General features: G+C 38.4%; 1 protein-coding gene across 1 annotated transcript; it reads left to right on the forward strand.

Moving 5' to 3' along the window:
• The first annotated feature begins 34648 nt into the window (after window positions 1–34648).
• LHFPL1 (LHFPL tetraspan subfamily member 1) lies at window positions 34649–112987 on the forward strand. Its single transcript, XM_054580414.1, has 3 exons — window positions 34649–35030; window positions 52144–52242; window positions 112783–112987. The coding sequence occupies exons 1-3, from the start codon at window positions 34649–34651 to the stop codon at window positions 112962–112964; spliced, it is 663 nt and encodes a 220-aa protein (XP_054436389.1). The 3' UTR covers window positions 112965–112987.
• Window positions 112988–144179: the final 31192 nt, after the last annotated feature.

The following is a 144179-nucleotide window of genomic DNA, read 5'->3' on the forward strand; positions in this document are numbered from 1 at the left end:
AATTTAAAAAAATTAAAAAATAATATAAAAATAAAAAATAAAATCAAATAGAAGTATATTAAAGACCTAAACATAGGATCTTAAATGACAAAAATCCTGGAATAGAACGTAGTGGAAAAGCTTCATGATATAGGAGTTGGCAATGATTCTTTGTGTATGATCATAAGAGCAAGATCACAAAAGCAAAAGTAGACAGGTGGAACTTAATCAAATTAATTAGCTTTTGTATATCAAAGATATGGTCATCAATGACCCATGGACAAAGCCAAAGAGGGTTAGGCTTGAGGGTGGGAGGTGGAGGTGAGTATGGTGGAGGAAAGTGATGGCCAGAAGATGGAGACAACTGTATTTGAACAAGAATAAAAAATAAATTTTATATAATTTGCAAAGAAAAAAAAACCTATACAATGGGAAAAGTATTTACAAATTATATATTTGAATAAGAGTTAATACTTATAATAAGCTCCTACAACTCAACAACAAGAAAAATCAAATAACCCAATTGAAAAAATGGGCAAAAGGCCTGAGTAGATATTACTTCAATTATGATATACAAATGATATTCCAATGATGATATACAAATGGCCTATAAACTTATAAAAAGATGGTTACCATATTTAATTATTAGAAAAATACAAATCAAAACCATAATGAGATATTACCTCCAACTAATTAAGATGGCTTCTATAAAAAATCAGAAAATAACAAGTGTGGACAAGGTTGTGAAGACACCCGAACACTTGGGCACTGTTGGTGGGACTATAAAACAGTGCAACCACTATAAAAAACAGTATGGCATTTCTTCCATACATTAAAAATAAAACTAACATGATTTAACAAACTTATTTTTTGGGTATATAACCAGAATAATTGAAAGCAAGCTATGAAAGATACTTCCAAACCCATGTTCATAGCACTATTCACAATAGCCCTGAAGAGGAAATAACTCAAAAGTCCATCAGCAGTTTAATGGATAAACAAAATGTAGTATATACACTGCCAATAGATGAAATTCATATGTTAAATACTAACATATTATGGACCCCAAAATTCACATGTTACCACCTAACTCCCACTGCGATGGTATTTACAGGTGGATCATTTAGGAGGTGATAAGGTGATGAAGTAGAGCCCTTATGAACAGGATTAGTTCCATTATAAAAGAGACTCCAGCCCTGGCTGGTGTGGCTGGTGTGGCTGGTGTGTCTGAGTGGATTGAGAGCTGGCCTGTGAACCAAAATGTCGCTGCTTTGATTCCCAGTCAGGACACATACCTGTGTTGCAGGCCAGGTCCCCAGTAAGAGGGTGTGTGAGTGAGTTCTTTATATATCTTGGAGATCAAACCTCTATCTGATGTATCATTAGCGAATATATTTTCCCATACGGTTGGCTCCCTACAGAGACAAGAGGGAAAGAGGGAGGGGGTGGGGGAAAACGAAGGGAAAGGGAAAGTCAAGGAATATATAGCAAGGACTCATGGACAAAACCAAAGGGGAAGACTTGAAGGAGGGAGGGACGGAGGGAGGGGGCAAGGGAAAGTGGTGGGGAGTAGGCAGAGACAAATGTATTTGAAAAAATAAATTAATTAATTATTAAAAAAGAAATACAAAATAGAAAAAAAAAAGAGGGTGCGTGAGAGGCAACCACACACTGATTTTTCTCTCCCTCTCTTTCTCCTTCCCTTCCCTTCTCTTTCTCCTTCTCTTCCCCTCTATATAAAAATAAATAAATAACATCCTATTTTATTTAAAAAAAAAAAGAGACTCCAGAGAGTTTCCTTATCCCTTCTTACATCTGAGTACACACAGAGAGGATGGCCATTTATGAACCAGAAAGCAGGTCTTCGCCAGACACTGCAACTCTGTTGGTACCTTCATCAAAGTCTCCCCAACCTCTAGAACTGCAAGAGATAAATTTCTGTTGTTTAAGCCATCAAATCAACAATATTGTGTTACAGAAGCCTGAACAGACTAAGACATGTACAATAGGATATAATTCATCTTTAAAAAAAAAAATCCTGTCACATGATGCAACGTGAGGAAAATATACAGACATTATGTTAATAAGCCAGTCACAGAAAAAGACAAATACCAAATATACACATTTACATGAGGTATCTAAACTAGTCAATTTCATAGAAACAGAAAGTAGAGTGATTGTTAACAGTGGATGAGGGAGGAGGAAGGAGAATTTTTTTTTTTTATTCAATCAGTATAGAGCTTTAGCTTTACAGAATGAAAAACTTCTGGAGAGCTTTTGCACAACAAAGTGAATATACTTAATACTGTTGAACTGTACACTTAAAAATGGTTAAGATAGTAAATGTTCATGTGCGTTTTACCACAATAAAAAAGTTTAAAAATTCAGGGCTCTGAGATCTGACTGACTAAAGAATAAGACATCATCCTGTTGAAGTATATTTTTAACATTTTTTTTGAATTACAGTTTACATTCAATATTACTTTGTATTAGTTTCAGGTGTGCAGCATAGTGGTTAGAAAATCATATACTTTACCAACTGTTCCTCACAATTCAATTCCCAGTCAGGGCACATGCCTGGGTTGCAGGCCAGGTCCCCAGTAATAGGGTGCATGAGAGGCAACCACGCATTGATTTTTCTCTCCAATACTTGGAATACTGTGATCTTCACACTAGCCTGGTACCATATGTAGTTATTACAATATTATTGATTATATTCCCTTTGCTGTATTTTACATCCCCCTGACTATTTTGTAACTATTAATCTGTGTTTCTCAATCCCTTCGCCTTTTTCACCCAGCCCCCAAACCCCTCTCCCATCTGTCAACAATCAATCTGTACTCTGTATCTATGAATCATTTCTGTTTTTGTTTGTTCATTTATATTGTTCCTTAGATTCCACATGTAAGTGATATCTTATGGTATTTGTTCCTTTCTGCCTGACTTATTTCACTTAGTATAATACCCTCTAGGTCAGTCTATGCTGTTGCAAATGTTAAGATTTCACTCTTTTTTATGGCTGAGTAATATTCCATTGTATATATGTACCACTTCTTCCTTATCCAATCATCCATTGATGGCGCTTGGGTTACTTTCGTATCTTTGCTATTTTAAATAATGCTGCAATGAACATAGGGGTGCATATATCCTTTCAAATTAGTGTTTCAGGTTCCTTCAAATATGTACCCAGAAGTTGAATTGTTGGGTCATAAAACAGTTCTATTTTTAATTTTTTGAGGCACCTCCATATTGTTTCCCATAGTTGCTACTCCAATTTGTATTCCCAAAAACTGTGGAACAGGGTTCTCTTTTCTCACATTCTGCTATCACTTGTTGATTGTTTATTTATTTATGATAGCCATTCTGATATTTGTGAGGTGATATTTCACTGTAGTCTTAATTTGCATTTCTCCAGTAATTAGTTATGTTGAACATCTTTTCATATGTCTATTGGCCAACTGTATGTCCTCTTTGCAGAAGTGTCCATTTAGGTCCTTCATCCATTTTGTAATTGTATTGTATTGTTTGTTTTTTGGTGTGGAATTGTATGAGTTTGTTATAAATTTTGGATATTAACTTCTTATCAGATGTATCATTGGCAAATATGTTCTCCTCACTGGATTGCTGTGTAGATCAAATGAGACAACCTTAACATGAATTCACTTAACATAATGCCTGGCATATAGTAAATGTAACTGTTAATATTAACCAAGGTGATCCTTGGGACACAGTCCTGGAGAGTAGAGCTTTTGATATCATGCAAGAAGCCATCAAACTTCCATGTCCTTGGAGCAAGATTATTGTATCCTCTCTCCATCACTCCTTTGATTCATTTGATGTCCCTGGAGTATTAAGTGGGGGTTGGAAGGAAGATTCAACCTTGAATAGGAATAGGGAGTGTAATTGTACTACTTGTCTCTCTCTACTCTAGATGTAGGAATAACATTCTTTCTCCTCTAATTGTTTTAGGGTTTTCTGCTCTTGATTTTAGACATAATTTATAAAAAGGAGAAAAAGGCTTTGGGCCTAGTGCAAAAAGGTCAAGTCAGGTGCTCACTGCCTGTTCAACATTATGAGCCTTAGATCCAAATGGGGCCTTAGAAGAATAGCATCCTTAGGCGATTTCTATGTCTGCCCCTTCTAATATTTTCTCTCAATATTCTCCTATAATGTTAACTTGTTTTTTGTGATAACAGCTTATTATTGAGATATAATTCACATACTATTTAATTCACCCATTTAAAATGGTATTTACAATAACCACAGTGTCATAGAATCTTCACCATTATCTAGTTTGGAAATATTTTCATCATTCCTAAAAAAGCCTTGTACTTATTGAGCAATCAGTCCCCCATTCTCTCTCCCCAAGTTTTTAACTACCATTTGTCTACTTTATAATTCTATAAATTTGCCTATTCTGGACATTTCATATAAATCAAATAATATGAACTATGATCTTTTGGTGTCTGGCTTCTTTCACTTAGCATAATATTATTAAGTTTCATCCAGTTGTAGCAATATGTCAGAATTTCCATTTTTTATGGATGATTTATATTCTTTTTCATGGATATACCACAATTTATATTTTTATTTATCAGTTCAGAGACTTTTGAATTGTTTCAGTCTTTTAACAATCATGAAAAGTCTTGTATCTATTAATGCACAGGTGTTTTTAGTACCTGTTTTCAGGTTTTCGCTTTTTTTTGGTATATACTTAAGAGAGGAATTGTTGGATTATATGCTCACTCTATGTTTAACCTTTTTTGGGAAGTTGCCAAACTGTTTTCTACATCAGCTGCATGATTTTACATTCCCACTAGCAATGTTCAAGTGGTTACATTTTTCCACTTCCTCTCAAATACTTGTTATTTTCTATTATTATTATTATTATTATTATTGCCATTCTAGTGTATGCCAAGTGGTAGCTCATCATAATTTTGATTTTTTTTCCTAAAGATTAACGATGTTCAGCATCTTTTCATGAGCTTATTGGCCATTTACATATCTTTGGAAAAATATCTACTCGAGTCCTTTGCCCATTTTGAAACTGGGTTGTCTTTTTTAGTTGAGTTGTAAGTGTTCTTTTTGCATTTTGAATACTAAATTCTTATTAGATATATGACTTGCAATCATTTCTATAGATTGTATTTTTTACTTTCTTGATAGTATCCTTTGATGCACAAAAGTTTTTAATTTTGGTGAAGTCCAACTTATCTGTTTTTTCTTTTATTTTTTGTGCTTCTGGTGTTGTATGTAAAGCAAGTCGCCTAATCCAAGGTCCTTATGACTTATACTCAGGTATTCTCCAATGAGTCTTATAGGTTTAGCCCTTATATTTAGGTGTTTGATCCATTTTGAGTTCATTTTTGTATATGGTGTGAGGTGAAGTAGGGGTTCAGGTTCTCTCTTTTGCATGTAGACATCTACTTGTCCTTAAACTACTTTTAGTTCTTTAAATACTCTAAGCATTTTTATGACTTGAGAACTCTTCATTTTCTTTTTTCTTCTGCCTGAAATTTTCTTCCCTTACTTCTTACCTGGATTTATCTGATACTTTAGGTCTCATGTTAAATATCACCTCAGAGTCTCTTCCAGCTACCCCAACTAATCTAAAGTTGCCCTTATTCCCACCCAACCCTCTATCTTATAATCAAAATTTATTTTTGTTTTATAAATTACCACTGTATTTTATTAATTGTTCACTTCTTTTATTATATTTCTTTCCCACTAGAATGTGAGTTCTGCGAGAGCCAGGAACTTGTCTACCCTGTTTTTTTTTTTTTTTTTCCCATATGTGACTTTTTATTTTTTTATCACTGTACTTCCAGTACCTGGCTCATAATAGGCAGTCAAAAAACCATTGTAGAATAAACATAATGACCCTATCACTAATATAATACTCACAACAATGTCCTCCAAATTATTTTGCAAATTTATGATCTGTGCATAAGGATCATTTTTAATTTCCTATGTTTTCTAGATGGAAAATTAAGTTCTGGAAAGGGTAAAAGTGATTCCTTAAGGTCAAACCGAGAGGCTTTGATTTATAGAACGATTCACACAGCATTAATTTAGCTTGTGGTATCCCACAAAGGTAAAAAGAAAAGACAGAAGAGACTGTTCAAGGCCGAATCCAAGGTACTTGAACCTGCTTTAAGCCTCCCTGTTGTTCCTCGAAATTTCCCTAAATTCAAGAAGGAAAAGCAGTTGGTACCAGAGTTTATGGCTCTTTGCCAAGCAGAGCAAACATTGGCTACTTAAAACTCAATAAAAATGGAATAGACTTGTTAAAACAAGCTGAAAACACAGCTGCATTTCTGAGTGAGATTGTTTTCTTACAAGTCATCCTTGGTTACCTCTGAACAGTTGTTGGTCAATAAGGCTCTTAACTCTGAGGATTTCTAACCATTCTGCCTCCCACAACTCTATATCCCCACATCCTTCCCGAACAAGTTCTTCTTGAATCAGCTCTTGTTCTTGAGAGGTTGTGGTATGTGAGAAACAGGTAAGAGGAGGACTAAGCAATCTTCACCTCCTTCACAGTTCTTTGTCTCTTCACTCATCCTTTAAGTGTGAATTTTTATCAAGGTTGTTCCTCTCTATGGCCCTCATAAATGATAAGCATCTAGGCCATGTAGTCTATTCTCAGGGCTTGTCTTCAACACATGAACTTTAAGCCCCAAACTTTCCCCCAAACTTGTATAACTGTTTGCTATATACTAGGATGTTCCAGGTATGCTTCTAACCTAGTAGCTAAGCTGAACTCAATTATTTACAGCTATTCACTGCTCATCATCAAAGAGAAGTGGTGTAGGCAAGTCACACTGCAATCTGCCTTTATTCTTATCTTAAGGAAGGATAACTTCATGCACCCAGTTTCTCAAAGCAAAAATGTAAGATTCATACCATATTTCTCTTTTTCTCATACTCTTTTTGGCTCCTCCCATTTGTTCCCATCCAGCATGTCTTCTGTCTCTAAGTATTTTTTCTGAATCCATCACTTAGTAGACTTAAGAGCTCTGTAGCCTTGGGAAAGTCACTTAACTTCTCTTTAACTTTATTTTTCAATTACATTTACATTCAATATAATTTTGCATTACTTTTAAGTGTACAGATAGTGGTTAGTCAATCATATACTTTACAAAGTGATCTCTAATATTTCATCTACCCACCTGGCACCATACATAGTTATCACAATATTATTGACTATATTTCTTATGCTGTATTTTACATCCCCATGACTGTATTGTAACTACAAATCTATACTTCTCAATCCCTTCACCTCTTCTACCCAGTCCCCCAACCACTCTCCCATCTGGCAACCATCAACCTGTTCTCTGTATCTATGGTCATTACTTGTTTTGATTGTTTGTTTATACTGTTTTGTAGGTTTCATTTATAAGTGAAATCATATGGTATTTGTCTTTCTCTGTCTGGCTTATTTAGCTTAGCATAATATTCTCTAGATCCATCTATGGTGTTTCAAATGGTAAGATTTCATTTGTTTTAATGGCTGAGTAACATACCGTTGTATATATGTAACACTTTTCTTTATCCAATTATCCATTGGTGGGCACTTGGGTTGCTTCCATACCTTGGCTATTGTGAATAATGCTGCAAGGAACACAGGTGCATGCATGTTTTTTGAATTAGTGTTTTGTGTTTCCTTGGACATATGCCCAAGAGTGGAATTGCCAGGTAAAGAAAGTCTATTCAATAAGTGTTGTTGGGACAATTGGACAGATACATGCAAAAAATGAAACCAGACCATCTTCTTACACCATATACAAAAATAAACTCAAGATGGATTAAAGAATTAAATGCTATACAATACCATAAAATATTAGAAGAAACTATAGGCAGTAAATACTTTGACATTTCTCTTAGCAATATTTTTTTCTGACATATCTCCTTGGGCAAGGGAAACAAGAAAAAAAATGGGACAACATCAAAATAAAAAAAGTTTTTTACACCGCAAAAGAAACCATCAAAAAAACAAAACAAAACAAAAAGAAAACCTAGTGAATGGGAGCTGAGATTCACCAGTGATACATCAAATAAGTGGTTAATATCCAAAATTTATAAGCAACCCAAACATCTCAACAGCAAAAAAGTACAAACAGTTCAATTAAAAAGTTGGCAGAAGACCTGAACAGACACTTCTTTAAAGAGGACATACAAATGGCCAATAGGTATATGAAAAATGCTCAATGTCACTTGATCACCAGAGAAATTCACATTAAAACCACAATGAGATATTACCTCATGTCTGTAGGAGTGGCTGTCATCAATAATTCAACAAACAAATGCTGTCAAGGATGTGAAGAAAAGGGAACCCTCATGCACTGTTGATGAGAATGTAGATTGGTGTAGCCACTATGGAAAAACAGTATGGTGGTTTGTCATTTAACTTTTCTAAGTCTCAGTTTCCTTCCTGTAAATAGTCATAATTCCTGCTTCATAAGGATGTTGTGAGGACCAACTTTATTATTCAAATTTAAGGGACAATTACTTAGAAAAAGACAAGTCCTGCTTGCAAAAATTATGAATGTTTGCCCACAATTTCCAGCAAATATCCATGATGATAATCCTGGACAGGTCTTCTATAGAGAATCATGGATATACCTATGATGCCTATGAACCAGAATTACATTCTAGAAAGAGGTAGGACAAAGATATTTTTGGCTGTCAGTTGTATTTTCCCTACAGCTGCTAAGAAAACATGATATATAATGCAGGTCACTAGGCAAATGCCCAAATATGCTCTGGGGAAATATTACCCAGGTACCCAAATGCTTACCCAGAGAACAAAGCTGAGTTTCATAGAGTAGGGCCTTTCTTATTGCGTGGTATTTTGTGGGCAAGTTGTCTGGCTTGTAGCACTGTCTCCACTGGCCAGCCATTAGTCCTATCAGATTACCCTTGTGGAAAATTCTGTCATATTCCTGACTTCAGAACTTCTGTCAAAGTTAAGGGAAATTTCCTGAACTATACACCTCATTTCCTAAGCATTTTTTAGTTATCTTATTGCCTTCACTTTTTCTTCAGCCTTTAAGCCAATACTAAAATGGCAGGATACATACTCATTCTTTAATCTCTTTTAATGTCTTTCTGTGTGTCATTGCTGAGGTCTTTTGGAATAGCTTGGCTGGTTACACTATTCAGCAAAGCCAGCAAAATGTAGTAATGCTGTAAGAACCAACTGTGTGCCTAGAAATCAATCAGACTTTGTGTGTGAGGTGCCCAAATTGACAAAGCTTTGTGACTTGCTTTAGAAAGCAGAGGCAAGGATGATACAGATTTCTGGATTCTGGAATGTCATTTCTCTTATTTTATTGTAACTTGTAACTTAATTGGATCATTCTCTGGGAAATGAGTCAGGGTTGATTAGAAAATCAGTTATGCTACTAATGACCATGCCCCCACATGATTTGGCCAACTGTGAAGATGGAGGTTTTAAGGCTAGAAAGGCTTCAAACAACACTGATGGCTTTGTGTTGAGAGAATTGGAATGGGGAAGTATAGCAGGGAATACTGTTGATAGACTTTGGAGGAGACCATTTGTTCTTTCAGCTATCTGGACAATCCTATAGGACATTGCTATAGGATCAGAATTCTTGTCAAACCTTGATCAACTGGAGCATGAGAGTGTGGGCCTTCTTTTCCTAGGCAAATCAATCTCATAATTAGTTCCACATCAGGATACCTAGAATGCAGAGGCCAAAAAGGAAATGGAAAAAAAAATGAAGTTTGAATGTTGTAAGCAAGATGATTACCTTAGAGAAGAAAGCTTTGAGAAAGATCTGGGAATGGAAAATACCAATACAACTAACTTATTTATTTTACAGGAAGATAGTTTTCAAATGTAAATCAGATAATACTTTAAACCAGGGAATGGCTTCTCATTGGTCTATTCTAAGTCAGACCAGAGAGCATGGTCAAGTGTCAAAGACTGGTGAGAATAGTGACTCATACAAGGTTGAGGTATTCTAAGTACAATAATAAAGTAATAAACCTTAGGCCTAAGTAGTAAACTGAGGTTAACAAATTTGTGAATAATAGTATCTCAGAAACCCTGTGATAAAAATAGGAGTTGATGACTGTTGTTTCCTGTAGCTGTCTCTGTTTTCATAGAAGTATGTTTAAAATCATGTGGTCTTAAAAGCCAAGACACTGGAGACCAACCATATCAGCAGCCTAGGACTTACCCGATTTTGTCACAGCTACCTATGATTTGCAGTCTATTTATTCTGAGTATGTGCCACAGTGAGCTGATGGAAGGCCTGCCCATAACTTGTCACTGTAATTAAAAGGAAATCCTACAAATCTCAGCATGATCTGCCCTCTTCTTATTTCTCCAGCCTTACCTAATACCAGCCTCTTATTGGTACACCATGATTCAACCCCACTGATTTTTCAGTTCCTTAACATGATGGGATCCAACCCTCCTCAGAGCCTTTGAATTTACAATCTTCTCCCAGCTTATTCCAGCTCCTCTGGTACTTCTCATCCTTCAGGTTTCCAGCTCCATGCCACCTCTGAGAAGCCTTCTCCGATTCTTCTATTGAAAGTAGGTATTATTCTCCCCATTACTCTATCAATATTACTATTTTAAAAATCACTCAATATTCATCACCGTGCCTTATTCTCACATTTGTTTGCTTGTTTAATCTGTTCCATCTCCTTGAGTAGAATATAAACCTCATAAGGGCAGAGGCCCTCTCTGTCTTCTTAAACCTTATATTTCCATCACCGAACACAGTATTTGGTGCACACTAGTGATTAGTAAGTAATTTTTGGGGGTTGCCTTCTCCAAGAGGGCAACAATCATCATGGATTATGAATCATCTCCACCAAGTATATAGGACATTTAAAGAGCTGTATTTATCATTAGATGGAAAAGTCTTCCATATTTGTGAAAATTTATTTCAATATAAATGTGCTTACAGAAAGGTATGCTTATAGCAAACACCACTATCAGAGCTCTTTTGCTCTTCCTGCCACCCAAAACCAGTTATTAATATTTACCAGCACACCATATTTCTGGTTAAAACTATCAATTCATCCTTTGAGGTCAAAAAGAAAACTCAACAAAAGAGTTGCCAGTTCTATGTTTTATATAAAATAGAAATATCAGCCCTGGCTGGTGTGGCTCTATAGATTAAGCACTGGCCTGTGAACCAAAAAGTTGCCAGTTCCATTCCCAGTCAGGGCATATGCCTGGGTTGTGGGCCAGGTCCCCAGTTGGGGGAATATGAGAGGCAAACAATGCTTCCCTCCCTCTCTTTCTCCCTCCCTTCCCCTCTCTCTAAAAATAAATAAATGAAATCTTTAAAAGAAAGAAACATTAATATAAGTTTCATTTCTAGGTTTTCAATCTCTAACTGAAACTATAGTATAGGCAAGGTGTACCGTCTCTATGCAACCTGCATGGGTAACAAGTCATGGAGTCTATGTGGTTTGAAATTTGTGAGCACTTATATGAAAACTCTCCGAATTTCATGGGCAATGGATGTCTAGAAATTATTTCAGAAATAAATGGCTCCTTTTTGTAAGACTAGAGTAGAATATATACCCACAGCAATAAGAAATTTTATTTAAAAACAAAATAGCAATAACAAAAACAAAAGACCCAAGTAGCCCCCAAAGAAGAAGCAACTCTGAAAAAGGGAAAAATAACTTAAATGATATGCTAAAATGCATGGAGTTTGTTTTGGAGGTGATGAAAATATTCTTGAATTGCATAGTGGTAATGAGTTAAACAAATTTGTGAATGTACTTAAAGCACCCCCCCCCAATTCTACATTTTGAAAGACTGAAGCACATGATATGTGACTTTTATACCAATAAAGCTATCAGAAAAAAAAAAAAAACGCCTTACGGTGTATAAGAGAAAAACATAAACACAGGCTCAAAGGAGAGTTAACAGAGAAATACATTTTCACAAGCTTACCAAATATTTGGTTTATACTGGTTTATAGTGTGTTGTTAACCTCACAGATTCTAAAGAATGGTGAAGGTTGGCTGACACATTAACAAAGCTGAAAGCAAGCAATATTTCTCCTTACTTCACTCCTCCCTTATTTTCAACCCCTTAATCTTAACAATTAACATAATGTCTCTATTATAACTCTATTGGCATCGATCTAAAGCATGGGTCCGCATTATTTATTTATTTTTTATTTTTTTGTAACAAGATAGTAAATATTTTAGTCTTTGTGGACCATTAGATATTTGCAGTTCTAGCATGAAAACAGCCATAGATGATATGCAAATGAATAAAATTTTACCTATATGCCAATAAAACTACAAAAACAAGCAACCTACTGGAATTGGTGCATAACAGGCTGTGGCTCGTTGATCTCTTTTCTAGACTGTGAAAAGTTGTGGGGAGGTTGGTTTTGTTTGGGAAATTCTATTGTTTAGATTAGTGTTTTGCAAACTATGGATGGGAGTGTGGATATATGTCAGAATCATAGGTCACTATATCTTGTTTTCCAGGATCCCTTATTCAAGCCTAATCAAAGGCAGAATTTATGTATTCCCTGGGTCCCTTACCAATACTCATTGTAATATTATAATAAATAGTATATACTATCCTATCCCTTACATAAATTACAAGAACATTTTCATTCTCAATCTTTTCCAGATGATCTTATGAAAGCAGGATAGAAGAGTATTTTTAAATGAGAAAATACCAAGAGCCACAAGATGCAAGCAATTTTTTTTTTATAAGAGAATGATCAAAGCTTAAATTAAGAACAGGAAATGAAACTTTACCCAATAAATTTGATCATTATTTAGTATACATTTAAATTTCTCTATTATCCTACTTAAGGTAACTGGAAGCATATGGAATAGAGGATGAAAAGTGCTAAGTAAAAATGAACATTTTGCCCTGACCGGTGTGGCTGGGTTGGTTGGGAATCATCCTGAAAATCCAGAGGTTTAGGTTTGTTTCCTGCTCAGGGCACATGCCTGGGTTGCTGGCCAGTTCCCAGCTGGGGTGCGTGTGAGAGGCAACTGATTGTTGTTTCTCTCACACATCAATGTTTTTCTCCCTTTCTTTCTCCCCCCTACCCCTCTTTCTAAATATAAATAAATAAAATTTTTAAAAAACAAGTTTATCATAGATTTACAAATAGTGATTAGTTCTCCCGAATGACAGGGGCAGTCACTAAGCAAAGGGCAATATTTACTGTTGCATAGAGTGGAATTGACTACTTTTCTTATGTCAAAAAATTTAGCCATATTTCACACACAGTTATTATCTGTTAATATTTACATTATTAATGAGTGTTTAACATTTTTCTTTATATAGGCCTATATATGAAGGAGTAGTTATTAAGGGTACATCAACTAGGAATTATAAAACTTATCTAGGAATTTATACTGTCAGAAGTCTAACAGTCCATCTAAGGAGTCATCTCTCCTGCCCCCCAGAAACTGCCTTAGTAAGCCACTATTACAGATGGGAATGTGGTTTATTATCAGTGTGCAGGGGCAGAAAAAATGGTTAAAAATTGTTGATAGAAAATAGCAATACAAACAAATGTATGCATGAATATAAGGTTATATCATGAATAAAAGACAGGATACATGTTTGCATTCACAGTAGGCAGGAAACAACTTATTAACTTCATTAAATAATCAGAGTACAATGAATGTGTTAAACTGCTAGTTCATTTATTCTCATATTTTAAATTATTGCCACAAAATGCTAGAAAATAGACCTGATAACCTTTATAGCATTCTGGGAAGGGAAGTGGGCCATTATAGAAGCAAAGATATTTTGGATCAATCTAGTATGTTGTATTAAGTTAACCTAGTTGCCATTCTTCCTTCTAGCTCATTTTGTTCAGCAAAGTTCCCTTTTTCCAAGGTATCGAGGAAATGAGACATATATGCAAAAAAAAAAGTACAGGGTAGAAAGTGATAAGTTCCCAAAATAAATATGGAGTGGCAGAAACATAGGTGGGAGAGATGACATCAGTTTGGATCACAATGTCAGGCAAAACTCCATTAATTTCTAGACTTCTCAGCTCTTTTCCCAAGCACTAAAGTTGTTATTGATGTTTTGGAATAAGTTAGACATTGTTTTTTGGCAGTACTGTTATTTTAAAAAAATGTATTATTAAACCTCTCAATGTGTGATTTTCAAGTTCCTTAAACGTAAACTTCTTACATTTTAGAGCCATAAATTGCTCTTTTGGAGCACCTCACCCATCAGACAGTGAAAATTCGGGAAAAAGGTTAGTTTGTCTTACTTGGTTCAGGCATGTGTTTTCTGAGTCATTTCCAGGCACACATGTCTGCCACCTAATATATATGGTGGAAGTGGTTTAGAGCTTTGGAGGAAAGTTAGGGAGAACCTCTATTCCTCAGGAGGCATTTGGACAGCAGATGAAGAGGTGAGACAGATATGCATTCTCTGCAGTTCAAGTGTGCATGCACACACACACTCACAGACAAGCTGACTTGGCAGCTGTGAGGATGGATGCGGGGCACTCAGTTCCTGCTAAGGTATTTCAAGTGCCTGCTTGTTTGAGGCTGGATTTGAAGCCTCCAGCATGCTTGGAGTTAATTTCCATTAGGTTATGCTCCACCCCTTTCTCCCAAAGGTAAAGGAAGATTTTCAGGCATCATTGCAAACAGCAGCTGGGATTCCCATCCCCTTCTGATGAGCTGTAAGGAGAAGTTGTTTCTCAGATCTGAGTTTGAAGAGAGGGGACAAGTCAATCAGCCTTCCTGGTCAGAAGGTAAATTTGCAACTTGGGCCAAATGCAATTGAAACAGTTGGATAAAAAAATGCTTTGCTCTCCCCTTGCTTACCACCCCCGCTTTTCCTCTTCCTTTCCCAGGCTTCTTGTCCTTTCATCTCACAGCTCATAGAAGCCGTTTCTTCCCAAAGTCAGCCTGGTTCATTTTTAATTCCTTGTAGTTTGTTGTTTGCATAGAAGCTACACATAATCAGGGCCAGATTCCTATTTCATATTGACAAGGTTTAAGGACCAAATTGTTAAGTGCTAGTTGGTTTCCCCAGAAGAATTGGTAACTTGAGGAGAGCAAGTGCATGTCTCTGGGAGTGAACAGAGGTATTTTGTTTTGAACTGTCTGTAGAAGTACAGGAAGATCTGGTTTGCTGATGTGCTGGGTTTATTTCTTAGACTTGCCTAAACTGAAGTTATGAGAATGAAATGGGGTGATGGCATTAAACTCAAATGCAGATTTTTACATTTTATTGTTGTTCAGCTATAGTTGTCCTGCATTTTTCCCCATTACTTACCCCTACACTGTCCTCCCAAATCACACAGTCAATCCCCATCCTGTTGTGCATCCCGAAGGGTCTTCTATTCATGTTCCTTGACTTGCCCCGTCCCCTTCTTTCCCCTGTTACCCCCCTTCCCTCCCCTCTGGTCATTGTCTGTTTGTTCTTTATTTCCAAGTCTCTGGTTCTATTTTGCTGACTTGTTCGTGTTGTTGATTAGGTTCCACTTATAGGTGAGATCATATGGTATTTGTCTTTCACCACCTGACTTATTTCACTTAACATAACACTCTTCAGTCTCATCCATGCTGTTGCGAAGGGTAGGAGTTCCTGCTTTCTTTCTGCTGCGTAGTATTTTCTTGTGTTAATGTACCACAGTTTTTTTCATCCACTCATTTACTGATGGGCACTTAGGTTGTTTCCAGCAGTCGGCTGTTGTAAACAACGCTGCTATGAACACTGGGGTGCATAGGTTCTTTTAAATTGGTGATTCAGGATTTTTGGGTATCAGCCCAACAGTGGGATCACTGGATCAAAAGGCAGTTCCATCTTTAGTTTTTAGAGGAAATCCTATACTCTTCCACAGCAGGAAGACAAAAAATCCAATTAAAAAATGGGCAAAGGATGTGAACAGATACTTCTCCAAGGAGGACATAGAGAGGGCCCAGAGGCATATGAAAGGATGCTCAGCATCACTAGCCACCAGAGAAATGGAACTTAAAACCACAATGTGATACCACTTCACACTGGTCAGAATGGCCATCATAAACAAATCAAGAAACGGCAAGTGCTGGTGAAGTTGTGGAGAAAAGAGAACCCTAGTACACTGTTGGTGGGGATGCAGACTGGTACAGCCCCTGTGGAAAATAGCATGGAACTTTCTGAAATGAAGATTTTTAAATCAGTAGGGCTGGCAATAAAAGAGTGCATTCACTCAGTAAATATTGTGAATTCCTACTATTTGCCAGGAATAGTGACTCCCTGAAAATCTGAGATAGTTTAACTGTAAATCCATTCTTGAAATGAACACTAAACCAACTGGTTCCATTTTGTGATGGGAAACTGAAAACAAAAAGAAGCTTAGGAGTTAGAAGAAGTCACTTAGAAAGTGTTTGAATAAAGAGAGTGGAGAAGACTAATGTTCTGCTGCTTGGGTGACTACAAGTCTTCTCTGTTACTTATGGGAGAAGGGAATCTTCTGTGGTAGGGGGAAGTATTGACAACTATCCTAATGTTAGCTAGATCACAGATGTTACTTTATTTGAACTTTACATTCCATCATCTCCATTTTATAGATGAAAGTGAACTTCAGAGGTTTTAAGTCATCCTCTCAAGTTCAAGGAACATTGGAAACAGACCTAAGGATTCTATCCAACATTTGATTTCAAAATCTGGGCTTTTTTCTTTTTTCACTAAACCAGTATTTCTCAAACGTTAGTTCCCATTAGAATCACTTAAGGATTTTTAAAAAATGCAAATCCCATACATTCTAATTCAGTGAATCTGAAAGGAGTACAGTAGTCTACATTTTGAACAAACTTTGAAGGTGACTCTGGTGCAGAGGGTAGGTGACTCTGGGGCAGAGGGTTTAGAGCCCTCATTCTTGAAAACACTCAATATGTCATGCTTCCTCTCACTTCTGCTGAATTGGTTGGGAAAGCATTCAGCCCACCTTCTTCCTACCCTGGCCAGATTCACTAAATGGAGGTGGCTGGCTGTGCTGACATTTTATTCTCTGTTAAGATCATGGCTAGAGGGACTACTGTTGCAACAATAGCAGTGCTGGAGCTAAAGATCTAGAGGCATGAGGATATGGTTTACAAGTTAGCCCATTGTTGATATCACTTAATGGTGTCCTGCCAGAGCAGACCTGTGAGAGTAGTTTCTTACTGGTATAGGATGTGAAATAAGACCCTTAGCCAATCAATTGAGAACTGAAGGTGGTGGTATCTGTCAATCCAGAATAAGAACTGAGATGAACATTGTAATTGGCAACCTAACTTCCAAAGTAGAAGACAGATGGAGAGCTCAATGAACCACTTTTTTTTTCAGGGAAGAGAGTAGCTCATATAAAATTTAGATAAATCATTCTAATACTTATATTTCTAACCTCAGACTGTGCAGAAAGGCAATAGCTCAGGACCTGACATGGAGGTTCTTTTTATGGGTTCTCTCTGTATAGTCAACTTGATTATTTAGAAACATAGCCTCTAGTTTGTCATTGACTCAGTGGTCCTCTCTCTCTACTTACTCTTTGGCTTCTTGTCTTCTAATGACTTGCTTGTGATCATCTCCACCTCAGGATGGAAAGATGCAAATAAGTAAATAAACAAACTCAACACAGTTAGTTTTGTTAGTCTTTATACCCTAGGATAAAAGAGGAGTGAAGAAAAGAAAAAGTTTGGAAAGAGGATAGAAGAAAGCTGAAGAACTTGAAAGGTAAGACTTAGATTAAAAGTGGGATCTTCTTAAGAAGAGAGTAGAATGGTTTTGGTAGGGGCTCAGTGGAGAGAGAAATGAGGAATTGTTGCTCAATTGGTGTTAAATTTCAGTTATGCTGTTGAATAAATTCTAGAGATCTGTACAAGTTTGTGATTATAGTAACAATGCAGTGTTGTGCACTTTAAAATTTGATGAGTATAGATCTTTTATTGTGTTCTTAACATACAAACAAAAAACAATACAAGGAATTTTTTTAAGGTTATAAAAATGTTTAGTACCTTAATTGTGGTCATAGTTTTACATATCTAGGCATATGTCTAAGCTCATCGAGACATATACACTAAATGTGTACAATTTTTTGCATAGCAATTATACTTCAGTAAAGCTTGTAAAATTTGAGGTCTTCTTCAAGTCACTGAGATACAAATTGGAAATAAAGCCCTTGGAATATTATATCATGATAAGGTTTCAGGCACAGGAGAACCTAAAGCAACTCTCTTCATGGAAGTATACAGAGGAGGAGAAACTTCTAAGGGACTCAAGTGGCAGAAAATGAGGTGAGAAATGTTTGGGAAATGGTAAGATATTTTTTGAGATTGTGTCTGAAATAGAATAAGCTAGAATGGTCAGGTTGCTTATATACCCAACTTTATACAAGGATTCACATTGGGCAAAGACATTTCTCTGGAACAGGACTCTATTTACACACTGCAAACATAGGTCTGTTTATCTTGCTCCTATCCTTGAGAATATCAACACTATGACACATTTGTAACAGAGTTGGCACATAGGTAATGCACATTATCTGGGGATATTAGTATAAAAGCTTGTCCATATTTCTTTGCCAAAACCAGTGACAACAAAGAGGCTCTTTGCAGACCAGTCTGAACCCAGTAGTCTTAAAGCCATTTTTCCCTCAGCAGGTGCATGTCCGAGATTCCCTTTCTGACCACTTTATGTTCCGGTCACTAACACTGGCTGATTTCCCTAAGCCCTATTATCCTTGGAAAAGTATTGTTTTCCTTAACTCAGAAGCTGTGTGACAACCTCAAGTGGGAAGAAAACAATTTGAGTCTTCTGTGGGGATTAGGGAGGAGATGAATAAGAGGAAAGCTTTCATTTGTTTTTCTCCACCAAGAAAAATATGAAAGCGATGTTTTCAGTTTTACTGACACTAAATGTGTGTCCACGTATGAGTAGGTACACACAAGAGTGAAAGGTGAGAACAAATGATTAAAGACTGAGCAATGGGACACCACAGTGAGAAGTAGAGTGCTCATATTGATGGGAAAAGAAGGCTAATAGCAAGCTACCAGCAATCTGCATTAATGGAGGGTTCTCATCTGAAGGACAGTGGCCAACATGTTCTCCATTCCCACACTGTCAAGCAACACTAGTAAGTGATGCCATCTCACAATGGGAGTAGAACCCCTTCCCCACCCCAAGTATGGAAGGATATCTCTGAAGCAGGTTTTTCTTGATAATTGTTACCACAACACTAGACACCCTGTGTTCTTAGGTAAGAGCAAGTCATTCTTTCTCCTTCATATGTCCCCAAGTTTCCCTTTCCATTTTGGTGGAAACCAGAGGGATAAAAAGAGCACAGGATCAGGCTGCTGAGTTTCCTGAAATAAGAGGAGCAAAATCAAAGAATTAGCAATGTAAGTTTAACAGAGCCGGTGAGAATAAACTTATTGGTATTGCATGGTGATAAGATCACTTCTAAATAGAAGCTTTCATTCCTTACACAAAGTGCCACATATTCTGCCTCTGGAAAATTCCCTAAATAAAGAATAGGTTTTCTCTCCCCAGAAGCCATAGCCTAGAATGCGTGGTCTTTCCCCAGCTCTTCTGCAGAATTCATGTTTGTTTGTTTGTTTTTTCACTCCACCAAAAAGAATTCAAACTTGTTTCCCCAAAGTGTCTGGAATCTTCTAGTTCAAACTGTGCACATTCACTTATTAAAGGACAGTCTTAGCACTCATTTCAGAAACAGCTATGTGACCCATTTAGAAGATGGAAAAACTAAAGAATGAGGAGCCATACAACAATAAAGAAAGGGGGTTAATAACAGAACCACCAGGTTCATGGCTTTTGATCCAGTGTAGCTAGACATTCCAGGACAGGTAAACAAAACTATTGCATACATGAAATACACAAGGAGAATAATGATAGAATGAAGTGTAGCATTATGTGGGATTTTTATTTATGTTAGTGCAAAGACCTGGTTACTTCTTGAGATTGAACATGGGTTGCATTGGAGAGACAAAGCAAGTTACTCCATTGCAGATGAGGCAGGAACTAAAAGCATTTACTTGAATAAACTCCCTTGTCCAACACATGTGAACATGTATCAGTGTGCATTCACAGACTCCACATGACCCATTGCCTCTCTCTCAAGCCATAGAAGAAGCTGGGGTGGCGTTCATTTTGTATTCAGAAAATATTGAGCCATTGGATCTCTGAGATCTCCTCCTTGACAGCATGAGGTCAAGTCTGTGATGTACGAAGTTTTTCATTAGAAATATATAGGCTTTAACACTCCATTGTCTAACTCCATGGTCACTTTTAACTTTATATTGTTTGAATCCTGCAAAAAGAACATTAGTAAATTGTCTGTGGCAGTGATTTTCTACCTGCTATCAATGGACAGTGCTGTCTCACCACCCCGATAGTCCTAAATAGCATGACTAACTCATCGAAGTTTGGGACATTCCTAGTTTTATCACTGAAATTCCCACATCTCAGGGAATCCCTTAGTACCAGGCAAACTGACATGGTTGGTCATCCTGATGAAATAAAGACAATGAGTTTTTCCTGATCTTAAAAGTATTTAATTTAAATTTTGAAAGCCAATGAGTTTTTTGAAAGCTAAATCTATTTGATTTAAACTGAATTTTGTGACTTAGCTTTAAAATATTACTTAAAAATATCACTTAAATAAAATTATGGTGACAGTAGCTGGTAGTGTTGTTATATTTTTATTAAAATATTATTGACATACAATATTATGTTAGTTTCAAGTGTACAACATACTGATTCTACATTTATGTATCTTATAATCACAATATGTTTAGTAACCATCTGTCACTGTATAAAACTATGATATTATTGACTATATTTCATGTGCTTTATATTAGATCCTCATGATTTATAACTGCAAGTTCATACCTTTTATTTCCCTTCACCTTTTTCACCCATCCCCACACTCCTGCCCTCTGTCAACCATCACTTACTGCTCTATATTTATGAGTCTGTTTCTGTTTTGATTTGTTTGTTCATTTATTTTGTATTTTTAAGTACATATAAGTGAAATAATATGGTTTTTGCCTTTCTTTGTCTGACTTATTTCACTTGACCTAATACCTTCTAAGTTTATCCATGTTGTTGCAAATGCAAGATTGTATTCTTTTTTTATTTCTGAATAATATTTCATTGTATATATTGTATGTATATATATGTGTGTGTATATAATATATATATATATATATTACATCTTCTTTATACAATAGATGAAGTACCAATAGAGTATTGTAATTTGTTAAGCATCATCTGTGATTTGTCACAGATGATAATGTTATGTCAGAACCCCTGTTCCTATTTCTAGTATAGTCTAGGACCACTCACTGATATAGTTTCTTTCTCTGCTTGAAGTTCTTTGCCCTTTTACTGGCTGTCATACTGGGACTTTTGATCTCAAGGTGATGGCATTCATGAGGGATATATGGGTTAGTTCTGAATACAATTTCTGAGCTTGACACAATTTATGTTTCTATTTTACTGGTTTACACACTGCTCTCTAAGGAAAGTGGCCTTCTTTCTTCCATCCCTGTCTTCCATTTTAATTCTTTCCCCATTCTTAAGCATTTTTTACAATCTTGGGAGGGAGACCATGAAGGCTTTTAATTGTAATGTTTTGGGGGTCATGAGGGAGAATATGGGAGAAGGTTTCAAGTGAAAGAAAAGTGGGAAATGATGGCTCTGCCATCAAATTACTGGATAATCTTGGGAAGGTCACTTAGTTTTCTGACCCTCAATTTTCTCATTTATAAATTGGGGTTAATACCTTTCTTACCAATCTAAGGAGATTGTTGGGCAGAGCACATGAAATAAGGGACTCAGAGGGGACTATGATGATGCTGCCACAGAAGTTTATCAGCTTGTTTCCCGTCATCCTCTGGGCTGGGCTTATTCACCAGGAGGTGAGTACATAGGAGAGGGCTGCTTGCACTTTTCATAATCTTACCAACTCTACTATAACAAGCAGTGGTATTACCTCATTGTGGGCAAGTGTACTTGCTTTCTAACAGCAATTACTCAAAATGAATTCCACTTCTCTTCCTGTTGGCTTTCAACCCCTCACCACATCTTTCTCTCATTTCCCCTACTCTCAGGCACAAAGCCTCATTCCCAGGGGCACAGCTCAGGGCACTTTCTTCCCAAGCCCTAACATTCCAAAGTAAGCACCTGTAATTTATAACCTCTGCTCCTTTCCTGCACAAAACACATAGCACGCAGTACATACATATCAGGAGAGGAATTGCAGTGGAGTGAAAACAGAGCATCATACTAACATAGAAATTACTGGGTTGTGGTCTGGCCTGTGTACCTCACTAGCCCTTTACCCTTGGGAAAATAACTTCCTCTCTGTATTCCCATCTGTAAGTGATGGACGGGAGTTAGTGCTGTGTGGTAGAAAAGGACTAACCTAGGAATCTGCCGATCAGGTTTCTTATTCTGGGGTTATTGCTTGCTAATTTACTCTGTGAGTGTAAATGGAGAAATATAATTTCCCCCTTTACAAGGCCATCCTCCCCCCTGGAAAACAAGAAGTTTGAATTAGGTGATTCATCAGGTCCCTGCAAGCCATGAAACTGGATGTTTTTATGAAAAGTATTTTTTATTGTTAATTTTTTTAATTTTTAAATTATGTTTATTCTATTACAGTTATCTCAATTTTCCCCCCTTTACACTCCTCCATGTGTCCCAGCCCCACCCCCTGCTCCCACAGTCAATTCCCACTCTGTTGTCCATGTCCATAGGTCATTCATACATGCTATTATTTATTTATTTAGACTATTTATTTTTATTTATAAATCATATTTATCCTATTACAATTGTCTCAATTTTTACCCTTTTACACCCGACCCCTCCCACACCTAATGACCACTCCCACAGTTAATTCCCAGTCTGTTGTCCATGTTCATGGGTCATTCACACACGTTCTTTCTCTAGTCCCTCCCCCTTCTTTCTACCATTGTCCTCTTTCCCCATCCCCTCTGGTCACTTTCAGTCTGCGCCATGTTTCCATGCCTGTGGTTTATTTTGTTCATTAGTTTATTTTATTGAATAGAGTCCACTTATAGGTGAGATCATATAGTATTTGTCTCTCATCAACTGGCTTATTTCACTTAACTTAATATTCTGCAGTTCCATTCATGTTGTCACAAAAGGTAGGAGTTTCTTTTTTTCTTTCTCTCTTTCTTTCTTAAATGCAGATTGATTTTATTTATTTTTTAAATTTCAATATCAATTATAAAATATTAGAGAATTTAAAACCATTATAAACCTCAGCAATTAAAACAATATGACACCAGCACAGGAATAATCCAGTAGATCAATGAAATATAATGAACATTCTAGAAACAAATGTATATATCTATCAAACAATGTAAAATATGACTAAACTGATATTTCAAATCAATGGGTAAATAAGACTTATTCAACAAATAAGGTGCAGGGACCACTATTACTTGAAATAAAACAAATAGATAACCCTATTTAACATGTTATACAAGAAATATTTAGCCAAGTTAAAAATCACTATGTAGACTCTAGGGAGTTTTAGAGAAAATAGAATTAATATTTTTCATAACCTGAAGTAAAATATTCAACCCCAGAAGCTATAAAGTAAATATTGACAATATGAATATATTAAATATTTAAGACTATATAGTAATGTACATATAAAAAAGTAAAAGGACAAGTAATACAATGGGAAAGAATTTGTCACACATCTAAAAAAGAGAAGTAGTTGTTTTTATTTTTAAGGGAAAAAATTCTACAAATCTTTAACCATAAAATAATTAAGAATACCAAAAATTCATTTAAAGTTTTTTAAAAATAATAGAAATAGGAAAGAAATATACAAAAACTGGTTTAGTTTCAACAAATAATAAACGAACGACTTAAATAACATCATTGTCACAATCAGATTAATATATATTAAAAATATGGTAATATCAAGTATTTGCAACTGTGAAAGGAACTGGATAGTCATAAACTATTTATGTTCATCTTAAAGCAGTCCTTTTAGCATATTTTGCAGTGCTGGTTTGGTGCAGGTATATCCTTTTAGCCTTCTTTTGTCTGAAAAAGTCCTTATTTCATCTTCCATTTTAATTGAGAGCTTTGCTGGGTAGAGAAGTCTTGTTTGCAGGCCTTTGCTTTTCATAACTTGGAATATTTATTGCCATTCTCTTCTGGCTTGTACTGTTTCTGTTGAGAAGTCAGATGCTAGCTGTATTGGGGCTCCCTTATATATTACTTCTTGTTACTCCCTTGTTGCCTTTAGGATTTTCTGTTTATCTTTGATATTTGCCATTTTAATGATGATGTGTCTTGGAGTGGACCTCATTGGGTTCCTCTTGAATGGGATCCTCTGTGCTTCCTGGACTTATGCGACGTTTTCTCTCCTCCAATTAGGGAATTTTTCCATCATTACTTTTTGAAACAGGTTCTCTGTACCTTCCTTATCCTCTTCTCTTTCTGGTATCCCTATTATATGGACATTTTAACATTTCACGTTGTCCTGCATTTCCCTAAATGCCTCTTCAATCTCTTTGAGTCTTTTTTCATGGTCTTGCTCTTTCTGGGACCTTTATCTGCCTTGTCCTCCTTCATTCAATCCTTGGCTTCATCTAGCCTGCTTTTGATTCCTTCCACTGTGTTCTTCAATTCAGATATTGTATTCTTCATTTCCTCTTGTTTCTTACTGAAAGTTTCTATGTCCTTTTTGACGATGATATAGTTTGCAGTAAGTTCTTGGTAGTTTCTCTGTAGTTTTCTGTAATTCTTTCTGAGCTCACTGAGCTCATTGGGCTTTCTTATAACTGTTGTTTTGAAATCAGTATTTGATAGTTTACTCACTTCTATTTCATTTAGTTCTCTTTTGGGGGATTCCTCCTTTCCCTTCGAGTGGGGGGTATTTGTCTTCTCATATTTTGTGAGACTTTTCTATTTTGTTTCTGCTTCTTAAATTGATCTCTCTTGATTTGCTCACTTTGTTCTTTGAAGTTCTATGGTAGGAGACTGCTGTTTTTACTTTCTGGATCTGCCTCTGACGATGTCAGATGTTGTCCCAGTCTGACTTTAGACAGTCTGTTCGAGACTTCCAGGAATATAATGTCTGTGGCTATCTCCTTTAGCTGTTAATACAGTCCGTCTGTATTCAGCTGGCTGGCTTAGATAGGTCAGAGCGAAGCGGAGTCGCTCCTGGGTGCAGGGTTGTTGGGTCCATGAGATGTTGCTGTCATTCAGGAGAGTGGTCCCTGCCTGAGCAAGATGACGGCTGCTGTATGGGGGAGGAGTCAGCACTGGGATCCCACCAGCTACTCTCAGTTTTCTCCCCAATGCCTTTGTCCCCAGTCTCTCCTCAAGTGTCTCCAGACCAGTGTGTGCCACCTTTGCCAGGGATCTATTATCTGTGGCTGCCACTCTGCACTCCGCAAGTGGCTTGGACAGCACAGGGCAAGGTGGAATCCCTTGTGCGGGTGGGGCTATTGGGTCCTCTGACACTGCTACCGCTCAGGGGGACTGCTCTCTGACTGAGCAAGATAGCTGCTGCCACATGGGGAATGAGTCAGCACCAAGATCCTGCCAGCTACTCTCAGTTATCTCCCCAAAGTCTTCTTTCCCAGTCTCTCCTCAGGCATCCCTAGCTCACTCTGCCCCCACCTTTGCTGGAGACCAGGGTAAGTGGCTCCAAACAAAACTGTATGTGTTGGCCCTTTAAATGACTCTTGGCATGTCCAGCTGCCTGTCTCTAGTAGAGAGCAACCCTGCAGCTCTTTGCACCTGGCTGTTTTCTGTGTATTTGGGGGGCTCTGGTGCTATAGGCTGAAGATCCCCACATTTGGTTTAGACCCCACTCTTCTCAGGGGGATCCAACTGGGCATTTCAATATCCTTCTGGTGCTGCCACCCATGGGCGTCCTGCTCACCTTCTTGAGTCTCTACCATACCCCTTACGAGTTAGGTTGCACTAAAGCCAATTCTTCTGTCTCTGAGGTTACAAGGCTCCTCTCTTGCTTTTCTCTGTGTTTCTTCCAGGTGATTTCTCCATAATTTAGTTGTAATTCCACATTGGCCCTAGGAGGAGGTCAGCGTGACTTCCACTCACTCCTCTGCTATCTTGATTGAGAAAAGAGTTTTATTAGGAGGAAAATGGCAGAGGAGTGAATGGCAATCACACTGACCTCCTCCCAAGATCAAACTGGTATTGGGACTAAATAGTGGAGAAATCACCTGGAAAACAATGGAATGATAGAGGGAGAGGAGCCATGGAGCCGCGGACAGACAGTGGATTCAACTCTCACACATCCCAACGGCAAGAAGTGCAGTAGAGGCACTAGAGGGTGGGCTGGGCACCCATGGGTACCAGCCCCAGAGGGATGTTGAAATGGCCAGTTAGCTCCCCCTGAGAAGAACAGGGTCTGAACCATAAACAGGGACCCCTAGACTACAGCAGCTGAAACCAGGAAAACACACAGACACAATGCAACCCCAAAAAGCTTAAGGGCGCTCTCTGCCAGAGACAGGCAGGTGGAGATGCAAAGAGACATATAAAGGGTCAATGCAAAACTTTGCAGCAGTAGCTGCCCTCCATGTTTTCTGGGTAGAGGCAGCAGCAGAGTGGGCTGGTGCCTGGGAAAAGATTGGTGAGGAAAACTTTGTGAAGAGAACTGAGATGGTGGCCAGCGGCACCCCGGTGATAACTCACCTCCCACTCTGCAGCTACCATCTCGCTCAGGCATAAGGGAATCAATTCACTTGTCTTTCGGGCACTCCGCACACAGCCTGTGCGCCTGTGAGGGGAGGCTAAGTGCAAACAAGCTGGAAGAAATATAGGATGCCTGGCCTAAGGGGTCACACAGCTGCATAGAGAGCCTTGAGGAGAGACCTGGAGATGGAGGCGTTGGGGAAAGAATTGGAGGAGGAACTGGAGAGTCCTGACTCCCTCCCCATTCCTTAGTCTCCATTTTACACTGACAGGGCATACCCTCAAAGAGGCAGAAGGGGACGCGTGGGATCCAGGCGGCCCACAAATACACCGCGGTTTGCAGAAATAGTAGATCCCTGCCTGAAAGGGTCACAGAACTGCCCCAAGACCCCTGAGGAGAGACTGGAAACAGAGGCGTTGGGGAAAGAACAGGAGGAGGAACCGGGGAATTCCCAACTCTTTCTCCTTTCCATAGTCTCCACTGTGCGCGGACAGGACACACCCCCAAAAAGCCAAAAACTAAAAAGCACACAGTAGACAGCCCAAAACCACCCAGTGCAGGAGTGCACATACATGCCGAGTGGCCGGCGAGGGTTAGCCAGCGCGCATGTGGACCCGCGACCGCGCGGGCTGGCAAGGGCTCCCGCAGGTTGATTCCCATGGGGCCTGTGAGGGAGTGCACAGATCGGCCAGGGCAGGCGTAAACCAGTGCTCCTGTGGGCCGCAAGTGCAGAGTGGTCTGCAGAAATAGTGGATCCCGGGCTGAAGGGGTCACAGAGCTGCCCAGAGACCCTGGAGGAGAGACTGGAGACAGGATTAACTGGAGAGTCCTGGAGCTGACTTCCTCCCATTTCCATAGTCTCCATTTTACACAGGCAGGCGACACCCGCAAAGAGACAAAACGGGGAAAGAACACAATAGAACACCCTAAACTGACCGGTGCTGGGGTGCCTGCTGGGCAGGGGGCCAGAAGAGTACGCGAGGTCGCGAATAAGTGCCTCTGGGTGAGCCCAGGCGGGAGAGGGATCCTGCCGGGCTGGGGAGTACACTCAAGGAGCTGGCATGACAGTGCAGACTGATCCAAAAAAATAGGGGATCCCTGGCTGAAGGGGTCACAGACCTGCCCAAAGCAGGAGTCAGACACAAACAATAGACTCCTTGAAATCTCAAACAAATGACCCAAGGTCATATAGGTTCATTAACTGACATCATAAGAGGCAGGCCCAGGAAGAAAAGTAAAGAAAATAACTAACTAACTAACTAAATAACTAAATAAAAAGACCCGCCTACTACCACAGAAGTTTAATTCGCAAAGTTATGGAATCTACACGACCCAATTGAAGCAGAAGCAAAAATAAATAAATAAATACATTCATACATAAATTACTTAACAGACTCTCACAAAAATTGGAAGAAAAAGAAGTTCCCCCCAAATGAGTGGAAAAGGGGACTCCCCACAGAGAGAGCTAAATGAAATAGAGGCAAGGGAACTATCAGATACTGAAATGAAAACAATGACTCTAAGGAAGCTCAGTGAGCTCAGCCACCTCAAAGAGAACTATGAGAAACTGCAGAGAAACTATCAGGATCTTACAACAAACTATATCAACATGGAAAAGGACATAGAAACGATCAAAAAGACACAAGAGGATATGAAGAATACCATTTCTGTATTGAAGAACACAGTACAAGGAATGCAAAGCAGGCTGGATGAAACGAAGGATTGAGTCAGTGAGATGGAGGATTAGGTAGAAAAAAGGTCCCAGAAAGAGCAAGAAATGGAAAAAAAGACTCAAAAAGAATGAAGAGGCATTTAGGGAAATGCAGGACAACCTGCAACGCAATGATAACAGCATAATAGGGATACCAGAAGGAGAAGAAGAGGAGCAAGGAATAGAGAACCTCTTTGAAAAAGTAATGATGGAAAATTTCCCCAATTTGAGAAGAGAAAAGGTCTCATGCATCTAGGAGGTACAGAGGGCCCCACTCAAGAGGGACCCAAGGAGGTCCACTCCAAGACACATCCTCACTAAAGTGGCAACTATCAAAGACAAAGAGAGAATCCTCAAGACATCAAGGGCGAAAGAGAAAGTAATATACATGGAGGTCCCAATACGGCTAGGAGCTGACTTCTGCACAGAAACACTACAAGCCAGAAGGGAATGGCAACAAATATTCCAAGCCATGAAAAGCAAGGGACTACAGCCAAGGCTGCTCTACCCAGCTAGGCTCTCCATTAAAATAGAAGGGGAAATATGGAGTTTCCCAGACAAAAGAAGGCTAAAAGAATACATCTCTACCAGACCAGCACTACAAGATAAGGTAAAGGGACCGGCTTAAGAAGATGAAGGAAAAGAGTGAGAAAGAGAAAAACACAGGTACAAAGAGAAAAAATGAATAGGTTTCTATCAGTAATAACTCTCAATATAAATGGACTAAATGCCCCAATCAAAAGGCACAGTATAGTGGAATGGATAAGAAAATATGACCCACACATATGCTGCCCAGAAGAGTTCTACCTCAGAGCAAAAGACCTACACAGAATGAAAGTAAAGGGATGGAAAAAAATATTCCAAGCAAATGAGCAAGAGAAGAAAGCAGGTGTTGTAATACTTATATCAGACAAAATAGATTTCAAAACAAAGGCCATAAAAAGAGACCCAGAGGGATACCTTATAATACTTAAAGGAAGAATATAGCAAGAAGACATAAACATTGTAAACTTATATCCACCCAACAGGGGAGCACCCAAATATATAAGGAAAATCTTGGAAGACTTCAAAAAAGATATAAACAGCAACACACTGATAGCAGGGGATTTCAACACCCCACTGTCAAAAATGGACCGACCTTCCAAACAAAACATCAATAAGGATATTGTGGAGCAGAATGACGCACTGAATCAAATATACATAACTGACATATATAGAACCTTACATCCCAATGAAGAAAAATACGCATTCTTTTCAAATGCTCATGGAAGTATTTCAAAGATAGACCACATGTTACGACGCAAAGCAAGCCTCAACAAATTCAAGAAAATTGAAATTACACTAAACTTTTTCTCGGACCACAAGGGCTTGTATCTGGAAATCAACCTCAAAGAGAAACTTCAAAAACTTGCAAACTAATGGAGACTGAACAGTTGACTATTAAATAATGAATGGGTCAATAATGAGATAACAGATGAAAAAGAAAATTTCTGGAAACAAATTAAAATGAACAGACAACAGTCCAAAACCTATGGGACACAGCAAAGGCAGTCCTGAGAGGAAAGTTCATAGCAATACAGGCTTACCAAAAAAGAGAAACATTTCAAATAAAAGACCTAACACTACAACTTCAAGAACTGGAGAAACAACAACAAGTAAATCCTAGAGCAAGTAGAAGGAAGGAAATAGTCAAGATTAGAGCAGGAAAGAAATACATAGAGACGAAAGGAACAGTTCAAAGGACCAACCAATCCAGGAGCTGGTTCTTTGAAGAGATAAATAAAATTGACAAGTCTTTAAGCAGATTCATCAAGACAAAAAGGGAGAGGATCCAAATAAATAATATGAGAAATGAAAGAGGAGAAATCACAACTGATACCACATAAATACAAAGGATCGTCAGAAACTACTATGAAAAATTATATGCCAAGAAATTTCAAAACCTTGATGAAATGGGCAACTTTTAAGAAAAGTATAATCTTCCAACACTGAAGGAGGAAGAAACAGAAAGCTTGAAGAGACCGATAACAGCTGGGGAATTTGAAGCAGTCATCACGAAACTCCCAGCACACAAAAGCCCAGGGCCAGATGGTGTCCCAGGAGAATTTTACAAAACATTTAAGGAAGAGCTAACCTCTGTCCTTCTCAGACTATTCCAAAAAATCCAAGAGGAGGGAAGACTCCCAGACTCTTTTTATGAGGCCAGCATCACCCTAATCCCAAAACCAGATAAAGACCCTACAAAGAAAAAAAAAAAACAAGAGATCGATTTCGCTGATGAATATAGATGCTAAAATCCTCAATAAAATATTGGAAACCGCATCCAACAATACATTCAAAAGATTATCCACCACGATCAAGTGGGATTCATCCCTGGGATGCAGGGATGGTTCAATATATGCAAGTCAATAAATATAATACGTCACATAAATAAAAGACAAAAACCACATGATCATCTCGATAGAAGCAGAAATATCATTGGGTAAGGTACATCACGCATTTATGAGCAAAACATTCAGTAAAATAGGAATAAATGGGACAGTCCTCAACGTTATAAAGGCCATGTATGAAAAACATACAGCCAACATCATACTCAATGGGTAAAAATGAAAACTTTCCCACTAAGATCGGGGACAGTACCGCTTTCAGCACTTCTTTTCATCATCTTATTGGAAGTTCTACCCACAGCGGTCAGACAAGAAAAAGAAATAAAAGGCATCCAAATAAGAAAGGAGGAAGGAAAATTATCATTGTTTGCAGATGACATGACAGTGTTCATAGAAAACACTGTAGATTCTACCAAAAAACTACTCAACCTAATAAGTGAATTTGGCAAAACAGCAGGATACAAAGTCAATATTCAGAAATCAAAGACAGTTTTGTACACCTGCAGTGAATAGAAGAAGGGGAAATCAGAAAAAGAAATCTCATTTGCTATAGCAACAAGAAAAATAAAGGAACTAGGAATAAATTTAACCAGGTAGGTAAAATACCTGTATGCAGAAAACTATACAACATTGAAGAAAGAAATAAGGAAGACACAAATAAATGGAAGCATACATCGTGCTCATGGATTGGAAGAATTAATATCATCAAAATGTGCATACTACCCAAGGCAATTTATAGATTCAGCGCAATCCCTATTAAGATACCAATGATGTATTTCACAGAAATAGAACAGATATTTAAAAAATTTATATGGAATCATAAATAACCCCTAATAGCCACAGCGATTTTGAGAAAGAAAAACAAAGTGGAGGGATCACAATACCGAACATCAAAGAATATTACAAAGCCAGTATACTTGAAACATTCTGTTACTGGCACAAGAACAGTCCCATAGACCAGTGGAACAGAATACAAAGCACAGAGATAAGCCCATGTCTATATGGGCAACTAATATTTGACAAAGGGGGCAGATGGATAATGTGGAGCAATAATAGCCTCTTGAACAAATGTTGTTGGGAGAACTGGATGGCTACAGGCAAAAAATTGAAATTGGATCATCAACTGACATCATACACAAAAATAAACTCAAGATGGTTAAAAGACTTAAATATAAGTAGCAACACCATAAATGTCCTAGAGGAGAACACTGACAAGAAACTCTCAGATACCCCACAGAGCAATTTGTTCACTGATATGTCTCCTAAAGCAAGGGATATAAAGGAAAGAATAAACAGGTGGGACCTCATCAAAATAAGAAGCTTCTGCACAGCTAAAGAAAACATCTGCAAAATGAAAAGAGAGCCAACTGAATGGGAAAATATATTTGCTAATGATACATCAGATAGAGGTTTGATCTCCAAGATATAGAAAGAACTCACTCGACTCCACTCCAAGAAGACAAATGATCCAATCAAAAAATGGGCAAAGGACCTGGGCAGATGCTTTTCCAAGGAAGAGATACTGAGAGCCCAGAGACATTTGAAAGGATGCTCGGCATCACTTGCCATCAGAGAAATGCAGATCAAAACCACCATGAGGTACCACCTCACACTGGTCAGAATGGCCATCATAAACAGATCACAAACAACAGGTGCTGGCAAGGCTATGGAGAAAAGGGAACCCTAGTACACTGTTGGTGGGAATGCAGACTGGTGCAGCCACTGTGGAAAGCAGTGTGGAATTTCCTCAGAAAGCTGAAAATGTAACTGCCTTTTGATCCAGTGATTCTCCTGCTGGGACTATACCCTAAGAATTCCAAACCGCCGATTCAAAAGAACCTACGTACCCCAATGTTCATAGCAGCACGATTGACAATAGCTAAGTGTTGGAGGCAACCTAAATGCCCATCAGTAGATGATTGGATCAAAAAATATGGTACATTTACACAATGGAATACTATACAGTAGAATGAAAAAAGAACTACTACACTTCGCAACAGCATGGACAGAATTGGAGAGCATTATGCTAAGTGAAATAAGCCAGGGAGCGAAATACAAATATCATATGATCTCACTTATAAGCGGAACCTAACCATCAATACAAAGATGCAAGGAAAATAAGACCAGCAACCCTGAAAGGAAAGGGAACCAACAGAGACAATAGGGAAGGGGGGGGGCGGGGAAAAAGAAGGGAAGGGGAAAGTCAAGGAACATATAGCATGGTCTCATGGACAAAGCCAATGTGGGGAAGGATTGAGGGAGGGAGAGGGGTAAGGGGGGAGGGGAAAGCAGTGGGGGGAAGGCAGAGAGAAATGTGTTTGGAAAAATTAATTAATTAAAGAAAACAAATTGGAGAAGGATTGGGGATGGGGAAGGGGAGAGGGGGCAGGGGAAAGTAGTGGGGGAAGGCAGAGAGACGTATTTGAAAAAATAAATTAATTAATTAAAAATAATACAAGAAAAAAAAGAGTTGTCTTAAATAAAGATGACTTGAAGTGCCTACTCTGTGCAAGGCATTGTTTGATGGTGGTTGTGAAAGTGATCATAGCTGAGCCTGATCCCTGGGACACTGAATGTAGTTGTTGCTTTCTCCTGACTGTCGCTGATTGACCCTGTATAGCCAGTTCTTTTACTTTTCTTGTCTTCCATCTCCCTCCCTTGACCCCTTTCCCACCACCTGTAACTTTAACCAGTAATCGAGAAGCTTTTGAAACATACTTCACCATCTGCCTGCTGGAGACATTCACAGTGCTGTCATTAGTGTGGGCTCAGGCTGCTCTAATTGAGAAACAGGCCATTAAGCAATGGCAGATTAATGGAGTTGGGAGGAAAGTGGTTGATTTTTGACAGAATGGTCTGTGAAAGCCATTTGTGAACTCAGCCAAGATGATTTGATCTAAAATGACTCTCAGCATCTTGAATCTGAGATAACTTGTTCCAAAGACATCTTGAAAGTCCCTATAGCTACATGTATGTTCATACAGTCAGACAGGGGGTACCTGATAAATTACAGAAATATGAGAAGCTTTTTTGATTATATTAATCAAAGGAAAAGGCAGCTTTTCTTAGTAACTAGTCTAGAGTTAAACACCTTTCACTCGTTAGAAAGTTGGCTCACATTTTAATTTTGGGAGAAAGTGATGGAATGGTACTTATTCAATGATAAGCATAAAGTATGAGACTAGGCATCCCTTGTTTTATTCCAGCTATTTCAACCTGGCTGGTATAACCCTGTGAAAAGCCAACATGAATACAGTATTGTACATCTTACCTAGTTCAACTCCATAGTGAGCTCTTCTTCACTCTTCTCCCTTGTATTAGGGGCAGGCCCTGTGAGTTGTCTTCTTTCTTTCTTTGTTCACTGAAAAGAACTTGGTTCCTGGCCCTCTTGAGATATCACTTCTTTCCAAGCCTCTAAGCCAGCAGAGCCATTCCACTGGAAGATGGATGCTTTCTGAGTAGCCTGGGTTTCATTCAAGCTTCCTTCTAGCCACTTGTTCCATGCTGGATGTCAAGAATTAAAAGCTGTCAGATCAGGCTGCATTTAAATTGGCAGAGAAGTCACTAATTCAGTTCTGTGGGGTTTTTTTTTTTTCATTGCAACCTAGAGACTATAGAACTCTAAATCAGATGGAAGAAAACAAATATGGCAAAACTGCTAGAAAGCAGAATATCATAAGGACCCAAATGGTCCTTGAGAGAATAACCTTACCCAGAAGCAAGGGCCAAGTGGCCCATGAATGAGTCCCAGGACTGACCAGCCAGATGAAAAATAGTCTGATGGAGTCTACATGATAACTTCTTGTATCTGATGTTGTGACCCAACTCATCTCCTCATACCTGCAGAGCAACTCCAGACCATGAAGAGCAGCCTGACCCTGGTGGGGACCCTCTGGGCCTTCCTGTCCCTTGTTACTGCTGTGGCCAGTTCTACCAGTTACTTCCTGCCTTACTGGCTCTTTGGATCCCAGCTGGGGAAGCCAGTGTCATTCAGCATGTTCCGGAGGTGCAACTACCCTGTGCGGGGAGAGGGGAACAGTCTGATCATGGTGGAAGAGTGTGGGCGCTATGCCAACTTCAGTGCCATCCCAAGCCTTGCCTGGCAGATGTGCACGGTGGTGACAGGTGCCGGCTGTGCTCTCCTCCTCCTGGTGGCATTAGCTGCAGTCCTGGGCTGCTGCATGGAGGAGCTCATCTCCAGAATGATGGCACGTTGCATGGGAGCAGCACAGTTTGTGGGAGGTAAGTCAATACTGCTGAGACTGAGTAGGTTGGGGAATTTTGAGGAGGGTGGGGAGGAAGTGGGAAGTGTTACCTTATAGGAAATCCACTCTCAACCCCTCCACTATGTCCATCTCTAAGGCTATAAAAAAAAGGACTCCTTTGAAAGTCTAGGACTCTCTAAACTGTAATCTATATCAGGGTTGCATTCACAGCAAAATTGGTTAGTAGGCAGTTGATAACATTTTTTTTCCAGTCTCCATTTTCATCACTTTTGCTTGCAAGGTGTTTATTCAAAAATATTTTCCAGGTCTACTTTCCATGGGCAGCAACCTATATTATAGTATTACTGTTTCGAAATGAACTTGGCCTTTAAAAACCCTGATCTCAGAGGACAGTGATGTAATAAACACATACACACAAATGCTAATTATTAACAAGAGTTTAATAAAGTCTTCACCAAAGAAATACATCTTTAATAGTGAAATGCTAGGTACATAAAAGACTGTAGATAACTGCTTATTTGGCCCACATCTAAGGCTCTCCCTGTCTGGTAGCCATTAACAATCTATCCAGATTTCTTATGGCCCTGTCCCATCCTCTAACCCTCTAAATTAGTGTAGGTAAACTGGGATGCAAACACTATAAATGGGCTAAGAAAGACCAAATGCAAAATTGCAGCCTGCAGGAAGGCAATGGGAGCAGTTTAATTTGAATTATATGGGGGGGGGAAGCAAGTTTACATGGAGAGGCAAATATATGTATGAATATGTGAGCTATATTTTATACCTGGATGAGGCACTGGGAAAAAGTGCTGATAGAAGCTATAGGTTGAAGTGTGTTGTTGTTACTCATGAAGTTTTAGAATCATTATTCAATTCATTATTATTAGTACCTCCATGAGCAACACAGTGTGGGTAACTGGAGCCAAGAAATTTGGATTCCACTTCTGGCTCTTCCACTAAGTTGCCCTGTGACCATGTGCAAATGAGAATAACCTCTCCATTGTTCACTTCCTTTCCTTGAATGTGTTCACTGGCAAGATAGCCTAGATCCCAATTTTCTTTATTCTCTCCAATGACTGAGTTCAGGTGGTCTTGGCGTGAGGCAGCAGTGATGAGCTAAGACAGTGGTTCTCAATAGGGGCTGATTTTTTGCTTCCTCTCCCTGGGGACATCTAGCAATCTTTTTGAGACATTTTTGGTTATCACAATTTGTGGAGGGTGTTACTGGCATACACTAAGTAGAAGCAAGGGATGCCACTGAATACCCCACAGTGCACAAGAATAAGACACCTGTCCTTTCTCCAAAACAAAGATGTATCTGGTCCAAAATGTCAATAGTGCCAAAGTTGAGAAACCCTGTGAGCTAAGGTGTCACTGTTTCCTGGCCTGCTTATGAAAAGCACCAGATTCTGTTTGTTGAATTACAGTTAAGGTGATGTTTATAGATTCTCTCTTTCCTCAGATGCATTGTGAAGGTTTTAAGTTTGAACCAAAATTCTAGCTTCCCTTATCTCTGAATTTTTCTACTCTTTCATTACTAATGGTTTTCTCGCCACATTGGAAAGTCATTAGATTGTTTCTTTCTTCCCCTTGAAAGCCATGGTGTAGAAACAGTCATTAAGGCTATTCTAAGCCAATGACTTAATCCCTCTTTAGGGGTTTCCTGAATATCACAAAGGAACCTGAAGTAGTCTCACCTTTCATTTACCTGAAGGGTGGTCCTTGAAATTAATATTTATAGCTCCAAGGCTCACCTAATTATCAGACACAGAACAGGATTTTAATAACTATAGAAAGAATGAACACATGGCTAAGGCAATGTTTAGTGTATGTTGGGATAACATGGACAAATAAGAGCTGGGTTCATTTACATCCTTTCTTTTCTTTACAGGCTTCCACTCAAGGGTGTTAACTTCTCTTGCACCTTGAGAGTGACAAATTAACCTCACTTGAAATTCTAAGAATTTTTGGCAGAGAGTGAGGAAGTGCTAAGTGGTAGGAATCAGAAGGGGAAAAAGTGGGGACAACTGTAATTGAACAGCAATCAAAAAATGTAAAAAATAAGTTGAGTAGTAATAGCCTCCATTAGACTCTAAGAATTAACAGTGGCTCCTACTGCCAGCTTGCCTCCTATCTTGGTCTTTGTTGAGGATTTTACAAAAACCCTTATGCTTCTCCATATGATATTTTTTTTAGTTGAACACGCTTCCTAGATCTAGAAACTCAAAGAAAATTGTTGAGTGAAGATGTGGGAAAATAATGGAGATTTAGACTCACATGGACTGAGTGGGGAAGGACTTTGGCTGAGTGGCAGGTATCATAGGGGGAAGTCAAAATAGTGACATTTTCATCTTATATGCTGCTGCCATTCTCTATTCTTCATTGACCTTTGCACATATGAACATGATCAGAGTATTTACACTTAGAGGAGGGCCTTTAATATTTGAGAATAAGATGTCATTGATAGTAGTCATGGAAAGAGTCAAAACCCAAGTTGTGTTATAAGGTTTATTCCTGGGCAAGGGAATGATATTGGACAAATAACTAAATTTCCACAGCTTCCATATCTGTAACAGCAATCAACTAATAGTTGTTACCACTTCCATTTTAGAAGTTTATGCCTGTTAAGTTTGCATCAAATGTGAAGAAGTGGTGAAGACTACTTGGATATATCATATTTTCCAGGAGTCCTTTTGGCACATGATCATTACCCAAAGCTCTTTAGGCATCTCAGGCCTGACCCCTCAGAGATGGGATCTACCAGTGACAGACAGCCAAGCTTGAACAGCATTTCGAGCACCATGGACAAAAGAAACAAGAGAAAGAGCTGTGGAAGTTTAGTTTAAACTTATTGTTCAGCTGAAGGGAATTGATGCTCCAGGCCTGGCTGGTTCTCAGCCACTAATGCATTAACTGAAATACATTAGGGGGAGGAGCCAATTTGTCTCAGGACTGGTTTATCTCTGCCAGACCCCAAACCACTGAAGAGATGGAGTATCCATTAAGAACTATCTTCTCCCCCTGCTTTACTCTTGTTCCCCAGTTTAGCGGCTTCCCACAGAGATGAGCGGTGGGAAGTGGAAGAGACAGGAAGAAATAAAGATCTGCTTGACTGAGTCATACTCAGCAAGGTGACCTGATGGGGCCCTTGGGTCCCATTTACTCCACCTGTGGCTGATTCAGCTGGACAAGCTTAGGGTTCAGAGAGCCTTCCACTGGGACCTTCATGCCCTGCTCCAACCGGTGAAGGAAACATCTGGCCAGGAGATTATTTCAACCCTGGGGATGCTAAGGTTTCCAACCAGCTGGCCCCCAGCCCCTGAGAACTGGATCATTATTCACATTACCACGTGTGTGTGTGTGTATTCAATACAAGATATATGTGAATTATCCTTTATCTTCAGTGACAGCTAAACAAATAAAAAAAACATAGGTGAGGAATAAATATAAGGACTGTCTTGGCAGGAAAAAGTGTAAGATCTTAGATCAGGTTACTCAAGGGAGACCAAGAATCTTTATAGAGTAGGGAATGTATCAGAATAACTTAGAGTGTTTAAAAATGTAGACTCAATAACTTTCCATTCTGATATACACAGCAACAAGTGGAAGGCTTTGTGTTTTGAAAAATCTCCCTAGTGGTTTTAATGTGTATAGTGCGTTCCCTTTCCCCAACCCACATGAGAATCACCACTCTGAATATACCTATAATACCAAGGGCATAAAATGTAATACACTTAGATAGGCACTGATGTTTTTCTCCATGTATGATCTTAATGCTACATGCTTCAAGCTGGATGAAAACTGTCACTGGGAATAGATCACTGAGAACTTGATTTGAGGAAAGGGTGCTGTTTTTCTAAAAAGACCATTATCTTCTCTGGAAACTATTAATTTCTTGGAAAGTCCTCAAAAGTTTTACCAGTCATCATTTAACTTATCCTCACCAAGCTCAACAAGGATTATAGAAATGGCTTTCTGTTTGGAAAATGGTATTCAAAGAAGTTAACCTGCTAGCAAGGTCTCATATAACAAATTAAGCAGAGAATATGGTTCAGGGTTTCTGACTCTCAGCTCTGAGCTTTATGAACTAGTCCCATTGATTTTTCTTTTTCCTTTTGGAGAAAAAAATGCTATCACAGTGGTTTTCAGAGCAGTCCAGGAACCACTTGTATAATTATTACCTGGGGTGCTCGTTAGGGCCATTCTAAGACTACTGAATCAGAACGGATGCTTATCACTCTGTGTTTTACACACTGATTTATTTTTGAAGCTATAGTATGAAATATTTCTGATGTATGTACAACTCAGCTGAGGAAATAGAGTATTATCGAGGCAATTGAAGTTTCCTTCATACCCTAATCATATTCTCTTGTCCCTATAGCAAACTTAACTACTGTCTTGGATTTGTTATTTATCACTCCCCAGAAGATTCCACTACACATTAAATTTGAGAACCTCTGCTCAGCTTTGTTATAATGTTGCTTTTAAAAGGTAGTTCCCTTTTCTTCCATGTCTGCTTGAATTTAAATATCTCCCCATCTCTCAAAGGCCAAGTCAAATGCAACTTCTTTGTGAAGCCTCCCTTGATCTACTTTAGAAATCCCTAGCAGAAGTGAACTCTGACTGAAAATATTAGGTCCAAAGAATGGGAGAGTTGAGTGGGGGAGTTCCCTGGGAAGGGAAAGCTGAGATATACCTGGAGGACAGATATAAATTTTCCACCGTGTTTGAGCTGAAGTTGCTAAAGGAGCAATAAGATGAACAAATTAATAACAAATTAACTCATATTATGCTTTTGCTCAGGGTAGTAAATTTAAAGTAATAACCATATTTGGACAGATATTTGTGGATAGGTTGGGGTGTGTAACAAACTGAGTGCCCACCCAAAAGTTACACTTTTATAAGTAGGGTTCCAAGTGCCATTTGAGATTGTGTTCCTGAGGGTTTGTATTGACATTGAAGTTGCTGCTCAAGTTGAGTGAAGTGTCCAACTCTGGGCTTCTGCTTGGTTAAAGAAGTGATTTCAAACAATAACAATCACGTTTGGGGAGAACATTTGGTACATTTTGTGAAAGGAGATTCTTGTGGAAGGAGAAATTGAGGAAGGGAAACAAAGTAGTCACCTGCAAGTGTGCAGAAAGAGAGTGAGGATGGGAACACAATTTAATGTGCTTTTTTTCCCTTCCTAAAGTACTAAAGTACTAAAGTAAAATACTATAGTAAAGCTGAGCATATGCAGTTGAGGCAGACTTTTCCAAAAGGCATGTGAGGTTGGAAGGGTTGTAAAACTTGAATTAGTAATGATTCATAGAGAAGTGGGGCCTAGGGCTATAGCTCATATGTGCAAGGCCAGGGTTTCAACTCATATCCTCTGCTGCCATATCCCCATGCTCCTAATATATTCAATGGTATTTTTCTTAAGTGTTGGTACTAGGACCAGATAGATGCATCAGATTACTAGAGTGCTTTTGAAATGCATATGCCTGGGCTGCAGTTACTGAATTAAATACCTGTGTGTGAGTACTCCAAATTTATATATTTTAAAAATATTTTATTTGTTTATTTTTAGAGAGATGAGAAGGGAAGGAGAAAAAGAGGGAGAGAAACTTTGGTGTGAGAGATAAACATTGATCGGCTGCCTCTTGCATGTGCTCTCACCAGGGACTGAACCCACAATCCAGGCATGTGCCCCAACTGGGAATAGAACCAGCAACACCTCACTTCACAGGAAGATGCCCAACTTACTGAACCACAATGGTCAGGGCCAAATCTATATTTTTAATAAGCTCCCATTCTTCCAGAAGGTGGCAGAGTCTGGCACTGGCAAATGACTTCTGAGTTGCTATTTGAAACACTTCTCCACAATTTGAAATTGATGATAATTGCTGGAGACAAATATATTGGAGAATAAATTTCTCTGTGACTTTGTGTTTTAAAATATGTCTTCCAGGATATCTTTCTTCAGCTATGATACAAAGTAATGCAATCAGCTGTTCAAGTTACAAGTACAATGTCTTCATTAAGTGTGTGTACAATCTATTGGGTTCACCTATCTAAAAGGCAGGATGAAGGATAGGAGATAGGAGAAATGGTAAGGCAGGTCTGGCAGAGCAGCATGGAGCCATATGCACTGGGGCAGAATACATTCTAGGCAGAGATTTCTGATATCTGGTCTGGTGCCTATGAAACACTGCAAGATAACAACTCCAAACAGGCAGCTTTTGAATAGAGCCTTATTCAGCTTTTTTATTTATTTATTTATATTTTTTTAATTAATTTATTTTTCAAAATACATTTGTCTCTGCCTTCCCCCCACTGCTTTCCCCTCCCCCCTCCCTCCTCTCCCTCCCTCAATCTTTCCCCACTTTGTCTTTGTCCATGGTTCCTTGCTATATGTTCCTTGACTTGCCCCTTCCCTTCCTTTTCCCCCACCCACCCCTCCCTCCTTCACTCTTGTCCCTGTTGGTTTCTTTTTCTTTCAGTGTTGCTGGTCTTATTTTCCTTGCATCTTTGTTTTGTTGGTTAGGTTCTGCTTATACGTGAGATCATGTGGTATTTGTCTTTCGCCCCCTGGCTTATTTCACTTAGCATAATGCTCTCCAGTTCCATCCATGCTGTCCCGAAGTGTAATAGTTCTTTTTTTTTCTTTCTGTTGAATAGTATTCCATTGTGTAAATGTACCATAATTTTTTGATCCAATCATCTACTGATGGACATTTAGGTTGCTTCCAACACTTGGCTATTGTAAATTGTGCTGCTATGAACATTGGGGTGCATAGGTTCTTTCGAATGGGCGTTTTGGGAGCCTTAGGGTCTAGTCCCAGCAGGGGAATCACTGGATTAAAAGAAGTTCCGTTTTCAGCTTTTTGAGGAAATTCCATTGTGCTTCCCACAATGGCTACACCAGTCTGCATTCCCACCAACAGTGTACTAGTGTTCCCTTTCCTCCACAGCCTTGCCAGCACCTGTTGTTTGTTGATCTGTTTATGATGGCCATCTGACCAGTGTGAGGTGGTATCTCATTGTGGTTTTGATCTGCATTTCTCTGATGGCAAGTGATGCTGAGCATCCTTTCAAATGTCTCTGGGCTCTCAGTATCTCTTCCTTGGAAAAGCATCTGTCCAGGTCTTTTGCCCATTTTTTGATTGGATCGTTTGTCTTCTTGGAGTGGAGTTAAGCAAGTTTTTTATATATTTGGGAGTCTGACCTCTATCTGATGTATCATTAGCAAATATATTTTCCTATTCAGTTGGCTCCCTTTTCATTTTGCTGATGTTTTCTTTAGCCATGAAGTTTCCTATTTTGATGAGGTCCCACTTGTTTATTCTTTCCTTTATATCCCTTACTTTAGAAGACATATCGGTGAAAAAATTGCTGCATGGGATATCTGAGAGTTTCCTGCCAATGTTCTCCTCTAGGACTTTTATGGTGTTGTGACTTATATTTAAGTCTTTTAACCATCTTGAGTTCATTTTTGTATACGTTGTAAGTTGCTTGTTGTATTTTACTTTTTTGCATGTAGCTCTCCACCTCTTCCAACACCATTTGTTGAAGAAGCTATTTGCATTCCACTTTAAACTTCTCCGCCTTTGTTATATTAATTGAACATAGAGACATGGGTTTATTTCTGAGCTCTCTATTCTGTTCCATTTTTCTATGTGTCTGTTTTCATGGCAGTACCAGACTCTTTTTATTACTGTGGCCTTTGAATATACTTTGATGTCAGGTATTCTAATCCCTCCTACTTTGTTCTTCTTTCTGAAAACTGTTACAGCTACTCAGGGTCATTAATGGTTCCATATAAATTTTTGAATTGTTTGTTGTATATCTGTGAAATATGCCCTTGATATTTTAATAGGGATTGCATTGAATCTATACATTGCTTTGGGTAGTATGGACATTTTGAAGATGTTAATTCTTCCAATCCATGAACACGGTATATGCTTCCATTTATTTGTGTCTTCCTTCATTTCTTTCTTCAGTGTTGTGTAACTTTCTGAGTACAGATCTCTTACCTCGTTGGTTAAGTTTATTCTTAGATACTATATTTTTCTTGTTGCTATAGAAAATGGGATTTTTTCCTTATTTCTCATTCTGATATTTCATTATTGGTGCACAAAAATGCCTTTGATTTCAGAATATTGACTTTGTATCCTGCTGTTTTGCCAAATTCACTTATTAGGATGAGTAGTTTTTTGGTGGAGTCTATAGGGTTTTCTATGTATACTCTGATGTCATCTACAAACAATGACATTTTTACTTCCTCCTTTCCAATTTGGATGTCTTTTATTTCTTTTTCTTGTCTGACCACTGTGGCTAGGACTTCCAATACTACGTTGAATAGACATGGCGAAAGTGGATATCCTTGTCTTGTTCCTGATCTTAGTGTGAAAGCTTTTAGTTTTTGCCCATTGAGTATGAGGTTGGCTGTAGGATTTTAATATATGGCCTTTATTATGTTGAGTTATGCTCCCTTTACTTCTACTCTGCTGAGTGTTTTTACCATAAATGAGTGTTGTACATATCAAATGCTTTTCCCACATCTATTAATAGGACCATGTGACTTTTGTCTTTCCTTTTGTTTATGTGATGTATTACATTTATTGATTTGTGTATATTGAACCATCCTTGCATCACTGGGATGAAACACACTTGATCGTGGTGCATGATCCTTTCAAGGTATTGTTGGATGCAGTTTGCCAATATTTTGTTGAGGATTTTAGTATCTATGTTCATAAGCAATATTGGCCTGTAGTTTTCTTTCTTTGTATGTTCTTTATCTGGTTTTGGGATTGGGATGATGCTGGCCTCAAAAAAGAGTTTGGGAGACTTCCTTCTTCTTGGATTTTTTCCAATAGTCTGAGAAGGAGAGGGATTAGCTCTTCCTTAAATGTTTTGTAAAACTCTCCTGTGAAACTGTCCAGTCCATAGCTTTTGTGTGCTGGGAGTTTTTTTATTACTTCTTCAATTTCACCAACTGTTACTGGTTTGTTCAGGCTTTCTGTTTCTTCTTCATTCAGTGTTGGAAGGTTATATTTTTCTAGAAATTTGTCAATGTCATTGAGGTTTTCAAATTTGTTGGCATATAATTTTTCATAGTAATTTCTTACAATCTTTTGTATTGCTGTGGTATCAGTGGTTATTTCTCCTCTTCAATTTCTCATATTATTTATTTGGGTCCTTTCCCTTTTTTTTTTTTTTTTTGATGTGTCTACTTAAAGGCTTGTCAATTTTGTTTATCTTTTCAGAGAATCATCTGCTGGATTGGTTGATCCTTTGAATTGTTCTTTTAGTTTCTATGTCATTCATTTCTGCCCTGATCTTGTTTATTTTCTTCCTTTTACTTGCTCTGGGCTTTGTTTGTTGTTCTTTCTCCAGTTCTTGAAGCCATTTGGTTAGGTCATTTTTTTTAATGTTTCCATCTTCTGTAGGTAGGGCTGCTTTGCAATGAACTTCCCTCTCAGGACTGCCTTTGTTGTGTCCTATAGGTTTGGACTCTTGTATATTCATTTTCATTTGTTCCCAAAAACTTTTTCAGTTCCTCTTTGATCTCATTATTGACCCATTCATTGTTCAATACCATGCCATTCAGTTTTCATGAGTTTGAATGTTTTTGAGATTTTTCCTTGAGGTTGGTTTCTAGTTTCAAGCCTTTGTGGTTCCAGATAATACTTGTTATGATATAGATTTTGTTGAAATATTTGAGGCTTGTTTATGTGTTCTTTCATGTGGTCCATCTTTGAAACTGGTTATATGTATAGCCAGTTAAGTCCATTCAATTTAAGGCATTGCTCAGGTCCCCAATATCCTTGTTGATATTTTCTTTGGAAGATCTATCCGTTGTTAACTGTGGGATGTTAAAATCCCTTACTTTCAGTGTGTTGCTCTCTCTATTTTTCTTGAAGTCCTCTGAGATTTTCCTTATATATTTGGGTGCTCCTATGTTGGGTCCATATAGGTTTACAATATTTATGTTTTCTCGATGGATTCTTCTTCTGAGTATTATTAAGCATCCTTCTGTGTATTTTTTATGTCCTTTCTTTTGAAATCTATTTTGTCATATAAGTATGGTTATGCTGGGGTGTTTTTTTTTTTTTCCTGTACATTTACTTGGAATATTTTTTCCATCCCTTTGCTTTCAGTCTGTGTAGGTTCTTTGTTCTGTGGTGGGTTTTTGTAGGCAGCATATGTGCAGGTCGTGTTTTCTTATCTATTCAGCTACCCTATGTCTTTTGACTGGATATTTTAATCCATTTATCTTTACAGTTATTATTGATAGCAACTTCTTCATTTTTCGCTTTGTACTGTGGGTACAGTAGTCTTGGTGGCAGGCCTTTGCTTTTCATTACTTGAAATATTTCTTGCTGTTCTCTTCTGGCTTGTAGTGTTTCTTTGGGAAGTCAGCTGCTAGCCTTATCAGGGCTCCCTTGTATGTTACTGCCTGTTTTTCACTTGCTGCCTTTAAGATTCTCTATTTGGATATTTGCCATTTTAATTTTGATGCGTCTTGGAGTGGGCTTCTTTGAGTTCCTCTTTAATTGGGCTCTCTGTGCTTCCTGGACTTGTGTGACTTTTTCTCTCCTCAAATTAGGGAAATTTTCCATCGTTTCTTTTTCAGAGGTTTTCTATCCCTTCCTTCTCTTCTTCTCCTTCTGGTATCCCTTTTATACAGATATTATTATGTTTGAGGTTGTTCTGCATTTCCCTAAAAAGCTCATCATCTTTGTGTTTATCTTTTTTCATTTTCTACCCTTTCTGTGAGTGTTTTTCTACCTTGTCCTCCAGCTCATTGATTTGATTCTCTGCTTCATCTAGTTAGCTTTTGATTCCTTCTATTGTGTTCTAGTATTCAGAAATGGTATTCTTCATTTCCTCTTGCCACTTGTTGATAGTTTATAGGTATTTTTTTCATGCTGATATAGTTTGCAGTAAGTTCCTCATAGTTTCCCTGTAGTATTTTTTTTTTTTTTGTCGTCCTCCCTGAGCTCAGTGAGCTCATTGAGCTTCCTTATATCCATTGTTTTGAGCTCAATATCTGATAATTTACTTGCCTGTATTTCACTTAGTTCTTTTCCTGGGGATTTTTCCTTTCGTTTCTATTGGGGGTTGCTTCGTTTTCCCATTTTTTTGTGAGACTCTCCTTCTTTGCTTCTGCTTCTTAAATTGATCTGTCTTGACTTCCTGACTTTGCGGTGTGTACTTCTATGGGAGGCAATCTGTGAGATTCAGTGGTTCAGATTCCCTGATCTACTGAACTTGATGCTCTTTGGATGACTTTTATTCCATTTATGTTGGCTCTCTGGAAGTAATTGAGTTTTGATTCTTGTTTCGTCATCCTTTGGTGGGTCCTTCCCTCCAGCTCTTTGACTGAGGGTCATTCTTCCCACTGTGACTTGGGTGTTGTTGTGCAGGTGCTGCGAGAAGAAAACCACAACTCCCATGAAACAAACCCAGATCTGCAAAAATAACTCCCCCTTATAATGCCATTATCAACTGCAAATTAACCAATATTAATGAGGCTGTAAAGGGGTTAAGACTAATATAAGAAAGGAGAGAAATAAACTATTAGTGTAGAATCTAATTACTTAATATGCACAAATTGATGAAACCAAAATGAACATTAAAATGATATGTAGTAAAGAAAATACTGCAAATCATGGAGAAGACCACAGTGGATTTCTTCTTGGTAGCCTCTAGTATTTGCTCATTTTTTCTTTCAGGATCTGCCTCTGGTGATGTCAAATGCTAACCCTGTCTGATCTTAGGCAGTGTGTTTGAGACTTCCTGGAATCTACTGTCTGTGGCTGTCTCCTTCAGTTGTTAATCTAGTCTGTCTGTCCTCAGTAGTCAGGCTTGTGCACTATGGGGTGGGGCAGAGTCTGTCCTGGTGGGGCTATTGTTTCCTCTCTGGCTGATGCCTCTAAGGGGTGTGGTCTGCGTGAACAAGATGGCTGCTTCATTATGGGAGATGAGTACTCACCTGTGTCCTGCCAGCTCTTCCCTCAGTTTTCTCCCCAAAATCTCTGTTCCCAGTCTCTCCTTGGACATCTCTAGATCACTCAGCCCCATCCTTTGCTGGAGCCGAGGGTACATGGCAGTCAGGTTGTGCTAAAGGTGATTCTTCAGCCTGTCTGAGGTTAGAAGGCTTCTCTCTTGCTATTATTCAGTTGCTTGTTCTGGGTAATTTCACCACAATGTAGTTGCATTTCCAGGTTGTTCCTGGGAGGAGGTCAGTGTGACTTCTATTCACTCCTCTGCCATCTTGCCTCTCTCCTGTTCTCTTAGGAATTTTTCTCTTAAGCCATAATGTTGTGCTGTCTCTCAGGATCTAATGCCTGTAATAATCCTACTGCCTGCAAGAGAAATTGTTGCCTGAATGGGGTCATTTCTGGCTATCTGTCTCTGGAAGTACAAAAAATATATATTTTTATTATTCAAATACATTTGTCTCCATTTTCCCACAACCACTTTCCCCTTCCTCCCTCCCACCTCTTTCCCTCAATCTTTTCCCACTTTGGCTTTGTCCATGGATCCTTTGACGTGTTCCTTTGACTTGACCTTTCCCTCCCCTTCTCTTTCCCTGTTATCCTCCTCCCTTCTTCCCTCTTGATTCTGTTGGTTTCTTTTTTCTTTCGGTGGTGCTGGTTATATTTTCCTTGCTTGTTTATCTTGTTGATTAGGTTCCACTTTTAGATGATATCATATGGTATTTGTCTTTTGCCCCCTGGCTTATTTCACTTAGCATAATGTTCTCTAGTTCCATTCATGCTTTTGCAAAGGGTAGTAGCCCTTTCTTTCTTTCTGCTGCATAGTATTCCATTGTGTAAATGTACCATAGTTTTTTATCCACTCATTTATTGATAGGTACTTAGGTTGCTTTTAGCACTTGGCTATTGTAAATTGTGCTCCTATGAACATTGGAGTGCAAAGGTTCTTTTGAATTGGTGTTTTGGGATTCTTAGGATATAATCTCAGAAGTTGAAACACTGGGTCAAAAGGCAGTTCCATTTTTAGTATTTTGAGGAAATTCTACAGTGTTTTCCACAGTGGCTACACCAGTTTACATTCCCACCAACAGTGTACAAGTGTTCTCTTCTCTCTACAGCTTCGCCAGCACCCATTGTTTGTTGATCTGTTTATGATGGCCATTCTGACTGGTGTGAAGTGGTATCTCATTGTTGTTTTAATTTGCATTTCTCTGATAGCTAGTGATGCTGAACATCCTTTCATATGTCTCTGGGCCCTCTCCATCTCGAAGTACATAACTTCTAAGTGTTGATGATCTTTGTGATTAGTGAGGAAAATGTTTTCAGTGAGTATGTGACCTTGGGTAAATCACTTTCCCTCTCTGGGTCTCAAAATTCATATCTTTAATGGGAAGGGATTACCATAGTTAATTTTCAAAGGCCTCTCCCACTCTCAAGTTCTATGGTTGTATCAGACATTTTGGATGATTTTCCATCTCTGTCATGGATATCCCTTAAGAAGTCTTCCCACTTGGTAGTGCAAGTGAAAGAAGCTGTTTGTAAGGTAGGCAGAGTGCATGGTAAAACAGTGGCATTTATTGAGCACTTATATACCAGGTACCAAGGATACATAGTTGAGGATAAATATTGTCATTCCCTTCAAGAACCATACACTGCACTGATGAATGCAGATAATAAATAGTTGTGAAGGATATATATCACAGGATATTTTAATCACAGCCGTAAGCAATGGTTGCTATAGGAAGAGAGAGAGAGAATGTGTAACTTTGCTTGGGGGTTGGAAATAGTAAGGAAAAGTTTCTTTGAGGAGGTATTCCCTGACCTGAGTTCCTTGGCATGATAACGTCTGAAAAGCAAGGGGAATGAAGAATGGGGAAGGTTCCTCTTGCCATGTCAAGACAGGCATTTGGCCAGCACTACTTCCTCCTTGAGGAGTCAGAAGTTCATGCCAGTCCCAGACATCTGAATGCGGCGGTTGGAAAGCTGATCTGTTATTTTATAAACTTGGGTGCTTTTCTTCTTAGTCTGTGTGAGAAAGTTCACTTTTTATTAACTCCTCCATCAAAGGTCATTTACTGGAAACAGGAAAAGGCTTAGGTTTCATCTCCAATCCTGTCCTTAACCCATTGTGCAAACTCTGAGCTCATACACTCTGGCTCATACTTCTTCATATTATAGGATTTCAGTTTGCCTGTGGTAAAAAGCAAACAAACAAACAAACAAACAAAAAAACAAACAGGAGTGTTGTTCCATTGTCACTGGATGAATTCCAGACCTTAGAAAATTCTTTGGATGACCAGTTCCTTTTCCTTTAAGATGATGAGACAGATAAGAATGCATCCTACTGAAAATTTCTAATCTTAACTGATTTTTTTTTTTTTAGTTTCTAAACCCTCTCTCTCTGTCAGAATGTTCTCTCCATTTTTCTATTTAAATGTTTCTTGCTATTTCTTAAAGTTTGTCTTTTTCTCTGGCCTCATTGAGTATGAAAAGTTGGTTGCCATGTTGCATAAATGCTTAGAGAGTACATTGGGATTTTCTTCCAAAAAGGGTCCATATGAAGGCAAAATGGGCTTATTAGCTTTTCAGAGTGCATATAGAACTTTCTTCATTGAGGAAAAATAAATAAATGTGAGGTCAACAATCCCTGGAGTGGTCTGCCTTTCACTGTCCTGCTGAGCCCCAAAGCTCCAAAACCTATAAATATGCCATTCATTCATTACTGATCAAACATCTGCTCTCTAGAGGTTCTGTGTTATGTGTTAGTTTCTGCATCCACATTTGTGGCAGGTGACCACCCAATGACCTTTGGTGTAGGACTCAAGTATAGTGTTCTTGTAATTAGGCTCTCTTTGTTGTAATTAGGAGACTCACTTGAGATGTTTCAGTGAAAAGGGAGTTTATTATTACATAAGGAAAGTGGAACACAAAATCCCTTTGGAAGCACTGAATTCTCTCTAGCTCTTTTAGGGGCAGTATGGAGTTTTTCTTTTTCTTTTTTATTGTTGTTCAATTACAGTTGTGTCTATTTTTCCCCCATTGCTCTCCCATGCCCTACCACCTCCCACCTGCCACATTTAATCCTCCCCCTGTTGTCTTTGTCCATGTGTCCTTTAAACATGTTCCTTGATGACCCTTCCCCTTCATTTCCCTGTTATCGCCTCCGCTCCTCCCCTCTGGTTACTGTTAGTTTGTTCTTTATGTCCATGTCTCTGGTTCTATTTTGCTCACTTGTTTGTTTGTAGATTAGGTCCCACTTATGGGTGAGATCATATGGTATTTGTCTTTCACCACCTGGCCTATTTCACTTAGCAAAATACTCTCTAGTTCCATCCATGTTCTCATGAAGTGTAGGTGTCCCTTCTTTCTGCTGCATAGTATTTCATTGTATAAATATGCCACAGTTTTTTTGATCCATCCATTTACTGATGGGCACTTAGGCTGTTTCCAGCACTTTGTTATTTAGGGTGCATAGATTCTTTTGAATTGATGTTTCAGGATTCTTAGCGTATAACCCAAACATTGGAATTGCCAGGTCAAAAGGCAGTTCCATTTTTAGTTTTTTGAGGAAATTCCAGTTTTCCACAGTGGCTGCACCAGTCTGCATTCCCACCAACAGTGTACTAGGGTTCCCTTTTCTCCACAGACTTGCCAACCCTTGTTGTTTGTTGATTTGTTTATGATGACCATTCTGACCGGTGTGAAGAGGTATCTCGTTGTGGTTTTAATTTGCATCTCTCTGATGGCTAGTGATGCTGAGCATCCTTTAATATGTCTCTGGGCCCTCTGAATGTCCTCATTGGAGAAGTGTCTGTTCAGGTCCTTTGCCCATTTTTTAATTGGGTTCTTTGTCTTCCCGTTGTGGATTTGTGTTAATTCTTTATGTATTTTGGAGATTACACCCTTGTCTGAGGTATCATTGGCAAATATATTTTCCCATACAGTCAGTTCCCTTTTCATTTGCTGATTTTTTTTTAGCCATGCAGAGTTTTTCTTCATGGTATATCTGCCTCATGATACTGTATTCTCTCCCTCTACCAGTTTTCTCAGCTTACCCAAAAGTTATGTCTACTCATAACTGTCAAGCTTCACTTCAGCATGAGACAGACTTGATTCTACCTTCTGGTATTTTTTTTCTCAACTTCTTTTCTATCTGCTAACTAACTCAGCATATCATTTTTTTCTTGATTAAAACTTTCAGAAACAAGAATCTGGCCCAGATCATGTCTTCAAGCCAGGTTATGATGTCACTCATTACTTACCAGCCAATAAATTTTATTTCTTTGTGTCAGATGACAATGTTAGGTCCAATTCACTGTCACCAAATGCGTGGTGTGGGGAGGTCAGATGTTATAAAATGTAAACCTAGGCAGTAGAAGGAGTTGCAGATGAGAACAGTTTTCCTTAGAAGGCAGTGTTGGCAATTTGAATATTTGTATTTATGTTTGGATGGGTAAGGTTATCACTAAGATCCCACAAAGTTTCCCTGTAGTGACTAAATGATCTAAACAAAATGGAGATGAAGGCAAGGGGAACAGTGGAATTTTCTGGAAGATAAAGAGAGGAGACATGTTTAGCATGGATTTGGAATAATTTCTTAGAAGAAGTGTTTCTGGAAGAGGGAGTGTCATGCCCTGTTCACTAGAAGCCTATGCAACATGTATGCTTTCTGCAGATCTCAGTCTGGCAGCTGACTCCAAGTTACAGAAATCATGACCTACTTTAAACTACTAGGGACCTACTTGACTCTTAGAAAAGGCTGAATTTTTAGGAAACAGTTGTAGTCTCTATATTGTGATTATTTTAAAATCAGACCAAGATAGAAGAGAAGTCTGACTGGAGAGGCCACCTTAAGTTTGTCATTGTCAATAACATTTCAGCTATAAAAATTACATTGCCCTGACTCAATTTCTAATACTTTTCTTCATGAGTCATCTCCTCTGCTACTTACAACAACTCACCACCTATGACATGGCAAACAAATCTTATTGAGTTGGTAGTGTTATAGACATTTAGGGGGAAAAGGGGAGAGGTAAACTAAGTAGAGGGGACAGAATTTGAGCTGAGCTAATCCAGAGGGAATGCTGGGGTGACAGAAAACCTATTATATTTTTCTACCTATGTGTATGTTTTTCTTTCCAGGGCTGCTGATAAGCTCAGGCTGTGCGTTATACCCCTTAGGATGGAATAGCCCAGAGATAATGCAAACATGTGGGAATATCTCCAATCAATTTCAGTTAGGTAAGGTGACCAGCAGGACGGCAGTGTCAGTTCATCTATTTTTCAAATTAGTTTACTTCTTAAATGAGCTTCTGCTTGCTAGTGGTGCTTTTCCTGAGTCTCTTTCACTGTGTTAGCTTATAAGAAGTAGTGGCTTCGCCAGATTCATCTGGCCTTACTAACTCACAAGGGGTGGACATAAATTCACTTCCTTAAATATTTCTCTCCACACACTTGATGTATTTTTACCCAGAGTCCTGTGACCAGTTTCTGTCAACCGTATATACAGAGGGATTTCAAATGCTTGTGGAAAAATGATCTGTCATCCTCTGAATAAATCTTAGATCCTATTAGCATTTTCTTCTAGGCAATATTTTCCAAATATAAATCAACAGTATCCCTTCCTACTCTCCACTGAGGATATAAAAAAGGGTAATTTGGTTTGCATCATCCGTTAGGAACTTAGGTTAAGTATTGGCAATTTTTACTGGCATGTTAATGGCGGGACCTCTTAAATATTAGGAGTGACAGAAGTAGCTCTGGACTATTCAATGATTGCCAATTCTCACTGAGAATGGCTGAAATTCAGTATTGTGAACTGGGAATAGATTAGACTATAACTGGAAGACTTCAGAATATTTCCCCAAGATACAATGATAGAACAGAGTAAGAAGGGAAATGTCTAATCTTCCTTGAGTATTCTCAATTGTAGGAGAGAACTTTTGAACAATGAGGCCACCCATCTCCTATAGCTTAAACCCAATTATTTCCCTTTCTCTCTGTTGCCTCAGATTGTTTTTTTCTCTCATCTGACCAATTTTGGGAGGAAAGAGTTGTACACTGTACAAATATAACATAAGGGAAGGGCTATAAATAAGATAGGACAAGTGTGTAAGCCAGATACTGGTTCTGCTATCTGGAGTAGATGAAGATAAAGCACATTTAGCACATTTCTCCTACTTGGTTGTTAGACCTATAATTTTACTTAAAAAAACAAAAAAACTTTATTTATGTATTTTTCAAATATATATTTATTGTTTTAATTTTGGTTTATTTATTTTTTTAAATACATTTGTCTCTGCCTTTCCACACCACTTTCTCCTGCCCCACTAACCCATCTCCCTCCCTCAATCATTCCCCACTTTGGTTTTGTCGAGTCCACACTATATGTTCCTTGACTTGCCCCTTCCCTTCCTTTTCCACCACCCACCCCTCCTTCCTTCCCTCTTGCCTCTGTTGGTTTCTTTTTTTCTTTCAGTATTACTGGTATTTTCCTTGCATCTTTGATTTGTTGGTTAGGTTCCATTTATAGGTGAGATCATATAGTATTTGTCTTTAGCCCCCTGGCTTATTTTGCTTAGGATAATGTTCTCTAGTTCCATCCATGCTGTGCAAAGTGTAGTACTTTTTTTCTTTCTGTTGTGTAGTATTCCATTGTGTAAATGTGCCATAATTTTTTGATCCAATCATCTAGTGATGGGCGTTTAGGTTGCTTCCAACACTTGGTTATTGTAAATTGTGCTGCTATGAACATTGGGGTACATAGGTTCTTTTGAATGGGCATTTTGGGATTCTTAGGGTGTAGTCCAAGCAGGGGAACCACTGGATCAAAAGGCAGTTCTCTTTTCAGCTTTTAGAGGAAATTCCACACTGCTTTTCACAATGGCTGCACCAGACTGCATTCCCACCAGCAGTGTACTAGTGTTCCCTTTTCTCCACAGCCTCGCCAGCACCTGTTATTTGATGATCTGTTTATGATGGCCATTCTGACCAGTGTGAAATGGTATCTCATTGTAGTTTTAATTTGCATTTCTCTAATGGCTAGCGATGCTGAGCATCCTTTCAAATGCCTCTGTATGCTCTGTATCTCTTTCTTGGAAAAATGTTCGCCCAAGTCTTTTGCCCATTTTTTTTTTTGGATTATTTGACTTCTTGGAGTGGAGTTGTGTAGTTCTTTTTACATTTTGGAGATCAAACCTCTATCTGATGTATCATTAGCAAACATATTTTCCCATACGGTTGGCTCCCTTTTCATTATGTTGATGCTTTCTTTAGCCGTGCAGGAGCTTTTTATTTTGATGAAGTCCTACTTGTTTATTCTTTCCTTTATGTCCATTACTTTAGGAGACATATTGGTGAAAAAATTGCTGCATGGGATATCTCAGAGTTTCCTGTCAATGTTCTCCACAAGGACTTTTATGGTGTTGTGACTTATATTTAAGTCTTTTATCCATCTCAAGTTTATTTTGTATATGGTGTCAGTTGGTAGTCTAATTACATTTTTTTTGCCTGTAGCTATCCAGTTCACCCAACACCATTTGTTGAAGAGGTTATTTTTTACTCCACTTTATGCTTCTGCCCCCGTTGTCAAATATCATTTGCCCATATATACCTGGGCTTATTTCTGGGCTTTCTATTCTGTTCCACTGGTCTATGGGTCTGTTCTTGTGCCAGTATCAGATAATTTTGAGTATAGTGGCTTTGTAATATAGTTTGATGTCTGGTATTGTGATCTCTCCTACTTTTTTTTTCTTTCTCAAAATTGCTGCGGCTATTTGGGGTCCTTTATGGTTCCATATAAATTTTTGAAATGTCTGTCTATTTCTGTGAAATACATCATTGGTATTTTAATAGGGATTGCATTGAATCTATACATTGCTTTGTGTAATATGGACATTTTGATGATGTAAATTCTTCCAATCCATGAACACAGTATACGCTTCCATTTATTTGTGTCTTCCTTAATTTCTTTCTTCAGTGTTGTATAGTTTTGTGTGTACAGGTCTTTTACCTCCTTGGTTAAATTTATTCCTAGGTAATTTATTTTTCTTCATACTATATTGAACCGTATTTTTCCCCCTGATTTCTTCTTCTTCTATTTCATTGCTGGTGTACAAAAATGCCTTTGATTTCTGAATATTGACTTTCTTTCCTGCTGTTTTGCCAAACTCACTTATTAGGTTGAGTAGTTTTTTGGTGGAGTCTACAGGGTTTTCTATGTACACTATCATGTCATCTGCAAACAATGGTATATTTACTTCCTCCTTTCCTATTTGGATGTCGTTTTCTTGTCTGACTGCTGTGGCTAGGACTTACAACACTATATTGAATAGAAGAGGTGAACGCAGACATCCTTGTTATCTTCCTGGTCTTAGTGGGAAAGCTTTTAGTTTTTGCCCTTTGAGTATGATGTTAGCTGTAGGTTTTTCATATGTGGCCTTTATTACGTTGAGGAATGCCCCCTTTATTTTCATTTTGCTGAGTGTTTTGATCATAAATGGGTGCTGTACCTTATCGAATGCTGTTTCTGTATCTATTGAGATGATCATGTGGTTTTGTCTTCCTTTTGTTTTTGAAATCTATTACATTTATTTATTTATTTACATATATTGAACTATCCCTGCATCGCTGTGATGAATCCCACTTGATCATGGTGGATGATCTTTTTTATGTATTGCTGGATGCAATTTGGCAACATTTTGTTGATGGTTTTAGCGTCTATGTTCATCAGCGATATTGGCCTCTAGTTTTCTTTCTTGGAAGGATCTTTACCTGCTTTTGGGATTTGGGTGATGCTGGTCTCATGAAAAGAGTCTGGGAGTCTTCCCTCTTCTTGTATTTTTTGGAACAGTCTGAGAAGTTCAGGGGTTAGCTCTTCCTTAAATGTTTGGTAAAATTCTCCTGGGGAACCATCTGACCCAGGGCTTTTGTGTGCAGGGAGTTTTTTGATTACTGCTTCAAATTCCCCAGCTGTTATCGTTCTATTTAGGCTTTCTGCTTCTTCATTCAGTGTTGGAAGATTATACTTGTCTAGAAATTTGTCCATTTAACCAAGGTTTTCAAATTTCTTGTCATATAATTGGTTAGTAATTTCTTACACTCCTTTGTATTTCTGTGGTGTCATTTGTGATTTCTCCTCTTTCATTTCTGATATTATTTATTTGGATCCTCTCCCTTTTTTTCTCGATTAGTCTGCTTAAAGGCTTGTCGATTTTATTTCTCTTTCAAAGAACCAGCTCCTGGATTGGTTGATCCTTTAAATTGTTCTTTTCATCTCTGTGTTATTCAGTTCTGCTCTGATCTTTATTATTTCCTTTCTTCTACTTGCTCTTGTATTTATTTGTTGTTGTTTCTCCAGTTCTTGAAGTTGTGTTAGGTCTTTTATTTGAAGTGTTTCTATCTTTTTTAGGTAGGCCTGTATTGCCATGAACTTCCCTCTCAGGCCTGACTGTGCTGTGTCCCACAGGCTTTGGACTGTTTATGTTCATTTTTATTTCTTTCCTGAAACTTTTTGATTTCTTCTCTTTTCTCGTTATTGTTCCATTCATTGTTTAATAGTGTGCTGTTCAGTCTCCATGAGTTTGCAAGTTTTTGAGGTTTCTCTTTGGAATTGATTTCCAGTTTCAAGCCCTTGTGGTCTGAAAAAAATTTTTCTATTATTTCAATTTTCCTGAATTAGCTGAGGCTTGCTTTGTGTCCTATCATGTGGTCTATCTTTGAAAAAATTCCATGCGCATTTGAAAAGAATGTGCATTTCACTTCTTTCGGATGTAAGGTTCTATATATGTCAGTTAAGTCCATTTTCTTTAATGCATCATTCAGCTCCACAATATCCTTGTTGATGTTTTGTTTGGAAGATCTGTCCATTTTTGACAGTGGTGTATTAAAATCCTCTACTATCAATGTGTTGCTGTCTGTATCTTTTTTGAAGCCCTCCAAGATTTTCCTTATATATCTGAGTTCTCCTATGTTGGGTACATATAAGTTTACAATGTTTATGTTTTCTTGATATATTCTTTCTTTAAGTATTATAAAGTATACCTTTGGGGTCTTTTTATGGCCTGTATTTTGAAATCCATTTTGTGTGATATAAGTATTGCTACCCATGGTTTCTTTTCTTGCCCATTTGCTTGCAATATTTTTTTCCATCCCTTTACTTTCAATGTGAATAGTTCCTTTGTTCTGAGGTGGGTCTCTTGTAGGCAACATATGTGTGGGTCACGTTTTCTTATCCATCAGGTTTTCTGTGTCTTTTGATTGAGTCATTTAGTCCACCTACATTGAGAGTTATTATTGATAGAAACCTATTCAGTTTTTCTCTATATACCTTTTTTCTTTACTCTCTCTCACTCTTTTTCTACATCTTCTTAAACCAGTCCCTTTAGCATATCTTGTAGTGCTGTTTTGGTGTAAATGTATTCTTTTTGCCTTCTTTTTTTCTGGGAAACTCTTTATTTCTCCTTGTATTATAATTGAGAGCCTTTCTGGGTAAAGCAGTCTTGGTTGTAGGACTTTGCTTTCCATTACATGGAATATTTCTTGCCATTCACTTCTGGCTTTTAGTGTTTCTGTTGAGAAATCAGCTGCTAGCTATATTGGGGTTCCCTTGTATGTTACTAGCTGTTTTCCTCTTGCTGCCTTTAAGATTCTCTCTTTGTCTTTGATATTTTCCATTTTAATGATGATGTGTCTTGGAGTGGCCCTCATTGGGTTCCTCTTGAATGGGACCCTTTGTGCTTCCTGGGCCCATGAGACCTTTTCTCTTATCAAATTGGGGAAATTTTCCATCATTACTTTTTTCAAACAGGTTCTCTATCCCTTCCTCCTCTTTTCCTTCTGGTTTCCCTATTATGTGGATATTATTCCATTCAGGTTGTCCTGCATTTCCCTAAATGCCTCTTCATTCTTTTCGAGTCTTTTTTTTCCATTTCTTGTTCTTTTTGGGATCTTTTTTTCTACTTTGTCCTCTGGCTTGCTGATTCAGTCCTCTGTTTTATCTAGTCTGCTTTTGATTCCTTCTACTGTGTTCTTCAATTCAGAAATTTTATTTTTCATTTCTTCTGGTGTTTTCTTGATAGTTTCTATGTCATTTTTCAGGTTGGTATATTTTGCAGGAAGTTCTTAATAGTTTCCCTGCAGTTTCTCATAGTCCATTTTGAGCTGGCTCAGCTCATTGAGCTTCCTTAGAGCCATTGTTTTGAATTCAATATCTGGTAGTTTACTTGCCTCTATTTCATTTAGTTCTCTTCCTGGGGATTCCTCCTTTCCCTTCAAGTTTTGGGCATTTCTTTGTCTTCCCCTTACTTGTGAGACTCTTCTTTTTTGCTTCAGCTTCTTAATTTGATCAGTCTTGATTTTCTAACTTTGTGGTGTGAACTTCTATGGTAGGAGACTGCTGTTTTTACTTTCTGGATCTGCCTCTGCTGATGTCAGATGTCATCCCTGTCTGATGTTAGGCAGTTTGTTCCAGACTTACAGGAATCTACTGTTTGTAGTTGTCTACTTCAGCTATTATTCCAGTCAGTCTGCACTCAGCATGCCACCTTAGACAGCTCAGGGAAAAGCGGAGTCCCTCCTGGGTGCAGGGTTATTGGGTCCTCTCACTCTGCTGCTGTAAGTCGTGGAGTCAACAATGGGATTCCACTGGCTATTCTCTGTTCTCTCCCCAAAGTCTCCATCCCCAGTCCCTCCTCAAGTGTCTCCAGACCTCTCTGCACATGCTTTAGCCAGGGATCTACTATCTGTTGCTGCCGCTCTGCACTCAGCAGGCTGCTCAGAGAGCACTGGGTGGCAGCATGGAATGCCATGTGGGGGCAAGGTATTGGGTCCTCCGATGCTGCTGCTGCACAGGGGGAGTGGTCTCAGCATAAGGAAGATGGCTTCTGCCGCATGGGGGATGAGTCAGCACCGAGATCCTGCTGGTTACTCTCTCAGTTCTCTCCCCAAAGCCTCTTTCCACAGTGTCTCCTCAGGCATCTGTAGCCCACTCTGCCCCTGCCTTTGCGGAGGCCAGGGCAAGTGGCTGCAAATAAAAATGTATGCGTTGGCCCTTTAAATGGTTCTTAGTGTCTCCAGCCGCCTGTCTCTGGCAGAGTGCAATCCTGCGCTTTTCGCACCTGGCTGTTTTCTGTGCACTTTTTGGGCTCTGGTGCTGTGGGCTAGAGATCCCTGCTTTTGGTTTAGACCCCGCTCTCCTCAGGGGGATCCAACTGGCTGTTTCAATAGCCTTGTGGTGCTGCCCATGCACGCCCTGCCCGCCTTCTCAGGTCTGTACAGCACTCCTTACCAGTTAGGTTGCGCTAAAGCCAATTCTTCTGTCTCCATGGTTACAAGGCTCGTCTCTCACTATTGTTCAGTTGTTTGTTCCTGGTGACTTCTTCACAATTCAGTTGTAATTCCAGGTTGGTCCTGGGAGGAGGTCAGTGTGTCTTCCATTTGTTCCTCCACCATATTGATTCCCCCTGTTTTTTCTTTCTTTTATATCCCTTTACCTGGGGGAATTTAGGGAAAATATTGATGCATGGGATATCTGACATTTCAAGCCTCTTTTCTCCTCTAGGACTTTTATGGTTTCACAACATATATTAAGGCTTTTATCCATCTTGAGTATATTTTTCTGTGTGGTGTAAGTTGGTTGTTGAATTTCGTTTTTTCACAAGTAGCTCTTTATATCTCCTTACAGCACTTGCTGAAGAGGCCATTTTTACTCCATTTTATGCTTCTGCCCCCTTTGTCAAATATTAACTAACTGTATTGACATGAACTTATTTTGGGGCTCTCTATTCTCTTCCATTGTTCTATGCATCAGTTCTTATGCTAGTACAATACCGTTTTGATTACAGTGGCCTTGTAATTTAGTTTCATATCAGATATTGTGCTCCCTTCTATTTTGTTCTTTCTCCAAATTGTTGAGGCTATTCGGATACGTTTATGATTTCATGTAAATTTTTAAAATATTTGTTCTATATCAATGGAATATGTTTGGTATTTTGATAGGGATTGCATTGAATCTTTAGAGTGCTTTGGTTGTATGGACATTTTAATGATGTTAATTCTTCCAATCCATTAATATGGTGTATGCTTCCATTTATTTGTGTCTTCCTTAATTTCTTTCTTCAGTGTTGTATAGTTTTCTGAGTACAGGTCTTTTACCTCCTTGGTTAAATATATTCCTAAGTATTTTATTTTTCTTGATATAGTAAATGGGATGTTTTCCTTATTTCGGTTTCTGAAATGTCATTTTTGGTGTACAAAAATGCCCTCAATTTCTAAACGTTGACTTTGTGTCCTTCCATTTTGCAAAATTCATTTATGAGGTCGAGCAGTTTTTTTGGTGAAGTCTATAGGGTTTCCATGTACATTTTCCTGTCATCTGTAAACAGTGACAGATTTATTTCCTCCTTTCCAATTTGAATGCCTTTTATTTATTTTCTTGTCTGATTGCTGTAGATAGAACTTGCAATATGTTGAATAGAAGTGGCCAAATTGTATACCTTTGCCTTTTGCCTCATCTTTGGGGGATAGCTTTGTTTTTTTCTCATTGAATATGATGTTAGATGTAAGTTTTTCATATATGGTTATTATTATATTGAGGTATGCACCCTCTCTTTACTCTCACTTTGCTGTGTGGTTTTATCATAATTGGGTGCTGTACTTTACCAAATGCACTTTCAGCATCTATTGATATGATCATGTGGTTTTTGTATTTCATATTGTTTACATGGTGTATTACATGTATTGACTTGCAAATAATGTACCATCTTTGCATCCCTTGGGTGAATCTCACTTGATCATGTTGTATAATCTTTTTAATGCATTGCTGGATCTGATTTGCCAATTTTTTAAAAGGATTTTAGCATCTCATTCATAAAAAAAAATATTGGCTTCTAGTTTGCTTTCTTTGTAGTGTCTATCTGGTTTTAGAATTAGGATAATACAGGCCTAATAAAAAGAGTTTGGGAGTGTTCCCTCTTTCTGGAATTTTTTGAATAGTTTGAGAAGGACAGGAGTCAGCTCTTCCATAAATGTATTGTAATATTCTCTTTTGAATCAGTCCAGCCTAGGGCTTTGGTGTGCTAAGAGTTTTTTGATTAGTGCTTCAATTTCATTAGCTAATATTGGTCTACTTAGGCTTTCTGCTTCTTCTTCACTCAGTTTCTGAGGATCATTCATTTCTAGAAATTTGTCCATTTTGTCCAGGTTTTCAAATCAGTTGGCATTCAGTTTTTTTGTAGTAATTTGTTATAATCCTTTTTATTTCTGTGGTATTGGTTGTAAATTCATCTTTCGTTTCTGATTTTCTTTACTTGGACCCTCTCTCTTTTTCTCTTTATGATTTGGTTAAAGGCTTGTAGATTTTGTTTATCTTTTCAAAGAAGCAGTTCCTGAATTCATTGATCCCTTGGATTACAGTTTTAGACTCTTATGTCATTTAATTCTTCTCTGAACTTGATTATTTCTTTCCTTCACCTCGCTCTGGGCTTTTTTTGTTGTTGTTCTTCTAGTTTTGTAGAATCAGTGTTAGGTCATTTATTTGAAATTTTTTCTGTATTTTTTTAGGTAAGCCTTTATTTCTATGAACTTCCATCTCAGGACTGCCTTCATTGTTTCTAATATGTTTTGTGTTGTTGTGTGTTCATTTTCATTTTCTTACAGAAACTTTTTGATTTCTTCCTTGATCTCATTGTTAATCCATTCATTGTTTAATAACGTTTTTCAGTGTCCATGTATTTGAATATTTTTGAGTTTTTTCCTTGAGGTTGGTTTCTAGTTTCATGCCATTGTGATCTGAGATAATTCTTGGTAGGATTTCAATTTTCTTGAGTTTGTTGAGGCTTCTTTTGTGTCCTATTGTGTGGTCTATCTTTGAAAATATTCCATGTGCATTTGAAAGGAATGTATATTTTCCTTCTTTGGGGTGAAAGAATATGTATATATCAGTTAAGTCCATTTGATTGAGTGTCTTGTTCAGTGCCACAATATCCTTGTTGATATTTTGTTTGGAAGAGCTGTCTATTGTTGACAGTGGGGTGTTAAAATACCATGGCATATGTGTGTTGCTGTCTATATCTTTCTTGAAGTTCTCCAAGATTTTCCTTATATATTTGGGTGCTGCTATGTTAGGTGCATATGTGTTTACAATGTTTATGTCTTTTTGATAGATTCTCCCATTGAGTATTATGAAGTGTCCTTCCGTGTCTCTAGTATGGTCTTTGTATTGAAGTCTATTTTTGTCTGATATAAGTATTGTTATACTGGCTTTTTTTCCTGTCTGTTTGTTTGGAATATTTTTCCAACCATTTACTTTCAGTCTGTGTACATCTTTGGTTCTAATATAGGTCTCTTGCAGGCAGCATATATGTGGGTTATGTTTTCTTATCCATTCAACTACCCTGTCTTTTCATTGGAGTATTTAGTCCATTTATATTTAAGGTTATTATTGATAAGTATATATTCATTGTCACTTTTTCTCCTTTGTAGCTGTGTTTCTCTCTCTCACTCTTTTCTTCATCTTCTTAAAGCAGTTCTTTTAGCATGTCTTGAAGTGATGGTTTGGTGGAGGTTTATTCTTTTAACTTTTTTTTTGGTCTGGGAGACTCCTTATATTGCCTTTCATTTTAATTGAGATTCTTGCTAAGTAGAGTAGTCTTGGCTGCAGGCCTTTGCTTTTCATTACTGGGCTATTTCTTGCCATTCCCTTCTGGCTAGCACTGTTTCTGCTGAGAAGTCAGCTGTTAGCTGTATCGAGGCTCCCTTGTATATTACTACCTGTTTCTCCCTTGCTGCCTTTAGGATTCTCTGTCTTTGATATTTGCCATTTTAATGATGATGCATCTCGGAGTTGGCCTCTTTGGGTTCCTCTTGAATGGGACCCTCTGTGCTTCCTGGACTTGTGTGATTTTTTTTCTCTCATCAAATTAAGGAAGTTTTCCATCATTACTTTTTCAAAGAGATTTTCTTTCTTTTGCCCCTTTTCTCCTTCTGATATCCCTATTATATGGATATTATTATGTTTCTTGTTGTCTTGCAGCTCTCTTAACCTCTCTTAATTCTTTTTTAGTCTTTTTTCCTTTTCTTCCTATTTCTGGGTATTTTTTCTACTTTGTCCTCCAGCTCACTGATTTGATCCTCTGCTTCACCTAACTTGTTTTTTACTCCTCTAAAGTGTTCTTCAATTTAGAGATTGTGTTCTTCATTTTCTCCTGGCTCCAATGGGTAGTTTCTATGTGCTTTTTAATGCTGATGTATTTCTCAACAAGTTCCTTGTAGCTTTCTTGTAATTCTTTTTAGTTCTCACTGTGGTCATTGACCTTACTTATAACCATTGTGTTGAACTCAATGTCTGATAGTTTACTTGCCTCTATTTCATGTAGTGCTCTCTGGGGATTTCTCTTTTCCTTTTGATTGGCAGCTGTTTCTTTGTCTCCCCATTTTTTGGGAGATTCTTCTTGTTTGTTTCTGCTCCTTAAATTGATCTCATTTCACTCCATGTCTTTTTCGTATGAACTTCTATGATAGGAGACATTTGGGATTCAGAAGTGCAGTCTTCTTGATCTACTGAACTTGGTACTCTTGAGATGTACTTTATGCTGTTTATGTTGGCTCTCTGGATGTAATTGTGTTTTGGTTGTTGTTGGGTCATTTTTTTGGTGGGCCCTTCCCTCAAGTTGACAGACTGAGAGTCTCTCCACCTACCATGTCTTGTATGATGTTGTGCAGGTGCTGCCAGAAAAAATCACACAGCCCAGGAAATAATCCCACAGCTGAAAAAATAACTCCTGCTCAAAACCCTACTATCAGTAGTAAATGAACCAGTATTAATAAGGGTGTAAAGAGATTAAGACTATCAGAAGAAAGGATAGCAATTATGAGACGGCCAACTGAAAGGGAAATTATTTAGAGAGGATAGAGGGAGGAGTACTAATAAGAATAAGGAATTAGAACAATGCAAAGAGAGAAAGTAAGATTTACATCATTAACAAAAACAGGAATGAAGAAGATAAATGGAATAAGAAAAGTGTATATTAGTTTTAATCAGAAATTTTAAAAAATGAAATAAAGTGAGAGAGAAAGAAAAAGGAAAAAAAGTAAAAAAAAAGAATAGGAACCAAATTGGAGAAAAGATTCACCACAGTACTATCAACAACAAATGAGCTAAATTAATAAAAGTGGGGTGGGAGTCATAGTGAAAAAAGAAATAAAGAAAAGCCTAAGGGATGTCTAGAGGAAAGGGAAGTGATTTTGAGATGATATAGGGAGAGGGAGTACTAAGTAAAGAATGAAAACCAGGTTAAGGCAGGGAAAAATGAAAATTTGAGATGAAAAGAAAAAAGGTAGGATGAAAAAGATAAAAACAGGTTAAGACATAGAAAAATTAAAATTGGAGACAAAAAAGAACTGGCTGGATGAATGCAGGATGGAGTAAGAGAGGGTAACAGTAAAATTTGATGTTTGAAATACAAAATATTGAAGATATAGAGATAAAATTGAAACAATTCAACATCTACCTTATCCACAACAAATGAGCAAAGATTGCTAAAAATGGAGAGAGAATACGAGTATATTAAGAGTGGAAAGAAAAATGTCAGATGACCATTGGCAAGTAAATTGGTTTACAGAGGCTTGATATGGGAGAAATAGTAAGGCTGCAAAATGGGAAAAAAATTGTAGCAAGAGAGAAAGCAAAATTTAAAATTAAAATAATAAGAGGAGCTCTGGCTGGTGAATTGAGTGCCAACATGTCAACCAAAAAGTCGCTGGTTCGCTTGCCAGTCTAGGACACATGCTTGTGTTGTGGGCTAGGTTCCCAGTAGGCAGCACACAAGAGACAACCATACATTGATGTTTCTTGCCCTCTCTCCCTCCATTCTCTTCTCTAAAAATAAATAATTAATATATTTTTTTAAAAAGTAAAGGGAAAGAAGGTAAGAGAAGAGAGGAGCAAAATATGAGAATTGAAATAAAGTATAATATAAAATCTAGTGACTTAATATGCAAAAACTTGAAGGACAAGGAATGAATGTTAAACTATGCAGGAAAGAAAATATCACAAGTTAAGGAGAAGGCCATGGTGGATTTTGTCTTGATAGCATCTAGTATTTACTACTGATTTTTCTTTCTGGTTCTGCCTCTGGTGATGTCAGATGGTGATCGCGTCTGGCCTTAAGCAGCCTGTTCAAGACTACCAGGGATCTACTGTCTGTGGCTGACTCCTTGGTTGTTAATCTAGTCACTCTGTACTCAGCTGTCAGTCTTAAGCACCACAGGGTGGGGAAGAATCCCCCTGCGGTGGGGCTATTTCTTCCCCTCAGGCTGCTGCCACTCAGAGGTAGACCTAGGCAAGATGGCTGATGCAGTATGGGGGATGATTCAGCACCAGCAGCATGGCAGCTGCTATCTCAGTTCTCTCCCCAAAGGCACCATCCCTAGTCTCTCTTCAGGCATCTCAAGTCCACTCTGCATGCCCCTCCCTTTGCCGGAGCTGAGGGTAAGTGGCTGCATATGAAATTGTATGCATTGGCCCTTTAAACAGCTCTTTACATCTCCACCTGTCTGACCCTGGCAGAGAGAAACTTTGCTGCTTTTTAGCAGCTTGATGTAATCTGTGTACATTTTGGCCTCTGGTGGTGTAGGCTGGGGAGCCCAGCTTGGAGTTTAGACCCCATTCTTCTCAGTGGGATCTGCCCCTCATCACTGAGCACTTCATCTAGCTCTCTTGTGCCTCTTCCATACTCCATACCAGTCATGTTGTGCTGAAGCCGTTTCTTCTGCCTGTGGTTATAACGCTTCTCTCTTGCTATTGTTTGGTTGTTTATTTCAGATGATTTCTGAAATCACAATTTAGTTGTAATTCCAGATTAGTCCCAGGAGGATGTTGGCATAAATTCCACTCATTCCTCCTCTATCTTGGATCTATTCAGATTTCTTAGGCTTTTCTATATACAAGATCATATCCTCTGAGTATATAATTTTACTTGTTTCTTTCCAATCTGCATGTTTTTTGTTTCTGTTCCTTGTCTAATTGCCCAGGCTAGGATCTCCAGGGAAATATTGAATAGAACTTGTGAGAGCAAACATTTTTGTCTTATCCCTGATCTTAGGGGTAAAGCATCAGATTTTTCACCATAAGCGTTGAGGTTAGCTGTGTTTTTTTCAAAGGTGGTTTTAATTACATTGAGAATGTTCCCTTCTATTTATTCCTAATGTAGGTGCATTCATAATAAAATGGTAATGGATTTTGTCAAATGCTTTTTCTTCACCTACTGAGATTATCATATGAACTTTATTGATTGATTTTCATATGATAAAACATCCTTGCATTTCTGGGATAAATTACAGTTGGTCATGCTGTATAATCCATTTCATACTTTGCTGAATTCAGTTTGCTAGTAGTTTGTTGAGGGTTTTTGCATCTATATTCATTAGGAATATTGGTCAGTAGATTTTCTATGATGTGTTTGTTGGACTTTGGAATAAGGGTAATATTGGCCTCATAGAATGAGTTGCCGTGATTCTACTTTGATTAATGTAAAATGCCAAAGTAAAAAAAAAAATAAAGACATGTTTGCACTGTCATTTGGCAGTTTTCTGTACCAATCAGCATCCCTAAAGAGCTAATTTACAAATGGGAAATTTTGTGTGCAGCTGCCTCTGTCTCAAATTGATGGCCTTCAATTGTGTTTATCACAGGATCATTAATTTTCTCTTCTTTTACTCAACTTTTGTTATTGGTTCTCTCTCCATTGCATTTTCTTTTAGTTACCCTTCTCTTTTGTACCATATGTCTGTCCAAACATGTCAGGTCTCCTCTCCTCAGTGCACTGAACATTTTTGTGAATCCTTATATATAAAGGGATTGCTGAATCCTGCTTGAGTCAAGTCCTCCTAGTTCCTTTTTTGAAGCACTTTGCATTCTTCCAACTGCCTAAGTATCTCTCATCCCTCTTAGACTCATATTCTCTGCCTATATTCTCTAATTACATGTTTCAATATTTGCATCTTAATGGTTAATGCTGAAAAGAAGAGACAACCTGTACCATTCTTGGCCCTTTTCTAGTTTCTGTCCAAACATACACAATAGTGTCAGCTGCATTAACTTTTCTCTTGCAAAGTAGGGTTTCTAGGAATAACAGAAAAAAAAAGTAGTAGAATTAAAAGTTTTTATGATGTGCTGTAAATTCCAAGCTTGTGAATATCAAGGTTTGGGAATGTCAGTGCTAGAAACAGTCTATCTCCTCAGAACTTTCTTTAATTCTCTAGAGATTCTGGCAGTGTGGAAGCATCCTCAGCTCAACTTAAATGTTTTCTGAGTCAATGAATGAAATAGGATGAAAGTACATGTAATTTCCACTGTACAGACTGTTTTTTTTTTCATTGAGAGGCAGCATGGTATACTGAAAGATCATAGGCTTTGGAGTCAAAGAGTCAAAGATCTCAGTTGGTACCCAGGCTTTTCCACCTTTATAGTTGTATGGGGGTAAATTTACTTGATTTTTTTCTAAGTTTAATTTTCTGTAAAATGAGGGATATTACCTGTCCCAGTGTTTTTACAATGAAAAGAAAAGTCATATTAAATTATCTAGCACAGTGTTTGTTTTAAAGTAGATGTGACCTTCTTTAAAAGATAGAGTACAATTTGCCAGGGATGGGCAGACTATCAATTGATGGCACTTACTATAAATATGCTGTCTGCTTTATAATCTACTATGTATTCTGTATTTTGGGAAGGGAGATTTGCAAAGCCAAAAAAAGACATGGACCTTATTTAAGGGGCAAAGTTTCTTACCCTGTCTTCCTTGAGAGAGATGAAGGAGGTAGGAAGGACAATAGAAGCAGACATTGTAAGTATGTCAAAATTATTTTGAGGGTGAGTAAAAGATATTCCTCACTCTGAGACTCTGAATGGCCTCCTCCAGCCTCCAGTATAAAGGGTCACACTCATGTCTTCACCTCTTCTTTTCCTGTGTTTTCATTCAAGTTATCCTGAATCACCCATAGTTATGATTTTCAGCCTTAACCTTAATTATCAAGGGTATAACTTGTATTAAGGTAGCAGTCTTGATGTTTGTGTTGGATTAAAGATTGCCATAGATTATTTTATACTCTTGATAGTGATGCTGGGTTTATTTCTAACCTCTATCTCCTAAATCTGAACTGGCCTATAACTGCATTAATCTATAGAGCATGGCATAAATGACATCAAGTTGTTCTAGGTCTAGCCTCTAAATAATGTGTAGTTTTCATCTTGGTTTTGTGAAAATATGAGCCATCATATAAAAAAATATGACTTCTTTGCTGGAGAGACCACATGGAAAGTTCCAGAGACATTTAGAGACAGAGACCCAGCTGAGTCCAAACTTCCAGCCATTTCTGCCATAACACCAGACATGTAATTGAAGCAGTGTCGGACCCTCCATAGTAACCATCTGAATGCCACTGAATGACCCTACTTAATATCAATTGCAGTAGAAGTACGACTCAGCTGAGACCTGACCAAATTGTAACTGACAGACTCATAAGACATAACAAAATGGTGGTTGTTTTAAGCTGGCTGCTATGTTCTGGGGGTAGTTTTTTTTTTATACAACAATATATAACTAGAAAAATGCTAAATAAATACATATAACTTTAAAAGTATTATTTTTAATCAAAATTAATTTATACATGTAACAAAATAAAACAGTATATAAAGGCTCAGAATGCAAAGCCCATCTTTTTCTGGACCACAATCCCATTCCCCAAAGGGACCATTAAATTCCTTTTTATATCTCTAGAATTGTTAATAAATAACAGATGAGAAGAAACCTACCTGATTGATACTGGAAGGACCTATCACAATAGGCTATGGACTTAACTCACCATCAGTTTGTGCATTTAGTGTGTTCCTTTTACTTTTTTGATACTATATTGTATGAAATCCATTTTCCCTCTGACTTGGGTTTGGTTTTGCTGTATTGTTTTGTTTTTACTTCCTTCTCCCAGACTTCTTTTTGAACATGAGTATGTTGGCCCTCTTTCCACCCCTGCCTCCCCTCACCTGTTACATATGCCTTGACATTCTAATATTTCCTCTGTTCATCTGTATACCCTCTGGAAAAAGTACCAGAAATAACCCATCAGTATTCTTTCCTAAGCCTAGGTTTATGAGATACAGTTTTGTTCTATATCACTCTAATAGCCTCTTAGAATTGTTGAGAAAATTTGGAGTTCAAAAATTCCCTCTGTCATGTTGCTATTTCAGTGTAGTAATTTAGGAGCACTGACCTAACTAGAGGGCCATATAACAGGTTATATACATCGTAGCAGCTCTGATTTGATTCAAGTTGCTACCATGTCCATTGACACCACAGAATGTTTTCTGGCTTGGGTGTGTGCATGCTTTCTACCCTGGAATAAGGTTTATAAACCTTCATCTTGGCTTTCCATCACATCCAAAAGAGTCTTGTTGGGTTAGTTTATGCCTGAAATAGAGAGGGAAAAGCTATTTGGTTAAGCAGATGCTTCAGAAGAAATGGGAGAAATATGGCAGATACCTGCTGGAGATGGTTCAGATGATACCCATTCTGAATGTAATTATTATGTTTATCCCAAACCAATCTTGGGATTTTCCATACATTGGCTTTGTTTGACTCTCTTACTTTCCTTGAAGGTTTGTAAGTTCAGCCATATCCAGTCAACTGTCCCAATTTCAGTGGAATCTTGTATTTATGGTTTATTATAACAAGAAATTGTCCTCTCAAAAAATTATTGTTAATAAGTATAAAAATATGTGTTTCTATCCATATCTTTACTTTTTTTAACCAAGATTATATTATGTATCTTATAGTCATCTAGTTAGCTATACCATTCTGCATCTTGTATTACTTATTTACATCTCTTGGAGAGTTATTAATGTTTATACATCTTCTACCTACAGTTTAGATATGCCATATTTTCCCATTGTAGGATAGCATAAACTTCATGAAGGGAAGAATTTTAGTCTGTTAGATTTAGTAACTCAGCTCTTAGAGTGGCAGAGCTAGGATTCAAATTCTGGAAGTCTGGTCCAGGTAAGATCATTCAATAGAAGTTTCTGCAATGATGGAAATGTTCTGTGTCCTACTGTTCATTGTGTTAACTACTAGCCATGTGTTGTTTTTGAACAATTGAAATGTTAGGTTACTGAGACTGAATTTGTAAATTAATAGTATTAATTTAAATTTTATTTAATAAATGTTTTGTTCTATTAGTTTATTTTTTGAATTTAATTTATTAATTTAACTATGATAGTCACAATGTGACTAGTGACTACCATATTAGACAGCAGGTCTTGAGAGTCTGTACCCTTAGCTGCTGTGCCCCTCTGTAGAGAAGAAACATTCTGGGGGGATGAGTGTGGTTAGAAGAAGGATTGAGTGAAAAAGAAAGGGGAGGGAGGGAAGAAAGGGGAGAGAGAGAGGGAGAGAGAGAGACAACCTATTAAGGAGACTCAGGAGTATCCAAAAAGCCATGAAAAGAAAATCAAGAGTGTGAGGTCACGAAGTCAGGAGAAAGAGTATGTCAAGGAAGAGAGCCTAGCCACAATTGTGTTTAATGTTGTTGCAATTGCTATATGAGGATAGAGAAATGATCTTTGGAGTCAACCAGACAAACGTGACCTGGAGGAGCAGTTTTGCAGTTATGGATGTTGGAGGTATTATGAGATAAGGAAATAAAAGCAGCATGTGGAGACAATTCTTTCAAATGTTTTGCTATGAAGGAGAACAGAAAGACAGTAATAGCTGGAAGAGAATGTGGGAAGAAGAGAAGCTTTTTCTAAGATGGCCAAATACTTGATGATGATAATGATTCTATAGTGGAGAGAAATTAATGCAGAAAAACAAAGTCCTTGAGAAGGTAAAGGCGCAGTGAAGAGAAAGAAGACTTGACATGAGATTTCAAATGTTTTTAACTGATTTCTTAATAAATATATTTCAGCTTTGCTGTGATTTTCAAAATCCTCTGAGATCTACAAAATTGCTGGGGAATTCCTTCATACTCAATGACATATAGACAATGGACATCCAAATTAGCTCCACCAAGGATTTAGTAAAGCTAAACACTTCCAGTGGGACACAGCTGTTTTTAAACAAGCTTATAAAACCGTTGTATCAATAGCACTTAATTTTAAGGTAAAGTCTGTTCCATCAATAGATCACATTTGCAACTTGTTATCATGAATATAATCTGATCCTTAAAAATGCATGCATAACAAATGGTAATGTGCTCATTTTATAAAGAAGAAACCCTGAGACATAGAGAGGTTAAGTGATTTGTATAAGGTCACACAGCAATTTAAATATAGAACTCTGAATGGAGCCACTCTCCTAATTCACTCTTCTGTGTGTGCCACAATGACATTTTTCCTTTTCATTTGTGAGGGTATGGCTTGAGTCCTTTGAGATTTTTTTTTTTTTGCCTTAGGACACACTTTAGCTCTATTATTTTCAAACAGAAGTGTCTAAAACATCATGGAAATCACCCAGTTGTTTTATTTTTTATAGGGAGCTCTTTTTTCTTCCCATGAGTCTCGCATCCAGGTTTGAATTACTACTGTTCTTCATCAAGAAATGATTTCTCACCATTAACTAAATGAAAAATATTCATCCTGAATAAGTGGTAACATGATATCCTGAATTTTCAAAAGTGTCAATTCCCTAATTAATGTGGGGCTTATTTGGGGTTTTCAAGATTAATATGTCTACATTAAGTTAAAAACTATTTTTCAAGATGGGAATATTTATTTTAACAATGAAACATCTTCTATATATTTCCTCTTGGAGAATTTGATAATAAAATTTTATAAATTTTATTAAAAGGCAGCTTAAAATTTTATTTATGGGAGAGAGAGATGTGGGGGCTCTATGCATGCAAACTCTGTGAGGTAGCTATTATTATCCTTACTTAACTGATAAAAAATTGAGACAGAGAATTAATAGGTAATATGTATATATGGGTATATTTATGTAAATACATATGCATGTGTGTTTGTATATGTACATAATTTGCATTGGGGAAAAGGACTGATTATACAGAGTGGGGAAAAATTAGGTTTACGGTTGTTCATATGGGAAATTATACAATAATAAGTAACAATACAAGAATAAATTCTGTGTTTCACATAATTATAACTCTAAACCTACTTTTTCCCTACCTTGTATTTAAATTATGTTAAAACTTGTCTTCTCTGGATGGTTGATATTTCAAGAGGTATATTCATATGTATTTATTTTATTTTAATTTTCAGTTACAGTTTACAATGAATATTATTTTGTATTAGTATCAGGTACACATTATAGTGCTTAAATGATAGTGTAGTTTACAAAGTGTTTCCTCCAGCTATTCCCAGCACCCACCTGGCTCCACATATAGTTATTACAATATTGTTGACTATATTCTCTATGCTGCACTTTACATCCCCATGAATATTTCATAACTGTTGATTTGTTCTTAATCCCTTCATCTTTTCCACCCAGTGTCTCAAATCCCCACCCCTATGACATTGTGTTCTCTGTATCTATGAGTCACTTTTGATTTTGTTTGTTCATTTATATTTTCTTTAGATTCCACCTAAAAATGAAATGATATGGTATTTGTCTTTCTCTGACTGACTTAGTTCACTTAGCATTATACCATCTAGGTCCATCCATGCTGTCACAAATGGTAAAATTTCATTCTTTTTTATGGCTGAACAATATTCCATTGTATATATTAGAAAGTATTACATTCTGTCTCCCCAACCCCCACCCTCAGCCTGAGGCCCCTGTCAATATTTTATTATTGTCAGAGTAGAAATAAATAACACAGTGACTAGACCTGATGGGGTTCAGAAAGAGGTCCTCAGTGGACTAGATATGTGTGGGAAACTTACAGTGCCTCTAGATTTGACATGCACTAATAAAGGTATCTAAATTGTCTTACTAAACTTGATTAGAGGAGAAATAAATACAAAAGTTTTTGTGTTACACATGTTCTAAGATTATATGCAGCCTACCTAGGGCCTTTCTCTGGTATTCTGGAATATCTACTCATTTCAGTCTCTCTTCTTGAGAGGAAAAGATATGTTTACATATATGTATGGGGTTAGGATAAAATATCAGAAGGGGATTGGAGAAGACAGAACTCTCAACAAAGAAATTTATAGTTGCAGATGAATCCAAAACCCCTTTTCCCCTAAATGTTTGACCTTCTTCTTTTCACCACCCTTCCTGAGTCTAGGATCTCTTCTGATTTCTCCCAGTCCATCTTCCAGATCACTTGCTATCCCAGTCTCCTGGTGCCTGTTATACTCCCTGGAGTATCACTTACCTGGCTTTCACCCACCAGAGTCATCAGTTCACAAGGGTAGAGAGTTGACTCTTTTTATTGATTAAAAAATTAAGGACTTCCAGCCAACATGGCAGCATAGGTAAACATGGCTCACTTCCTCACACAACCACACCAAAATTACAACTAAAGTACAGAAAAACCATTATTTGGAACCACCAGAAATCGAGCTGAATGGAAGTTCTATAACTATGGAATTAAAGAAGAAACCATATAAAAACTGGTAGGAGCAGGTGGAGATGCAGAACGACTGGTCCTACACCCACATGTGGTAGATAAAAATTGGGAGGGATACCTCAGGAGTGAGGGGTCCCAGCCCTACACCAAGCCCCCAGGCCAAGGAATCCAGTGCCAGGAAGATAAGTCCCCATAACTTTTGGTGGTAAAAACCAGTGGGGATTGAAGCTGTGGAAGACAGAAAAACTGGAGTCCCAGGTAGTTCTTTTTAAAGGGAACACACATGGACTTACTTGGACTCACTCCTTCTGAGCTCCTGCATGGGAGGAGAAACTTGAAAGGCACCAGAGGCATACCTGGAAGAACTGAAGTGCCTGGCATCAAGGAAAGAGCTGGGGGGAAGCTTCCTCCCATACAGAAGTGTGGCAAAGGTCCTCCCCACACAGAGCTAGTAGGTGGGCACCATATCTGAGACTCCATCAACCTGGTTTATACTGTTTTCCCCACCCTGGTAATTCCCTGAGGCTCTGCCCCACCTGACCTTCAGGCCCACCTAAGCTGTTTCCAGTGGCTTATCCATATGAATGGCTTATTTTGGCTCATGCTTCAGATTTTCCTAAATTCTCTCAAACAAGCAGCATCTGGCCTCAGTGAGTCCCGTATCTCTTCCTAATGGCCCCAGACATGGCACTAGTAGCAGCTGGCCTTGGTTCAAATCTAGGCCTTGCCTCGGCACCTCCAAGCTTAGCAAAAACAACAGCCATCTACATTACTTTGTAGTTTATGCAGTGTGGCTCTGTACAGAACACAGGTGGTGGCTAACCATGGCCTGCACCTCCCAGGAGGCTCCAGGGCCTGCACACCTAGTGGACAGCTACAGACCATGTTGGAGCATCACTGAACCACCTCCACAAGTGACACACCCAAGAGGCAGATTCATCGAACCAGAGCCCTGGTGAAGTAATTCCTGCTCTGGAGTGCGTCCCTGCACAGCTGATCATCCACAGTTGTCAGAGGTTGGTTGTCAGTGCTCACAGCCAGACCTTGCAGCTGATTGGCCTAGGCAAATCCCACCCATTGATGTGCCAACAACAATCAAGGCTCAACTACAACAGGAAGGTGCAAACAGCCCACATTGTGGGTGAACCCAGAGTGCCCAACTTGAGTGATTGGGGAGGCTGTGCCACTGGACTTTACAGGACACTTACTATATTAGGCTACTCTACCAAGCCAGGGAGTCATAGCAGCTCTACTTAATACATAGAAACAAACACAGAGAGCATGTCAAAATGAGGGGACAAAGAAACATGGCCCGAATGAAAGAACAGAACAAAACTCCAGAAAAAGAACTAAATGAAATGGAGACAAACAAACTACCAGATGTAGAGTCTAAAACACTGGTTATAAGGATACTCAGGGAACTTAGAGGAAGAGTATATGAACATCCTGAGAACTCCAACAGCATAAAAAAGGACATGTAAACCATAAAAAAAAAAAAACAGAGAGAAGTGAAATGAAGAACAATTTACAGGGAATCAATAGTAAAGTGGATGAAGCCAAGAATCAAATCAGTGCTTTGGAATATAAGGAAGCATAAAACACCCTACCAGGTCAGCAAAAAGAAAAACAGAATCCCCCAAGAATGATGATAATATAAGGAGCCTTTGGAACAACTTCAAGTATACCAACATTTGCATCATGGGAGTGCCAGAATGAGAAGCGAGAGCAAGAAATTGAAAACCTGTTTGAAAAACCTGTTTGACAAGAAACATTCCTAATCAGGTGAAGGAGATAGACATAGAAGTCCAGGACGCACAGTAAGTCCCAAACAAGATGAACGCAAAGAGGCCCACACCAATACAAAGAGAGAATCTTAAAATCGGCAAGAGAAGAGTAGTTAGTTACCTACAGGGCAATTTCCATAAGAATGTTAACTTATTTCTCAAAAGAAACTTTGCAGACTAAAAGGGATTGGCAAAAAACATTCAAAGTGATGAAAAGCAAGGACCTACAACCAAGATTACTCTACTCAGGAAAGCTATCACTTAGAATCAAAGCACAGATAAAGAGCTTTGCAGACAAGAAAAAGCTAAAGGAGTTCATCACCACTAAACCAGTATTATATGAAATGTTGAAGGGTGTTCTGTAAGAAGATAAAAAAAAATGAACAATAAAAATGCAATAAATACATATCTATCAAAAATTGTATCTAAAAACAAAAGAGTAAACAAGCAGAATAGAAACAGAATCATAGATACAGAGAACGTTTTAATGGTTGCCAAATGGGAGTGGTTCCAGGGGATGGGTGACAAATGTGAAAGCATTAAGAATTTTAAGTTTGTTGTTATAGAATAGTCATGAGATATCGAGGTCAGCATAAGGAAATTAGAAGCCAAAGAATGAATGAATGAATACACACACACACACACACACACACACACACGACCCATAGACTTGGACAATGGTGTGGAATTGCCTGAGGGAGTCATGGTATCTGGATAGAGGAGGGCAAATTGAGAAAAATTTGAGACAACTTTAATACTATAAACAAAAACAATATTATTTAAATAAAAAATACACACTAAAAAAGGAAAGAAATTAAGTTGTAGGAAACCTCAAAAGACCCCAAATAACCAAAACAATCTTGAGAAAGAATAATAAATTTGAAGACATTACACTCCCTAATTTTAAACTATTTCAAAGTTATAATAGTCAAACAATGTGGTATTGGTATAAAGGCAGACACATAAATCGATGGAACAAAATAGAGAGCTCATAAATAAATCTATGCAGATATGGCCAATTAATTAATGACAACAAATCCAAGAATATACAGTGGAGAAAGAATCTTTTCAATAAAAGATTTTGAGGAAAAGACAGCCACATGCAAAAGAAAGAAGGAAAGAAAAAGAGAAAGACAAAAAGACAGAAAGAAAGAAAGAGGAAAGGAAAGGAGAGGAAAGGAGAAAGGAAAGGAGAGGAGAGGGGAGGGGAGGTGAGTGGAGCGGAGGGGAGGGAAGGGGAGGAGAGGAGAGGAGAGGAATGGAAAAAGTGGATCACTATCACACCATGTGCAAAAGTAACTCAAAATGGATTAAAGACGAACACAAGAACTAAACCATAAACTCTTAGAAGAAAACATAAATGGTAGGGCGTATATTGGTCTTGGCGATTTTTTAAAATTTGAAGTCAAAAGAAAAGGCAAACAAAAAAATAAACAAGTGGGACTGCATCAAATGCAAAAATTCTACACAGAAAAGACCACCAACAAAACAGAAAAACAACCTAAAGAATAGGAGAAACTCTATGCAAATCTGATAAGGGGTTAATATATAAGAATGTATATAACTCAATGGCAAAAAAAAATGATTAAGAAAGGACAGAAGATCTGAATAAACATTTTTAAAAGCATACAGATTGCTAGCATACACATCAAAAGGTACTAAGCATCACTAATCATCAAGAATGTGCAGGACAAAACCACAATAAGCTATTACCTCACACCTCTTAGAATGGCTGCTATAAAAAAGATAAGAAATAACAAGTGATGGTAAGGATATGGAGAGAAGGAAACCCTTGTACACTGAGAACCTTATCGGAACTCCCATAACAGCTTTTCTCTTGTTGCTTTTAAGATTCTCTCTTTATCTTTAATGTTTGGCATTTTAATTATGATGTGTCTTGGAGAGGGCCTATTTACATTTATTATCTGGGACTCTCTGTGTTTTCTGGACTTGTATCTATATTTCTTTCGCCAAATTAAGGAAGCTTTCATTCATTATTTTTACAAATATATTTCCAATTTCTGCTTATTCTCTTCTCCTTCTGGCATCACTATGATGCGATGATGAAATACTTGAAGTTGCCCCAGAGGCTGCTTACACTATTTTCATTTATTTGGGTTATTATTTCTACTTGTTATTCTTTTTTTTTAATTTTACTTTAATTTATTTTTTCAAATACATTTGTCTCTGCCTACCCCCCACCACTTCCCCTTGCCCCCTCTCTCCTTCCCTCCCTCAGCTCTTCCCCTTTGGTTTTGTCCATGAGTCCTTGCTATATGTTCCTTGACTTTCCCCTTCCCTTCCTTGTCCCCACCCCCCTCCCTCCTTCCCTTTTGTCTCTGTTGATTTCTTTTCCTTTTAGTGTTGCTGGTCTTATTTTCCTTGCATCTTTGTATTGTTGGTTAGGTTCCACTTACAGGTGAGATCATATGGTATTTGTCTTTCGCCCCCTGGCTTATTTCACTTACCATAATGCTCTCCAGTTCCATCCATACTGTCACGAAGTTTAGTAGTTATTTTTTCCTTTCTGCTGCTCTGATTGGTTGCTTTTTGCTTCCTTATGTTCCAAATTATTGATTTGATTCTCAGCTTCATCCACTCTACTGTTGCTTCTTTGTAAATTGTTCTCTATTTTAATGAGTGTAAACTTCGTTTCTGATTGGATCTTTTTTAGGCTGCTGAAGTTCTTACTAAGTTCCTTGAGCATCCTGATAACCAGTGCTTTGAACTCTGCATCTGATAGACTGCTTATCTCCATTTAGTTTAGTTCTTTTTCCTGGAGTTTCGATCTGATCTTTCATTTGGGCCATATTTCTTTGTCTCCTCATTTTGTCATCCCCCCTGTGTTTGTTTCTATATATTATATAGTGCTCCTATGGCTTTCTGTCTTGGTTGCATGGACTAATGTAGTAGGTGTCCTATAGGGCCCAGTGGCAAGCCTCCCCTATCACCCAAGCCAGGTGTTTGAGTTGTACCCTTTGTGTGTGCTGAATACACTCTTCTTGTAGTTGAACCTTGATTGCTATTGATAGGTCAATGGGAGGGATTTACCCAGTCCAGTGAGCTGCAAGTACTGACTGTTACCACTGACCACCAACCCAGATGTCCATGGAGGATCAGCTGTGCAGGATCAGGATGGTGGTACTCTGACATGGTCTGTAGCTGCTCACTGGGTGCACAGGTTCTGGGATTCCCAGGTGATGCAGGCTAAGGTCAGCACCCACCTGTGTTCTCCTTTGGGCCAACTTTCATGAGCTATAAAGCAATCTGAGATGACTGCTACTTTTGCCGCACTTGGAGATTCCCAGGTGAAGCCACGCTGTAAAACTAGGCTCACTGCTGCTAGTGCCAAATCTGGGGCCACTTAGCAAGAAGTATGGGGGTTGTTGCTTACTTGAGAGGATTTAAGAAGTTGTGAATCATGAGCCAAGACCAGCCATTCATATAGAAAAGTCATGGTTAACAGTTTGTGTGGGTCCATAATTTGGATTGCAAGGAGTCTCAGGAGATCTCCAAGGGTAGGGAAAACGGTGTGAGCCACATTTATGGTGTCTCAGAGAGGGAACCCACCTGCTAGCTCTGTGGAGGGAGGGCTCATAAAAGGGACAATAGCCTCTGCCCACCTTTCTGTCTGGGACAAATCTTTCCCCCAGCACTCTCTCTGTTGCCAGATACTTCAGTTCCTTCCTGTATGCCATGGGTGCCTTTCAAGCTGCTACTGAAGTGTGGAGCTGAGAGGGAGTGAGTCTGAGAAAGTCCATGTGTGGATTCTTTAGGGGGAACTGTTTGGGACTCCAGAAGTTCCTTTCACCAACTCAATCTCTGCTAGTTTTTGCAGCCAAAAGTTATGGGGACTTATCTTCTTGGCACAGGGACCATGGACTTTGGGACCTGGTGTGCGGCTGGCCCTCTTAGCTCCTGAGATGTATCTCCTGAATTTTTATCCAGACACATATTTGTGGGACCAGCCCATTCCATGCCTTCCCCGCTCCTACCAGTCTGCATGGATATGGTTTCTTTAATTCCATAGCTGTCAGACATCCATTCAAGTTGATTTCTGACGGTTCTGAGTGGTAGTTTTTCTATATCTTAATTATAATTTTGATGTGGTTGTGTGAGGAGGTGAGCCATGTTTACATGTGCCACCATCTTGACTGGAAGTCCTCCAAAAGAAAGTCGTTTAGTCATAAAAAGAAGGAAATCTTGCCATTTTCAGCAACACAGATGGACCTTGAGGACATTGATGCTAAGTGAAATAAGTTAGGCAAAGAAAGACAAATACTATATAATCTAAAATAAAAAACAAACAAACATTTTTTATTATACCTCCTTGGGTCCCTCTTGCTAAGCAAAGCCATTGCTCCCATATAGCTCAATTCCTTCCTCAACTCCTTTGTTCTGTTACGAATACATCTTTATATATTTTCTGCCTGTCAATACAGTTTATAATTTTATCTCTATGCAGTTGGCTTTTAGAACAAATAAAAACAGTTACAAACAAACAAACAAACAAAACCAAATAACCCCAAACAAGCTCATGGATTACAAAAATGAATAAATAGAACAGATTGGCAATTGTCAGAAGCAAGGGTAAGGAGTAGGTAAAATGGGTGAAGAAGGTCAAAAGGTAAAAATTCAGTTACAAAATTAATAAATCCTATGGATGTAAAGACTAGCATGGTGAATTTAGTTAATGATATTACAATGTATATTTGAAAGTTTCTACAATAATAGATATGAAAAAGTATCAGTATAAAAAAATCAAGACTTCCAGCCAAGAAAGAAATGTAGGTAGATACACTTTGCCTCCTTGCACAACCAACAGAAGGACAACAACAAATTTAAAGACAAAAAAATAACCAGAACTGCCAGAAAATCAAACTGTATGGAAGTCCAACAACCAAGGAGCTAAAGAAGAAACATTCATCCAGACTGGTAGGAGGGGCAGAGATGGGTAGCTAGGATGCAGCAGACGTGCTGCAAGGCAGAGGCTGGCAGACCGGGTGGTCCCACATTTACATGGGGATAAACCATGAGGAACAGCTGGGGAGAAAGACAGACCGTGCAGTCCAGGGTTCCAGTGCGGGAAAAGAAAGCCTCAAAACCTCTGGAGGAAAAGACCTGTGGGGTTGTGGAAGCAGGAGAAACTCCGAGCCTCATAGGGGAGTCCATTGGAGAGACCCATGGGGTCCTAGAATGTACACAAACCCACTCATCCAAGAATCAGCACTAGAAAGGCCCAATTTGCTTGAAGGTAGTGGGGGAAGTGACTGAAAGCTGGCCAAGAGCCAAGCAAATGGCATTGTTCTCTCTCGGAACCTTCACTCACACACAATGTCACAACTCAGTGACCAGGGTTGCCCCACCCTGGTGAATACTTAAGGCTCCGCCCCTCCCAATGTAACAGGTGGTGCTGAGATGAAGACATGTCGTCCAAATGAAAGAACAGATCAAAGCTCCAAAAATAGAACTAAGCAATGATCAGATAGCCAACTGATCAGATACACAGTTCAAAATACTGGTAATCTGGATGCTTACTGAATTGGCTGAGTATGGTCACAAAATGGAGGAAAAAGTGAAAGCTACGCAAAGTGAAATAAAGAAAAATATACAGGAAACCAACAGTAAATGGAAGGAAACTGGGACTCAAATCAAGGATTTGGAACAGAAGAAAGAGATAAACATTTAACCATAACAGAATCAAGAAGCAAGATTAAAAAAAAAAAAAACAGGAGGAGAGGCTTAGGAACCTCTGGGACAACTTTAAACATCCCAACATCAAATCATAGGGATGCCAAAAGGAGAAGAGGAAGAACAAGAAATTGAAAATTTATTTGAAAAAATAATGGAGGAGAACTTCCCCAACCTGGCAAAGGAAATAGACTTCCAGGAGATCCAGGAAGCTCGGAGAGTCCCAAAGAAGTTGGACCCAAGGAAGCACACACAAAGGCACATCATAATTCCATTACCCAAGATTAAAGATAAGGAGAGAATCTTAAAAGCAGCAAGAGAAAAGGAGACAGTTACCTACAAAGGAGTTCCCATAAGACTATTAGCTGATTTCTCCAAAGAAACCTTGCAGGCAAGAAGGGGCTGGCAAGAAGTATTCAAAGTCATGAAAGGCAAGGACCTACATCCAAGATTACTCTACCCAGCAAAGCCTTCATTTAGAATGGAAGGGCAGTTAAAGTGCTTCCCAGATAAGGTCAAATTAAAGGAGTTGATTATCACCAAACCCTTATTATATGAAATGTTAAAGGGACTTATCTAAGAAAAAGAAGATCAAAAACTATGAACAGTAAAATGACAACAAACTCACAACAATCAACAACTGAACATAACAAAACAAAACAAAACAAAAACAAACTAAGCAAACAACTAGAACAGGAACAGAATCATAGAAATGGAGATCAGACAGGAGGGAGAGGGAGAAGAATGGGGGAAAAAGTAAAGGGAATAAGCAGCATAAATATTAGGTAAAAAATAAGCTCAGAGAGTTTAAGAATAGTATAGGAGATGGAGAAGCCAAAGAACTTTTATGTATGACCCATAGACATAAACTAAGGGGAGGGAATGCACTTTAGAGAGCTATTGCTGGAAGCCTTTGACTTCCCTTTTCTTACTGAATGGGTGATTGATTTTACAAACAGAAAATGGATTGCTATTGATCAGCATCTATAGTGTGTATGAGATTCAGGAATCTAGTCCCAAGTCCTTAGTGTGGGGCCTTGGGAAGGTCACTGGGGAGAGGGGTAGTACAGGGAGGAGGGGAATAAAGGGGAGAAAAAAAATGGGAAAACTGTAATAGCATAATCAATAAAATATATATTAAAAAATCATAACTGTGGTGATGGATGTAAACTAGAATAATTGTGATTATTTTGAATTTATATATTATACATATATATATAATATATAAAAATCATTATGTGGTATACATGAAACTTATTTAATGTAACCTACAATTATATCTAATGAAAATAGGAAGTTTACTGTCAATTATTTAAAACAGAAAAAAAAAACATCAATCATGTTTCTGCACTGGAACCTATAATGGAATGGACCTTGCAGATCAATCAGTGGGCTCATTTATACATACTGAGACCCAATAAAGGCCAGTGACCTTCCCAAGGCCCCACACTAAGGACTTGGGACTAGATTCCTGAATTTCATACACACTACAGATGCTGATCAATGGCAATCCATTTTCTGTTTGTAAAATCAATCACCCATTCAGTAAGAAAAGGGAAGTCAAAGGCTTCCAGCAATAGCTCTCTAAAGTGCACACTTTTCTGTAATTTAATTTGATTAAGTAAGTAAAAATTTAAGCTGAGAAAAGCATTTCAGTGGTTGTTAATTGGACTTTGCCCATCAAATGAAGATTTCATGGATGTGATCTCAAACAAATGAATCCTTCTCAGCCCAACATTAATTTGATTATTTAAATCCACCTCATATTTATCCTTCACCAAGCCTTTTATTGTCTTCAGGAACAGTAGGAGCCTGGGAAGAATCCATGGGACAATTGACTAGTAGTAAGTGTGAGCATTAGCATAGCTACATTTTTGGTTCTCTGACCTTAGACCCTTGGAAGCTTATTGCTACCTCATGGGATTATTGTGAGGAGTAAATGAGATTACATATGAAAAATATCTACTACAGTATTTGATATATAGTAACCCAGAATTTTCAACTAATGTGTTGCAATAATTTTTAAATGTTATATCTGAAACCATAAAAATAGCAGAAGAAAGCATAGGCAGTAAAATGTTGGACATTGCTTATAGCAATATATTACTGTATATATCTCCCCAGGCAAGGGAAACAAAAAAAATAAAATAAAATAAACAAATGAGACTATGTCAAACTAAAAATTTTTTGCAGAGCAAAGGAAAGCATCAAAAAAATGAAAAGACAACCCACTGAAAGAGAGAACATATTTGCTAATGATACATCTGATAAGGCGTTAATACACAAACTTTATGAAGAACTTACAAAACTGAATACCAAAAATAAAAAGAAAACAAAGAAAAAAAACCAACCCAGTTATAAAATGAGCAAAGGACCTGAATAGATGAATAGAAATTTCTCCAAAGAAGACATAAAGGTGGCCAATAGACATATTAAAAGATGCTCAATGTCACTTATCATCAATAAATCAACAAACACGTGCTGGTGAGGACGTGAAAGGGGAACGCTTTTGCACTGTTCATGGAATGCAGATTGGTGAAGTTACTGTGGACAGCAGTATGGAGAAACCTTAAAAAATTAAAAAATGGAGACATTTCAAGATGGCTGCAGAGTAGCTGAAAGGTCTGTCCACTTGCTCCCAGCCCTGGACTGATCTTGCAGCTAAAACACAGGGCAATCAACTCAAAAATCCAGTTAAGTGTGAGAGAGTGCAGGTGTGAGTGTGTGGGCAGATTAGTGTATGGGTGTGTGTGCAAGTGTGCAAGTTCATGCCTGCCCCAGGAGGGCACTCTTGGGTGTGCAGCCCTGGCAGGCATTCATGGGCAGAGAGAAGCACCAAGAAAAAAGAAGAGTCTCACAAATAATGGGAAGGCAAAGAAACATCCCCCACTCGAAGGGAAAGGAGAAATCTCCACAAAGAGAACTAAATGAAATAGAGGCAAGTAAACTACCAGATATTGTGTTCTAAACAATGGTTCTAAGGAAGCTCAGTGAGCTCAGAGAGAATTACAAAAAACTACAGGGAAACTACGAGGAACTTACTGAAAACTATATCAGCATGAAAAAGGACATAGAAACTATCAATAAGACACAAGAGGAAATGAAGAATGCAATTTCTGAATTGAAGAACACAGTAGAAAGAATCAAAACCAGGCTAGATGAAGCAGAGGATTGAATCAGTGAGCTGGAGAATAAGGTAAAAAAAAAAAAAAGTTCCCAGAAAGAGCACTAAAATGAAAAAAGACACAAAAAGAATGAAGAGGAATTTAAGAAAATGCAGGACAACTTGAAATGTAATAATATCTGTATAATAGGAATACCAGGAGGAGAAGAGGATGAGGAAGGAATGGAGAACCTGTTTGAAAAAGTAATGATGGAAAACTTCCCTAATGTGAGGAGAGAAAAAGTCACACAAGACCAGAAAGCACAGAGGGCCCCATTCAAGAGGAGCCCAATGAGTCTCAGTCCAAGACACAACACAATTAAAATGGCAAATAACCAAGACAAAGAGAGAACCCTAAGGCAGCAAGGGAGAAAGAGGTAGTAACATATAAGGGAGGTCTGATATGGCCAGCAGCTGACTTCTCAACAGAAAATCTGCAAGCCGAAAGGGAGTGGGAAGAAATATTCCAAGTCATGAAAATCAAAGGCCTACAACCAAGACTGTTCTACCCAGCAAGGCTCTCAATTAAAATGGAAGACAATATAAGGAGCTTCTCAGACTTAAGAAGGCTAAACGTATACACTTCCTCCAATCCAGCATTGGAAAATATGCTAAAGCGACTGCTTTAAGAAGACAAAGAAAAATAGTCTATGAATACCCAGTTCATTTCAGAGTCACCAACACTTGATATATCAATATTTTTAATACTTATTAATCTCATTGTGACAATGATATGTTATTTTAATTGTGCCTTTATTATTTGTTGAAACTAAACTTGTTTTTGTATATTTCTTGCCTATTTCTATTATTTATAAAAGAAGCTTTAAATGACTTTTTGGTATTCTTTATCCATTTTTTTGATGAAATATTTATAGAATTTTTTTCCTTAATACAAAGAAGCAAAAACAAAAACAACAATTAACCCTTTTATAGATGTGTTGCAAATACTTTCCTATTCTGATACTTGTCATTTACTTTTTTACATGAATATTACTGTATAGTCTTAAATGTTTAATATAGTCATATTGTCAACATTTTACTTTATAGTTTCTGGATTTGAATATGTTTCTTCAGGGTAAGAAAAATATTATTTTGTATTTCCTCCTAAAACTCCTTAAATTTTACATATTGATTTTTAACTCACCTGAATATTTGTTGTATAATGTATGAAATGGGGCTCTATATTTGTTTTGTTTCAAGTAATTATACGCTTTTCTCTAGAATGCTCGTTTCATTTCATTGATGTACTTGATTATTTCTGTGCAGCTGTCATGATCACTGACACTTCATAATGGACTTAAACTTTTTAATATTTTATATTGGATCTTGACACTAAAAATAAATAAATAAAATCAATCAGCATAAAAAAGAAGAAAGAAAGAAAGAAGGCACTCCTACCTTTTGCAATAACATTGATGGAACTGGAGAATGTTATACTAAGTAAAATAAGCCTGTTGGTGAAAGACAAATACCATATGATCTTATCTATAAGTGAAATATATTCAGCAAAATAAACTAATGAACAAAATAAACCACGAGCAAGGAATGTGGAGCAGACTGAAAGTGACCAGATGGGATAGGGAAGGAGGACAATGGTGGAAAGAATGAGAAGGAACTAAACGAAGAACATGTATGAATGACCCATGAACGTGGACAACAGAGTGGGAATGGACTGTAGGAGAGGGGGTTGGGATTGGATGGGTGGAAGTGGGCAAAGGGGAATAATTAAGAGAACTGCAATAGAAAAAAGAAAGATATCAACAGCAATACAGTCATCATAGGGGATTTTAACACCATACTGTCAGCAATGGATAAATCTTACAATCAAAAAGTCAAGGAAAACACTGCAGAATTTAACAACATTCCTGATCAAATGGACTTAATTGATATTTTTAGAACATTCACACCGAAGAAGCAAAATACACAGTCTTCTCAAATGCATATGGGTCATTCTCAAATATAGACCTCATGGTAGGACACAAAACAAGTCTTAACAAATTAAATAAAATTGAATTCATATCAAGCATCTTGTCTGATCACAATGGCTGCAAAATAGAAATGAACCTCAAGGAAAAAATTCCAAAATATACAAATACATGGAGACTGAAAGACGTTATTAAATAATGAATGGGTTAACAATAAGATCAAAAAGAAATCAGAAAATAAACAAATGAAAATGAACATACAATAACCCGAAACCTATGGGACACAATGAAAGCAGCCCTCAGAGGGAAGTTCATAATAATACAGAACTACCTAAAGAATATAGAAATGTTGCCAATTAACAACCTAACCCTATGTATACAAGAACTAGAGGGACAATAACAAACAAAGCTCAGAGCAAGCAGAAAGGGAGAAACAATCAAGATCAGAGCACAATTACATGACATAGAGACTAAAAAATAAAAATACAATGCAATAGATTAATGGATCCAGGTGATGGCTCTTTGAAAATATAAATAAATTAGACAAAACTTTAACCAGACTCATCAAGAAAAAGAGAGAGAGAGGTCTCAAATAAATATAATCACAAATGAAAGAGGAGAGGTAGCAACAGATACCACAGAAATACAAAGGACTGTAAGAAATTACTATGAACAATTATATCTAAAGAAGTCAGACAATATGGGCAAAATGGAAAAATTTCTAGAAACACAGAATCTTTTGAAACTAAATCAGGAAGAAACAGAAAACTTGAATAGACCAAAACAACCAGGAAAATTGAAGCAGTAATCAAAAAACTGCCTACACACAAATGCCCTGGAAAAGATAGTTTCTCATGTGAATTTTACCAAATATTCAAGCAAGAACCAACTCCTATCTTTCTGAAACTATTCCAAAAATTTCAAGAAGAGGGAAGACTCCCAAACTGTTATATGAGGCCTGTATTATCCTAACCCCAATACCAGGTAAAGACAAAACAAAGAAAGAAAATAACAGAACAAAATCTTTGCAGAACATAGAAGCTAAAATCCTCAACAAAATATTAGCAAACAAGATCCTACAATACATTAAAATGGTCATACACCATGATCAGGTGGGATTTATTCCAGGGATCCAGGGATGGTACAATATTCACAAATCAATAAATGTGATACATCACATAAACAAAATAGAAGACAAAAGTCACATGACCATATCAATAGATGCTAAAAAAGCATTTGATAAACTCCAGCCACCCATTTATTATAAAAACCCTCAGCAAAGTGTGAGTAGAGGGAGCATATGCAACATAATAAAGGCCATATATAAAAAACCTACTGCCAACATCATAGTCAATGCACAAAAAGTAAATATTTCCTTTAAGATCAAGAACAAGACAAGGGTGTCCACTTTCACCATTCTTATTCAATATAGTACTGGAGGTCCTTGCCAAAGTGATCACAGAAGAAAAAGAAATAAATGGCATCAAAATGGGAAAGGAGGAAGTAAAACTGTCATTATTTGCAGATGACATGATAGTGTACATAGAAAACCCTATAGGCACCACCAAAAATCTACTCCACATAATAAGTGACTTCAGCAAAGTATCAGCATACAAAGTCAATATTCAGAAATCAATGGCATTTTTGTACACCAGCAATGAACACCCAGAAAGAAAAACTAAGAAAAACATCCTGTTTACTATAACAGCAACAACAACAATAAAGTACCTAGGAATAAACTTAACCATGGAGGTAAAAAATTTTTATGAAAAAATTATGGAACACTGAAGAAAGCAATTGAGTAAGCTACAAATAAATGGAAGCATTTGGCATGGATTAGAAGAATTAACATCATTAAAATGTTCATACTACCCAAAGCAATCTATAGATTGAACACAATTCTTATTAAAATACCAGTAACATTTCACAGATCTAGAATACTCAAAAAATTTATATGGAAGCAAAAGTACCCCAAATAACAATACCAATCATGAGAAAGAAGAACAAGGTTGTTGGGAGCACAATACCTGATATCAAACTATACTGCAAGGCCACTGTAATCAGAACAGTATGGTACTGGCATAAGAACAGACACATAGGATGATCCAGGATATCTGCAGAGTACCTGTAAGCTCCATTCACATGCTTCCAGGTCCTGACCAGTCTTGCAGCTAAACCACAGAGGAATCAACTTAAAAATCCACTGGAGAGTGAGTGAGAGTGTGTATTAGTAAGTGTGTATGCAGGTGAATATCCAGGGAGTGTGCATGAGTGGGAAAGAACCTACATGCTTTCAGGTCATTTGTGAGTGGGCTGCCTGCGCCCTCCTAGTGGAGCAATTGCCACCACCACTGCTGTTGCCCAACCTGGCACTTATGGCTGCACAGATTCAGGGTGGCTGCAGATTGGCTCAGGAGCTGCAAGCTCTGGTGGTGGAGAGAAAAGACCAAGGAGGTTCTGACTACCATAACAGCATTGCAGGAGCATCCCCCTATCTCCAAGGCTGAGAATCACTGGATGGAGTGGGGAGAGCACCTTGCCACTGCCCCGTTATAGTGTTGCTGTGGGAATCGTCCTAGTGCCATCCAGGAGAGATCCAGAGCTGCCTGTTTCCTGTGAGGGGCCAATCCATGCCCCTCTAAACTGTCAGAGACACTGGCAGGCTGTGGCCAGCCTGACCTAGAGAGATTTTATGATTTTGGGATAGTGGGAACACATGGAGAACAGGCCCCTCAGGGCTTGGTGCTTACAGCATGACAGCCACACAGAAACTCTTTTAAAAGAGGAGCTGAGGCAAGACTCGAGACTCAGCAGGGACCCAGTGTTTACATGTGTGTATGTTCATGCACAGTGGCTCTGACAACAAAGAAATCAGAGGAATAGAGTCATGCTGAAGAGACTGTGGGACCCAACCCATCATGGCTGGCATGCAAGGACTGTACAGAGGGGAGAGTTGAGGGCTGAGTCCCTTGTGAGAAAATGACAGGTTGGGGGACTGGATGGCCAGCTGAACACCTGAGACTTGCTGTAGCCAGGCAGGTCCCCTCACAGACAGGTGAGCCCAACCCCTACCTGTGAGATTAGGATCTACAGATCAGTGAGGCCAAGTTTAGTAGCCCTCTGTTGGGTGCATCTCTGCAAGGGAAGGAAGAAAAAGCACTGAATGTGCCATTTTTACCAGACACTATGAGCTACACTGTTCCTTGGGCCCTGATCCACTGAAACTAGCAGAGCAAAGAGATTAGAGACAGGTGCAACAAGGGGTGTTCAGGGCGCCACCCACCTTCGGGACCTAGACAGAGCTGCTGTCTGCACCATGCAGGAAAAAATGCCCCCTTTTACATGGATTGGCCCCTCACAGGAAACAGATAGCTAATTCACCAGAAATCGTATATTATTGGAAAGAATCTGGGACAGACCAAGATGAGTGGTGAGAACGTAGGCAAACATTCCCACCATCTTCCCTAAGACCTGAACCGTGTCCCCCAGTGGTGATCCAGGGTTCCCACCCACCCAGGCACACCAAAGACTCTCTCTGAAGGCAAGCAGAGCAGGTACTAGCAGTCCTCTCGTGGCATTAAATGAACCACTCCTGAGCCTGGGACTGATGGAATGCTGGCAGAGCAGAACAGTGGGGAGCAGCCAAGTCTGAAGGAAACAGCCAAAGACTCTGGAATGCTTGTAGTCTAGAACAGGCTGCCTAGGAGCAGAAAAGACACCATCTGACATTACCAGAGGCGGATCTAGAAATAGAAGACAACGGTAAATAATGGATTCTGTTTAGACAAATTCTACCGTGACCTTATTTGTGTTATTTTTTTCCTCCTGCATAGCTTTTTAACATTCATTTCTTTTCCTTCAAGTTTCTACCTATTATTTCACTAGTTTTTATATTTATTTCAAATCCGTATTTTGCTACTCCCTTCTCTTACTCCATTTTACCTTCTTCCTTCCTCTTCTTATTTTTGCTTTAAATTTTATTTTTGCTTTAAATTGTATTTTTTTCTCTTGTTACAACTTGTTTCTATTCCATATTCCTACTATTTCCCCTCATGCAGGCCTCTCAAAACTGTTTTTCTTGTGATTAACCATCTCATTTTTTTCCTGGTCTTAAAATACCCTTATTCACTCTCTACTTTTATCAGTCTTTCCACATTGGTTGTTGATATGGTGGTTGTTGATGCATTTCTTCAATTTTATTTCAAGATTGTCACTATTTTTGTATTTCAAATCTCAAATTTTACTATTCCCCTCTCCTACTCCATTTTGCCTTCCTCCTGCCTTTTCTTTTTTTTTTTTTTTTTAATTTTTCCCTGTCTTAGCCTGGTTTGCATTCTTCACTCTTAATGTTTATTCTGCCTTTATACTCTCAAAATCACTTCCCCCCTAGACAGATTTTAAGCTTTTTTTCTTTCTTCTTTCCTTCTTATTCACATTCCACCTATATTAATCTTTGCTCACTTGTCATTGATATTGCTGTGGTAGAAATGTTTTCTCCAATTAGGCTCCTATTTTATTCACCATATGTTTTTAAAATTTTTGTTTAAACTTCCTATGATACTCTTCCCTTTTCTTACTCCATTTTTGCCTTCTTTCCTTCTTTTTATTTAAAATGTAAGTTTTATTTTCTTTCTTTCTTCACCTTGTTTCTATTTGCTACTCTTATTATTTCTCTTCCTTCTACCTTCTCAAAATCATGTTTTACAGTCATCTCATATTTCTTCCTTCTTATAATAGTCTTAATCTCTTTCCACATTAATTAATATTTGCTGTTGATAGTGTGGGTCGTGGTTGGGGGTTATTTTTGCAGGTGTGGATTTGCTTCCTAGGCTAGTTGATTTTGTTCTAACTGCAACTGTACAACACCATACAAGATGTGGTGGGTGGTGTGACTCTCATTCACAAAGCCAGAGGGAAGGACCCACCAAAAATGACCCAACAATAACCAAAACTCAATTAGAACCAGAAAGCCCAGATACAGTGCATAAGCGGCATCCCAAGAGCATCCAGCTCAGGCAACAAAGGAGACTGCACCACTGAGTCCCAAAGGTCTCCTGCAACAGAATTTCACACCGCAAGGATAGGGAGCCAAAGTAGATTGATCTGATACACAGCAACCCCAAGAAGAGTCTCCTAAAATGGGGGGCGGCAAAGAAACAACCCCCAATAGAAAGGAAAGGAAGAATCCCTAGAAAGAGTGCTAAATGAAATTAAGGCAAGCAAACTAACAGGCACTGAGTTCAAAATAATGGTTATAGGGTTGCTCAAAGGGTTCAGGAAGAACTACAAGGAACTCTATAAAACCTACAAGGAACTTATTAGGAACAAATTACACCAGCATAAAAAAGGACATAGAAGCTATCGATAAGAACCAGAAACAACAAAAAATACAATACCTAAAATGAATAATATATTAGGAAATAAAAGCAGTCTAGATGAAGCAGAAGATCAAATCAGCGACTGAGGGGCAAGGTAGAAAAAAACTTTTATTTTTCTACAAAAAAACAAAAATGGAAACAGACTAAAAAAAATGAAGAGGGGTTAAGGGAGCTGCAGGATAAAATGAAACACAATTATATGCATATAATAAGGATACAAGAAGGAGAAGAACAAGGGAGAGAAAAACTGTTTGAAAAACTCATGACAGAAAAGTTATCTAACTTGAAGAGAAAAAAGTCACACAAGTCCAAGAAGCACAGAGGGTCCCAGTCAAAATGAACCCAAAGAGACTCACTCCAAGACACAACATAATTAAAATGACAAATTTTAAAGACAAAGAGATAATCTTAAATACAGCAAGGGAGAAACAGGTAGTAACATACAAGGGAACCCCTATACGGTTAGCAGCTGACTTCTCAACAGAAACACTACAAGCCAGAAGAGAATGGAAAGAAATACTACCAGTAATGAAAAGCAAAGGCCTGCAATCAAGTGGAACCTAACCAACAAAACAAAAATGCAAGGAAAATAAGACCAGCAACACTGAAAGAAAAAGAAACCAACAGAGACAAAAGGGAAGGAGGGAGGGTTGGGTAGGGGAAAAGGAAGGGAAGGGGCAAGTCAAGAAACATATAGCAAGGAACCATGGACAAAGCCAAAGTGGGGAAGGATTGAGGGAGGGAGGGGGGAGGTGGGCAGGGAAAGTGGTGGGGGGAAGGGAGAAACAAATGTATTTGGGGAAAAATTGAAAGAAGAAAGAAAGAAAGAAAGAAAGAAAGAAAGAAAGAAAGAAAGAAAGAAAGAAAGAAAATTAAAAAAAAATATAAAAGGACTACTCTTCTCAGCAAGGCTCTCAATTAAAATAGAAGGGGAAATAAGGAGTTTCCCAGACAAAAGAAGGCTAAAAGAATACAGCTCCACCAAACCAGCGCTGCAAAATATGCTAAAGGGACTGCTTTAAGAAGATGAAGAAAAAGAGTGAGAGAGAGAGAGGAACACAGGTACAAAGGGAAAAATATGAATAAGTACCTATCAATAATAACTTTAAATGTAAATGCATTAAATGCCCCAATCAAAAGACATAACATAGCCAAATAGATAAGAAAATACAACTCACATATATACTGTCTACAAGAAACCACCTCAGACAAGAGATATACACAGACTGAAAGTGAAGGGATGGAAAATGTATATCAAGCAAATGGACATGGAAAAAACCTGTGACAGCAATACTTATTTCAGACAAAGTAGATTTCAAAAGAAAGGCCATAAGAGGAGACAAAGAAGAACAGTACAAAATACTTAAGGGAGTAATCCATCAAGAAGATATAATCCTTGCAAACATATATGCACCCAACATAGGAGCACTTAATATATAAGGAAAATCATGGAGAACTTAAAGAACTATATTGACAGCAGCACACTTATCCTAAGGGATTTTAACACCCCACTGTCATCAATAGATAGAATTTCCAAGCAAAGAATCAATAAGGATATTGGGGCATTGAACAACAATCTAGATTAAATTGACTCAATTGATATATACAAAAATTTTCACACCAAAGAAGCAAAATATACATGTTTCAAACATGCATGGAATATTTTCAGAGATGGACCACATGATAGGACACAAAATAAGCCTAAACAAATTCAAGAAAATTGAAATCATATCAAGCATCTTCTCTGATCCCAGGCACATGAAACTAGAATCCAATCTCAAGAAAAAGAAGCTCACGAACATACAGATACATAGAGGCTGTATAACATGCTATTAAATAATGAATGGGTTAACAATGTGATCAAGGAAGAAATCAAATAGTTTCTGGAAACAAATGAAAATTAACACAAAACAGCCCAAAACCTATGGGATACAGTGAAGGCAATCCAGAGAGGGAAGTTCATAGCAATACATGTCTACCCAAAAAATATAGAAAAATATCAAATTAACCACCTTACCCAAAATCTACAAGATCTAGAGGAAGAACAACAAAAAACCCAGAGCAAGTAGAAGGAAGGAAATAACCAAGATCAGAGAAGAATTAAATGATATAGAGACTAAAAGAACAATTCAAAGGATCAATAAATTCAGGAACTTGTTCTTTGAAAAAATAAACAAAATCGACAAGCCTTTAAGAAGACTCATCAAGAAAAAAGAGAAAGGACCCAAATAAATAAAATCATAAACAAAAAAGAATTTACAAGTGAGAGCACAGAAACACAAAGGATTGTAAGAAATTACTACCAACAATTTTATGCCATGAAATTGGACAACCCGGGAGAAATGGAAAAATTCCTAGAAACACAATCTTCCAAAACTGAATGAAGAAGAAGCAGAAAGCCTAAATAGACCAATAACAACTATTGAAATTGAAGCAGTAATCAAAAGCTGTCTGCACACAAAAGCCCTGGATCAGATGGCTTCACAGGCAAATGTTACCAAACATTTAAAGAAGATCTAACTCTTATCCTTCTCAAACTATTGCAAAAAATTCAAGAAGAGGACTCCTATCAAACTCTTTTTAGAAGGCTATTATTATTCCTAATTCCAAAGCCAGATAAAGACACAACAAAGAAAGAAAACCATAAGCCAATAGCCCTGATGAATATACATACTAAAATCCTCAACAAAATATTTGCAGTCTGGATCCAGTAATATATTAAAAAGATCATAAACCATGATCAAGTGGGAATTCATCCCAGAGGTGCAAGGATGGTAAAATATTCACAAATCAGTAAATGTAATACACCACATAAACAGAATGAAAGACAAAAATCAAATGATCATATCAATAGATGAGAAAAAAGCATTTGATAAAGTACAGTGCCTGATCACGATAAAAACATTCAGCAAAGTGGGAGTAGAGGGAGAATACTTCAAAATAATACAGGCTGTATACAAGAAACCTACAGCTAACATCATACTCAACAGGCAAAAAATAATATGTTTCCCCTTAAGATCAGGAACAAGACTAGGGTGTCTGCTTTCCCCACTTTTATTCAACGTAGTATTAGAAGTTTTAGCCACAGAGATCAGATAAGAAAAAGAAAGAAAAAGCATCCAAATTAGAAAGGAGGAAGTAAAACTGTCTTTATTTACAGATAACATGAAAGTGTACATAGAAAACCCTAGAGTTTCCACTGAAAAACTATTCGACCTAATAAATGAATTTGGCAAAAATAGCAGCGTACAGAGTCGATGTTCAGAAACCTAAGGCATTTTTGTACAGCAGCAATGAAAGAATCAGAAACAAAGAAGAAAATCTTAACAGGAAACAGTTAACAAGAAAAATAAAATGTACCTATGGACAAACTTAACCAAGAAAGTAAAACATCTGTACACATAAAACCACAGAACATTGAAGAAAAAAATTAAGGAATATAAAAATAAATAGAAGCTTATGCCATGTTCATGAATTGGAAGCATTAACTTTGTTAAAATATACATACTACACAGAGCAATCTATAGATACAATGCAATCACAATTAAAATAACAATGGTATATTTCATAGATCTAGAACAAATATTTCAAAAATATATATGGAACCCTAAGACCCTGAAAGGCCTCAGCAATCCTGAGAAAGAAGAACAGAGTAAGAGAGATCACAATACCTGATATCAAAGTATACTACAAAGTCACTCTAATCAAAACAGTCTGGTACTGGCATAAGAACAAACACATAGATCCAGGGAATAGAATAGAGAGCCCAGAAAGAAACCCATATCTCTGTGCTCAATTAATATTCATCAAAGGTGTCAGAAGCATAAAATGGAGTAAAAATAGCCTCTTCAGTAAGTGGTTTTGGGAGATCTGGACAGGTGCATGCAAACACATGAAACTAGACCACCAATTTATACCATACACAAAAATAAACTCAAGATGGATAAAAGACTAAATATAAGTTCTGACACCATAAAAGTGCTAGAGGAAAACTTAGGCAGTAAAATTTCAGATATCCCATGCAGCAATAATTTCACCAATATATCTCCTAGGGAAAGGGAAATAAAGGATAAAATAAACAAATGTGACTACCTCAAATTAAAAAAAAAAACTTCTGAACAGCTAAAGAGAATATCATCAAGATGAAAAGGGGTCTAGCCTAATGTGAAAACATATTTTCCAATGATACCTAAGACAAGGGTTTGAGCTCCAAAATATATAAAGGACTCATATGAGTCAACACAACAAAGACAGACAATCCATTTAATAAATGGGCAAAGAACCTAAGCAGACACTTCTCAAAGGAGGATATACACAGGGCCCAGAGACATATTAAAGGATGCTCAGCATCACTAGCCGTCAGAGAAATGCAAATTAAAACCACAATGAGATAGCTCTTCACACTGGTCAGAATGGCCATCGTAAACAAATCAACAAACAACAAGTGCTGGCGAGGATGGGGAGAAAAGGGAACCCTAGTACACTGTTGGTGGGAACGCAGACTGGAGCGGCCACTGTGGAAAACAGATTTGAATTTCCTCAAAAAGCTAAAAATGAAACTGCTATTTAACCCAACAATTCCACTCCTGGGATTATACCTAAAGAATCCCAAAACACCTATTCAAAAGAACCTATGCACCCCAATGTTCATAGCAGCACAATTTACAATAGCCAAGTATTGGAAGCAGTCTAAGTGCCCATCAATAAATGAGTGTATCAAAAAACTGTGGCACACTTTCACAATGGAATATTATACAAAAGAAAGAAAGGTGGAACTCCTAGTTTTTGTGACAGCATGGACAGAACTGGAGAACCTTATGCTAAGTAAAATAAGCCAGGTGGTATAAGACAAATGCCTTATGATCTCACCTCTAAGAGCAACATAATGAACAAAACAAGCAAATGAGCAAAATAGAAACAGAGGCATAGAAATAAGAAACAGGCTGACAGTGAGGAGAGGGGAGGGAGGAGAGGGATAATGGTGGAAAGAAGGGGAAGGAACTATTCAAGGAACATGTATGAATGACCCATGGATGTGGACAATGGTGTGGGGATGGACTGGGAGCAGGGGGAAGGGGGCTGGCTTGAGGAGAACAATGAGGGAATAATTGGAACAACTGTAATAGAATAAACATGAAGTTTTTATAAAGAAAATGATGAAAAGTATTTGAAAACTATTGAAAATTAAAAATGGATCTGCCTTTTGACCCAGTGATCCCATTTCTGGGAATATATCTAATGGAACTCAAAATACTAATTCGAAAGCACGTAAGCACCCTTATGTTCATTGCAGCATTATTTACAATTACCAATACATGCAAGCCGCCGAAGTATCCATCAGTAGATGAGTGGAGAAAACAATTATGGAATATTTACACAATGGAATACTACTCAGCTGTAAAAAAGGAGAAATTTTACCCTTTGTGACAGTATGGATGGACCTAGAGAACATTATGCTAAGTGAATTAAGCGAGTGAGAGAAAGAAAAATACCATATGATTTCACTTTCATGTGGAATTTATTGAACAAACTGACTAATAAACAAAACAGAGACAGACTCATAGAGAGCAGGATGATAGCTAAGGCAGGGGAGGTTAGGGGGTGCAGGGATTTAGCAAAAAGGACTCATGGACATGGACAACAGCGTGGTGATCACCGGCTTGAGGAGGGTATAAGGGAACTAAATGGTAATGGAAAAAAATACAATAAAAAATAAATTTAAAAAACATGCAATATCTGATGATTTAGTCAGGGATAGTGAACTCTTTTCCCTTAGACTATCAAATAAAAAATGACAACAGTCAACACAACAATAGCGATTAGTGTGAATGACTCAAAATTATACCTATTTTTTGTCAGATTGGCAAAAAATGTATTTTTTTGTTTTGCTGCAGAATTTCAGTAATTATTTTATGTGTGCCATGAGATGAAAAAGGTTGAAAATCACTCTAGTAACTACTCAATAGTAATTAAGTTTTTAGGAAAAAAGACCTCTATTACAGCAAAGAGCCTCTATATAGCATGATGGATAAAATACAGGTTTATGGTAGAAAGTCCTGGGTTTAAAAATGAGCTCTGTCACCTACTAGTTGTGTATCTTTGGGCACTCTAGGTAATCTCCTTATATATCCATTAATGGGGTCTGATAAAAATACTTTTCTCCATAAGGTTATTGATAAAATTAATCAATGCATACATACATACTCATACAAAGCATTTAGTACAATAAGCTGTCCTAAATGTAACTTGCTGTTAGTAGATAGTCAGCCCCTTTCCCAAGAACCTCTTTGGAGAGGGTGCCCCAGGCTTGGCTGCTAGGTGGGAGGAAAGGACCCACTTAACTTGACAAAGGCCTGCAACAGAAGCTCCCCTAAGCCCTTGTGTGTGCACTCTGTGTTTCCTCTCTCAGAGGCCCCATTTCCTTTGTTTTCCCATCATTTCATCTAATTCTTACCAGTTCAAAGCCATTTATGGTGACTTGGGGTTTGGCCTTTTTGGGGTAAGTTTCCAGGCATTTCCTGTTATCTCTAGTCTGTTAGTTTCCTTCTTTCCTGTTTTCTTGTGCTCAGTGAGGCAGCTTAATACATCCTCATGTCCACAGAGGGGCAGCAGAGTGCAGTAGAAACAGCCCTGGCCTGGGTATAAAGGCAACTGGGTTTTAATTTTCCTGTTTGGGCACGTCACTTTTCCCCCTTGAGCCTTGGTTTCCATGTGTTTACAGAGATTGCACTGGACTACCAGAGGTGTCCAACCTGTGGCCCATGGCCACATGCAGCCAGGATGGATATGAATGAGGCCCAACACAAAATCATAAATTTACTTAAAATAATTTCTTTGCTCATCAATTTTCGTTAGCGTTTGTATATTTTAATGTGTGGTCCAAGACAAGTGTTCTTCTTCCAGTGAAGCCCAGAGATGCCTGAAGGTTGGAACCTCTGGGCCAATGAGCAACCTGAGATCCCAGATACCTACCTAGCTCCCTGTTGTGACGTGCTTACCTTTGGGATGAGGCTTTTTATCTAATTTTATATTTATCTATTTTGATCTCAAAGGCCAGAAGGATAATGATAAAATAAATCAATCTATTTAAGGCAGCCCTCATAGAGAAGACAAGAATTTTAGTATTACTCACCTATGTGGGTGAGGGTCACGGATCTGCCAAGGGGATTGCCAGAGCAAGTCATTCATTGGACAGCATCAGCTAAAATGACCTGGGCAGCCAGTCTTTCTAGAAAACTCATAACTCAGGTTTTGCTTAAGGATTTTTAGTTGCCTTCCTAACTGATACAAAGAATCGCCCTCTAGAAGAGAAGGTAGATGAGGCTGATTGGAATCAATGGGTCAGGGAGCAATTTAATTCAACTGCATATTCTCATACCTGGCACATTATTGACACTCTCTAAATATTTCATTGAGGAGAATGAAAAAATTCTAAGGCATCTGTGCTGCCATTTTACTATGCAATCATGACCACGCCAGTTCAGTTTTTTGTTTTCATTTTTTTATTGAAATATATTTGACATATAGCATTGTGTAAATTTAAGGTATACAACATATTAATTTGATATATGTATATGCAATATGATTGCATTGTAGCAATAATTAGCACATCACATTGCATAATCATCATTTTTTAGTGCTGGGAATAATTCTATTCTCTTAAGAAGTTTGATGATTATAATATTTTTTTCTTATTTAATGTATTTCATTTATTTATTTATTTATTTATTTTGGTTGGGAATTTTTCTTTCTTTCTTTCTTTCTTTCTTTCTTTCTTTCTTTCTTTCTTTCTTTTTTTCAAATGCATTTGTCTCTGCCTACCCCCCACCACTTTCCCTTGCCCCCTCCCTCCTTCCCTCCCTCAGCTCTTCCCCTTTGGTTTTGTCCATGAGTCCTTGCTATATGTTCCTTGACTTTCCCCTTCCCTTCCTTTTCCCCGCCCTCCCTCCTTCCCTCTTGTTTCTGTTGGTTTCTTTTCCTTTCAATGTTGCTGGTCTTATTTTCCTTGCATCTTTGTATTGTTGGTTAGGTTCCCATATTCTTATCTATGTCCATTATACTGTGCATTAGATCTCTAGGTCTTATTTACTACTTATTGCAATGTTGTACATTTAAATAATACCTGTCCTACCCTCAACATCTCCCAAGGCCCTGGTAACCAAAACCTTGCTCTCTGTTTTTTATGAGTTTGGCTTTTTTAGATTCCACATACAGATTTTAGTTTTTTCAACCCATTTCCCTATGAATAAAGTGAGGATGATTTTCTCTACTTTCAGGGGTTGTTTCGGCTAAGAAATGAGTAATTGTACATAAATGTGCTTTATGTAAACAGTGTCCTACATGTATTAAGGGGTAAAGGATAAGAAGCTGATATACCATTAAATTTTCTCCTCCCTATCATTTTATTGCCTAAAATTCAGAACCGCTTTTTTTTTTTTTTTTTTTACTGACCATCTTCTATTCAAAATATTGAAGAACTTAAAATAATGAGACTATATACATCCATGGGGTGCTAAGCTCTCTTAATTTTGAATAAAATTTATATTATGCTAATAAACATTCCTGTCTTTCCTGAAGTAGTCCACATGAGAAAAGGGTGCTTACCACTGTAGTAGTTATAGTTACTCCCTAAGGTGACTTCCAGCCTGGTGACTCCACAGGGAGAAAAGGCTCTAAAAAAGCACCAAGGGCAAGTCTTCTGGTTTATGTGGCCTTATTTCCTCAGTGCCTTGCAAAGGTCTAGGAGATTCACTGACTGAGACAATGAATGCAGAATTGAGAAATTATTGTCTATATACATTGGACAACCACACGATGGCAGTAAAGTCAGGTTAATTCATTCTGGTCTGTGTTTTCTCAGTCCTGCCTCTGGTTTTCAGACCAAAGAATATGATTCATGCTTAATTTCCTTTTTTTCCCATTTTCCTTATCCATTTCCTTCTGTAAATCTCAGCATCAGCTTTCTTTGTGCCTCCCACTTTTAGTGACCATTTATCTTGCCCTATCTACTTAGGAATGATATTGTATCCTAAGCTTTTGTTTAAAAACAGAAGTCATTTTTAAATGGGGTTGTTAATACTATAGCATACGTTTCACAGGACTCTCATGAGGCTGACATGTTTAGCACAGGGCCTGCACTCAATAAATGTTAAGAATAACTGCTATTATTGTTATTATTATAGTTTAGACTGAACCAGAAGGTGTTTTTAATGAAATAAAATGGGTTTCAAAGGCAAGAATCAAAGGGACAACTCTTGTATATCCTGGGAGCAATTCTCAGACAAAGTTAGACTTACAGGTGTAAAAATATGAGTATCTGTATGCTGTGTCATATAACTTTCAAATAACTTTCACCAAGTCCCACGCAGGTGAACAGGAAGAATTTACATACAAATATATATCTTTCCAGAAAAACCCCAGCATTACATCAATCACAATAAATATTGATTTCCTTCCGTGTTTCATCTAAAAGGTAGACCAGTTTGGGCAAAGGATATGGTCTGGTTCAGGAGGTTAAACACTGAACTGTGCATCAGAATCGTCTGGGTCCTCTCACCAGAGATAATGATTCTGTAGATCTGGAGTAGGGCATAGGAATCTGTATTGTAAATCTCTCCACAGACATTTTTGGGAAATAGTAGGCTAGCTGAAAAGTGTTTAGCTGAGAGAAAAAGGAGTTGATAAGTATTGATCATTCTTGGTGCTGTGCTAAGTGCTTCATATTTGTCATGTCAGTTGACTTTCACAGCTGTTCTAGGAAGTAAGTGGGGTCACTTCCATTTTACTCATGAGGAAGCTGAAACTAACAAATGTTAAATGGTTTACTCAGATGCAAATGATGAGACATGGTTTCAAAAACAGTTCCCTGTAACCCTCATCCCAGCACCACGCGACTTCCCAAGCACACGGGGGCCTGTCCCAGTCTCTATCTTCCGACTAAGTAGGAACTCGTTCAAACACTTCATCTGGCTTACTCAGTGCTTTCTTTATAACAATATTCCTGCTTTTGGTTGGGACATGATGAATGAATGAAACAAAAGAAGATTAAATGAAATAAATGATGAAAAAAGTGTCTTGTAAATTGTAAAGTGCTACACACATATTGGGTGATATTATTTATGGCATTGGCTATTATCCAAGGACCTTGGGCCCCAGGAGAGTCCCTGTGGTCTACATCTCTTGGCCAATGGAGCATGGATAGAAACAGCTGATACTCCAAGCTGGTATTGTTGATATAGGGCTAAGTGAATTGCTGGAATGAAGATGCACTTGCTCCTGAGTCCTAAAGTAGGTCAACTTGCTAGGTATGGCCTTCTTATATTTTTAAGTACTTGAAAATTGTATCAAAAAGAGGTAATAGTCACTTAATAAGAACATTCTGGACACTTACTGTATATAAGATGCTGAATGAAGTACTGTACATAATTCAGAGAATTCAAGAGTATAGTCTTCAATGAGCTTGTAGTTTATTTGAGATGATATACATATGTGTGTATGTATGTATGACTCAGTCAGGTCTGCTAGGAAACTAGAACATTCTGAGCAATGTTCTCAGAAGCTCATACCTAGCAAGTTATATACACACACACGCATATATATGTATACATATATATATATGCGTGTGTGTGTGTGTGAAACAAACAGAACCATAATAATGCCAGTCCCAAATTCTAGTGATGTCAATTATCAGAAGGAACAAAATCTGCTAGCTAAGGCACACAGTGAGAACTTTAGAATCTCTTTTTTTTCCTTAGTATCAATTTTCATCTGGATTGCAGAACACAACCCCTTGATCCTCTCCCTGTTCTCAAAGATACTGCACACCAGTCCCTTAATCTGTCTTGCATTCTGTGGCTAAAGTGACATTTCAAAAATGCAAATCTGATGTCATTCACATTCTTTAGCAATAATTTTCCATTTCTTTCAAGATAAAGTCCAGACTCCTTAGCATTGCCTGTAGGAAACCTGGTGATCACTTCTTTCACCATTCAAGCTTCTTCTCTTTCCCAGCCACCCTGCAAATGCCATGTACCTTCAAACCTTTGCAACCATGCATGTTTTCTTTCATTTGTTATAAATACTATTCTCCCCTTCCTCATCTAGCTAACTTCCTATTTTTCTTTGAAAACTTCCTGCTTCCTTTAAACTGAGTTGATACCCCTCATCTATATCCCTGTATCACTCTATGTCATAGCACTTGTCACACCAATGGTCTATTTGCTTGTTCTACTTCTATCTCTGTCTCATTTTCATTCATCTGGTTTATTGATCTTAGCTATGTGAGAATATGTTTAAAGAGTTTATCACAGTGGCTGACACATGGATGCATTTGACCAATATTACCTATTACTATTCCAGTTCCAGTCTTAATTAGCTGAGGATGTTCAAGTGGATGCAAGCAGAGGTCTTTTAAGCAGATATTAGAGTAGAGGAGTCAGTTCCTTAGAGGCCAAGTATCCTAAAGAGCTCATGCTGAGTTAAAGAGGTCCAATACATGGTTACATGGATTTTGACTGGTCTCTTTAGGGAGAGTACCTATCTTAGTCCTTCTAGGCTACTATGAGAGATACTAAAGCCTGGGTGGCTTAAAAACAACAGAAATCTTTTTCTCACATATATGGGGGCTGGGAAATCCAAGATCAAGGTGCCAGCAGATTCAGTGTCTGGTGAGAACCTACTTTCAGATTCACAGATGGTCATCTTATTGCTGTGTCCTCACATGATGGAAAGGGCCAAGGGAGCTTTCTGGAACCTCTTTTAATAAGGGCACTAATGTCAGTTATGAGGGCTCTGTTCTCATGACCTGATAACCTCCTAAATGCCCCATCTCCAAATACAATCACATTGGAGATTAGGATTTAATTTATGAATTTTGAGGGGCACAGACATTCATTCTATAGCAGTTCCCAAAGCTCTTCCAGGAAGCTGCTGCAAGTGTAGTTGGTAGGCTGTATAAAGGACGACACAGAGTGGTATGGAGATTTTTTCAGGCACAGGCAGGGGTCAATCTTGAGAAAGACCCAGGAACACAATTTAAATTGGCTTGAGATATATTTTCTCTGCCTAATCCCACAATGAATAAAAAGACAAGAAGATTAGCTAAAACTCAGGCTAGCTATGAAAGAGATGATAAAAATAAAAAAGGCTGGTTGACAAATTGTGAGGATAAGTCAGAAGCAAATATTCAATAGTGATGGGGGAAGGGCACAACTTGTTTGCAGAAGTGTAAGAGAGAAAAATATCAACCATATCAGGGTATCTCTGTCACTATGAGGATTTGACTCTTTACTGAGTGCCACCCTGACATTCTCACAAGTACTCTTGCCTGCCCTTACCATTTAGAACATTAGGTCACACCAAGATGGTGTTGGCAACTCAGAATGTTCTAGTTCCCTAGCAGACCTGACTGAGTCAAATAATGACTACTAGTAATATGATGTTTATCTGAACTATTGAAGTTTTCAGAGGATTTTTTTCCCCTCTCTATCAAGGAAACCTGGCAGGTTCTCAGGCTTCCAATCTGGGCTCCCGTTGACACTCATGCCCAGCCTGGAGAGTGAGAACAATGATGCTCCCGTGGGTTTGGCTACCTTTTTACTGGAGGCTGCAATGTGGTATGTGTGCAGGGGCAGGGCATTTGGCAATTGCTCTTAAATTAGTTGGCTTTGCTTTATCTTTGACAATTATTCACCTGTGCAGAACTTAAAAGAGCAAATTGTCTGCTCATTTACCTTGGCTGCATTTACAATGGTTTTATGTTGCTACCTATGGAGACCTTAAAGTCAGCATTCTCTTTCTCAACAGATGGGACCACGAGCTTCTTCCATTCCCGTACTTCCTATTTAACATGAAATTTAGGTCCCCGTGGCAAACAAATGTTGAGTAAGTAAATAGCAACCCACTCTCTCCCTCCCCTTAATCATGCACATCAAATAGCATTTGGGAGGTGGGTTGCTACCTTGGTTTTATAAGTTTCAATGATGCCACAGTGATGGGAAGAGCAGCTGCCTTTCCTGAGCTGGGTCTGCCTTGGGAAAAAAAAAACAAAAAAAAATCCTCATTAAGAAAAAAAATAAAAAAGCAAAAAAAAAAAAGAAAGAAAGAAAAGAAAAGGTCTGTTGATGAGCTCAGTCTCTGCACGTCTCAACCCCTATGCATTACGTTCTCTAGTGTTCTAATTTAACTAATGTTCTCTAAACAAAGCCCCTGCCTTTCTTCTCTTCTTCCTCCACCTATCTCATTGATCTTCCTTTAGTCTCTTCATCTTCTTTTATCTTTCTCTGGTCCTTTCCCTTTCTATTCTATAGAATTCCAAAGGAATGTTAGATGTCTCTTTGTAGCTGAGGATATTGCCCTCAGGGCCAGTGCAGGCAGCCTGGTTTGATGTGGTGAAGGCTGTTAGGCACCCCGTCCCCCAGTGGCTCCCAGACAGACATCTCTGTATATCTGTCCTGTCCTTCCGCTCTGGGTGGTAAGGTTGAGGGCAATATGCTGATTCTCATTGTAGGTCTTTCTCCATCCTTGGTGTCACTCCTTATTCTATTTGGCCTATCTAAGGTTAGAGTAGTAACTCTCAAATTCCCTGGTTATTAGAGTATATTATATGAAATAACAAAATTCAATATTGTTTGTTTTGCATTCTACTTGAACCACCTCCCAATATCCTGATTCGCTGAGTTCCTAGATTTTGGATCTAATCTTTATATAGGAATACAACCCTTTCCTACACCCATAAGCTGTTTATATTCTTGAAACAGATTTATCCCTTCTTGGCCTACCCCACAGCTCCCAGCAATTCCACAATTTTTATCCCTTCCATCAGCCTCTCACTCACCAAACTATTATTTGAGGCTCTTTATCACTGATCCTGAGTCACAAGCATGCCATTTTCTAGAGTATTAGCTCTCAGAACTTGATATTGGCAACATGTGCATCAAATCAAAACTTCACATACCTGAAAGTTCCATAACATTTCATCTAGCCTAGTCAGTTTTGGAGGTGTTAGTGGTTGTTATGTGCTTGTTTTTCCCATGCTTCCCTGTCTCTTTCCCCAATTTTCAGGGGCTTAGAATTCCATCATATGATTCTCTGAAAAGGCAGACTTGAGAAACCCAAAAGACGGACCTCCCCAAGTGTATGTGTGTATATGAATGTGTATATATATTTTATATATATACTTTAATAAAAGTATAATTTAAAAGTATAATAAAGTGTATATATGTGCGTAGATATATACACTTTAATAAAGGAGTTTAAAGTTCACAGCAAAATTGAAAGGAAGGTACAGACTTTCTATGTGCCCATTGCTCCTACACATGCTCAGTCTCTTCATTATCAATTATCAGCATCCTGCACCAGAGTGGTACATTTGTTATAACTGTTAAAGCTGCTTTGATACATTATAAGCACCTAAAATCCGTAATTTACCTTAGGCTTCACTCTCAGTGTTGTACATTCTATGGGTTTAGAAAAATGTATAATGACATGTATCCATCATTATAATAATATACACAGTATTCCTACTGCTCTATCAACTCTTTGTTCTGCTCTTCCTATTCATCCCTCCCCACACATTCCAACTTATGGAAAGCACTGATCCTTATACTATCTTCATAGTTTTGTGTTTTCCAGAAAGTCATACAGTTGGGATTGGACAGTGTGTAGACATTTTAGATTGGATTCTTTCACTTACTAATATGCATTTATGATTCCTCCATGTCTTTTCATGGCTTGATAGCTCATATAATTTGTTGGCTCTCAATAATATCCCATTCTCTGGAAGTGCCATTTTACTTATCCATTCATCTACTGAAAAACATCTTGGTTGCTTCCAAGTTTTGGCATTTATGAATAAAGTTGCCATAAACATCTGTGTACAGGTTTTTGGTGTGGACATAAGTTTTCAGCTCGTTTGGATATATACCAAGGAACACTATTGCTGGATCATATGGTATGTGTGCAAACTGTCTTCCAAAGTTGGCTCACTCTAGTTTTTATGCCTTTTCACCCTTCCTCCAAGGATACCTTTTTTTGGATTAGTTCTTTAGCATTCTTGGTTTCTAAACTCATATTCTGAACATGCCCCATGCACAGAGAGCCTCTCTTTTAGACTTCAGATTCTTTCCTGCTCTGATTCACAACCCTGACACCCACACTAATGCTAGGCCTCACCAAAAACATTGATTTATGTCTAATATCTCCCAGTAGCACAGCATAACCCATTAACAGCTGGCCAGATACTAAGTGCCTGAAGGGCATAGGACTGGGGCTCTAGGGAAGGGGGTCAGATTAAGTAGCAGCCAGTGACAATTTGTTCTCTAAATAACAGAGATGTAATAACACAAATTAATGTTGAATCAAAGTAAATAAAGTCAAACTCCAAACCAATTTGATTTGCAACTTAGCATAAAAGCAACATGTCTTGATTTAAATGTCAGACCCACTGCTGAGTGATGATTTAATAACTTTTGTGTGGAATTTTGTCACTGAAAATTCAACACTGGAATAGAATGACTCATTATAGTGTGTTAGAAATGATATAGAGGAACACAAAATGGAACAGGCTTATCCCAGGACTCATCCAGATTTTTTGCATAAAGCTTAGTTTGTAGCAAATACATTTTCTCTCCCCCTATTCTGTCGCCCAGTCTTCCTCTTCACAGATACCTATACATGTATGTAGATATAATCTCCATATTGAATGTGTCAGCTCACATTCAATCTGAAAGGCAACGCAGCAGTGAGACTGGCTATTTCTGAAAGGGATCTCAAGAACTCATCTGGTCTTATTGCTCTTTCATCAGGCACTTAACTATTTTTTCCCCCATTTTAAGAGTGAGACAGTTGTGTTGAAGTGAGGTTAAGAGATTTCTTCAAAGACTTCAGGCTGCTGACTCTGAGAATCAGTGATCAGTGCGTCCTCTCCCTTTTCTCATGAGATGTCTCTTCTTGACCTTATCCAGCTTCTTTGGGCTAGCATACTTGAATGCTCAAGGCTGATCATACCCCAGTTCCAGCAAGCTTCCCAGGTCAATAAAGACCACACATACCTGTTCTTAAGAGAGAACATTCAATTCTGTTGGGTTAATCTTTTAGTCATCAAAATTAATTTTGGAGGTAATTCCAAATGTAAATATCTAGTGTTTGCCTAGAAGGGGGTTGCTGAACTTCAAAGCTATTGACACTGTAAGCCAGATTGCTTTTTTGGTAGAGGCTGTTTTATGTATTGTTGAATGTGTAACAGCTTATCCTGGTCTCTCGTTAACTGCTCTCTGCCTATATACAACTTCCTCCAATCCTTTTTTCCACACAGCTTTTAGGTTAATCTTCATAAAGCATACCTTTAACTCAGTGATTCTTAATGGAAACCAATTCACCCTCTCCACCCCTAGGAGCATTTGGCAGTATCTGTCAATATTTTTGACTTCTACAATTCCGGAGGAGAGGGACAAATTGTGAAAATGTAGTAGTTGGAGGCCAGGGTCCTACAATGCACACAGCAATCCTCCCCAGCTCACTTCCATACAAAAAAAAAAAAAACAAAAAAACAATATTTTGGCTCAAAATGTCAATAGTGCAAAGGATGAAAAACCTTGTTCTATCATGTCATCCTCTGATCAGAAACTTTCTCTTGTTCCCTACTGCTTGTAGGAAAGATGATAGTTTTCATGGCTCCTCCTGATCTAGATTTAGTTCATTATTTGTCAACTATAGCACTTTTTCTGAAACAATACTGAACGGACTGCTCTTTCTGAAACATGTGTTTTACTTTCACACTTATATAACTTTGCTCACACACCAACCACTGCTGCTGCCTAGAATGCCCACTTCCCACTACTAAAATCAAGTTTAAATGATACTTCCACTATAAAACCTTACCTGAGTCTGAGTTCTCCCAGCTACAAATAATTTTTGTCTTCCTGGATATCCCTGAGGTAGTTTGCTCATATGCCTTTTAAAGCTTTTATCACATTCATAGTAGAATGAAAAATTTGAATTGGAAGAGGCTTTTACAAATATTTCCAGTAAAATTATGTTCATTTTTTCAAAAAAGAAAATTGAGACAAAAAATGTGAAGTGATTAGTTAAAAGCATCATATTTTCCCATAAAATTTGGACCAATTTTCTTATTCTTGGCTCTACTCTCCTGGCATGGTTGAAATAAATAATCATGGACTTCAAGTCCTGCCATTCAAATTTCAGTTCTGACACTTGTAAGCTGGCAAAGTAATTTACCTTTTGAGACTCCTTGTCCTCGAATGTAAATGGAAATAATCATGGTCATTTATGAGAATCAAGTGAGATGGTTTATTCAAAATATCTGGCACATAGTAGGTATTTTAAATATTTGTCAGATGAATAGCAGTATTAGCAGTACTTCAAAGAGTAGGATTTAGTGATTGATGATGGTTATAGGACTTTACTAAAAGGTGATTGGAGGTAAAGGGTGGTAGTTCATTGTCACTGTTCCCTAATTGTGCAGTCTTCCATAGAAAACAAGTTTTTCTGTAGGCCATCAGACCAGTGTTGAAGCTTTCTGTGGAATAGGTGACTACTGAGAGAAGCTGTCAATCTGGAAATATAGTTATTAGAAGGTATGCTTTGCTTTCCATTTGTAATGCTAGTGACATACCCCTCTGTTCCTTCAAGCAGATAACAAGTAGGGTTGTGTGAAGAGGGTTAGAAGATATATTCCCTCTATTATTGGATTCCTGTGTGGCAGCAGCCTGGGGCTTAAATGATGTTCAGTGGTCTAATAGAAGTCTGTGAAGAAAATTCATAATGCACTTGGGGTGGCAATGAGAGCACTTTGGTGTTGACTCCTAGCTCAGTAATACCTGGTTCTGACTTGACTTCAATAAGATTTATTGAGATCTTTCTAGCCTGTGTTCTACTCTGGAGCTTCCCACTTTGTCAGCTTTCTTTCTGTTTACGGCTTTAGGGTAATGGCCTGCTATGCATTTATTCCTTTCATTTACAGAAACAAGTCTTTCCCTGGCCCCAGAGTGCATGTGCCTATTAGAAATGTCACTGCTACTCTAATGCAGGGGATGACCTGATAGGCAAGGGAAGAAATGGAATGAGATCTCTGCTGTCTTGTCTAGACTAGAATGGGAAAGTGGCAGAGAGGAGGAAGTTGCTCCACAGTGGGCCCACCCCTGAGCTGGCTCCTTCCGACTCTGCCATATAAGCACAGGAGGTTTTAGTTGTAGGGTATAGGGGAGAAGCTCATGTGAGTATATTATAATTTGATTTAGGAAACTCCTCTTTGGCACTTACAGGTCAAGGGTCCTGTAGAGGAAAATGGCTTTTGGGAGGATTAGAACATCAGTAGAGGGCAGGGCACCAGATTGAGAGCAGAGACTTGGTCTGGATCCTTGCCATTAACTCTCTCTTCTGAGAGTGTTCCTAGGGATGTCAACTAAGCCTCACTTTCCTATATGTGTAGTGGATGCAATAAAGTTTGCAGCCTTTCTCTCAAGAATGGCATAAATTGAAGGTTTGTCCATTTCTAGAGTTTTCAACTCTGTGAAATCCAAAGCAGTATATAAAACCTCCTACTTTTAGTGAATGAGTAACTATGTGTCTAAGGGGAGGTACAAAAATATGGTGGAGGATAAAGATCTATTGGCTGCTTGCCTTAATATGGTATTCTTTAGTCTTCCTGGAGTTCCACCATTGTTCATGTTGAAGACACTTTGTAGAGAGTTGGATTTCTTTTTTTAAGGAGGCTTCTCTTTCAGATTCAGCCCCTCTCTTTTAAAATTGAATTGTTTCCATAGCTATTATAGTATGACTTTCACCATGATTTTGTGTGGCACTATGGGACATCAAGAACTTACATGATTATCTCAGTGAATAAGTAAAGTACTATTTCCTCTGAAGAACTAAGATTTGCTGTGGCTGGTGTGGCTTAATGGATTGAGCACCAGCCTGTGCACCAAAGATTTGCTGGTTCGATTCCCAGTCAGGGCATACGCCTGGATTGAGGGCCAGATCCCCAATGTGGAAGCGTGAGAGGCAAACACACATTGATGTTTCTCTCCCTCTTTTTCTCCCTCCCTTCCCATCTGTCTAAAAATAAATAAATAAAATCTTTAAAAAAAGAACTAAGATTTGACACTTGCCATAGGAGGTGATAGGGGTTCACTTATTCATTTTAACTACAGAAGGAAAGGTATACAATCCTAATGAAGGCTTCTGATAAGGAAATTTGACTTACAGAGGTCAGGAAAGACTTCACTAAGGAATTAATGATTAATGAGCTCTTAAATGTGATTGAACATTAGGCAAATATAATGGTGGGAAGTGTATGTGTACACATGCACATGAAGTAAGCAGAGGGAGAAGAATGGTGGGAAAGAACCATAGCATGTTCCAGAAACAAACATTATGCTACCATATCTGGTTTTGTGATTTTAATTCAAAATTTAAGCCATAGGTGTGGGTGCTGAGGGTTGAAAATACAAGTATACCCATCTTTGAAGTATTCTTAGGCTAAATCGTGCATACTGAGCACCCACAGTTAACAGAGCATGGGAGAAATTATCAAGAAAAAAACAAATACATCTGCATTGTTGAGCCCATAGTCTGGTAGAGGGCAAAGGGCAGATGAAAAATAATGGGAAATACAAATCTTCCTCCTAATGTTTTACCCAACATGCACACCCATATAAAGCGTGTACAGACAAATTTCTGGAGGGCTACATTGTTGAGGTGACTTGAGCTCACTGGGATTAATCAGGGAAAGCTTCTTGGAGGTGTTGAGCATTGTACAGTTGTCCGAGAATGATATGAACTGGTAAATAAAAAAGAACAAATTCCCATCAGGAGAGACAGCATGAATGATGACTTGGTGTAAAAGACTATTTCTTTTTTTAAAATAAACTTTAAAAATATTCACTTGAGGATATGTTTATTGATTTTGAAGACAGAAAGTGAGGATATAGAAGAGAGGAGAGGGGAGAGATAAATATCAGTCAGCTGTCTCTCTAACATGCCCTGAGTGGGGATTTAACCTACAACCTAGGTATGTGCCCTGACCAGGGATTGAACCCACAATATTTTGATGTATGGTACGATGCTCCAACCAACTGAGCCACCCATCCTGGGCTAGAAAGACTATTTCTGAGGTGGGAAATTTGAGATAAATTAGCTTGGTCTAACTGGAAAAGCAAAAAAGCCTAACTTGGGGCCATCTTTGACTCTGTATATGACATGCCAACCAGCCAATTAAAATAAGAAAAATTGAGATTCACTAGGCACCACCAGGTGAGCAGAAATAATTGGTTATTAAAAACAAATTGTTACAATACAAAGATCAGTCTTGACATCCCCAACTGCCTATAGTCAGTACTAGGTTTCTGCAAGACTGTGAGGTAGGTAAAGGTTGCTGCCTTCCTCTTTTCCCAGGACTCCTCTGCAATTTTGTATCACTGGGCATCTATCCCAATTTCTGGAGTTCTGCTTGCATGAGTACTTGACTTTTTACAATTAGTTGTTACTCTGATCCCTGGTAAAATAATAGCTCTCATTTCTTTGGGTATTGATATTTTCTGAGGGAAAATTCTTTGAGGAAAATTATCTGAAAAAATAAACCCCACAAATACTTCAAATGAAAGAATCTACTTCTGACAGAGTGTCAGGTGGTGGGGTATATTTTTTTGAGCAGATGACCTTTCCCATTTTCCTTCAAACTGAAACTACCTCCTTAGTAGCTTGGCCTTGATTCCAATACATATTTGCTCCCTAGATATTGAAAAGCTGGGTTAAGATAGATACAGAGAGTAAGGGGCAAGGGATATGGTTTTTGCTGTCAAATCTCCTGATGATGAAGTATATAGTTCTTTGAAAACAGTCCATGCACTGTTTTCATGAAAACAGTCCATATAGTATATCAGTGTGGTAAAAAGTGTGGCGTATTAGAGTCAAGATGAGCAAAGATTTATATCCTAACCCTACCACTTTCTAGATATGTCATTTTTCTCTATCAGCCTGTACCTTGATTGCTTCATCTTGTATAAAACAGGTATAATAAAAGTATCAGTCTCACATAGTTATTAAGATGAATGTCTAAGGACCTTAGTCTAGTTCTTGACACTTGATTGTTGACTTATCATCACTGTTATTAGTGTCACCATCATTACCACCACCCACATCACCCCCAGGTTCCTACTGTAACAGTATAATACTTTATAACCTCTTGCTAAAACAAATACCAGCCATCAGCAAAGTGGGAAAGGAGGACACAGGAATCCCGGTTGCATTCACTGCTGCCTATTCTTACTTTAAATTTCATATCTCTGTCCCTGTTTCTACAGGTACCTGTAGGCTTGGCTGGGCCTATTATTGTGCTGGAGGTGGAGCAGCTACAGCCATGCTTATCTGTACCTGGCTCTCTTGCTTTGCTGGAAAAAAACCCAAGCCTGTTATGTTGGTGGAGAGCATCATGAGGAACACCGATTCTTATGCCATGGAGCTTGACCACTGCCTCAAACCTTGAGGTTTGGCAGAAGATTGGAGAGGGTGGGAAAGAGAGAAGGGAGCCTTGAAGAGAGGTACTAAGACTAGGTCAGTTGCCACCCACCTTTCAGCAGTGTAGCCTAGAGTTGCATGCTTCTTAACTCACCAGTCATTCATTTTCACTTTTCCTTGAAGCCAGTGCATCAGTGGCTGCTTACACATTTCATCAGGAACAATGATTTTCTCAAATGTTTACCTAGCTTGTGAGTGCCCACTAGTCTCAAAGTACTCCTTTATGCAAAGTAAGGAGAAGATCCTCACTTGAAAGGTAACTGCATGATCAAGCAGCTCTTCAGTGTTCCAGAGCTCCTGTCTGCCACTTAACCCAAAGCTTCAAGGCTAGGTAAGAACACTTGTGCATGGAAAGATAAGGAAATAGACAGTCGTGGTTCCTACAATTCTATCCCTACAGATCTTTCCGTGGTACTGATTGCTGCCTATAGAGTGTCACTGCTCAAATTTTTGAAACTTTCTCATGACAATACCTGGACTCTTACTCTTTTATTCTGCCTCTCTTCTTTTTAAGTTGTGGAGAAGCTGGTGGGGGGGGTGACTCCCAGTAAGGAAAACATTAACCAAAGATGCTTGCTTATAGTCTAAGGCCCCTTCCTCATTATGTTTTAGGGTATTCATAAGAGTTCATTTTGTGTTCTGCCTAGGTGACTGGCATCAAAATATAGTAGAAAGTATTCCTTATTCCCTTATAGATTCAGGAATGATGTTCATTAAATGTTATGAGCATATAATAGCATTTGTTGTGCATTCAATAAACATGATTTTATAATGATGATGACAGAATGTCTCTGCTGGCTCCTTACTGAAATTTCTATCAGAGTTAATTTTTATTGACTAGGAAATCCATAGTGGTCTTTTGCCCTTCTGATCATTCCTACCACATTATGTTTCTCTGCCTGTTTAAAAAACTGCTCAGCAAATGCTTTCCCTTCCTTCTCGGGTAACTTAGATATAAAAGAACACAGCCCTTATGTCAACAAGGGCTGATGTATTTTTAGGCCTGGTCTCCATCCCAAAAGTGCTCAAGTGGGTGGTATAGAAGAACTTGGTGTTGCCCAGGGACAAAATTTGTCTCTCCCACACATGCAATTAATTCAGGCTAGCTCTACTGTTCCATAACTATAGCGTTGGGGATTAGGTGGGGCCTGTGACTCAAAAGGCCATCTCCTCTATTTTATTTTTAATTACTCCAGATTGTTGGGGTACAACCTTTCCTGGAAGGAGATAAATAGCAAAAACTGGGCTTATTTGTTATATGCTATTCCAAAAAGTGTCAGGGTCCTTATATTAATCTTATGTAGGTAAGTGAATTCAAGTATATTCTTCATTCATGAGTTTATTCATTCATTTAGTCATTTATTCAGGACACATTTTTGAGTATCTTATTATATGCCATATTCTGTGCTAAGTACTGGGGATAAAAGGATGCAGACACAGTTTTTTACCCTAAAAGGGATAGTTGTATGGTATTATCAAACATGTGGATAAACAACTGTCAAACAGTATGTTAAGTTCTAAAAAGTGAAGTGGAGGAGGCTAATGGATCACATTGAGGGGTTATTAATCCAACCTGGAATGAAGGGGTTCATGGGAAAGCTTCTTAGAAAAGATGATACCTAAAATGAATATGAAAGATAAATGGTGGGAGCTAGATAGCAAAAGCAAGCATGTATTAGCAAAGATGCAGGGAAAGCAGTATCACGGAGACATCCCCAAATTTTGGGATGACCACTCTCACATGTGGGTGGTTCATATTACCAAGATGGTGAACACTAAAGGGATGAAAAACATAAAGGAAGAGATGATTAAATTCAGGTCAAGTATTGCCTTCTGTATGGAAATAGATTAAGTGTTTAAGATAAGGCATGTTAAACATACCTCACTGTGAGAGAAACAATGTAATTGGGTTTGTAACATCAACTTTTCCCCAAAAAAGATGACTAAGAACAGGTAAAACAGAAAATAATTTATTCAAACCTCATTTTTATTGTGTAGACAGAATGATGAAACTTTTGGAGAGCCCAGTATATGGAGATATGTCAAGCATTTGATAAAAGACCATTATCTCTAGAAAAGGCAGTTGGAGCAGATGCTCTTTCTTATCAGGCTATGGAATCTTCTGGAATTCTATAGAATAGAATTTGTGGAAGTGATATAAGTGTTTAAGTCAGAGTCTTGGCAGGAAACACATAGCATACTCAAGGCTTTTCACTGAGATGAGCTTAATGAAGGGGCCATTTATTGTGGTTTGGGTAGGATTTAGGGAACCTACGAGTGATGGTGAAGCATACAAAGACTGAACAGCAGAGAGCTGTTATCACTACTAAGGCTTAAGAGTCAAGGGGAAAAAAAACATGTTATTGGAACCCAGCAAGAGCTGTGGCAGTGCAAGATGCGTTGCCTGATAGGAATTGCAGCTTTAGGTAGGAAAATGTGGTCTCTGCCTAATTGCAACACAGCTGGGAGGGAGACAGGGGCATAAATAATATATCTCATTCTCTTCCAACTTTCTGATCTTCCAGTGCCCATTACTAGCCAGATCCAAGCAGATGCCAGCTGGCAAGAAACCCTGTTGCTTCAGCCCATTGAGGTCAGGTTCCTATGTCACAGAGCATGACAGAGAAAGACAGAGAATGGACCTTGGGGGTGTAAGGGGCAATGTGTAAAATAAGAACTCAGTGAGTATTCTTAGCTCCTGATGCATTCCCTTATGTATTACTGTCAAGGAAGTCAATGCTTTGTTGCTCTTCATGGCCCAGACACCTGAATACCCTGTGAGGTAGGTGCATACTAGAGAGGAGACTGATCAAGAAAGACTGAACTTAAAAGAACCATTTTAAATTACTGTCACCTTGTATAAGGTCCTAGTCAGTTAGAATGTTCCCTCTCCTTTTCCATGGAAAGGGGACAGAATTTAAAAGGATTTTTTTCTGTGATTAAACCAAGCCTGCAAGGGCTTATTATATTCAAGGAGGGATCCAGTCCCTTGTTCAATTTGAATTTAAGTTCCTTCCTGTCTGTGTCTGGTTTCTTTCTTGCCAGGCCTTGCTTTATGCATAGATGTCTGACTAATCTGGGTTGTTTTTTTTTTCCCCTGTGGCCTGGAGCAAGATCTGATAACTAAGCTTACCTCCTTTGGCTGTTGATCAGGGGAAGGAGAGCCTGTGGGTCAGGTAGAGGGCTGAACAAATGAAGCGAGGATCTCAGAGACAGCTTTGACCCATGCATGGCTGGCTGTCATGCTCCCTGCATAAGCACAGATAAAATGCCTAACCATGGGTCCTTTCTGATTCTTAGGACTACTTAGATCTTCTGTGTGTGGGGGTGGGGCAATGAGAGAAGTGGGGGGCTATTCACCTGAACTAGATTACAATCAACTGAATATTCACTGAGTCCATTTAGTAGAGAATGGCAGATAGGTAGCCACTGCCCAAGTGGTATCCCTTTGTGCTTGCAGGGTTACAGTTTCTACATTTGGGGTGGCCCTTGGTATACTGCAAGTGTTAAAGTCACCCAGGTCTGTCTTGAGCAATGTCCTCTCCTTGATGTCACTCCTCATCATCTCTGCACCCTTGAGGAGTAAACACCTCCATTCATTTATAGCTTCTGGTGAGTTCCAGACAGAGGGTTCCCACATTGCAGGAATATGTGCTCTGAACCAAGACAGACAGACTCTGGCCTTTGGGAAAGGGAGTTCTGACTTCTGCCAGAATAGGTGGCAATAGGAGGTTTATGGAGGAGGGGAAACCCTGGGAGGATAAAGGTATTAGGAAGTTGCCTGCAAGCAGAGGCTTTATTCACTGTTGAACATAATGCACCTAGGAGGGAAGGCTTGACCCCTTCAGAAGTGATAAGGACAATTTCTTCAATCCGGCATTTGCTCTTGGTAGAAATACTAATGTGGAGAAGCTTTAGGACTGTATTTGGTCCCAGGCAGACTCTCAGTGGGAAATAAAGGAAGTTTCAAAATAACTAATAGTGAATGCATTTTATAAAAGATGGAAGGCATCCCACTTGGTGGCTTGAAAGAAAGGTGTGCTATTTCTAGAACTCACAATCAATCTCCAATCAGGCCTAGTAAAGCTTTCTTAGAAGCCAGGAGGCAGGACACTTCCAAGGAGAGATCTTTGCCCTGTGTCCTTGGTTTTAAAGCATTTTTTTTTTTTTAGCTGGAGAGGGGCTGAAGTTGAATGATACTTATTACTGGCCTCTCTTTCAGATGTAGAGAGATGCATTTTCCGCTTCAATTTTCATTTCGCCTACTTATGAGATTAGGCTCTCCCAGTGTTGATCTCTTTTCTAAATGCATCAAACCCCCACTGAGTCCTCAAAGCTAACAGCAAATAAACAGTTGCTATGTGTGCACACAAATGATTTAGATTTTCATTACACAGAACTGCTGATATGTCAGGAGGCAGAAATAGGGGGAAACAAAATGCTTGCTTTTGATTGCAGCACTGTATCCTGCTCCTTTCTCCCTCTACAGAAAGGAGGCCCCGGTGAATAGCCCCGGAGAAACATTTAGGCATCCACAAGGGCAGCCCCTAATGTTGGCTTCCTTTCATTTAGTGCCTCTCCTTCCTAGAGAGGTGGTGGCAACTACAGAAAGGAAATGAAGAAAGGTAGAAAGATCAAGGGGAATAAAGCGGGGTACATAGGTAATCATTCCAGAGACATGTTGCCTCCTCTCACTGTAGCCTACTAGAATCTCATTTGGGCCCTGGCTGGTGTGGCTCAGGGGATTGAGTGCAGGCCTGAGAACCAAAGCGTCTCCAGTTTGATCCCCAGTGCAGGGCACATGCCTGCGTTGCAGGCCAGGTCCCCAGTAAGGGGCACGGGAGATGCAACCACACATTGATGTTTCTCTCCCTCTCTTTCTCCCTCCCTCCTCCTCTATAAAAATAAATAAATAAAATATTTTAAGAAAGATTAAACGTTATTTAAAAAACAATCTCATTTGAGGAACTGTAAATTTCTTTCCAAGTTACATCTCTGTATCTTCTAAGCTAAAATACTGCCGCTAGAGTCCAGGGGTGTCCAACATTTTGGCATCTCTGGGTCACACTGGAAGAAAAGTTGTCTTGGGCCACACATTAAATGTACAAAAACTAACAAACATTGATGAGCAAATAAAAGGTTTTAAGTATATTTACGATTTTGTGTTGGGCTGCATTCATAGCCATCCTAGGCCACATGTGGCCTATGCGCTGTGGCCACAGGTGTTGGACACCCCTGCATGGTAAAGAGAAGACAGTCCAGACTTTGAAGTCTGACAAATCAAGGTTTGAATCACAGCCCAAACATTTCTGAGCTGTGTGTCCCTGGGCAAGTTACATAATTTCTCTGTGTTTACTAAATTTTCTAAGACAGCATCTCCTATCTGATGTTGGCTCCCTCACTCCTCAGGAGCTATAGAAGACATTTACTATCCAATAGCTACATACCTTCCAGGTTTCACAGTGATTTTTAATCCCCATTCACAGTAGAATCCTCTAAGAAGCTTTTAAAATGTTTGATGACTATGTGTCACCTCAGTTCAACTGAGTCAGAATTTATGGGTGTTGCTAGACAATACTACCACATCTTCATTGTTGATATCATCTACGAACCTACTCATCTCTCATTCATTTAAAACTTTAGCACCTGGCTCATTCTCCTCTTTTTCATTCCTATTTGTCATCCTTTTATAGAATTCAACATCCATGTGTACCACTTTACCAAATTTTTGGCCTCTAAGTTATTTTATTTCCTTATTTCCAATGACATATTTCTTCCACCCAACCTCTGCTGCTCCCACACTTGACTTTACCAAAAAAAAATGCACCATCACCAAAATCTAGATTTCAAGCCTCCCATTCCTAACCAACATTTCTTATCCTTTCAGTTCATGTTCTTTAATATCTTACTCTTTCAACTCTTTGATTCCATTGTACTTACCCAGGCTAGACTCCATAGTTCATCAATATAATCACTTCTTGAATAAAAGTCCTACTTTTGCCCCTCACCCACCATGTCATATATTTGTCAAACAAAGATCTAACCTGGTTAAATGTAATAAACTGCCTGACCTGTAATTGCACCAAATTTCCAACCATTGACAGAAAAACACCATAACTGTTCTTGCACCTTTTCTTGGTCTATACCTACACTTTTGATGAGTTCATCCAGGCTCATGGCTTTAAATATTATCTATAACCTTGTTACTCAAAGTGTGAGGTATAGTCAAAATCACGGGAGTCCATTAGAAATTTAAAGTCTTAGTCCCCACCCTAGACCTACTGAATCAAAATCTGCATATTAGCAAGATTCCCAGGAGATTGACATGTAATAAATTTTAAAAGGCACTACTCTATGCTGGTGGTTCTCAGCTCTGATTACAAATTGGAATCAGCTGGAGAGTTAAAACCCTGCTAATCACTATGCCTGATTTCAAATGTTCTAATTTAATTGGTCTAAGGTAGGGTTTGGACATACATAAATTTTATAAATCACTATGTGATTTTAACATGTAGCCATCTTTGAGAACCACTGACTAAATATTGATGACTCCCATATTAGTACATCTAGGTCAACCTTCTCCTAACTCCAAGTTCATAAGCTCAACTATATACTCCATATTTCTACTTGAATATATAATAGGCTTGACAAGTTGTACATATCCACAACCAAGATCCAAATCTTTCTCCCTAAACCTGCTCCTTTTCATTATCCCCATCTTAGTGAGTAAATGGCACCATATTTACCTGGTTTTCCCTCTATCTCCTTGGGTGGCCCTTCTCCTTTTCTGACTCTTTGCCTTTGTTCTACCTTGTAATGTTGAGATGTCCCTGGGCACATTGTTCCTTTTCATGATGCAGGCTCTCCCTAGGAGATCTCATCTATATGCTAATGATGCCCTGATTTAAATTTGGTCAGGCTGCTCAAATTTAACCCATACAAAAGAAAATCACTGGTTTTCTTTCCACCATCTCCAACCAGTTGCTCCTGACAAAAACCTGTAAGTAATCTCTGTTTTCTTTCTTTCTTTTAGCCCCTACCTTCCATCCATGTGCAAGTCCTATCAATTCTACTTAGAAAGTATATTCCTTATCTCTCTACTTTTTTTTCTCTGTTGCCATCATCCTAAAACATAAAAAAATTTAAAGTCTTAAAAAACTGAGACTAAAAGGGGATATTCTAACATGGTAATAAATATCAAGCCTTTATAGACATCATACTAAATAAATTTTAGAACTATTCTAATTTAAGTAAGAAAAAGGCAATTAAAAATATTTAAGTTGGTAATAACTTACAATAACATAAGGCACCTAAGATTAAACCTGATGAAAGACACAGAGACTGTTACAAAACACCATTCAAGAGCATGGAGAAAGACTAAAAGATAAAGAGGTTTCACATATGAATACCAGATTTCTTAATGTATCAGTTCTCTAAAGAAATCAGTAATTACATGTAGTTCCAATAAATATTACATTTTTTTGAAGTTTGATTTGCTGATTTTCACATATGTATTCAGATATTAAGACTCAATGCAGAAAATCAAGATGGCAGAAGAGTGGAAGTCACACTGACCTCCTCCCAGGATCAACCTGGAGTTATAACTAAATTGGGGAGAAATCACCTGGAACAAACAACTGAACAAAAGTGAGAAAGGAGCCTTGTAACCTCGGAGACAGAAGAATCAGCTTTAGTGCAATCTAACTGGTAAGGGGTGCGGTACAGACCTGAGAAGGCGGGCGGGGCACCCAAGGGTGGCAGCATCAGAAGAATATTGAAACAGTCAGTGGGATCCCCCTGAGAAGAGCGGGGTCTGAACAAAAAGCGGGGATCTATAGCCCACAGCACCAGACCCCAAAAAGTACACAGAAAACAGCCAGCTGCAAAAAGTAGCAGGGTTGCTCTCTGCCAGAGACAGGCAGCTGGAGACACAAAGAGACTGCTACAGGGTCAATGCAAAATTTTAATTTGTAGCCTCTTACCCTGGTCTCCAGCAAAGGTGGGGAGAGTGGGCTAGAGACGCCTGAGCAGAGACTGGGGAAGGAGGCTTTGGGGAGAGAACTGAGAGAGTAGCCAGGGGATCTCGGTGCTGACTCATCCCCCTTGCAGCAGCAGCCATTTTGCTCAGGAATAGGACACTCCCACTCAGAGGCACCAGCATCAAAGGACCCAATAGCCACACCCCCAGGTGGGGTTCCACCCTGCCCTTTGCTGTCTAAACTGCCTGCTAAATTCAGAGTGGCAGCCACAGACAGTAGATCCTTGGCTAAAGGGGGTGCAGAGAGGTCTGGCGACACTTGAGGAGACTGAGGACAGAGCCTTTGGGGAGAGAACGGAGAGAGTAGCCGGCGGGATCACAGTGCGGACTCCTCCCCCATATGGCAGCAGCATGAGAGGACCCAATAACTCCATACCCAGGAGGGACTCGGCCCTGCCATGAGTTATCTAGGCACCCTGCTGAGTGCAGAATGAATAGACTAACAGCTGAAGGAGACAGCCACACGCAGTAGATTACTGGCAGTCTCTATCAGACTAAGGTCAGACAGGGTCAACATCTGACATCATCAGCGGGAGATCCAGAAAGGAAAAACAGTGCTCTCCAACCATAGAAGTTCACACCACAAAGTCAGAAAATCAAGACAGATCAATTTAAGAAGCAGAAGCAAAAGAGAAGAGTCTCACAAATAATGGGAACAAAGAAATATGCCCCACTCAAAGGGAAATGAAGAATCCCCAGAAAGAAAACTAAATGAAATAGAGGAAAGTAAACTATCAGATATTGAGTTCCAAACAACGGTTCTAAGGAAGCTCAAGGAGCTCAGTGAGCCCAGAGAGAATTACCAAAAACTACAGGGAAACTGGGAGGAACTCACTGCAAACTATATCAGCATGAAAAAGGACAAAGAAACTATCAATAGGAGATAAGAGGAAATGGAGAATACAATTTCAGAATTGAAGAACACAGTAGAAGGAATCAAAAGCAGGCTAGACAAAAGTGAGGACCGAACCAACGAGCTGGAGGATAAGATAGAATAAAGCTTCCAGAAAGAGCAAGAAAATCAAAAAAAGACTCAAAAAGAATGAAGAGACATTTAGAGAAATGCAGGACAACCTGAAATGTAATAATATCCGTACAATAGGGATACCAGAAGGAGAGGAGGATGAAGAAGGGATAGAGAACCTGTTTGAAAATGCTGTGATGGAAAACTTCCTTAATTGGAGGAGAGAAAAAGTCATGCGAGTCCAGGAAGCACAGAGGGTCCCATTCGAGAGGAACCCCATGAGGCCCAGTCCAAGACACATCATCATTAAAATGGCAAATATCAAAGACAAACAGAGAATCCTAAAGGCAGCAAGGGAGAAACAGGTAGTAACATACAAGGGAGCCCCAATACGGTTAACAGCTGACTTCTCAACACAAACACTACAAGCCAGAAGGGAATGTCAAGAAATATTCCAAGTCATGAAAAGCAAAGACCTGCAACCAAGATTGCTCTACCCAGCAAGGCTCTCAGTTAAAATGGAAGGCAAAATAAGGAGTTTCCCAGACAAAAGAAGGATAAAGAATACACTTCCACCAAGCCAGCACTGCAAAATATGCTAAAGGGACTGCTTTAAGATGAAGAAAAATTTCTATGAATACCCAGTTCCTTTCAGAGTTGCCAATACTTGTTATTACCAATATTTTTAAAACTCATTAATCTGATTTTGGCAATGATGTTATTTTAATTGTTCCTTTACTATTTCTTGAAACTAAGCCTGTTTTAGTATATTTCTTGCCTATTTCTATTATTTTTTCGAATAAAAGCTTTAAATGACTTTTTGGTATTCTTTATCCATTTATTGATTAAAGGTTTGTAGAATTTTTTTCCATAAAAAAAAAAAGAAAACAACCTATTAACCATGTTTTAGATGTGTTGCAAATACTTTTATATTCTATTCCTTGTCCTTTAACATTTTATATGTATATGACTATATAGTTAATTGTTTAATACAGTCATATTGTCAATATTTACTTTATAGCTTCTGGGTTGAATATTTTACTTCAGGTCATGAAAAATATTAGTTCTACTTTCTTCTGAAACTCCTTAGATTCTACATATTGATTTTTAACTCACCTGAATATTTCTTGTATAATGTGTGAAATAGGGCTCTATATTTGTTTTATTTCAAGTTATAGTGGTCCATGCATCTTATTTGTGGAATAAGCCTTATTTTACCCATTGATTTGAAATATCAACTTCATCATACATATATTAATCAGATATATATTTTTGTCTCTCAAATGCTCATTATATTTCATTGATCTACTTGATTATTTCTGTGCTGGTGTCATGTTGGTTTAATTGCTGAGACTTCATAATGGTTTTATTTTTTTAAATATTTTATAATTAAATTTGACATTTAAAAAATAAATAAAATCAATCTACATTTAAGAAAGAGAGAGAGAGAAATAGAACTCCTACCTTTTGCGACGACATGGATTGAAGTGGAGAATATTAAGCTAAGTAAAATAAGCCAGTTAATGAAAGACAATTACCATATGATCTCACCTATAAGTGGACTCTATTCAACAAAATAAACTAAAGAACAAAATAATCCACAGGCACGAAAACATGGAGCAGACTGAAGGTGACCAAAGGGGAGGCAGAAAGAGGACAGTAGTTGAAAGAAGGGGAAGAGACTAGACATAAGACATGAATGAATGACTCAAGGACATGGACAGCATGGTTGGAATTGACTGTGGGAACGAGGGGTGTGGGTGGGATGGGTGGAGGCGGTAAAGAGGTAAAAATTGAGACAACTGTAATAGAATTAACATGGTATAAATTTAAAAAAAAAAACCTTTAGGTTGCCATGTATTACATAACCAGCTCAACAAGTCACCAACAATTTTGGTCACAGTTTGATTATCCTTATTTAGAGTTTATGATAAATGTAACAAAGACGTGTCTTTCCTTGTCCTCTAATCTCCATTTCCTCAAACCCTGCCATACTCAATTGATATTACAAAAGTGTACTCAAGGTGAAAAACCTAGATGAATGCTGCTAAAAAGGTCAGGAGATGTGGGAACCAGCCTTGGATCTTCTGCTATCATAATAATTAACTGTGTGACTTTGGGTAAATCTCTTAACCTCTCTGAGTCTCTGCTTTCTTACTTAAAAAATAAAATTATAGCCCTGACTGGTGGGGTTCAGTGGGTTGGGCATCATCCTGTGAACCAAAAGGTTGCCATTTCCATTTCTTGTCAGTGTGGATGACTGTGTTGTGGACCAGGTTCCAGGTTGGGGACGTGCAAGAGGCAACCTATCAATGTTTCTCTTGCACATCGATGTTTCTCTCCTTGTCTTTCTCCTTCCCTTCTTCTCTCTCTAACAATAAATACACAAAATCTCAAAAAATAAAATAAAAAGAAAAATTATATTCATACCCAATGATAGATGAGTAATTGGGGTGGCATAGAACAGTCATCTTTTGCTAGCTAATTCTCTCTTCCTTAATTCCAGAGATTTCTTCTCTAAGAGCCTTGCTTCTGCAGTTTGAGTTCTTATATTTCTGGGGCATTTCTATCTAATTATTGAACATTAAAGTATAAATTGTACTGTCACAGTTTTATTTGTTCATTAAATTTCCTAATGCTTATATACGCCCTATCTACTGTCACATCTCTGTCTCAACTCTTTTGCCCCACTAAAATGAAAAGCCCTTTTTGGCCAAACTTTATATAGTTCACCTTTCCTTTCTAGGTCAGACATGTTCTCATTATTTATACAAAACTCTGACACATTAGGATTTCAGGATCCTGAGCCAAACTCCAAAATCTTTGGCATACATCCTGGGAAAAAGGGCCATTCTCATTGCTTCTCTCTCTGCAAGCATTCCTCCTCTCTCTGACACTGAACTTTACCATAGGTCTCTTAAGTTTTATAACAGTTCTGCTTTCAGCCAGGACAAGCACATCCCCACACCATGCTTTTAACCACTAACAACAAAATTGTCTTTTCTTACTTTAAACTCTTTCCTAACCAGGGTTGTTTTTAATTAGTAAACTTGGACAGAGAGTTCTCCCCCACTCCTTTATTTGCATAGCCATTGTTTTTACAGGGTAGTTAGGAAGCTCAAAGGAGTCTATGTAAGTATAAATGGTATGTACAAGTTGGACTCCCCAAAATGAAATTATCTTCTGAAGGGCAGGCCCCTTGTAGTACAGGCTTCCTCAGTTAGGTGAGTGTTACAGGACTCATCTATATCAGTTAACCAGCTGACATTGCTGTGAGAGGGTGCATTCAGCTTCAGTAAATTTTTATTTGACAACTCAATGCATTTGTCCATTTCATGACGGGTGATTTACGAGAGCACCTGTCCACACTGTCCTGAGTGTTCAGTAGTTTTTGACCAAAACCAGCATGAACCCCATGCCCCACTTTCCATATTCATCCAATCTCACCATGAGCAGATTAAAAAAGTCGTCAGAGAGAAATTTTTGCTAATGTGAAAGAGGTGAAAGAAAAAATGGCAGAAGCACTAAAAAGCATCAAAATTGATGAGCTCAAAAACTGTTTTGAGCATTGGAAAAAATGTCTCTATAGATGTATTGCATCAAATGGAGAGTGCTTTGAAGGTGACTGAAGTTTAAACATGTAAGAATAAATACATAATTTTTTAATAAATAAATTCTTGTTTTTTGGGCTCCCCTCATATACATATGATATATATGAAGCAAAACTCACATATAAGGTGGAGATATATAGAAAGCTAACCTCTATAATTTATATATTTCCTGGTTGCTTTTATAAAGAAAAAGTCTAGAATCTTAATATACCTTATGTTTCAAAGACTTTTATTATTTATATGGCAGGCATATTACCATTCAAAGATAATTGTATTTATTTTCTATCCCTATTGCATTCTGAAAAATAATGTGCATATTTTTTCTTCTGTAAATCATAGCAGTGCATGAACATTAGCTCTCTACCCAACTGATTCTCAGCTGCACAACTAACTCCAACATATCCTGCTTTTATTCTTCATTCATGCACTATCCTCTCTTTGTTTCATGTTTTATTTCTAATTGAAGTATAGTTGATATACTGTATGATATGAGTTTCAGGTGTATAACATAATGATTCAATATTTATATACCTTAATATGTGATCACCATAAAAAGTCTAGTAACCATCTATCACCAAAGTTATTACAATATTTTTGATTATTTACCTATGCTATACATTATATTCCTGTGAGTTCCTTATATTACAATTAGAAATTTGTATCACTTATTCCTCTTTATATTTTCATCAATATTCCCATTCCTGCCCCCATGACAACTATAAATTTATTTTTTATCTGTTTCTGTTTTGTTCTATTTTTTATTTTTTTAAAAGTCCACATATAAATGAAATCATATGGTATGTGTCTTTTCCTATCTGACTTATTTCACTTAGCATAATACTCCCTAGGCCCATACATGCTGTCAAAAATGGTACAATTTGATTCTTTTTTATAGCTGAGTAATATTTCATTATATGTGTGTGTGTGTGTGTGTGTGTGTGTGTGTGTGTGTGTATAGAGAGAGAGAGAGAGAGAGAGAGAGAGAACAAAAAAATAACAGGAATTATCTTCTGGAGGGTGGGCCCCTTGTAAGACAGGCTTTGCCTGTTAAGTGAGTGTTCTAGGACACCATCTGTATTAAGGTACCAGCTGGTATTGTTCTGAGAGGCGGCATTTGGCTTCAGTGAATTTTTTGAGGACTCAATGTATTTACACATTTCATGATGGGTGATTTGCTTGTGCACCTGCACACACCACACGGAGTGTTCCACCGTTTTTGACCAAAAGTGACATTACCCCCGTAACCAACCTTCACTATTCACCAATTTCTCAAAGAGTGACCTTTTTCTTTCCCTCAGATGAAAAAAGTCCTCAAGTGGAAACGTACTGCCAATGTGGAAAAGGTGAAACCAAAAAAACAGGAAGATTAAAAGCCAGGAAAACTAACGTGATCAAAAACTGATTTGAGCAGTGGGGGAAAAAAAAATCCTAAAAGGTGCGTTGCATCAAATAGAGAGTACTTTGAAGGTGACTGAGGTATAAACATGGAAGAATACATAGACAACTTTTATTTATTATTTATTTTTAATTCTTCAAATACATTTGTCTCAATTTTCCTGCCAAAACTTTCCCCTACTCCACCCACCCTCAATCCTTCCCCACTTTGACTTTGTCCATGGGTCCTTTGTACCTGTTCTTTAATTTGACCCTTCCCTTTCCTTTCTCCATTACCACTTCCCTCCTTCCTTCACTCCACTGACATTTACTTTTTTTCTTTCAATGTAGCTGGTTATATTTCCCTTGCTTGTTCCTTCTGTTGATTAGGTTCCACTTACAGGTGAGATCATATGGTATTTGTCTTTCATCCACTGGCTTATTTCACTTAGCATAATGCTCTCCAGTTCCAAACATGCTGTCATTAAGGGTAGTAGCTCTTTCTTTCTTTGTGCTGTGTAGTATTCAATTATGTAAATGTACCATAGTTTTCTGACCCACTCACTTGCTGATGGGCACTTACATTGCTTCCAGCACTTGGCTATTGTAAATTGTGCTCCTATGAACAATAAGGTGGATAAGTTCTTTTGAATTGGTGTTTTGAGATTCTTGAGGAATAATCCCAGCAGTGGAATCATAGGGTCAAAAGGCTTTTAGGTTTTTGAGGAAATTCCAAACTGTTTTCTACAGTAACTGCACCAGTCTCCATTCCCACAGTGTACTAGGGTTCCGTTTACTCCACAACCTTGTGAGTCCCTGTTGTTTGTTGATCTGTTTATGATGGCCATTATGAACAGTGTGAAGTGAAATCTCATTGTGGTTATAATTTGCATTTCTCTTGTGTCTAGTGATGCTGATCATCCTTTCATATATCTCTGGGCCCTGCTTTTGTCCTCCTGGGAGAAGTGTCTGTTCAGGTCTTTTGCCCATTTCTTAATTGGATTGTTTGTCTTCTTGGAGTGGAGTCATGTGAGTTCTTTATATACTTTGGAGATTAAACCCCTCTCAGAAGTATCATTGACAAATACAGTTCCCCATTATAGTTGGTTCCCTTTGCATTTTGCTGATGTTTTCTTTAGCTATGCAGAGGCTTATTTTGATGAAGTCCCATTTGTTAATTCTTTCCTTTATATCCCTTACTTTAAGGGGACATATTGGTGAAAATATTACTGCATGGGATGTCTGAGACTTTCCTGCCTATATTCTCTAGGACTTTATGGTGTCATGACTTATGAGTTTGTTTATGTGTATGCTATAAGTTGGTGGTCGAATTTTAACTTTTTGCATGTAGCTGTCCAGCTCTCACAATACTATTTGTTGAAGAGGCTATTTTTACTCCAATTTATGCTTCTGCCCTCTTTATCAAATATTAATTAACCATAGAGACTTGGGTTTATTTCTGAGCTCTCTATTCTGTTCCGTTGATATATGTGTCTGTTCTTATGCCAGTATCAAACTGTTTTTATTACAGTGGCCTTGTAACATAGTTTTCTGTCAGGTATTGTGATCCATCCTACTTTGTTCATCATTCTAAAAATTGTTGCAGTTACCTCGGGTCATTTATGGTTCAATATAAATTTTTTGAATGTTTTTCCTATATCTGTGAAATATGTCATTGGTATTTTAATAGGGATTGCATTGAATATATATATTGCTATGTGTAGTATGGACATTTTCATGACGTTAATTCTTCCAATCCATGAACACGGTATATGCTTCCATTTACTTGTGTCTTCCTTAATTTCTTTCTTCAGTGTTGTATCGTTTTGTGCAAAAAGGTTCTTTTACCTCCTTGGTTATCCCTAGGTAGTTTATTTTTCTTGTTGATATAGCAAACGGAATTTTCTTTTCCTAATTTCTACTTTTGATAATCCATTGTTGGTATACAAAAATACCTTTCATTTCTGAATATTGACTTTGTATCCCACTGTTTTGCCAAATTCATTTATTAGGTCAAGTATTTTTTTAGTGGACTGTATAGGGTTTTCCATGTACACAATCGTGTCATCTGCAAACAATGACAGTTTTACTCCTTCTTTCCAATTTTATGCATTTTATTTATTTTTCTTATATGATTGCTGAAGCTAGGACTTCCAATACTATGTTGAATAGAAGTGGTGAAAGTGGACAACCTTGTCTTGTTCCCAGTCTTTGTGGTAAAGCTTTTAGTTTTTGCAAATTGAGTATAATGTTGGCTGTAGGTTTTCCATATATGACCTTTATTATGTTGAGGTATGTCCCATTTATTCCCACTTTGCTGAGTGTTTTTACCATAAATGGTTGTGGTACCTTATTAAATGCTTCTACATTTATTGATGTAATCATGTGGTTTTTTTCTTTCCTTTTGTTTATGTGATATATTATGTTTATTGATTTGTGAATATTGAACTGTCCCTGCACCCCTGGGATGAATCCCATTTGATTATGGTGGATGATCATTTTAATGTATTGCTGGATGTGGCTTGCCAATATTTTTTTGAGGATTTTAGCATCTATGTTTATCAGTGATGTTGTCTTCTAGTTCTCTTTCTCTGTTACGTCTTTACCTGATTTAAGGTTTAGGATGACGCTGGCCTCATAAAAAGAGTTTGGGAGTCTTCCTTCTTCTTGTTTTTTTTTTTTTTTTTTTTTGAATAATCTGAGAAGGAGAGATCTTAGTTCTTCTTTAAAAGTTTTGTAAAATTCTCCTGTGAATCCATCTGCTCCAGGGCTTTTTTGTGCCTAGAGTTTTTTGATTACTGCTTCAATTTCCCCAGCTGTAATCAGCCTCTTTAGCTTTCTCCATCTTCTTCATTCAGTGCTGAAAGGTTATATGTTTCTAGAAATTTATCCATTTCATTGAGGTTTTCAAATTTCTTGGGAGATAATTGTTCATAGTAATTTCTTACAATCCTTAGTATTTCTTTTGTAGCAGTTTTATTTCTCCTCCTTCATTTCTGATATTATTTATTTGGATCCTCTCCCTTTTTTTCTTCAGTCTGCTGAAAGACTTGGTGATTTTCCTTATCTTTCCAAAGAACATGCTACTGTATTTGCTGATCCTTTGAATTATACTTTTTTTAAATTTTATTTTAATTTATTTTTTCAAATACATTTGTTTCTGGCAACCCCCACCACTTTCCCTTGCCCCCTCCCTTCTTCCCTCCCTCAGCTCTTCTCCTTTGGTTTTGTCCATGAGTTCTTCCTATATGTTCCTTGACTTTCCCCTTCCCTTCCTTGTCTCCAACCCCCCTCCCTCCTTCCCTATTCTCTCTGTTGATTTCTTTTCCTCTCAGTGTTGCTGGTCTTATTTTCCTTGCATCTTTGTATTGTTGGTTAGGTTCCACTGATAGGTGAGATCATATGGTATTTGTATTTTGCCCCCTGGCTTATTTCGCTTAGCATAATGCTCTCCAATTCCATCCATGCTGTCGCAAAGTTTAGAAGTTGTTTTTTTCTTTCTGCTGCATAGTATTCCATTGTGTATCTGTACCATTATTTTTTCATGCAATCTTCTACTGATGGGCATTTAGGTTGCTTCCAACACTTGGCTATTGTAAACTGTACTGCGCTGAACATTGGGGTGCATAGGTTCTTTCGAGTGGGCATTTTGGGATTCTTAGGGTCTAGTCCCAGCAGGGCAATCATGGGATCATAAGGCAGTTCCATTTTCAGCTTTTTGAGGAAATTCCACACTGCTTTCCACAGTAGCTGCACCAGTCTGCATTCCCACCAACTGTGGACTAGGGTTCCCTTTTCTCCACAGCCTATCCAGTACCTGTTGTTTGTTGATTTGTTTATGATGACCATTCTGACTGGTGTGAGGTGGTACCTCGTGGTGGTTTTGATCTGCATTTCTCTGATGGCTAGTGATGCTGAGCATCCTTTTAAATGCCTCTGGGCCCTCCGTATCTCCTCCTTGGAAAAGTGTTTGCCCAGGTCCTTGGCCCATTTTTTGATTGTATCATTTCTCTTCTTGGAGTGGAGTCCAGTGAGTTCTTTATATATCTTGGAGATCAAACCTCTATCTGATGTATCATTAGGGATTATATTTTCCGATATGGCTGGCTCCCTTTTCATTTTCCTGATGTTTTCTTTAGCCATGAAGAAGCTTCTTATTTTGATGAGGTCCCACCTGTTCATTCTTTCCTTTATGTCCTTTGCTTTAGGAGACATATCAGTGAAAAAATTGCTGCATGGGATATCTGAGAGTTTCCTGACAAAGTTCTCCTCTAGGACTTTTATGGTGTTGCAACTTCTATTTAAGTCTTTTATCCATCTTGAGTTTATTTTTGTGTATGGTGTCAGCTGATGATCCAATTTCTATTCTTTGCATGTAGCCCTCCAGCTCTCCCAACACCATTTGATGAAGAAGCTATTATTGCTCCATTTTATACTTTTGCCCCCTTTGTCAAATATTAGATGCCCATAGAGACCTGGGCTTCTTTCTGGGCTTTCTATTCTGTTCCACTGGTCTATGGGTCTGTTCTTGTGCCAGTACCAGATTGTTTTCAGAATAGTGGCTTTGTAGTAGAGTTTGAGGTTCAGTATTGCGATCCCTCCTATTTTCTTTCTCTTTCTCAAAATTGCTGAGGCTATTCGGGGTCGTATATGCTTCCATATATATTTTTGAAATGTCTGTTCTATTTCTGTGAAATATGTCATTGGTATCTTAATAGGGATTGCATTAAATGTATAAATTACTTTGGGTAGAATGGGCATTTTGATGATATTAATTCTTCCAATCCATGAGCACAGTATATGCTTCCATTTATTTGTGTCTTCCTTAATTTCTTTTTTCAATGTTGTATAGTTTTCTGCGTACAGGTTTTTTACGTCTTTGGTTAAATTTATGCCTAGATACTTTATTTTTCTTCTTGCTATATCGAATGGTATTTTTTTTCTGATTTCTTCGTCTTCTATTGCATTGCTGGTGTACAAAAATGCCTTTGATTTCTGAATGTTGACTTTGTATCCTGCTGTTTCGCCAAATTCACTTATTAGGTTGAGGAGTTTTTTGGTGGAGTCTACAGGGATCTCTATGTACACTATCATGTCATCTGCAAACAATGATAGCTTTACTTCCTCCTTTCCTATTTATGCCTTTTATCTCTTTCTCTTGTGTGACCGATGTGGCTAGGACTTCCAATACGATGTTGAAAAGGAGCAGTGATAACGGACATCTTTGTCGTGTTCCCGATCTTAGTGGGAAAGCTTTCAGTTTTTCCCGTTGAGTATGATATTGGCTGTAGGTTTTTCATATATGGCCTTTATTATGTTGAGGAATGACCCATTTATTCTGATTTTGCTGAGTGTTTTGATCATAAATGGGTGCTGTACCTTATCGGATGCTTTTTCAGCATCTATCAAGAGGATCATGTGGTTTTTGTCTTTCCTTTTATTTATGTGATGTATCACGTTTACTGATTTGCCTATAATGAACTATCCCTGCATGCCTGGGATGAATCCCACTTGATCGTGGTGGATAATCTTTTGAATGTATTGCTGGATGTGGTTTGCCAATATTTTGTTGAGGATTTTAGCATCTATGTTCATCAGCGAAAGTGGACTGTAGTTTTCTTTCTTTGTAGGGTCTTTATCTGGTTTTGGGATCAGGGTGATGCTGGCCTCATAGAAAGAGTCCAGGAGTCTTCCCTCCTCTTGTATTTTTTGGAATAGTCTGAGAAGGACAGGGGTTAGCTCTTCCTTAAATGTTTTGTAAAATTCTCCTGGGAAACCATCCGGCCCTGGGCTTTTGTGTGCCGGGAGTTTCTTGAAGACTGCTTCAATTTCCCCAGCTGTTATTGGTCTGTTTAAGCTTTGTGTTTCTTCCTCCTTCAGTGTTGGAAGATTTTACTTTTCTAAAAAGTTGTCAATTTCATCAAGATGTTCAAATTTCTTGGCATATAATTGTTATAGTAGTTTCTGATGATCATTTGTATTTCTGTGGTATCAGTTGTTATTTCTCCTCTTTCATTTCTGATATTATTAATTTGGGTCCTCTCCCTTTTATTCTTGATGAGTCTGCTTAAAGGCTTGTCAATTTTATTTATCTTTTCAAAGAACCAGCTTCTGGATTGGTTGATCCTCTGAATTGTTCTTTTTGCCTCTATGTCATTCAGTTCTGCTCTAATCTTGACTATTTCCTTCCTTCTCCTTGCTCTGGGATTTATTTGTTGTTGTTTCTCCAGTTCTTGAAGTTGTAGTGTTAGGTCTTTTATTTGAAATGATTCTATCTTTTTCAGGTAAGCCTGTATTGCTATGAACTTCCTTCTCAGGACTGCCTTTGCTGTGTCCCATAGGTTTTGGACTGTTGTCTGTTCATTTTCATTTGTTTCCAGAAATTTTTTGATTTCTTCTCTTACCTCTTTATTGACCCATTCATTGTTTAATAGCCTACTCTTCAGTCTCCATTAGTTTGCAAGTTTTTGAAGTTTCACTTTGACTTTGATTTCAAGTTTCAATCCCTTGTGGTCCAAGAAAAAGTTTGGTATTATTTCAATTTTCCTGAATTTGCTGAGGTTTGCCTTGTGTCCTACCATGTGGTCTATCTTAGAAAAACTGCCATGAGCATTTGAAAAGAATGTGTATTTTTCTTCTTTGGGATGTAAGGTTCTATATATGTCATTTAAGTCTCTGATTCAGTGTGTCATTTAGCACCACAATATGTTTATTAATGTTTTGTTTGGAAGATCTGTCCATTTCTGACAGGGGGGTGTTGAACCCCTACCATCAGTGTGTTGCTTTGTATATATTTTTTGAAGTCATCCAACAATTTCTTTATAAACTTGGGGGCTCCTGTATTGGGAGCGTATCAGTTTACAATATTGATGTCTTCTTGATAGACTCTTCCTTTCAGTAGTATAAAATGCCCGTCTGGGTCTCTCTTTATGGTCTTTGTTTTGAAATCTACTTTGTCTGATACAAGTATGGCAACCCTAGCCTTTTTCTCATGCCCATTTGCTTGGAATATTTTTTTTCCATTCCTTTACTTTCAATCTGTGTAGGGCTCTTGCTCTGAGGTGGGTCTCTTGTAGGCAGCATATGTGTGGGTCATGTTTTCTTATCCATTCAGCTACCCTGTGTCTTCTGATTAGGGCATTTAGTCCATTCACATTGAGAGATATTACTGACAGAATCTTACTCATCTTTTCTCTTTGTACCTGTGTTCCTCTCTCACTCTTTCCCTTCATCTGCGTAAGCCAGTCCCCTTAGCGTATCTTGGAGTGCTGGTTTAGTAGAGATGTATTCTTTTAGTCTTCTCTTGTCTGGGAAACTCCGTATTTCCCCTTCTATTTTAATGGAGAGCCTAGCTGGGTAGAGCGGCCTTGGCTGTAGGCCCTTGCTTTTCATGGCTTGAAATATTTGTTGCCATTCCCTTCTGGCTTGTAGTGTTTATGTTGAGAAATCAGGTCCTAGGCATATCGGGGCCCGCTTGTTTGTTACTTTCTCCTTCTCCCTTGATGCCTTGAGGATTCTCTCTTTGTCTTTAACACTTGCCATTTTAATGGTGATGTGTCTTGGCATGGACCTCCTTGGGTCCCTCTTGAGTGGAGTCCTCTGTGCCTCCTGGATCCATGAGAGCCTTTCTCTCCTCAAATTACGGAAAGTTTCCATCATTAATTTTTCAAGGAGGTTCTCTATCCCTTACCCCTCTTCTTCTTCTTCTGGTATCCCTATTATATGGATATTATTGCGTTTCAGGTTGTCCTGCATTTCCCTCAATGCCTCTTCATTCTTCTTGAGTCTTTTTTCCATTTCTTGCTCTTTCTGGGGTCTTCTTTCTACCTTATCCTCCATCTCACTGATTAGATCCTTGGCTTCATCTAGCCTTCTGAGGATTCCTTCTACTGTGTTCTTCAATTCAGAAATGGTATTCTTCATATCCTCTTGAGTCCTCTTGATAGTTTCTGTGTCCTTTCCAGGCTGATATAGTTTGCTGTAAGATCCTGATAGCTTCTCTGCAGTTTCTCATACTTATCTTTGCAGTGGCTGAGCTCATTGAGCTTTCTTAGAACCATTGTTTTGAATTCAGTATCTGATAGTTCCCTTGCCTCTATTTCGTTTAGCTCTCTCTGTGGGGAGTCCCCTTTTCCACCCATTTGGGGGGAACTTCTTTTTCTTCCCATTTTTGTGATAGTCTGTTAAGTATTTTTGTCCTTTACTTTTCTTTCTGGGCCTGCCTCTGATGATGTCAGTTGTTGACCCTATAGGATCTTGGGTTGTTTGTTTGAGTCTTCCAGGAGTCTACTGTCTGACTCCTGCTTGGGGCAGCACTGTGACCCCTGCGGTCAGGGCTGGGTTATTTTTTGGGATCCCTCTGCGCTCTCACCCCGGCTCCTTGAGAGGGGCTTCCAGCACAGCAGGATCCCCCACCTGCCTGGGCTCGCATGTGCTTGCCCCAAACCAGAGGGCTTATTCATGACCTTGCGCACTCATCTGGCCCCCTGTCCTGCTAGCTTCCCAGCACTCGTCAATTTAGGGCCTTCTATGTGTGTTTTCTCTGCCTTTGGCTCTTTGGGTGCGTTGCTTATCTTCGCCAAATGGGGACTAAAGAAATGGGAGGAAGTCAGCTCCAGGACTCTCCAGTTTATCCCGTCTCCGATCTCTCCTCCAGGGATCCTGGATAGCTCTACTAATTTTGTGGGCCACTCCGCCATCCCGGGTGGACGGGTTAATTTATGCCTGCCCTTGCTACTCTGTGTACTCCCTCGCAGGCCGTATTGGTGCCAATCTTTTGGAGGCCTTGCCATCGGGTGCAAGCGTTCGCCAGCCCACATGGTTTACACACGCTCGCCAACCCTTGCTGGTCACTCGGTGCAAGTGTGCGTGACTGCACTGGGTGTTTTTGGGGTGTCTATGTGTGCTTTTCAGCTTTTGGCTCTTTGGTGGTGTGGTCTCTTCCCGCACAATGGAGACTACGGCAAGAAGAAGGAGTCAGGACTCCCCGTTTCCTCCTCCCGTTCTTTCACCAACGCCTCTGTTTCTAGTCTCTCCTCAGGGGTCTCTGGACAGTTCCTTGACCACTTCGGCCAAGGATCCACCGCCTGTGTGGCCTGCGTTTCAATCACAGGCAGTCTGGTTCCTGCGCGCCCCTCTTCTGCCTCTTTGGGGGCACGCCTTTCCAGCCCACAAGGGGGACTACAGAACGGGGAGGGAGTCGGGGCTCCCTGGTTCCTCCTCCTGTTCTTTCCCCAATGCCTCCATTTCCAGACTTTCCTCATGGGCCTCTGGGCAGTTCTGTGACCTCTTCGGCCAAAGATCCACCCTGTGCGGACTGTGTTTCAATTGTGGGCAGTCTGATTCATGCGCTCCCCGCTTTTGCCTCTTTGGGGTCGTGCCTTTCCAGCCCACAATGGAGACTACAGAATGGGGAGGGAGTCGGGACTCCCCGGTTCCTCCTCCCGTTCTTTCCCCAATGCCTCCATTTCCAGTCTCTGCTCAAGGCTCTCCCAGCCAGTCTGCACTCAGTCCTGCAGCTCACATGCTTACAAGCTGTGTGCTGAGCGCTCAAAAGGCAAGTTAATTGATTCTCTTATGCCTGAGCGAGATGGTAGCTGCAGAGTGGGAGGCATGCCATCACCGGGGCTCCACCGGCTGCCATGTCAGTTCTCTTCACAGTTTTCCTCACCAGTCTTCCCAGGCACCAGCCCACCCTGCTGCCGCCTCTACCCAGAGATCAAGGAGGGTGATTGCTACTGCAATTTTTGCGTTTGCCCTTTAAATGTCTCTTTACATCCCCAGCCACCTGTCTCTGGCAGAGAGCACCCCTAAGCTTTTCGGGGTTGCGTTTTGTCTGTATTTTCTTGGTTTTAGCTGCTGTAGTTTAGGGGTCCCTGTTTATGATTTAGACCCTGTTCTTCTCGGGGGAAGCTAACTGGCTGTTTCAATGTCCCTCTGGTGCTAGTGCCCGTGGGCACCCAGCCCATTCTCTGGAGCCTCGATCACACTGCTCACCCGTTGGGATATGTGAGAGTCAAATCCACTGTCTGCAGCACCACAGCTCCTCTCCCACTATCGTTCCATTGTTTTCCAGGTGATTAGTCCACTATTTAGTCGCAATTCCAGTTTGGTCTTGGGAGGAGGTCAGCGTGACTCCCATTCACTCCTCTGCCATCTTCCTTCTTCTGAATTTTTCTTTTAGTCTCTGTGTCATTCAGTGCTGCTCTCATATTGATCATTTCCTTTATTCTTCTTGCTCTGTGCTAGGTTTATTGTTGTTTCTCCAGTTTTTGAAGCTGGAGGGTTAGGATGTTTATTTGAAATGTATCTATCTTTTGTAAGGAAGGACTGTATTGCTCTGAACTTCCCTCTTAGGTCTGCCTTGACTGTGTTCCATAACTTTTGGACCATTTTGTGTTCTTTTTCATTTATTTCCATAAACTTTTTTATTTCTTCTTTGATCCCAGTATTGACCCATTCAGTGTTTAATAGCATGTTATTCATTCTCTGTGAGTTTGATTGTTTTTGAGTTTTTCTCTTGATGTTGGTTTCTAGATTAGAGCCTCTGTGGTTCGAGAACATGCTTGTTATGATTTCAGTTTGCTGAATTTGTGGAGGTTTGTTTTATGTCCTATCAGGTGGCATATCTTTGAAAATATTCCAAGTGTATTTGAAAAGACTGTGTCTTTTGCTTCTTTGGGATGCAAAGTTCTATACATATCGATTAAGTCCAGTTGATTTGAAGTGTCACCCAGTTCCACAATATCCTTGTTGATATTTTGTTTGGAATATCTATCCACTGTTGACAGTGGGGTGTTAAAATCCCCTGCTTTCAGTGTGTTGCTGTCTATATCTTCTTAAAGTCCTCCAAGGTTTTCCTTATATATTTGTGTACTCCTATATTGGGTGCATATAAGTTTACAATATTTATGTCTTCTTCATGGAGTCTTCTTTTGAGTATTATGAAGTGTCCTTCTGGGTCTCTTTTGATGGCCTTTGTTTGGTAATCTATTTTGTCTGATATAAGTACTGCTACCTCTGCTTTTTCTCCTGTCCATTTTCTTGGAATATTTCTTTCCACCCCTTTACTTTTAGTGTAGGCCCTTTGTTCTGAGGTGGGTCTCTTGTAGGCAGCATATGTGTGGGTCATGTTTCCTCATCCATTCATCTTTCCTATGTTGTTTGATTGGGACATTTAATTCATTTACATTTAAAGTTATTATTTATAGGTACTTATTTTTTCCCCTTTTAGACGTGCTCCTTTCTTTCTCTTTTTCTTCATCTTCTTAAAGCAGCCCCTTTAGCATATCTTGTAGTGTTATTTTGGTGGAGACATATTCTTTTATCCTTCTTTTGTCTGAGAAACTCCTTATTTCACCTTTCATTTTTATTTCAAGCCTTGCTGGGTAGAGCAGTCCTGGTTGCATGCCTTTGCTTTTCATTACTTGGAATATTTCTTGCCATTCCCTTCTGGCTCGTAGTGTTTCTGTTGAGAAGTCAGCTGCTAACCTTATTGGGGCTTCCTTATATATTACTATGTGTTTCTCCCTTGCTGCCTTTAGGATTCTCTGTCTTTTTTATTTGCCATTTTAATGATGATGTGTCTTGGAGTGGGCCTCATTGGGTTCCTCTTGAATGGGACCCTCTGTGCTTTCTGGACTTGTGTGCCTTTTTCTCTGTTCTAATTAGGGAAATTTTCCATCATTACTTTTTCAAACAGGTTCTCTATCGCTTCCTCCTCTTCTTCTCCTTTTTGTATCCCTATTTACAGATATTATTATGTTTCAGGTTGTCCTGCATTTCCCTCAATGCCTCTTTACCTCTTTTTTTTTTTCTTTTAGTCTTTTTTCCTTTTTTTTCTCTTTCTGGGAGCTTTTTTTCTACTTTATTCTCTAGCTCACTGATTCGATCCTCTGCTTCATCTAGCCTGCTTTTGATTCTTTCTACTGTGTTCTTCAATTCAGAAATTGCATTCCTCATTTCCTTTTTCCTCTTACTGATAGTTTCTATGTCCTTTTTCATGCTGATAGAGTTTGAAGTAAGTCCGTCATAGTTTCTCTCCAGATTTTGGTAATTCTCTTTGAGCTCACGCAGCTCACTTAGCTTCTTTAGAACCATTGTTTTGAACTCAATATATGAACATTTACTTGCCTCAGTTTCATTTAGTTCTCTTTGTGGGGATACCTCATTTCCCTTCAAATGGGGGTTGTTTCTTTTTCTTCCCATTATTTGTGAGTCCCTTCCTTTTTGCTTCTGCTTTTTTAACTGATCTGTTGACTTCTTGACTTTGTGATGAGAACCTTTTTGGTAAGAGACTGCTTTTTTCATTTTTCTTGATATGTCTTTCGTGATATCAGATGTTGACCCTAACTGACCTTAGGAAGGCTTTTAGAGACTTTCAGGAATCTACTCTCTACTTCTGTCTCCTTTAGTTGTTAATCTAGTCACTTACTCTATGCAGTTAGGCCTAGGCAGCACAGGGTTGGGAGGAGTCCCTACTGTGTGCATCATTATTTTTTCCTCTCATGCTGCTGCTGCTCAGTGGAGTTATCTGCCTGAACAAGATGGCTGCTGCCATATTGGGGAGGCATTACCTCTGGGTTCCTTCTGGCTACTCCCTCGTTCTCTCCCCAAAGCGTCCAACTCCTGACTCAACTCAAGCATCTCCAGACCACTTGTACCCCCTTTGGCCAGGGATTTACTACCTGTGACTGCTGCTCTGTCCTCAGCAACTGGGCTTGTGCACTACCAGGCCTGCTCAGAGCCTCCTAGGGGCTGGGCTATTGTATCCTCTCAGGCTGCTACTGCTCAGGGAATGGTCTTCCTAAGCAAGATGGCAGCTACTGAATGGGGTATGAGTCAGCACCAGGACCCATATGGCTTCTCTCTCTGTTTTCTCCAAAGCCTCCTTCCCCAGTCTCTCATCAAGTGGCTCCAGCCCACTCTGTCCTCGCCTTTGCTGGAGCCCAATGTAAGTGGGTACCAATACAAATTTTTGTGTTGGCCCTTTAAATGGATCTTTGCACTTCCAGCTGCCTGTCTCTGGCAGAGAGCAAACCTGCCGCTTTTCAAGGCTGGCTGTTATCTTTGTACTTTACGGGCTCTGGTGCTATAGGCTGAAGATCCCCATCTATGGTTCAGACCTCCCTCTTCTCAGGGAGATCCAATGGTCCATTTAAATATCCCTCGGGTGCTTCTGCCTGTGGGTGCCCAGCCCACCTTCTCAATTCTCTACTGCTCTCCTTACCAGTTAGGTTGTGCTAATTCCTCTGTCCGTCCAAAGTTTTTAGTTTGCTCTCTCACTATTGTTCATTTGTTTTCCAGGTGATTTCCCCTCAATTTAGTTGTAACTCCAGATTGGTCCTGGGGGGAGGTCAGTGTGACTTCCACTCACTCTTCCTCCATCTTGAAGTACCCTGAATACACAACTTTTAATTAAAAAAAATTCCATTGTTGGGTCCCTCCTCATACATATACATACCAATGGTATTTTTCACTGAACTAGTAGAAATAACCCCAAAATTCTTATGGACCCACAAAAGACCTTGAATAGCCACAGCAATCCTGAGAAACAACACTGGAAGTGTCATGCTCCCTGATTTTAAACTATACCACCATGTTATAGTAATTAAAACAGTATGGTACTAACACAAATATAGATACATAGATCAATGTAACAGAATAGAGAGCCCAGAAATAAACCCATGTCTATATGATCAATTAATATAGGACAACAGAAGCAGGTATATACAATGGGGAATGTCACCCTGGGAAAGGGCAAGAAAAGCCAAAATAAACAGATTGGATGTCATCAAACTAAAAAGCTTTTACACAGTGAAGGAAACCATCAACAAAACAGAAAGACAACTTACTGAATGGGAGAAGATATTTGCAAATACTATGTTTGATAAGAGGATAATATCCAAAATATATAAAGAACTTATAAAATTGAACAGCAAAGAAATTCCTAACAATCTAATTGAACAATGGGCAGAAAACATAAAAAGATATTTCTTCAAAGGAGATATAAACATAGCCAATAGGTATATGAAATGCTCAATATCATTAATCACTAGGAAAATTCAAATAAAAACCATAATAAGATATCACCTCATGCCTGTTAGAATGGCTATCATCAATAAATTAACAAACAACAAGTGCTATAGAAGATGTGGAGAAAATTGAACCCTCTGGCACTGTTGCTAGGAATGTAAATTGGTGCAGCCATTATGAAAAACAGTGTGGAGTTTCAGAGGGAAAGAGGTAGGGGAGGGTGGGAAGAGGAAAGGAAGGGTCAAGTCAAGGAACATATGTCAGGGACTCATGGATAAAGCCAGGTTGGGGAGGGACTGAGGAAGGGAGATGGGGGAGAGGGGCAGGAGAAAGTGGTGGTGGGAAGGCGGAGACAAATGTATTCGAACAAAAAAAAAATAAATTAAAAAAAGACAAAAAAATTAAATATAAAGTACCTTATGATCCAGCAATTCCACTCCTGGATGTTTATCTAAAGAAAACAGAAACACTAATGTGAATTTATATTTTAGTTGATTGGACGAGAAATCAGTCAGAAACCCATTGTATTTCTCAATGAAATAAAATTGTAAGCATTTAGATGAATTGAAGCATTTTCGAAATCAGCAATTCAAAGAGATCTGAGATTCCAGGGAACTTATGAAATTTAAATGGCTACCACCCATTGCTATACAGGGTTGAGGCTTTTGGTAAAATGAAATCAAACCAAACCAAAACAAACCAAACAAAACAGTTTCCATTCTCCTGGCCAACCATGAGGGAGAATTTGTTCTCAAAGCACTGTTCTCATTCTCTTTCAGTTTAAACTCAAGGACTACACTAGTATCTGAAATGATAGGAATTGTAGGATCTGCTATATTTCCAGAATCATGACAAGAAAATAAAATATTAGGGAAAATTCTGACTATTTCTAGCTCCTGAATTTGTACTGATTTATGTACATACTCATAAACCTGCAAACCTATGCATGGTGAAGAGGGAGAGGTAAAGAGTGTATATCAGTACACACACACACACATACAAGTGTCTTTTTATAACTAGTGGTAGGAAGAAACCAAAAAATGTATTTCCTTCCATGCCCAGTTTCCACTCCCTAACATGATTAGTTATCAGTGATTATATTATGTTATATGGCACAGCTGACCTTTAGATAGGAAAATTATCCCAGTGGTCCTAATGTAATCACACACACCCTTAAAAGCAGAAAACTTTTTGTGGTTGGTCGCAGAAAGGATAGGCAGAAGACAAAGTCAGAGAGATTCAAAGCATGATAAGAGTTTGAAGTGCTGTTGTGGATCGAATATGGAGGGAGCCATGTGAGAAAGAATGCAGGTGGTCTATGGGAGCAGAGAATGGCTCCATGGCTATTTGGCAATAAGATGAGATCCACAGCCTTATAGCTGCAAAGATCTGAATTCTGCTACAATCACAGAAGCTTGAAAAGGAGATCTGGACTTCCAGATGAGAATGCAGCTCAGCTGACAACTTGATTTCAGCCTTGCAAGATCCTAAGCACAGATCTTAAGCACAACATGATACTCTTCAGACCTTATATAATATAGTGATTTTTCAATCAGTGTGCCACAGTACACTGGTGTACTGTAAGAATTTTTAAAACATGCAATACCTAACTGTTTCATTAGGGTCACTGACCTCTTTTCCCTTAGACTGTCAAATAAAAAAAAAATAACAGCATCCAACACAACAATAGCTGTTGGTATGAATTCCCTGTCTGGGACCATAAATATAAAGGTCATATAATAGAATTGTATTTTATTGGTCACATTGCAAAATAAGTTTGCAGTGATTCTTGGTACCAGAAATCCTTATATACAAGTATAGGCACCTGATTTTTTAAAAAGTCATTTTGGAGCAAAGAGGGTAGATAATTACTATTTTTATTTTTGTAATTAAAATTATATCTATTTTTTCTCAGATCAGAAAAAAATATATTTTTTGGTGTGCCACAGGATTTTAGTAATTAGTTTATTGTGCTGTGAGATTAAAAAAATGGTTGAAAATCACTGATCTAATAAATAGGTGTTATTTTAAGCCACAAGATTTATAGTAATTTGTCAGCAATCACTAAAAATATATAACTGAATTAAACTTGTCCCAGCATCATGGTGCTCCTGATGATATGAATCATGTCATCTCTATGGATGTCGTGTGTTCATTAAATACTTCAGAACTGTTAGCTGGTGACAAATAAGCTCACTGGGCCAGATGTAGTAGCTCAATGTGTTCATTGGACTTAGAATGTCATTGAGCTGCTTCTCTGGCTCACTGCTACTATTAAACTGCTGGCTGGAAGACATGGGCCAGAGAGCCAAGGGGTTCAACATAGATTCTCTCTTCTTCTGCTATAGATTGGAAGGTTCCCTCAGGCACACACAAGTTTAACAGCAACATTATGTGATCATAAATAAACCCGGATGGACTCCTTCTGGGGTCTGGTAGAAGATATCAGAGAAAAAAATAAACCACTAGGCACTCACTGCCCTGTTCTTGGTCTGATAAAGAGCCAGATTATAAAGTTATACTTTTAATATTATCATGAGAATGGAAAAGGGCTCATTTCTCTTTCAGTTCTTATTAGACTCTTTGTCCAGAGAAAGGCTATATTTATAGGTACTTTACAATATGTAGCTCCCTTTCTGTTAGCAGGAAGAGCATCAGTGGGCACTGTAATGTTAGCTTATCTTTCTCTTCCACCTCCATTTCTCGCTTTCTTCCTTCCTCCTTTCATTCTTCCTTATTCCTGATACTGCCTTTTTTTTCTTCGCTATTGAACTGTTTGATTAGTAGAATGAGAGCCCCAGAGCAGCAGCAGAAAAATAAATCTCAGCCTCTCAGAGTGAGATAAATGCCCTTTATTCTTGTCTGAGTTTCTCACTGCTTAGAGTGTAAGGGTAGAAAATAGAACAGTCTAACAGAAGCAGAGAGCGCAACATTTTCCGTGGTGTTTGGAAAAGTCTAAAAAAGGGAGCAGGAAGGAAGATGAGATGACCCCATTCCTGTCCCTGTGCAATCATTCGGTCAACATTTCTGGAGTGCTATGACATTTACTGTCATTTCCTGTCATGTCATTATACAGGGAATAATGTGGTTTCAGTGCAAGTGCCCCATCATTTTCTGTCTCTTGGGCTCCAAAGTAAAAAGACAATTTGTTCCCTGCCATTA

The sequence above is a fragment of the Pteronotus mesoamericanus genome, unplaced genomic scaffold, assembly GCF_021234165.1.
Source record: "Pteronotus mesoamericanus isolate MK-2021 breed Mesoamerican mustached bat unplaced genomic scaffold, CSHL_Meso_final contig_58, whole genome shotgun sequence".
In the NCBI taxonomy this organism is placed as follows: Eukaryota; Metazoa; Chordata; class Mammalia; order Chiroptera; family Mormoopidae; genus Pteronotus; species Pteronotus mesoamericanus.

Coding starts and splice junctions, on each gene's coding strand:
- LHFPL1 (XM_054580414.1), top strand. CDS start 34,649: ATGAAGAGCAGCCTGACCCTGGTGGGGACCCTCTGGGCCTTCCTGTCC. Junction 35,031..52,143: donor AGCAGCACAGTTTGTGGGAG/GTAAGTCAATAC, acceptor TTTTCTTTCCAG/GGCTGCTGATAAGCTCAGGC. Junction 52,243..112,782: donor CTCCAATCAATTTCAGTTAG/GTAAGGTGACCA, acceptor CTGTTTCTACAG/GTACCTGTAGGCTTGGCTGG.